The 144,179-nt window shown below is 43.7% G+C and overlaps 2 protein-coding genes across 9 annotated transcripts; one reads left to right on the top strand and one right to left on the bottom strand.

Moving 5' to 3' along the window:
* Positions 1–32,616: 32,616 nt before the first annotated feature.
* Positions 32,617–110,685, bottom strand: Cdk8 (cyclin dependent kinase 8). 6 transcript variants are annotated; one of them, XM_085837437.1, is made up of 14 exons: positions 109,843–109,972; positions 109,315–109,434; positions 81,586–81,661; positions 68,148–68,258; positions 65,137–65,277; positions 52,798–52,855; positions 50,321–50,452; positions 42,871–43,014; positions 40,408–40,477; positions 39,226–39,298; positions 36,666–36,763; positions 35,989–36,067; positions 35,716–35,874; positions 32,617–33,913 (listed from the first exon to the last, which is right to left on the bottom strand). In XM_085837437.1, exons 3-14 carry the CDS (start codon positions 81,607–81,609, stop codon positions 33,788–33,790), a joined length of 1,215 nt encoding a protein of 404 aa, XP_085693563.1. In that variant the 5' UTR covers positions 81,610–81,661; positions 109,315–109,434; positions 109,843–109,972; the 3' UTR covers positions 32,617–33,787. The 6 variants fall into 6 exon arrangements, with proteins under 6 accessions (XP_085693563.1, XP_021018228.1, XP_021018227.1 ...); XM_021162569.3 differs by lacking the exon at positions 109,315–109,434 and having other exon boundaries at positions 68,187–68,258; positions 109,843–110,685; XM_021162568.3 differs by lacking the exon at positions 109,315–109,434 and having other exon boundaries at positions 35,716–35,871; positions 109,843–110,684.
* Positions 110,686–122,753: 12,068 nt separating this feature from the next.
* Rnf6 (ring finger protein 6) lies at positions 122,754–135,222 on the top strand. Of its 3 annotated transcripts, none has more exons than XM_021163316.3 (5): positions 122,754–122,997; positions 123,727–123,809; positions 126,126–126,321; positions 127,902–127,997; positions 132,463–135,222. In XM_021163316.3, exons 3-5 carry the CDS (start codon positions 126,144–126,146, stop codon positions 134,208–134,210), a joined length of 2,022 nt encoding a protein of 673 aa, XP_021018975.1. In that variant the 5' UTR covers positions 122,754–122,997; positions 123,727–123,809; positions 126,126–126,143; the 3' UTR covers positions 134,211–135,222. The 3 variants fall into 3 exon arrangements, with proteins under 3 accessions (XP_021018975.1, XP_021018976.1, XP_021018974.2); XM_021163317.3 differs by lacking the exon at positions 122,754–122,997 and adding an exon at positions 123,227–123,362; XM_021163315.3 differs by lacking the exons at positions 122,754–122,997; positions 123,727–123,809 and having other exon boundaries at positions 125,202–126,321.
* The last annotated feature ends 8,957 nt before the right edge of the window (positions 135,223–144,179 follow it).

Raw genomic sequence — 144,179 nt, 5'->3', positions numbered from 1 at the left:
CAGGACACAGATGTTTCCTTCCGGCTCTGGAAGATGAACACTGATACTATGTTTCTGTCTCCTTTTCATTCAGCCCTGAACCCTGGTCGCTGGGATGGCAACGCCCTCATTCAGGAGATGGGTCTTCCCACCTCTTTTAAGCCTCCGGAAACATCCTCACAGTCAGGCTTAGAGTCTTGTCTCAAAATTCCTTCTAAATCCCCTCAAGCTGACAGTCTTAGTTAAGGATTTACTGCTGTGAGCAGACACCATGACCCAGGCAACTCTTACAAGGACAACATTTAATTGGGGCTGGCTTACAGGCTCAGAGGTTCAGTCTATTATCTTTAAGGCGGGAGCATGGCAGCATCGAGGCAGGCATGGTGCAGGATGAGCTGAGAGTTCTACCTCTTCATCTGAAGGCTGCTAGCAGAACATTGGCTTCCAGGCAGCTAGGATGAGGGTCTTAAAGCCCACGCCCTCAGTGACACACCTACTCCAACAGGGCCACACCTACTTTGACAGGGCCACACCCTCTAATAGTGCCACTCCCTGGGCCAATCACACTCAAGCCATCACTCTGAGAACCCGGATAAGTACACTGGGCACTATACTTGAGAAGGAATACCAGATGTTTCAGGCAGAATGGACGGAGATTGTGGCCAAGTTAACACTGAAAGGGTGGAGGCTGTTTCAGGTGGTGTGCCTTCAAGTGATCAGATGCAACCCAAGATGACATTCTCCACCCACACCTCCCTTCCAGCTTGTATTGTCTTCCACAGCTGGTACCCTGCACATAGTTAAAGGCCATCATGCCCATCACTTATAAGCCAGAGCTACAAAATAAAACAGGTCTGCCCCCAAGTAAGAAATAAAGAAAATGGTAATTAGAAGAGGGAGGAGGGAAGAGAAGGGGGAGGAGAGAGAGAGAGATTAAGAATGAAATTTTAAAAACAATTTGTTTGAATGAAAATGTACTAAGATAGGGATTTTTTTATTTGTTTGTTTGTTTGTTTGTTTTTCAAGACAAGGTTTCTCTGTGTAGCCCTGGCTGTCCTGGAACTCACTCTGTAGACCAGACTGGCCTCAAACTTAAAAATCTGCCTGGCTCTGCCTCCCAAGTGCTGGGATTAAAGGCGTGTGCCACCACTGCCGGAGATAGGGACGTTTTTAATGTGGATGATGAAAGGGCATAAACTTTGAGAAACTGAAATAATTTATAGGTCATACTATAAGGAATGAAAACAATTTAGGATGTATGCATAGATTTAAAAATATGAAAAGAAAGCCATGGGGTGGCTCTGAGGTAAATGTTTGCTGCGTAAGCCTGATGACCTGAGTTTGGTCCCTGGGACCCACTTTGAAAGCTGCATGCATTGGTCCACATCTGCAATCCCAGTGCTTCCACAGGAAGATGGCAGACGGAAGAATGGCCACAGAAGACAGAAGAATAGCTCACAGACCAGCCAGCCAGGAATACAAGGCTAAATAGCAGAAGAAACAGAAGGTGGAAGGGTGGAAGGAAGAACTAACTCCTGAAAGTTGTCCTCTAACTAGTACAAGTACACACACACACACACACACACACACACACACATCAACACAATCACACATATCACATACACCATACATTTCACACACACCATATATTCACACCAACACAATCACACATATATCACATAAACACACCATACATAGATACATACACTCCATATATACACATACCACACACACACCACATACATATACTACACACCAAAAACAATCACACACACACATCACATAAACACAACATACATAGACACACACCATACATACATACACACACCACACACATCACACATACATACACTTGCATACCACACACATACTACACATACCACATGCCACACACTCCAACATATATCACACACATAGATGCCACACACACAAACACACCACACATACATATACCACACACCACATACAAACTCATAAAACTGCATACCACTCATACACACATCACACATACACAAATACACAAACACACCACACACAACACACCACACACACATCCACACACACAAACACACCACACATACAAATACACAAACCACACACACACCACAGTTCTCAAGTGCCATCCCCCCACCATGTGGGTCAAGCCACGGAGCTACAGAGAGCTCATGCTGGGGGTGAGAGTCTCTCTTTGTAGTGCCTGTGGCCCCTAAGACAGTTGGAATTCAGTTCCCGATACAGTGCCTTCTCATCTCAAGGAAGGAGTAAAAAGGCAGCTAACAGTCTGTTTGTCTCACATGCTGTCCACACAGGCTGGCTCTCTTGGAGATACCACAGTCACCTGGCTAAGTGTGGAGTGGAAGTGTGTCCCTATACGCATGGAAACCTGCGGCCTGTGAACTGTTCCATCGCCTTTTAGGACCCACCACACGAATGCATCTTGCTGGTCTCAGTGTGCCCACCTCTGAAGCTCAGCTCTCCTGTTTCCATGGAAACCACACTGGGTCTCTTCTGAATTCCTGAACAGCACTCTGCCAATGAAACGGTGCATCTTATGTTCCCTGTATCTCAAAGAAGGGAAAGATGAAATCACAGGGGTAAGATTTTAGACCCAGGGATTTCAATGAGGCACCTGTTCTGCCTCCTGTGCAAGTGCCCTAGTGCTCCTACAAGGAGCAAACACAATGACTCCCCCATTCACTAATGACTTTGAGAAGATGTCTGATCCAGCCAAAAGGAGAGAGAATGTTGAATCAACCACAGAGACTGGTTCTTGGCCTCCTAGAAAGTGCCTCTGCCTGGTATAGTCAGCCAGGGAGACAGATAAATGTACTCAGCAGCCAACCAGAAGAGGTGTACTAAAGACACAGAGAACCGGGCAATGGTGGCACACGCCTTTAATCCCAGCACTTGGGAGGCAGAGGCAGGCAGATTTCTGAGTTCGAGACCAGCCTGGTCTACAGAGTGAGTTCCAGTACAACCAGGGCTACATAGAGAAACCCTGTCTAGAAAAAAAAACCCAAAACAAACAAACAAACAAAAAACCAACTCCCCCCAAAAAAAGAAAAAAAGGCACAGAGATGTAACATGTGGGCTAAAGGTGGCTCAGGACCACCTGTCACCTTGCCATGGGTTTCCGAAATCCATCTTCCTCACTCATATATCAGAGTCTACCATGACCAACCACCAATGTTTGCTGGGCTATCTTCTATCAAGCGACACAGACACACAGGGCCCCTCAGTGAAGTATACCTGTAAGGGTCTGAAGGAGAATGCCCCCCCCCACACACACATAAACTCATATTTGAATACTTGGTCTCCAGCTGATGGAACTGTTTGAAAAGGATTGGGAGATGTGGTCTTGTTGGAGGAGTGTTACTAGAGATGGGCTTGGAGGTTTCAAAAGCCCATGCCATTTCCGGTGATCTCTCTCTGTCTCGTGCTGTGGATATGAAGTAAGCTCCCAGCTCACTGCCCCAGCACCGTGTCTGCCTGCCTGGTGCCGTGCTCCTCCTCCATGCTGGCCGTGGGCTCCTCCTCCATGCTGGCCGTGGGCTCCTCCCCCATGCTGGCCGTGGGCTCCTCCCCCATGCTGGCCGTGGGCTCCTCCCCCATGCTGGCCGTGGGCTCCTCCCCCATGCTGGCCGTGGGCTCCTCCCCCCATGCTGGCCGTGGGCTCCTCCTCCATGCTGGCCGTGGGCTCCTCCCCCATGCTGGCCGTGGGCTCCTCCCCCATGCTGGCCGTGGGCTCCTCCTCCATGCTGGCCGTGGGCTCCTCCCCCATGCTGGCCGTGGGCTCCTCCCCCCATGCTGGCCGTGGGCTCCTCCCCCATGCTGGCCGTGGGCTCCTCCCCCATGCTGGCCGTGGGCTCACCCTCTGAAACTATCAGCACCCCCCATATAAACGCTCACTTCTATAGATTACCTTTTTCACGGTGTTTTGTCACAGCAATAGAAACACAACAAGGCAGTGGCTTTTGATCCAAGTGGGAAACTGAAAGGAAACTGAACAGTATAGACCAGCTAGGAGGTGTGGACGAAGGGTGTCAGACCCAGGACAAAGAGGGCGGAACTGGACAGTATAGACAAGCTAGGAGGTGTGGAAGAAGGGTGTCGGGCCCAGGACAAAGAGGGCAGGATTGGAATTGAGGCTCTCTTGGATGACACAATAAACAAATTTCATCAGCTCAAGAGTCAGTCGGGGAGGGGTGAGATTTTGTCTGCAGGGGGATTTCTGGTACTGTCTGAAGACATTTGTATTTTGTTTTTTGTTGCTATCACAAAGGAAAGAAGTACGCTGCTGGTATTTAATAGGTTCTGTCAGAAAAGGGAACTCTTGACATCCCATAATGCACAGGGCAGCCCATCTCCAAGGGAACTCATATGTCTGCAGTACTGATTGAAGAGCCCAAGCGACATGAAACACATGGGTTAGCTGGTAGATCTTTTACAGGTGCAGTCTTCAGGATGAAAAGAAACAGACAAACAGACAAACAGACAAACCATTTGAGTCCAATACTGAAAATGATTACCCTAGGATCTTGAACCCACAAAGAGAATGACCTATTCCGATTGGAATGGATAATCAACACCAATAAACAGCACAAGTTTTTTAAAATTAGACTGCTATAATAAAGATCAACATTTGCATAAACATTCCCCAGGGGCGCCAAGATCTCACAGAAGCACTTTAGACGACTGCCCTCTGGTGGACAGAGGAGGAAATGCAAATGTCTCAGATGTCAGGGAAACGTGCTGGAAAAAAAAAAATAGCCGGGCGGTGGTTGCCCACGCCTTTAATCCCAGCACTTGGGAGACAGAGGCAGGTGAATTTCTGAGTTCGAGGCCAGCCTGGTCTACAGAGTGAGTTTCAGGACAGCCAGGGCTACACAGAAAAACCCTGTCTCGAAAAACAAAACAAAAGGGAAAGCCACCTTCGTGAGTAGTTTGTGCCCCCCTCTAAGGCATGTGTGTTGAAGTCCTAGCTCCCTGAAATCGAAGAGATCAAGGAGCAATAAGATCACATGGGTAGATGGGGCCCCACCAATCCAGTCTGGTAGATGGGGCCCCACCAATCCAATCTGACTATGGTATCTTTCTAAAAAGAGATCGGGACACTAAGAGATACACCAAGGGTGTAGCTGCAGAGGGCACATCGAGAAGGCGGCCACCCGTGGCATCTGAGGCCCCACCACAGATGTTGAAAAGATGCCTTTGAATCCAGCCCAGTGAATCTGTGTTCCTTGTTCTCCAAATTACAAAGCATTCCATTACCAGATGAGTAGAGGCAGAATTTGATCACACACACACACAATGCAATATTATTCAGCCCTAACAATGAAGATAATTCTCATATATGCTGCTTTTGCATGGAATTCCAAGGACATTATCCTAAGTGAAACTCAAAAGATGCACAGTAACAACGTTGTATGGGGCTGGAGAGATGGCTCAGCAGTTAAGAGCACTGACTGCTCTTCCAGAGGTCCTGAGTTCAATTCCCAGCAACCACATGGTGGCTCACAACCATCTGTAATGGGATCTGATGCCCTCTTCTGGTGTGTCTGAAGACAGCTACTGTGCGCTCATATAAATAAAATAAATAAACAAACAAGCAATGTATGATTTCACTCACCGGCTGGTTCACAATGGCAGAATGTAGGCTTGTGCTGGCTGTGTCGTTGGGTACCAGGTTTCTGTTTAGAAAAGTAGGAGTAGCCAGAAGGTGGCGCACGCCTTTAGTCCCAGCACTTGGGAGGCAGAGGCAGGCGAATCTCTGAGTTCAAGGCCAGCCTGGTCTACAAAGTGAGTTCCAGGACAGCCAGGGCTACACAGAGAAACATTGTCTTGAAAAGTCAAAAAAAAAAAAAATCAAAGTGTCGTGGTATGGGTGGATCGATGACTGCAGACCTGGGTGGACAGAACTGATACCACTGAACCATCACTTATTTTCACAGTGAATTTTATGCTCTGTGCAGCTCACCATCGTAAATACAACACCGTGTGCTTGTGAGTCTCTCCAGCAGGACTCTGACAGTCTGCATCCCTGAGGGGGTCTTTGAGTGGGGCTGATGAAGGTGATCCCCTAAGTCCAATGCCATCGCTTCTTCACCCTGCACCATCTAAATCCTCTGTCCCGCCACAGCCATGCACGGAGCTGGCAGCCCCACAAGGACAACCCTCTCAGCTAGTTCTGTTTGGACAACAAATACCTCTGCAGGCCCGCTGTGTTTGAGGAATGACCTCTGTCCTTCAAAGGCTCCGTCAAGTGAGTTCTGCCTCCACCACCTCTGTCCCTAGCTATTTCTCTAAATTGGCATAAAGAACGAAGAATGCTCCCTGGGTGCAGTGCTTTTCACAGATAGGAAGATTAAACAACTCACTATATAATAAGAAACACCCAAGTGGGAATGCAGCCCAAATGGGTAACAAGAACAACAACAATAAAAACCAGTTTATAAAGTAAGAAATATAGGGTTGGAGAGATGGCACAACAGTTAAGAGCTCTGGCTGTTCTTGGAGACAATCTAGGTTTGACTTCCAGTAGTGACACAATGGCTCACAACTGCCTGTAACTCCAGTTCCAGGGGGTACGATGCCTTCTTCTGGTCTCCTTGGGCACCAGGCACAGGTGTGTTTGTTGCACAGACAAACGTACAAGCAACACACACACACAAATAAATAATTAATGTAATTCCCCCCAGCTGGTTGATCTCAGGAAACACTGACAAGTCCACAAGGCCCTCCCCCCCATCACATTGCTAACAGCGGCAAGGTTGCCCACATTTCCTAAGGAACGCGTATGCATCTTATTATGTACACTTGCCCTGGAGAGCTACTGTGCATAGCGCTGTGGATTACAACCCTACCTGTGAACATTCTGACAGATGTTTGGTGTGAATGAGCCAGAAAGGCAGAAATCAAGGGTTTCAAATGCACAGGTGTATATATACAAATGTATATACAGCTGCATATACACGGAGGGACCTCTAGATATCTTTGTAGCTATACCTGGGTAGAAAGATTTGGAGTGTTATCATTATTATTATTATTATTACCTCTGTACACTGCTTGTCTGTATTATTTTCTACGATGAATGTGTATTCTTCCTAGAGCGTTTTATTTGTTTTTGTTTTTGTTTTGTTGTGTTTTGTTTTAGACATCTGTGTTGGCTCCTGAGAATTATTATTATTATATGGCTCTGAACAAACTATAGTGATAATGATCGTTGTGTTTACCGAGCTGATAGCTGGTGCAGTGTGGGATTGCTGGGCACAGGCTGGAGTGGGTAAGCTGCAAAGGCAGAGAATGGGTTGAACGTGAAGGATTAAACCCTTCAGAGAAGCAGAGATCCACGGAGAAGAATGGGGGACCAATAAAGACACAGTAGATTCGCCAGAGGCATGATGCTATCAGCAGAAATGGCTTCCCTTATATTCCTCCTTGTCTGGCATTTAGTGGGCAGCAGAGGTGTGTTAGGCCCCACACTTGACTGTGTGCATCTTCTCATCAAAGGTGGGGTCATGCCAATGTCACAAGATGATGGCCAGCAGGTGCAGGAGCCAGAATTTCCTGGGTTTTTTTTTTTGTATTTTCATAATTACAAAATTATATATGTATAATATGTGTATATCTTAGTCAGGGTTTCTATTCCTGCACAAACATCATGACCAAGAAGCAAGCTGGGGAGGAAAGGGTTTATTCAGCGTACACTTCCAAGTTGCTGTTCAATTTCAAAGGAAGTCAGGACTGGAACTCAAGCAGGTTAGGGAGCAGGAGCTGATGCAGAGGCCATGGAGGGATGTTACTTACTGGCTTGCTTCCCTTGGTTTGCTCAGCTTGCTTTCTTATAGAACCCAAGACTACCAGCCCAGGGATGGCACCACCCACAATGAGCCCTCCTCCTTGATCACTAATTGAGAAAATGCCTTACAGCTGAATCTCATGGAGGCATTTCCTCAAGGGAGGCTCCTTTCTCTGTGATAACTCCAGCTTGTGTCAAGTTGACACAAAACCAGCCAGTGTGGTAGCCTAATGATCTTACTCATTTTGTATGTGTGTGTGATTGATAATCTTTACAAACCTGTTCCTATTAATTTCAAGAAAACAATGGAGTATTATTAATTCCTGTCACTGTGTCCCACGATAACTTCTTGAATTCACTGATCTTAGCTCAGAGGCCACATTATTGCTGATATCTGCATCCCTCTTCCTTCCTCCCCAAATCCTGGTAACCACTGTTCTCCTCTGCTTCTCAGCATAGCTGTTCTGGTTTCCACGTGTCAACGAGGTCATACAAAGTCTGCCTTCCAGGTGTGGCTCTTGTTTGCACTTGTGTCCTGGTCCCTAGGTTCATCTATGCTGTCTCAACTGACAGAATGGCCTTCATTTCAAAGAATAAGGCAGAGAGGGTAACACACACACACACACACACACACACACAATCTGGCAGCAACAAAGATTCTGAACATTCATACACACAAAAACCAATACATCTAAAAGAAAGAGAATTAAAATGAAACCTCGTAGTAGAGCTGAGATGTGTCTCTCAGCATTCACTTCTGGTGCATTGCGGGACTTCATGACAGCCCTGCTTCTGACTGTGCAGCGTGCGCTTTGCTCTGAGCTCCGTGCTTTAACCAACAAACACAGCCCTGAATGCTTGGCTGTGGCTTGAGACTGTTGGATGTCATGCCCACAGTGTTTTCTACTCTTGCAGACACACAGTGACTTAATGGTCGAAACAAAGACTTCTAATGCCTTCCTATCATCATTCTTCACCAGGTACCAGGGATAGCTTTAGGTTGTATCACATTAGAATGTTTGGTTTTTAAATTGCTGATATTAAGAGACTTGGGAGGTGGCCCAGCACTTAGATCCTTCGAATCCACTTAAGTGTTGAGTGGCTGTGGTCACTCGCCTGAAATCGTAGCACTCAAGAGTGGACAAGGGATCCTCTGAACAATCTGGCCAACTAGAATAGCCACTGAACAAAGTCTAGGTTCAACTGAGAGACCCCACCTCAGAGAATAAACAGAGGCTGGAGTGGAGTAAACATGGCTCAGTGATTACGAGCACATACTGGTCCTCCAGAGACTCCAAATTCAGCTCTCAGCACCCATATCAGGAGGTTCACAAGCATCTGTAACTCCAGCTGCAGAGTGTCTGAGGCCATCTTCTGACCTCTACAGGCAAATGCAGCCATGCATCCATGCTCCCTTGTACACATCCAGGTCCTTCGCATCCAGAGAGCTTTGATCTGCTGTGTTAGAAATAAATCAGGTCAAGGGGTGTAAACATTTCTCTGTGGCAGTTTTCAGCCTGGTCAGATAGATGGCTGTTACAAAGACTCTGGTTGAAGAATATTACAAACAGGCTTTCTAAGCTCATAGAGGCTAGACCAGTATCTCCAGCTTTGCCTGTCCATCGCCTTGTTTCAATTCGGATCTCAGGATGCAGTCCTGACAATTGGGAGCAGGAAGTAGGAGTCAGAGCTCTGAGGGAGTTGACAAGCTTGCTTGGTGCAGCCGTCGGGAACCTGGCGCCTGACAGGTGCTTATTTTGTCTCCGAAGGGAAAACTCCACATGCATTTATTTCATAACGGAGATTCTGAGAAGTCATGGGGCTCTTCAAAATGTTGTTGAATTTATAAGGACAAGCTTCGGAATTCCCCACGCTTCAGACCAAAGCCAAGACCACGCTGTTCCTTTGATTTGAGGGTGCTCTTGTCTCTGGGGGGTTACTTTCCATTCTCGAAGCAGCTGGAAGGTCAAATCTACCAGCCAGGTCTTACAAAGGTTGCATTCCTGAAGTGTTTGGGGATGAACTGCTTGGAACAGGAACATGGCTCTGCCTCACGAGTGTAACCTGGCTCCAGCCTGTCTCTGCAGATGCCTGGAAACAGCTGTGAACATCTGCTTGTGTCTATGACCTGGGGAAACCTAAGAGGAATCCACTGTGTCAGGCCAGAAGCCAGGGTATGACTCAGTGGCTATTGTGTCTGTACAAGAGGTCTCCTTTGGGAGGTGGGCTGTCCTTTTCTCTGTTTCCTTCTTCTTAGAGAAAACAATTTGAACTCTTGTGGCTGAGGAGTCAAAGGAAGCAGCTCTCTAATACACAAACATGTTACATGTATTAAGTTATACATCATATGCATTTCTATCCTCTCTCTCTGTCTCTCTCTGTCTCTCTGTCTCTCTCTGTCTCTCTCTCTCTCTGTCTCTCTCTGTCTCTCTCTCTCTCTGTCTCTCTCTCTCTCACACACACACACACACACACACACATGCAATGCCTAGCATTTATCTATATTTTCCAGTTCCCATCATGGCCTTCTCCATCATCCACCGCCCCGACACAAGCAAAATACTTTCCACATTTAAAATAGACAGAGGCCCGTGACAATCAGCATTAAAAGGCACAGTAAGACGATTTCACTTCGAGTGAGTTTCACGTCGTGACACATTCATGAAGTATGGAGAAATATATTTGATCACCCAGAACGCATCCCATTAACATGGAGTTCAAAGGGACGGCCTTTTACTGACCAAGTCCAGGACGATTGAAGCAATGTTTGCGACAGCCTAGATGCCAGAGCAGAAAGAAGACAGTGGAAGAGTTTAGATGTCCTTGGAGCCCTTCATGGGAACAGATGTGTATGCAGAATTCAGAAATCCCTCAACAGCTGCTCGAGACTGTCAGCGCCCCAGAGGTCCACTCCCCCTGCAAAGCAGAGCTCTTGGTAAGTTTCATGCATGAATTTGGAAGCTAAACAATGTCTTCCTAGCATGAGTGCAGCACGTTGATCAAGCCAGAGTCTCCCTGCTGCTTTCCAAAGAGCAAAAGCACATGCAGAGGCCCATGATAATGTGGACCCAGAGGACCACAGAGCTCTGTTGGGCATTGCAGGCCCTCACTGTTAGCAGACAATATCAACGCCATGCCCGCTTCCAGAAAAAAAAATGTGGCAGAGTCAAGAGGGACAAGGATTATGACATCCCATCAAAGGTATCACTGATCAGAAGAGGACCGTCATCACCCCAGCTTGTCTGCAGGCTTCTTGAGTTGGGGACAGCCTCTCTCTTAGTCTGGACAATGCTTGGCCTGGCAAGTAGATCACCCTCTGGGAAGATCCTCTGTGTAGCTGGTGGCAGTTTCCTCAGCCCTACCTATGAGTCACGTTGTGCATCAGACAGTGACTGGTAGTTGCAAATTAAGTGAGGAGTGTTGCTATTTGTGTGTGTGTGTGTGTGTGTGTGTGTGTGTGTGTGCACATGCGTGCCTGGCCAGATTGAGCCAATCTTACTGGTCAGTGGCTTGGGCTGCCTACATCAGATGTCCTCTTCTTAGGTAGCTTACTCAATGGGACACAAAGGCACCCAAGGTCCCTCTACTATGGCCAATTTTTTTTCCACTTAATTTACTCCACAAATCTACTGCTCACCTGCAAGTGACAAAGGATGAGCCCCGCAAAGCTATGGGTGACTTGGAAGCCCTGGTGACTATGAGGATTTACGAGGTGTCTCTAGGGCAAGACCTACATTGTGGTTTGCAGAGAAGCCTACGAAGGATGAAAGCCCTGTGTGGAGTGTGTGGGGTGGGGGGACAGGGTAGAGGTTGGGAAAGAGAACACATCATAGCAGATAATGCTGCTGGGGTCTAGTTACTAAAGCAAAGCAGGTACAAACGGGATTGGTCAAAAAACAAAAACAAAAAACAAACAAAGAAACAAAAAAACCCAGCTCAGACCTCTCCTGAAACACAATGTGGTGTTGCCACCACAGATTTGTTGATTTTTTTTTTTTTTTTATGTTCAAGAACTAGACAAAAGAGGGTTAGGCATTCGATGTCTGTCGATCCCAGAGCTTACTGAGAGATGCAGAAGTGGAACACGGAGAACAGGGGGACATGAAAGTACAAATCAGTAAGCTATTTATAGTGCAGTTGGGACCCAGCGATGGGTCAGCCCCTCACCCCAGCGCATTCTGACTGTCAGCTGTGTGGGAGTTTCAGGGGGTCTCAAGATGAGAAAATAAATTCCATACTCCCAAGGAGTCCACCACCCCAGCCAGAGGGAGCTACAGCATAAAAACAGACAGACAGGTTGCCATCAGACCATCAAGACCCCATCTCCTCTTCTGTATCAGAGAGTGATCTTATGTGCCATTCAGAGAAACACTAGACACTAATTAAGTCCCCAGATTACCGTGAGGCAAAGGAGAAAACCACGTGTCATGAGAAAATGTTTTGAGTTTACAGTTCAGAAAAGAATTTGCAGGAGAGTTGGGCTTTGGATATGGGCTGATGGAAACAGGTAGACAGGAGGAGACAAGAGAAGCCAGACCACCCAAGCCAAGTAACAAGGATGCATTAATGGCAGACATGATAGGCAACACTGGGTGTACCGAGCATCAAGCCATTGAGAGCCTTGAGTGAGACAGAAGGTGAACTTCAGATGTAACCAAAGGTGAGATGGGTAGAGCCGTCATCCATACACAGTGACCTCCTAGCTGGGTTTCTTATCAATTGGAGCAGGTTCTGAGCAATTCTGGAGGCCAGATGGCAAACACTCTGTAGATTATGGGCGGGGGGTGGAGGGTGGGGGTGGAGTGAGAGGAAACTGAGAGGTGCAGTTAAGTAGACCCCGAGGACCCTACACTCTGAGGAAGCCAGGCCCTTGTCACTGGTGGTGGCTCCTATAATAATAGAGGAAAGGAAAGGGCAGCTGAGATAAGGTGACATTGGTGGGGACATCTCCTGTGTCATTACATCTGCTGTGGTGACAGGAGAGAACATCAAAAACCAATAACCTGCAATAAACAGAGAAGTATTTAGCTCCGGGTTCTTCCCAGGAAGTCCAAGATTGCAAGACACAAGTGGCACGTGTCAGGCATGGTGGCACACACCTTTAATCCCAGCACCTAGGAGGCAGAGGCGGGTGGATCTCTATGTGTTTGAGGCCAGCCTAGTCTACATAATGACTTAATAGGGCATCTTGGGCTACATAGTGAAATCGTGTCTCAAAAGCAAACAAAACAACAACAACAAACAAAGAAAACCCCAAATAAAGTCTTTAAAATAAGATTTGGCTTTCCGTCCTAGGAGGGTTTTTGTTGTTGTTGTTGTTGTTGTTCATTCTTTGTCCAGCTCTATCTAGTCAGGTGATAACCGCCTTTCTGGATAAACACCCATATGTATAGTTGTCCCATTGACTTTTCCCTGCAGAACCCAGTTAACAAGGATGACGCGTTTTCCTGCTGACCTTCTAGTATGCCGGGACAACCGAAGAGCTTTCCAGCGAGCCTGGATTCAACACTCTGTGGCTGCCTCAGCTCTTTGGGAAGAAGGAAAGACATGACCTTCCTCTGGATGTGAGAAGGTGTCTGAAACACCTGTAATTGTTCTTTCTTCCCAGTGACCAGGGAGGGGAGCCCCTTATCCTGTCTCAGTTGGTACCTTCTTCGTAGAATGGTCTCTCCGGTCCTTTGCTAGATCTGGATACGTGTTCTGCAGATTTTGAGATTTCTGGTGCATCCTGTGCGGTTATCCCTCCTCAGCTAAGAGCACAAAGTATTCCCAGAATCCCAGAAGTTGCCTTTTAATTTGTAAGGTTCTTTTTCTTAATGTGCTTTAAGCATGCACATCACCTCACTTGTCTGTGGCCCCAAATACAACATGCTGTCTTTTCTTACACAGGAAAAAATTAATAATCCAGGTAGCTATGGTCATAACCATCAGATATGAAACTTGGTTCAAGGGAGACTCTGACCCTAAAACTACATTTGACTTTTCTCAAAGATGTTTGAGATATGTTCTTTCCTGACTCCTGATACAGTCCCTGCCTTCCAAGATGATGATTTAATATTAGAGGCACTCTGGACAAAACCGCAAGAGTAATAAACCATCACTGTCATGTCATTAGTGGGTCCTGTGTAGGTTCAGAGACAGACAAGAAAAGAGAGTACAAAGAAGACTGGGTAAAGAAGAGGGGCCCTGCAGGCTGACAGAAGACTTGGAGAGAGGGTGTTTAACCAATCCTAGGACGAAGAGTTTGATTGAAGAGCACACCATAAGAACCTCACATCTCTGAGGGACATTAGGCTCTTGAAAACAAAGGAAATTCTCAGTATTTGGGGCTGACAGGAGGAGAGAGTGACCAGCTAGCTGGTCCTAGGCCTAAGACTAAAATCTCACAGGCTCCTTTGCAAATATCGGGACTGTAAAAGCTACCGCCAGATAGATCTATCAGCAAAGACTTTCAAAGGGCAACTGAGGATGCTTGGTCCTGCTTCTGTTGAGATTTTCTTTGCAGCTCTTCCTGATACATTATCTGCCAAGCCCCATCCCCAGTGAGAACTTGTTTTCCTTTCTTTTGAGCATAGTGTTATTAGTGGGTAAGTGGAGGGATAGTGATAGAGACAAAAGAAGACAGATACCAGTATCTTGGACTCACAGATCAGGAAAGGGTTACCCTGTTTGACTAAAGATTTACACTAGGGCCACTTTCACTGTCATAGCTCTGTGTAAATTAGCACCAAACTATGACAGACTACACAAAGGCTAAGATGGATATTTCAAAGAGTGGGATTCGTCACATGAGAATCTAAAATCTTGTGATGTGTGAAGGGACTCTAGCCAGCCTGAGCATAGCAAACATGGCTCTGGCCAGACTTGCCCTTCCTCCCCACTCCCTCCTCCTTCCTAAAAGCTATTAGATCACATTCCTAAAACTAGCCCCAAAGGTCTATTCCATTATTTACCACTTCTTCCTCCTGAGGCTGACTACCAAGGTCCAGCTATTAAAGTATTGAAGTTTGGCAATCAAATCCCTCTCTTGGCTGCTCTAATTAACATGCCCAATCAAACCCTCTAAAATGTACCCGGGACCTGGGAAGTGAGAGATGCTCAGGACTCAAAGGGAGGGACCTTAGATGAAATGCCCAACAGTGGGGAGAGGGAACTTGTAGAGTCTACCTCCTGTAGAAAGGCAGGGCATCAAGTGGAGGGATGGGGTTGCCATCCCACAGTCAAAAACTCTGACCCAGGATTGTTCCAGTCTAAAAGAATTGCAGAGACAAAATGGAGAAGAGACTGAGGGAAAGGGGGTTCAGTGACAGGCCCAATTTGGGATCCATCTCAAGGGGAGGCTCCAAGGTCTGACACTATTACTGATCCTGTAGTGTGCTTACAGACAGAAGCCTAGCATGGCTGCCCTCCGAGAGGCCCAACAAGCAGCTGAACAAGTCAGATGCAGATACTTACACCCAACCAATGGACAGAAGCTTCGACCCCTATGGTTGAATTGGGGAAAGGCTGGAAGAAGCTGAAGTGACCCCATAGGAAGACCAGCAGCCTCAACTAACATGGACCCCTGAGATCTCTCAGACACCAATCAGCCAGCATACACTAGCTGATTACGAGGCCCCCAACATATATACAGCAGAGGACTGCCTGGTCTGGCCTCAGTGAGAGAAGACACACCTAATTCTTGAGAGGCATGAGGCCCCAGGAAGTGTGTGTGTGTGGGGGGGGGCATCCTCTTGGAGACAGGGGAGGAGGATTGGGATGAGGATCTGTCAGAGGGTGGACTGGGAGGGGTCTCAGTAAAAAAAAGACTAAAGATATATTTTTTAAAAAATTCCCAACAAAAAGTAAACAACTCATCCTAACCCGGAGTGTCCCCCGTTACCTTTATAAACCACTACTTGCCTATGGGCCACGTCTGTCTCCTCTCTACCCACAGGCAGTCATTTGTGTCTGCTCCCACTGTCTTGTTCCCTCCCCTTCTCCCTCTTTATCTCCTGTTTTTGTCCCTTATTCCTGTCATCTATTCCTCTGGGACAAATACATTTCCTTTGTGCTGAGAACTTGATCTTGGGGTATCTTGAGCTGACTCCAAGGTCCTTACAACTTGAATAATGGAAATTTCTCAGTATGCTCCTTACACTATCCCTGGGGAGGAGGCAGGGGAGATCGCACGATATCCGGTAACCCTGGCAGTCTTATGGCGAACTATTAATTTGGTGTTCCTGTTTCTAAAGCTATGTGATGCGGAAAAGATCTGGGTTGTAAGAGAGCTTCTGAATCTATTGAGAGGAAGGCAGCGACATGTGATGGTTAAGATAAGCTGAGGCCAAGCGTTGCGAAGAACTTTGGAGACCCACCCTCTTAAACAATCGTCTCTACCAGCTCCATTTTATAGTTAATGGACTTGAAGCTTTATAGAAGTTAAATAGTCCAGGCTGGGGAGATGGCTGAGTGGGTAAAGGTGCTTGTCACCGGGCCTCATGATCTGACTTTGATCCCTAGGACCCACACTGGAGGAGAGATCAGACCCCTGAAAGTTTTCTCTTCTCTGTTCAAGGTCCCTGTTCATGACCATCAAAGTGTTTTCAAATGTTCCCTTGTAAAATCTCCAGAGCCTCGTGAAAGCAGGCAGAGGTTGGGCGTGGTTCCTGGAGCAGCTCACGGTCCCTGGAACCAGATGCTCAGTCAGAAAGAATTGAATAAATAAGGTCAAATCCAACTGCAGCCTTTTCCAACACAAACGATCCTGTTTGCTCCTTAGTGACAATGTCAGCTTCTCTGGAAGCAGGCTTGGATAGAGAAGAACCCGTCCACGGCTAAGTAAAAGACCATCAGGCACTTTCTCCAAAGCCCCTTTGCCTCCGTCACTGGCTCGCTGTGGAGGGAGATTCGGAGTGGGAAGAAATGTCCAGTTTCTTCAAGCAGCCTCAGCAGGCTGCACCTGTGGTGTTCATCCAAACATCGCCGCAGCAAGAAGACAAGTGCCATAGAGCAAAGCTGTGCCGAAGATGGCACCCAGCAAGTTGGGAAGCGAATGAAGCAGCAGTGTGCTCCCTTGAGGTTTAGCCTTTCGTGAGCTTGTTCCCCATTTGGCATATCCTACAGTCCTACATCTTGACCTCGAAAGGTCAAAAGTTAAATTTGTGCACCAGGGGTTGTGTGCCTTGAACAAACAGTAGGAGATGGGGATGCGATCACTGACCCTGCTTTGAGAAGATCCCTCCGCCCAGCATGACACCCAGGCTGGGCAGGAGCTCTCTAAGGTTGAACACAGCAAGAGACACCATTCTTTGATTTTAATCATCCCATCTATTAAAGTGAAGAGTTACCATAACACCAACTAAGAAAACACTGGTATAGTTAAATGTTTGCTGTTTTGCAAGCTGACAGACCAGGCCTTTGCAGACACCGATGCACAATAATGACACCTGTCACAAAGCGGTCGCTGCACCTGGAAAAACAGCTGCATACCTAGAGGATGGTGGGCGTGTGGCCTGAGCCTGGGACACAATGGTTTTAGGTGAATTAGCTTCCCGGGGGCTTGAGTTACAGGTGATTGGGAGCTGCCTGATTCCGGTACTGGGAACTGAACTTGGGTCCTCTGCAGGAGCAGCAAGTACTCTAAATTACTAAGGCATCTATCTCTCCAGGCCTCTGGGTTAACTCTTACGAGAGGTAACAAGCATATGTCAGGAACAGATCCTGATTAGATTTCCATCAGGAGGAAATGACGTTCTCTTCATGGGATTTAACAGAGCCTAGATATCCTCCAAGGCTACTTTAACATTCCTCCCTCAAGAGTGGAGACTGGGTGGCAAGGCCAGTGTTCTTAGATGATCTCTCAGCAGGCCCTGGATTGCCTTTTGAGAGTCTCAACTGGCCTTTGTGTGTGTGTGGGGGGGCGGTGTCAATGTCCCCTTTGTCCAGATAGCTTGACATCCCTGATGATCAGGAAGGCAGCTCAGAACTCCATCATCGGCCAGGGTCATCACCCTTCTTAGTAGAGACCCAGGCCTTTTCTTTTTTCTTTTTTTCTCTTTTGCATTGTATATCATTTGTATTTTGTTTCAAAAAGTCTGTTTACGAAGCAATGGCAATAGAGGAGTAAATCTCCTCAATTTCTTTTTTTTTTCCATTAATTTATTTATTCACTTTACATCCCAACCAAAGCACCCTTCTCCTCCCAGCTCCTCCCTCAGACAGCTCTTTCCCCATCTTCCCTCGCCTTCTTCTCTGAGGAGGGAGAGACCCTCCTTAGGTATCAACCTACCCTGGCACCTCAAGTCACTGCAGGACTAGGCGCACCCTCTCCCACTGAAGCCTGACAATGCGGCCCAGTGGGGGGAACAGAATCCACAGACAGATAACAGAGTCAGGGACAGCCCCATTTCAATTTTGGGGGAACCCACATGAACACCAGGCTGCACATCTATGTGCAGGGTGGAGTGGGGGGGCTAGGTCCAGCCCATGCTCGCTCCTTGATTGGTAGTTCAGTCTCTGGGAGTCCCCAAGGGTCCTGGTTAGTTGACTCTGTTGGTCTTCCTGTGGAGTTCCTATTCCCTCCAGGGCCCTCAATCCTTTCCCCAACTCTTCCTACAAGACTTCCCAAGCTTCATTTAATGTTTGGCTGTGGGTCTCTGCATCTGTTTCGGTCAGCTGCTGGGTGAAGAAGGCAGTTATGCTAGGCTCCTGTCTGCAAGCATAGCAGAGAATCGTTAATAGTGCCATGGGTTGGACTTCTCCCATGGAATGGGTCTCAAGTTGGGCCAGGCATTGGTTGTCCATTCCCTCAGTCTCTGCTCCAACTTTATCCCTGCACTTCTTGTAGGAAGGACTAACTTGGGGTGGAAGGTTTTATGGGTGGGTTGGTGTCCTCCCCCCTCTACTGGGAGTCCTGCTGACCCAGGCTTTCTTTAGAACACCTGTTGTTTCGCCATATTTCTTGGCTGTTCTTGACCCGCAAATGAGCCAAAGCTATTCACAATGGAAAACAACCTCTCGGTGGACTCTAGTGTCTTGGTCTCTCTGCTTTTGCGAGCAAGGGAGATAAATGCCTGCATTTGCCACGCCTCCTCTTTAAATCCCACACACTGTGAGCACTGCATTCCCAATTTCCCAGGAAAGCTGAGCAAGAAATAGGTTGGCTCAACACCAAATCTTTTGAGCATTTAGAACCACTTTGCTCTCAAGCCACCGCTCAATGAAGGTCACCTGGCTGTGTAATTACCATTTAGACTCCTGCTTCCTCCTGTCCCTGGGGGCTGGTGACTCAATCAAGTGCTTCCAGGTGGAGGGAGACAGTGGGTTCTGTGTAAGAATAAGAGTGTCATTGAGACTTAGGAATGCAGAAGAGACTTTGGCCGGGACTGAGACAAAACATTTGTAACCGGGTCACTGCCGTGTGAGCACAGTAGAGTCTTTTCCCAACAGAGGGACAAGGCTGGGATTGTGCAGCTCCTAAATAAATAAATGAGCTGAGAAATGAGTGTTGAGAGGGCCCTGCAACCAGAGAGTACGTTTGGAACACATCGTCAGGAAGTAAATGTCGCCTTTGTCTCCACGATGACTGAGACTCTCATAAACTCTCAGAGGCACAGAATAAACACGGAAGCATTGAGAGGAAGTGGGACCCAGGAAAACTACCGCACCAGGATACATTTTTGAGCATCAGAAAGTCGATTTAAGCGCATGGCTTAATTTTCATCTGGTATATAATACTTACCCACTAAACCTCCACTGAAAGAGGAACACAGCACATGTATAAGTAGTGAGCAGACCGTGGCTCGCCTGCCTCTTTCTGCTGGAAATGGCAGAAGCCAGTTAAAATACCTCGAAAGTTAGAGTGTTTAATGGCTTATGCAACTTCAAAATTCAGAGGTGGGTCAGTTTCTAGGATGTAGGTCTGTGTTGACCCTCCTGGGAATTTAGGGTCTGTTTGCTGCCCCCTGCCTTTCACTCAATATTAGCTTTATTTACCCCAAGATAAGCAGGAGAGACATCAGAGGAAAACACCAGCCTCCAGCATCGTCAAAGTTTGTAGTATTTTCAATATAAAACACTGATTTAGTCTCAAGTTTAATTTGCATTTAAACCAAGTACCATAGACTAGAGGAAAATCATACGTATAGGCGTGGTAAACAGTGGTAACCGTGTACTACAGACTGGGAGAGTATTGTATCTACAGGTGTGGTGCACAGCTACGGGGAGGGACAGGAGTGGGGTGAGTCATGTTCCTGGCTATTTGTTTTGGGGTGTTATTAGGGCAGACAGCTTACTGAACTTACTAGAAAGGCCCACTGGTTAGAATTAACATCAAAACTCCAAATGATCACGGGATTTCATCTGGGATAAGAAAAAACTACGATCCAGCCGCTCTCTTCTGTCAGCCTCTATACCTAGTGCCACTGGAGATGTGTGTAAAGCTGAGTCAAGTCCCCAGAGTGGTGGGGGACGCTGTGGGTGCCACCTCAGGCCCTCTTGAAAGGCCTGGCCACCCATGCAGGTAAATCCAGGACTCTGGAGACACTAGCCCCATCTGCAGGCACAGCCACCCTCTCCACCTAACACTTTTCACCTTCTCTGCTTCGCCAAGGTGAAAATCGGGAGACCAGGGCTGATCTGCAGAAACAGCACCACGTTCAAAAAACACAAGCTACTGGCTTGGAGCTGTATCAGCCCTGGGGCCACCTGCTCCAAACTGCATTCAGCCTAAAGTCCTCTGAAAGGAATCGGATGACCAACACAAGGCTGTATCTTTTCTAAGTTAGGCAACCGGAGGAGAGAGGATGCTGTCTTCTCTCTCTCTCTGCTCCAGAAGCATCTGCCCCACCTCAAAACAGAGCAAGCAAGCAGAAAAAGCCCCCAAGGAAGTACCAGTTATTAGATTCATCTTTTAAAACATCTTGGCTTGACACGCACACAACGTCCTTGTGTATGAGAATGAGTTCCTAATAGGAGAGGGCAGATCAGAGACCATGAAGTTCTGGCTCATGTCAGTACTGGGCCATCCATCCTTGGCAGAGAGGCTCCACTGGAGAGGACAGTACAGTTGTTCCTCAGAGATGGGAATACAATGGAGGAAAGTCCTTCTAAGCCAGGATATGTAGGAAGTTGCGGGAGCTCACCCAGTAACTTCAAGAGCCAAGAGTTTCCTGTAACCAGTGGGGTCGGCAGCCCAGAAAGGCAGCTGTTTTTCTGTCAAATAAAATTTTAATGAGCTGGAGGAGTGACTCAATGGTGAAGAACATGTGTTGTTCTTACAGAGGACACAGGTTCCATTCCTAGCACCCATATGAGGGGGAGGGTCACTACCACCTGTAACTCCCCCTTCAAGGGATCAAATACCCTCTGCTGGCTAACACACACACACATACACACACACACTCACACACAAACACACACACACACCACTACAAAAAATATTTAAAATTTTACATGCAGAAAATAAACCCCACTGAATTAGAAAAGATCAGTGGGGAATTTTTACTACATGAAAAGGATCTTTTCAAACCACTGGGCAGAAAAAAATGCAGCTCTCATGCTTCCCCGGGGGTTTTCTCAAATCACTTCCAAGATTACCACTTGACTTCCAGTCTACAGCCTTAGGAGTAGAACAAAAGAGTTTGTGAACCATGGGAAATGGTTCAGGCTGAATGAAATCTGGAGTTAACCCAGGATCTCTCCTGCAGGCCACAGAGGATTTGAACAGGTTTTATTATATTTTATTAGATTCTAAAATGGGACCTGAAGTGGCAAATGGTTATTTTTTTCCTAATTTAATAAAGTGACAGAACAAGTTATGAACCATCAGCCCATCACCGGGGTGCACTGGATAAAAGCAATCCTCCCTCCGCAGTGATGTAGAAGGGGAGAACGGGCGTCCGTGAACACTGCTGACCAGGAGGAACCAAAGAGGAAATGCTGTAAAGAAATCCAGTCTCACTCAGCTGTGTCTTCTGCTTTCAAAGACAGAAGAGCTAAAGGAAGGTGCACAATTTCCCAGACGCTGAAAACTGTCACCCACGCCGTCTCCTTTGTGCTGGCATCCCAGGAGGTACCTGTAATCTGTCTAGCAGTGAAAAGGATCACACGCTTGCACACCCTCCTGTGCAGGAGGATGTTGAAGAGAAAGGTCACCATTTGCTTATTTAATGTATACTTTCGCTTGCTACCAACTTACTATCAGTTGATACTTAATCATTCCACTTCCACGCCTTAATGAACACACAGTTCTCATTTAATCATGTGTATAACCTTATATATTTAGCAATTAGATACATAACGCTAAATACATATGTATTTATTCTTTGAGCCTGCTTTTAATGGAGAATCATAACATCTGTCAGACAGCCTTAGGTTCACAGGTATGCCCAGAAATGTTTGTAGACTTTAATCATTACGAACACAGTAGAGATAAAAACACAGACGGTCTGACCAGGATCTAACTCAGGACACCCCCGCCCCCACAAACCTTTAAGACAACTTCAACCCTTCCGCTTGATACACCCTCAGAGGCACAATTCTCACTTCAGTACCGAAGGGATAACAGCACGGGCAGCAGAAGGCTGAATGCTAAAGATCTTTGACTCATTCTCGCCCAAAAACCCTTCAGGTTTTGTCTATGGAGAATGGTGTTCATGCCAGCTTTACATAAATATCTTTTTATGTTCAGACATTGCCCTTTAGTTCTATTTTCTAGGAGTTGTTGTGGTTTGTTGTTGTTAAACCATGAAAGGGCCTGGAGCCCGTCTGATGCCTTGTTTTCACTCACTGAGATGAGCAAGCGATTTCTTTCCTCCTTTGTTTCTATTAATCTGATGTAATAACATCGATTGATAGTCTTAAGCTGAGCTACTTTTGATGGAGAAGAAAGAGTGAGCAGGCAGAGCACGGGCTACTTCCAGGGTCTGTTACTCACTGTGTAAGTGGCAATAGCCTAGAGCCTCTTGCTGAATCAAATCTTTTGTTAATGTGCTGTTTATAATGCTTTGCATATACAGTCTGTTTTGCCTGGGTTAGTATGGCTGTTCTTTGGAATCCTCGGGGGTGAGGAGGAGAGCAGGGATTCGTTCCTAATCCCCAAATCCATGGATATTAAGTTCCTTATCTGAAAGGCTGTGGTCTGCACAGATCCTGTGTGGTCCCACCACACCATCTCTGCTGACTTTAAATACCAAATACAAGGTAAACACTGCGCAAAGAGTTATGTTGCTCAGGAAGTAATGGCAAGACAAAGTCTGGACTCGTTCAGTGCAGACACTAAACACAGGGCTGGCCCAGCACCTGAAGACGACCTGCCAACCTCAGTTCAATCCCCAGGACCCACAGAAAAGCTGAAGGACAGGGCTGACTCCTGCAAACTGCCCTCTGAAAGTTAAAATAAAATTGAAAAATTAAAAATTAAAAAGAAAATTAAAAGAAGTTTCATTTTTTTTTCTTTTAGAACTTAAAACTTTTCGAGCTACTGACATCTAGCTCCCCAAGTTTCTCCTGAGAATCAGCTCCTAACCTTACTAAGGACCCCTCGTAGAAGACAGGTAACGTCTCCATCCAGAGCGTATTTGGTGCAGATCTTTATCTCTGCTTGGAAGTGGGCTTCTTGGATGTTTATATTCATATCTCTTATGCAAGTTTTAAGCTAGCATCTTTTCTTTTTTTTTCTTTTTTTAAAGATTTATTTATTTATTATATGTAAGTACACTGTAGCTGTCTTCAGACACACCAGAAGAGGGAGTCAGATCTTGTTACGGACGGTTGTGAGCCACCATGTGGTTGCTGGGATTTGAACTAAGGACCTTTGGAAGAGCAGTCGGGTGCTCTTACCTGCTGAGCCATCTCACCAGCCCCTTCTAGCATCTTTTCAAAAGCATCTCTTCCCCCGAGATGCCCAGAATGGGTATCACGCACACCTGCACACTGCAGGTTCCTTCTGTTTTATTATTTCTGTTTCTCATCCTTTCAAACGCCAATGGTTTGATCTTAAAGCTCAATTCTTTCTTCTGTGAGTTCAAATGTACTTTTTTAAAAAAATTATGTGTATGGGTATTTTACTTGCACGTGTGTCTGTGTGCTGCTGCCAGCTGGAGGCCAGAAGAGGGCATTGGATCCCCTGGAACTGGAGTTACACATGGTTGTGAGCTTCTATGTGGTTGCTGGGAATTGAACTCAGCCCTCTGGGAGAGCAGCCAGTGCTCTTAAGCACTGAGCCATCTCTCCAGCCCCTCAAGTCTACTCTTGGATCTTTCTAGTGTATTTGCTATTAGACCTGCAAACTCAGTATTATTTTTGGCTCCTTATAATTTTTATACTTATTGAGACTATGTCCCACACACCATTTCCCGGATGTTTTAAAAGCTTTAATTATTACCATTACATGTGGACGGTGTATTTGAGTGTAGACATTCGTGCCAGCATATGTGTGGAGGTCAAATAACCTATCAGAGTTGGGTCTACTCCCACTGTGAGTTCCAGGAGTTCAACTCAGGTCGTCAGGCCTGTCCAGCATGCATGTGCTTTATCCACTGAGCCCTATGTCTTCTTTGACCCCTCTGGACACCCTTAGCCATTTGCTTATGAGCATCTAGTGAGGAACTTGTGCCCCATGTATATTTTGTTAATTTTTTTTTTTCTGTAAGCAAGCCATAATTTCCTGTTGCTTTGTAAGCCTTGTTATTTTTGGTAAAACAAACAAATGAATGGACACGACAGCCTCATAATGTAAAAATTCTGGCAATTAGGTTTCCCTGTCTGTCCAGGCTTTGCCAGTGACTGGAGTTAGGTGCCTTATGTCAGAAATCAGCCAGAAGCGAAACCTCCTGTCATCTTGTGGTTGTTTTTGAGCCCACGTCTTTCTCTGTACATGTTCATTTTCCATCGCCAATAATACAAACAAAAACTGAACCCCAACCAAAAGAAACCATGCGTGAGACAGGCACCAGGGCAACAGTTTTCTCACCTTTTGCCCAGTACTCAGTGATCTGAGTAACAAGCCAGTCAGACATGGACCCTCAATACTTGAGAGAAAAAGTCCTTGTTGTTACCATGGCTACAGCAAGCAGCCAGAAATATTGATTGCTGTCTCCCAGCTTTCTGCCACATCAATACTGGAAACCAACTGCGACACAGCTGTGGGTACCTGACACTCTACCCTAGGGCTTTTGAAAAATTTGCCACCTCTTATTAACACCGCCCCCCCCCCCAATTTATATGACCCTGGGAATATGGGGATATAAGATAGGTAAATAAATCTGATATCTGTTGTTAATAAAATTCAAATAAACTTACTTTAAGGTAATTCTCTGCTGCATATAATTTTACCATCTACTAAGAACAATATCAAATACATACAATTGTGACAGATGTACCTATTTTACATAAAGAAACAAATCTTGGCCGAACATCTGTGATACAGAGGAGTGTCAGCGTTTTTAGTGTTAATCAATATTTTGTTTTGTAATTGTCAACACAATCTGAAGATAAAGAAATTTGATATGACATATCAAGGAATGACAGGAGATAGTGATTCAAAGTCTCTGCTTTCTGTTATTAAACCACTGTGTTTCTGTAAGGGCAGAAAAATTAACTATGTACAGCAAGAGCACTTAAGCTCATGGCATCCTACAGTCTCAAATCTGGGCTGAAGTATTTTGGACACCGTTAGTTCTATGTGATGTGATGGATGTACATCCCAAAGCATATGTATTGTATATTCAGAACAGACAGCCGCAAAGTCATGTTACACCATGGGTGAGCGCTGCCAGGCTCACCTCAGATTCATCACACATTTGGTTTTGAATCAGTTTTTGCTTACCATGTATTCAAAAACCGTTTATGGTTGTCAAGACTCTTTGTGACCATCTTTCCTTCAGTTTCCCCGTCATGGAGTTGTGGTCCCTACTTTACGAGGTTCGCCTCTCTAGGATCATGATCATCTGCAGACGGAACACAGCTCCAAACTGGCCTGCTCTGGAAATCAGAACAAGGCTCTTCTCAGCCAGCCATCAAGAGTAACTCTGTGGTCATTAGCTTCGGTCATTAGCTTCACTACTGCCTATTTCACATTCCCGAGTTCAGCATGAATTCCTGGAGACATTCTACACTGAAGCCTCCAAGAGGCTCCCAGGTAAGAAGAGACACATATTTGGCACAGGCCATATGGAGCAGACACTGGGCAATGCTTAGGTGGAATTATTGACTACAGAAGTGGCTAGAAGGGACAAACACTTGAAAACTATGAATAAAAAGAGTATGGTGTGCCCTGAATTCATGTTGACTTGGCCCACAATGGTGCTGAGAAGTAGTTAGTCGCTGGCTTGTGTGACTCCATCCTCATGAAGGACTTTGTGTGTTGTTAGGCTGTGCACCTGGTACTTCCCCAGTCTTGCATGGGGCTCTTCCTCCTCTCATTCCTTCTGCCTCCTACTGTGAGCCGAAGCTCATCTATACTCCCACCAGAAGCCTCAACTTCTCAGTCTCTAGGACTGTGAACCAACAAGTTCCAGGACAGCCAAGGATACACAGAGTAACCCTGTCTCAGAAAAACAAAACAAACCCACCCCCACCTAGCCTGTTATAGAGAGAAAACAAATACAGAGTGAGAGACTACGGGTACTACAAACTAGAAAATAGCTGTTTGTCTATTTTAGCACATCTGTGTCAATGAAGAGACTGGATTGGGAGAACTTCTGAGCACTAAACGAACTGACTTCAGGACCTGATCAGCTGACACATTTTTAAATCTGAAGGACTGAAGTGTGTGCTGAATGGGCATAATTAATAGCCAGTAAAATACAAATTTATGTTGTACTCTGGCAGTAACAGGTCAGCATTTGTAACCAACAAACACTCTGTAAATAAGACAGTTCTCGCTGACCCCAGGCTCACCGATTCTATCCTTGGCTACCGGTGCCCATTTTGTCCTCTCCTGAGTGGTCGCAAGCTCAGATATGACCACCCAAGCCTATTAATTCCTCTGGTGATGAGCGGCTGAAGATCAGGCCTCAAAGCCAGGCCACATTCACACTTATGCATGACACAACTTCTCCGGAGATCACAGTCTTCATCGACAAAGTGGAAAAACGCTCTCATCATTATAGTGTCAGGGGGAATATGCGTGCACTGCTTATTAGCACAGTGCCTCGTGTGCTACTTTAGGACCTAGCTGAGAGAGTCAGGTTTTGAAACCATGAGTAGTGATTAGATAATGACTTTTTAACATTTTTGTGACTCCTAAAGCAAGAGTTATCTGGACTCTACAGAAACATAGGAAAGTTATACAGTTTAGTCAGGGCCTTACTTCCAGTCACTGGCAGGGCCCAGTCCTGGTACTGCTGAACTCTGGGCCCACACTAATTTTAACCTTCTGGGCATGCTGATGAGGGGACACCCCATCAAGGAGGTGACAACAGAGCAAAAGCAACTGAACGGAAAGCCAGATAGAATCAGGCACGGGAACTCTGGGAAGGAGGCTGAACAAATGAGAGCCAAGAGTGGGGGATGTGCTAGATCAACATTTTCAAAGAGGCTGGAGTAGTTGGACTGGAGAAAGTCAACAAACTGGGCTGTTTGGGGGAAGCATTAGGTAATGCTGACCTTACTCTCGGTGTGACAAAAGACCATGGAACAATTCAAAGCATGAGGTGGCCATTCTTACAGACTTTCTTAGTGTCTCTTCTGAGTCAGGGTCTTGGTTCAGTCCTGACCAGCCTGGAACTTTCTACACAGAACAGACTACCAACTTGCAGGATAGCCTCTGAGTCTCAGGCACTGGGATCAGAGGTGTGGTTGGCCATCCCAGCTCTTCTTACTTACTCCCTGAGGAACCATCACTAGGTGGCAGAGATGGCAAGGGTCAGAGGCAGGGAGCTGAGTCAGAAAGCTTTGTGACAGTTATCAGTGGCCAAGGAAGGCACCACCCCCATATACCCTCCCGGCCCAGAGGCAGGGCTTCTTTGTGTAGCTCTGTCTTGGAACTCACTTTGTAGACCAGACTGGCCTCACACTCAGAGATGCACCTGAATTAAAGGCACGTGCCACCATGCCCAGCTTGGGAAGGCAGACTTTTTTCAAAAGTCACTTGGGGCAGCGGATGAAGAAAGTTTTCTAGCTGACGATGTTTATTCTTTGTTTTCAACAGCCTTGCTACCTATACCTGAAGGAGTCACATGTCCTGTGTCATTGGTGTGGCCACATCCTCAACCTGCAGGCGTGTGTGTGCATGCATACATGCCTACATGGCCATCCTCACAGCAGTCAGGATGTATGATGTAGGCCAATGCTCTGCTTTTCCTATACCTCATCTCTCACCCACATCCACAGATCCGCTCTCCTCGGCACACAAGCTCCTGATCTTTTGCCAGGACATCTGAGCTGGACCATCACGGCTGTGCTGCTCCCGCTCACACACCAGCCTTCGGGTGTTTATCCATGTTTCTTCCGGTCAGTACTCAATCATCACTTTGTCATCTTCTGTAGATCCTTCTTTTTTTTTTTTTTAAAAGCCACACCTCTTTTTTTTTTTTTTTTTAAGATTTATTTATTTATTACATGTAAGTACACTGTAGCTGTCTTCACACACTCCAGAAGAGGGCGCCAGATCTCGTTACGGATGGTTGTGAGCCACCATGTGGTTGCTGGGATTTGAACTCTGGACCTTCGGAAGAGCAGTCGGGTGCTCTTACCCACTGAGCCATCTCACCAGCCCCCCTGTAGATCCTTCTTAAGACTGGCTTCTCATGACATTCTTCTTGAATTTTTTGACAGTGAGGTATCATGACTTGTGCCCTGTTGCCCCATGCCATCTGTCCGCTGCAGCTTCTACCAGAAACTAGTTCTCTGCTGCAGTGCAATGCACTGGGATGTGGCCATATATTGTAGATATGTAAGAATCAGAACATATAATAACTAGTCCTTTCTCCAAATAGAAAAATTCCTCTAAAAGTCCGCTGGTCATGATGTGTGTGCTCTGAAATATTAGTTTCTGACACAGAACTGTCATCTTCACCCGACTTCCAGGGGCACCATTTGGATTCTCACAGAGTATCTACACATTAGAGCAGCCCTCAGTGATTCAACAAAGTAAGCCAGGATGAGGACGCTCTGTGTTTTGGAAACTATGGCTTTAGGCACGGAATGACCTTTTCCATGTTGCGCCTGCCTCAGAAGATGCTCATTATCTGGATCTCAGAGCAATTAGGGGCGTTGAGATTGATCACAGCACTTTTCACATATCGTTTCGCACGGTCTTGTAGCACGCCTTGAGTTTTAGATTTCCTGTTCTTTTTGTTAAATGCTAAGTGTTGTTTTTATTTTTAATTTTTTTTTTAATTTTTTTTTTCAAGACAGGGTTTCTCTGTGTAGCCCTGACTGTCCTGTAACTCACTTTGTAGACCAGGCTGGCCTCGAACTCAGAAATCCGCCTGCCTCTGCCTCCCAAGTGCTGGGATTAAAGGCGTGCGCCACCACGGCCGGCTATTTTTATTTTTTTAGGTGGATTCTTCACCACATTGCACAGACGTAGTCCTTTCTGGAAAACTAGTAACAAGAGGGAGGTCTATGTGCAGCAGGTCTTAAAGGTGTATCTAAGTTTTGTAAACAACCACCTCTCTTCCCTGTTGCAAAGTCCAAACATTCACTACTTCAATCCCTAAATGCAGGATCACCTTTATGTTTCCCACAGCTAGGAAGAAGGAAATTCAATTTGAAGTAATACACTTGTTTCAACACCAAGATCTTCAAGAATTCAACTTACAAAGTGCCAGGAGGCAGGAGAACTGAATTTAGATTCTACAACTGAACAGTTAGTTATTTAGGCTGAAATAAAAAGCAGACGGCGTAAAACACAAAGACAGAAAACACAGGTGGTAACAGTAAGGAGTGTGAACGAAGCCAAAACAAGGCAGGGTCTTACTAGATCATAGGAAACATCGTCACAGTTTACTTTTGTGTTGGAGAAAATATTCTATTCTGCATACAGTTGTCCCATTCCATGAAAACACAAACTTCCATGGCCAATACGGTTCTTCTAAACTGCCTCAGTCTGAGATGCCATTTGACACCCAACACAAATTATTAAAATGACTTGTCTTGCCATAACAGGGTATATGGCATAAACGACCTGAGAGGGGCTTTGTTAGGTTCACTGTTTCGGGATGCCATCTCACAGTGGAAAAGGCATGAAGGCAGGAGCTCCTGGCCATGTCTCTGAAGTGTGAGGTGGTCAGTTATGTGGTGTTTGAAGATGAACGCTCAGGCCTGAAGCAGAGCCAACTACCCCTAATGCTTGCTCCCCAGTGACCCATGATCATCCTCTAGGTCCCACATGCTAAAGGTTCCATTAACAGCACCAATGCAGAACCCCCAGCTAAGAGTGTAAAACACTTGGGACTCCTGGAGACATTTCACTTAGATTCCGGAATCTTTTAGTAGCTGAGATTAAGACTGTCCTCCAAAGTCTCTCTTCTGTTGGTGAGGAGAAAGAATTTCAGGGTTATAGTGCCTGTTATTGCTATACATGGGAAAGCGGAGCAGGTACGAGGAAGAGAACTGCTGGTGTATGCAGGCAGGGCACAGAACTACCACTGACATGGGCAGCCAAGAGCAGGTGCGACAAGGCAATGCTCGGCAGCCCTAAGAATTACAGGGTGCAGTGGAGCTGGAAGACCAGAAGACAGATTCCCCCAAAGGGCCAGATCATGCGGGTACTCGTCTGGGACACAAAGGTCTTTGCTTTTACCGACACATGCTGGAGAGACATGAGTAGAAGGTGGACATGGGCTTAGCACTGAAAGGTTCATGTGGTCTGTTTTGTTGAGAGGACCGTGGGAGGTGAGGAGGTAGCCTGTAGGTTAGTGGAGCAACAATCTATTAACACCATGGTCACAAGGGACACGTAAACCTTCAGGGTAGTATTGATGCTGAGGGAGGTTGTTGGGTAACGACGATGTATTTAATGTAATTTCTGTGTGCATGTGTGCGTGCATGTAAGTGTGTGTATGTATTGCAAGTGTATCACTCGGATTAACTTTATCAGGAATCAAATTCAATCTTAGGACCAGAGGCATCTTTGTTTACACTCTGCCTTTACCACTTTTACAATACAGTTGCCGCTTTTCTAGTTTATTCTCACTATATTGCCCGTTGCTTAGGAGAACAGCTGGCCTTGGGGGAGATCCAAACTTCAAATTCCAAATACGAGTTTTATTGAATGCTATTTTAAAGCTAGACTATAGACCATTTTAAAGAGAGCCAACAAGACATATATCTGAAACAGACCTAAGACATTTGAGAAAAGATTATGCTGGACTTTGTCTGGCCCTTTAGCAGCATCTATGGGGCACGGCTGAATCTGAAGGGGGTAGAGAGTAGAGACCAGTCTGAGATCGCTGCACTCAGCACAGAATAACCTGTAGCAATGGTAGGACAAGCAGGTCTGGACTGGAACCCTTTGGGATCACCAGCCTAACAAAGTTACAACCTGGCCGACATTATCTGGGAGTAGCATGGATACAGATGTAAGAGGCCCTGCTCTCAAGAAGCTCTCACTCTATGGGAAACAAGCAGGCCTGGCCAGTCAGGTAATAAATGCCATGCAGTAAGCAAAAGCTGAGGTACAGAATAAAGAAAGCTGGCAGGTAGGTCATAGGGACCTTCTCTGTAGCAGACATAACTCCATAAAGGAACCCAAAACTCAGAAAGCAAGCAGGCTAGATAAGTCAGTCACATCTTATCACGAGATTAGACAGGCCTGATCAGGATCATAGCGACATTTAGGAGAAGTGAGCAAACAGGCCCCAGGCATTAACAGCAGCTTGTTATAATGGGGTTTTGGTTCTGAACTCCCAGGGCAGGAAAATGGGCTGGCCATACAGCAAGCCCCTCCCTCACGTCACTGAAGTCTGCTGGTGGCTCGATCTGTCACTCGCTGTGGAGGTGAGTGGCCCTGGAGCCGTCTTTCTTCTTTAAGACAGGTGTATTTTGACGAGTGTTTTGCCTGAGTGTGCATTATATGCCACATGTATGCAGTATCCATGAAGGCCTGAAGGGGGCATCTGGGACTGCAGTTAAGACGCCTGTGATCTGGCGTATGGTCCTCTGGAAGAGCAGACAGTGATCTTAAGTGCTGAGCCATCTCTCCAGCCCCACAGAATGATCTTTCCTAACATACTTCTCAGGCTCAGGACTGGGGGAGTTCGTTGGAAAGGAGCCACATTTTCATATCTACCCAAGTCCTACTGAGTCAATCTCTGGAACTAGGTGGCAAAGGGGTAATGTGTAGATGGCCCTCACAGCCACTGGGCTGCTAGGCCACTCAGTATAGGAGAAAAACACCAGAAGACAACGTGTAAGGGTCATAAGAAACACCGTGAAAGCTAAGGTTGACAGAAACCAAACACAACCACTCGATTCAGAGGGTTAAGGAGGGGACCTGTGTGATCAAAGGCATGCAGTATGGGTGTGAACTGGGGTAAGAAGACATGGAAATGCCACTCCCAGCAACCCCCGTTTCTCTTCTGGTCAAGCCTATCAGTACTGATTCCTCAGCTCTTGGACTGCGCTAGAATGTTTTTAAAGGGATGGCTTCAGATTTTGAGAAAATATCTGTTAGCTCTAAAGAGGAACCAAGGGTAATGGAGTGGAACTACCATTACCGGAACTAGTCGACTACAAAGCTACCTGTCCTCTGTGCTACAGGCCTGCCTAGACAGCTGACCAGAGTGCACACCTCAGCCTAAGCCATCAATTGTCACCAATAAGTCACTGGGAAGAGTTATACAGAGGCATGTTTCAAAATTACAACAAAAGACCCTTGGTGAGTTTGAAAAATATAGTTGACACCAACATTGATTTATGAAAAATAAATTTATTACATAACACCTTGTTTTTAACAATGTTCCATTTTTTTTATTCAGAATACTTGTGTCATTCATGTAAAATAGTTTGATACAGTACGTTGTATGTTATAGCTTTTTATTTTCCCCTCAAAAGTTCTAAGGCTCTCCTACTCCCTCTCCTTTGCTGAAGTAAGGGCACCCTAAAAATGTGCGAACAACCTTTTAAAAAGAAAGTTAACTGAACAAAACTGTAATAGCACTACACTAGGCAGCTTCAAATCAGGACAGAAGAGTGCGGACTGAGGCCGTGCCTCGCAGAGGTCACCGTGCCTCGCAGGGGTCACCGTGCCTCACGGAGGTCGCCACTCATGCTTTTGTAATCAGAAAGCATGCTCACAAATCAGCAACACCGACGAGGAAAGAAAACACTGTCTGCAACACTCATCTCAGTTTGCTGAACCAACAGGCTTCTATCAATGACAACATATTTAATTACTATCAAATAGCAGCTTTAAGACCAGTCAAGTCGTCATAGGTTGAAAATAAAAACAAACCTCTAAGTTGGAAATTAATCTTTGGGAGTTCTGAAACCTGTCAGTAGAAACTATGTGGTTCTTTTGTACTTTCAAAACAATCCAAGCAATATTCTTGGTCATAAAACACTGATTTATGTAGAAGATGAATCAACCCACTGATAAGACACTAAAAAGAAAGGTGTACCAAAATAATCTTTAAATCTTGGTTATTTTGTTAACATAATCTGTGTTTCAAGTACCAGTTAAACCTTGCGTCTGTGTGTACTATTGGTCAGATCACGCTGTTACACTGAAAGTCACCACACACGAGGACAAATGCTCGCCCTAGCACATTTCACAGCTTCAACTGCTACAGACTGTCACTGAAAACTATGCTTGGTCAGTCTGAACCATGTCAAGTAAACTATGGAAGTAGCAAACCCACAACACAACTGTGCTAGCACTTTCATTTCAAGTCTAACTCCAAACTTAGGTACAACCTGGAAGCTACCACCCCAATCTGTGACACCTGGTGGAACTCGGCTACTGGACATTGTGAAGATGTGGTTGTACAGTACATTCGCATGGCCCACACCAGGTTCCCGCGAGTGCCGCAGCCAGTCCTGCAGCATGAGCAACAGTGCACTGACAGACTCCAGCACAGCTCAGTACCGATGTGTCTGATGTGAGTACTGTGGAGGCTGCTGGGAGGTAGCTGAGTATCCCATGCTGCTCTGGGGCTGTGATGTGCTTGGTCCAGGGTTGGGATAAGCAGCATGTGGATTGGAACGCTGGAAAGAAGACGAGGGAAAAGCGTGATTCAGGGACTTCTCGAGGTAGCTTGGCCCCACGCCATCAAGGCTGATAAGGAAGGGAATCTTGTTTCAAAGAAGCAAAGATGTAAAAGTTTCTGTAAGGCACTAGCTTTAGATTTAAAATAATAAAAACACTGGCTAAGCAGCAACAAACCCCACAGCTGCCCCAAACAAAGCAAAACAGACCAAAAGCAAACAAAGCTCCCAACTCTCCCACATCAGCTTCTCTCCAGCTTCTCTCCCCACATCAGCTTCTCTCCAGGAAGGTAAGAATTGGGACATCGTGTGGGCAATTCTGATCATATCTTGTGACATGAGCATGAGGCTCTCAGTGTGTATATCCAGAATATATAAAAGCTCGTAGGTGGGCTGGAGAGATGGCTCAGCGGTTAAGAACACTGACTCTTCCAGAGGTCCTGAGTTCAATTCCCAGCAACCACATGGTGGCTCACAACCATCTGTAATGGGATCTGATGCCCTCTTCTGGTGTGTCTGAACACAGCAACTGTGTATTCACATATATTAAATAAATAAATAAATATTTAACATAACAAAACAAAACAAAAAAAGCTGGTAGGTATGGTGGCTCTCTGTAATCCCAGCACTTGGGAGGAAGAGACAAGATCTGTAGGGGAAGCTGGTCGGCTAGACTAGCTAACATCTGCAAACTCTGAATTCAGTGTAAGACACTGCCACAGTAAATAAGGGAAAGATACCTGATAGCAACTTAGGGCCTGCGCGCGCGTGCGATGCGCGCGCGCACACACACACACACACACACACACACACACTCTTACATCCACATGCCTGTGTGCCCACACATATAAACACATACACAAACTCATAAATTCTTCATGAGCTGCATTCTACCATGTAAGGGCACTTGCTGCTCTGTGAATGACTCAAGAGTGTCAACGAGGCTAAGAACAAAATGAAAATTCCCAGCACTTTCTGTGCAGGGCTTCCCCAGGCAGGCCACCATGTTCAGAACACACAGCCACTCAGTCTTCCCACAGCTTCACGTTCTAGTCACTGTTTCTACTCTGCTGCTGCTGCTGCCGTCTGCAAGCGATTTCTGTTCTACCTTCCTCCCCACACTTAAGACATGGAGAACATCCAGGTCTCTTACTCAAGGCTGAACAGAAGTAGGTGGGATCTAAGAGCCTGTGGCCTTGATTACTCTTCTACAGTGCTCAGAAACAAAAGCAGCCATTGGCTAAGTTCAAGGCCCACATGTTTAAGCTGACTTACCAACTTCACGTTATAGATGAGAAACACTGAAGCCGAGTGTCTTTGCTTCACTCTGCACCCGTGCATGTGTAAGCCAGAGGTGATGTTGGTCACTCTCCACTTTACACAGGAGCAAGGTCTCTCAGTTGAACCTAGAGCTGACTTGACTAGAATCCTGTCTTTGCCTTTGAAATGACTGGACCGATAGAGTACAGAAGGGCCACCAAGCCTCCAAGCACTTACACGGGTGCTGGAGTCTGAATCCTCCTGGTGAAGGGACTTTACCTGCTGCACTATCTCCCAACCCCAGCAGATATGCTATAAAATGCCACAGGTCTCAAGTTACCGGATGGCCAAACTTGGACTTTCTACTCCAAGTCTGTCCCGAAAGCTGATCCCTTTCTATTCTCCATGTCTGTAGACTTCCATATCTGTAGCATTCCATGCCTGTATCTTTCCAGGAACACAAATGCTACTGTAGTCCACACTTTACAACAGATCGTTTAGAAGCCCCAGAACAGCAGGTCAGTAGAAGCTACTTGCAGTACCTGATAGTCGGAGGTCATGATGAGTCCACCTGAGGTAGTGGTAGGAGGGACAACTCTCACTTTTTTCAAGGGGGGCCCCTGCGCGTGGCCGCTGTCCTGGTTCCCCGGATGGCCAGTTCCGTTAGTGTGGTTGTTGCCCTGCTGCTGCTGCTGGGTCTTCTCAATTGGTTAAACAGAAAACACAGTTCAACTCAGGAGGAGAACAGAAACTGGCTGCGTGCCAGAGGCCCAAGGCCATGCAGAAGGCACTACCAACTGTACTTTAATACTTACTTTGTCTCCTTTCTCATCAGGCTCTTCTTCTGTTAAAAATTCTCGTTTGGGATACGGGATCTGACAGCCGGCGAAAACACTAGTCACAAGAGAAAAAGAAGAGAGCTGTCTCACGGGCTGCCTGGTATTTCCAGTGCCTCATCTAGGTGACTCAATGTCACTCTCTAAGAATACGGGACTGTGTTTCCATAGTTACAGAGATATAAGCATCTTTCATGTGAGTCTGATGCAAAAAGTCCTTTAACCACTGACACTGCAGTCGGCAGTCTGAAGGTCCTTCTCTGCGTAACCTCATCAATAATTATCAAATAGGACAGCTCTCTCATCCACTACCTCAGTTCTCGGGGTTTTATCTGCCCTTCCGCGGTTAAAACAAAAGATGATAAAGAGAAGGCAAATTTAATTAGAACTGCTACTCCAGAATATCAGAACCCTTGACTGCAGGCAGCCCCACAAAATCCTAGCAAGTAGAAGGAGCCATAGCACAATGAACGCATCACTGAGTAAGAGGCATCCATTTCAGCAATGCCTCTTAACCACAAAACCAAAACTGGCATTAGAGTAGAGACACTCCGATTCTTCAGGTCCCTCAGAGGCGTGTGGCAACTTGGTGTGACAAGAGGAGGAAGCACACTTAAAGATGCCAGTCACAGGAAGCCAGCAGATCTGCCACTTACTCTGACGTGGGAAGTGGGTCTTCTAGGAAGTAGGGGTCCTGCATGGCCTGCTCTGAGGTAATTCGCTTTATTGGGTCCATAGTGAGCAACTTCTGAAGCTGAAATCACAAGTCAGATATATCAGAGCATGCTCCCACAGAACCGTCGGTGTCTACGCCAGACCCTGACTCACAGTTTATCGGCTGAGGGTACTGGGCAGGTCAGTTTGCCTTTTTATAACCGTATCTCTCCAGATGGAGAAGAAAACCATCACCAATTACTACAGCTGGTTTTCCATATTAAATGAATTGTGATGGTTTAGAAAGAATCCTAAGTGTGAGTATTGTAGCTACACTTAGCTCATCCCTGTCACATCCAGAGATGCTATACTTGTGCGAAAATGCAGCACCATCTGCAATGTTTGTTTCTCCGACCCCACCTCTCTCCCCTCCCTCTCCCCCTCCCCACTCCAAGACAGGGTTTCTCTGTATATCAGCCCTGACTCTCCTGGAACTCAAGAGATCTATCTGCCTCCCTCCCAAGCGCTGGGATTAAGGGTGTGCACCACCACTGCTCTCTAGGAATGTTTATTTCTAATGTGATATAAGAGACACCTGAACAATGGCCTCCTGCTCTGATCTGCAGACTTCAGAGTGCAGCACAATTGCTGCAAGGCTGAGAACTGAGCCCTGCTCCCACAGCCTGACAGATAGAGAACTGAGCCCTGCTCCCACAGCCTGACAGATAGAGAGCTGAGCCCTGTGCCCAGAGTCAGACAGAGTGGTGTGTGTGAGAGAGAGAGAGACAGAGACACAGAGACAGAGAGACAGAGAGAGAAACAGAGATGTGAATAGGAATCTAAGAACTTGCATTTCCAACAAGTTCCCAGTTGGGGTCTGTGTTGCTGGACTGGGATTGGTTTGAAAAGTAATAAACTAATAAACAAAGATTTAAGGGATGATGACTCATAGAGGATAAAAGGCCTTACAAATATCTTTAAAATGCAGAGATAGTAGGACTCATTTAAGATACCAACACTTTCAATAAAATCAGACAGAGCTGGGGTTTGGCCTGAAAGTAAAGTACACATGAGGTCCTGTGGTTAAAGCCCAGAATTAAAGAAACTATTTTTATTTTTTAAAAGATTTATTTATTTATTATATAAAGTACACTGTAGCCATCTTCAGACACACCAGAAGAGGGCATCAGATGTCATTACAGATGGTTGTGAGCCACCACGAGGTTGCTGGGATTTGAATTCATGACCTCTGGAAGAGCAGTCAATGCTTAACTGCTGAGCCATCTCTCCAGCCCTAAACTGTTTTTAAAAATCAACAAATAAGCTACAAGGATGATGTCATGGTATATGCTTGGCCCAGGGAGTGGCACTATTTGGAGGTATGGCCCTGTTAGAGTAGGTGTGTCACTGTGGGCATGGGCTTTAAGACCCTCATCCTAGCTGCCTGAAGTCAGTATTCTGTTAGCAGCCTTCAGGTGAAGAGGAAGAACTCTCAGCTCCTCCTGTACCATGCCTGCCTGGATACTGCCATGCTCCTACCTTGATGACAATGGACTGAACCTGTAAGCCAGCCCCAATTAAATGTTGTCCTTATTAGAGTTGCCTTGGTTATGGCATCTGTTCACAGCAGTGAAACCCTAAGATGGTCTCTCGGGTTCTGCTGCTCTCAGACTGCAAGGAAGGCATGAGCTGAGGGATACACCTGGCAATCCCAATAATGCCTTTTGACCAGTATTTTGTTAGGATCAATAAGTCTTAGATCATGAAGGATACAACTTTATTTCCCAATTTGAGCCCTGTTGCAAAAACATTTGAATAAATCACTATCATATATTATATATGATGTAGTAACATGGCATGGTAAGTTCTGCCTTGCAAAATTTAATAACTGCCAGAGGATGGCAGAGAAGTAGAAACAGTAGTGAGAAAGAGAAAGCATAAGTCAGGATCAGAAGAGCTCACTGCCCAGTGGTTTAGCTGCTATGAAGGAAAGTCAAGGAATTCTCAGCTAAGGCTCCAATGGGTTACATTTTAAAAGACTCTTAGGCCCAGTGAAACACATGCTTGCCTAGCCCTCCTTGGATATATTATAGCCCTTCTGTGAGACAATCTGAGAAGCGTTTTATGTTGTAGCCTCACAATGGACAGCTATAAACCTAGTGAGCAATGGCCAGCTGAGTGTGACCACCCTGTGGTGCACCAGTTGCAGAGTCTAGCCTGCTCTGTTTACATGACCACATACCAGCTCTCCAGAACAAGTAATAAGCAGAGCATTCAAAACTCAAGTTTATGAGGTAACTTGGAAGCTAAAATTTTATAAACCATCTTTAAGTAGATGACAGTCTAAAATTTGTGTATTATTGTTCAGGGTGACTATCTGACGTGAACAAGGCTTTATTTAGATTTTATTCCCATAAATGAACAAAAACATCTAGAATGAAAAGCAAGGTAGATGTGGTTTCTGAGTGGCAGGAAGGCTTTCTGTTGGTACTTTCTATAACTTTTAAGAATTCCTCTGAGATGCAAGGGTTCCAAGCAAGCTGCTGTCTCAGGCTTACTCACCAAATGGAATGCTTTACTATCGGGTTTAACTTTATGCTTTTCCATATACTTGATAAGGCTGCAATTGGTATACCTGAAAGAGAAACGCCAGGAAACATCCACATTAGATTAGAGCTGACATTTACATTGGCTGATAGCTTCCCACACACTGTTCTGATCATAGCCACACATCAACTATGCTCTGAGCAGCATAAAATAGCAGCATTAAGCCAATTTTATTCTTCATTCAATATCCATCTTAGTCTTTGGATGTTTGTTTTCTGAGGTTTCATGTAGCTTAAGCTGGCCTGTCCACTCTGTGTAGCATGACCCTGAACTTCTGACTCTCCTGCCTCCATGGAGAGGGCTGGAATTATGGGTACACACTACTACACCCAGATATAATGACTTGATTTTTTTTTTCTCTTGAGACAGGGTGTCATATATCCCAAGATGATCTTAGACTCACTACAGAGCTGAGCATGACCTTGAACATCTAATGCTACTAGTTAGGATTGCAGGCATGCACTACCAACCCCAGTATGGGTTTTCAAGGTGCTGGGGAATCAAACCCAGGGCCGCGCTAACAGGCACTTTACCAACGGAGCCACATTCCCAGCCCCACAGTCACTCCTGAGTGGGTACTCATGATGAAATTCAAGACAACTTTATGAACACATCCTGGAGGCATTTTCCCCACAGGAATTATTTTAAATAACATTTGTGCCAAAGGTTTAACTTAGCCTTACCAGTAAGGTTGCCATTACCTTGTCCTGTGTAAGTATTGGACTCTGCCTACCCTTGGCCTTGTACCTAATTAAGTAAAGTGAAACATTCACTCTTTTCTAATTAAAACTTGCTTTCAATTGTATGCACTTTAAATGGGTACACAAGTAGCCATAAGCAAGGTTTGTAATTTTTATTATTTCTTTGGCTTCCTACTTCCCACTAATATCTGGCTTCTAGAAAGTAGTAAATAGGGGAAGGAATGAGATGATTTTCCCTCCTCGGCTGCTAACAAGAGCCACCTCTCTGTCAGTTTATTATCTTACAAAATGAGCAATAGCATCAAACAGTATTTATAAGTAAGTAGAACTCTTCAGTAACCTTAAACAAGTGCTGTGGCATGCTGAACACTTAATTTTATTGTGACTATTCTGGAAAAGGTAAAATCACAAAGGGTCCATTTTCTTTCCAACTTACGTATTTCTTCTGAAATCTTTCATTAATGTTGAATGTTCGGGCATCTTTTTTATATCTTCCCAATCTTTATCTGTGAAATACATTGATAAATGTTTATGTTGCCTAGGCTCCTAGTCTCAAGAACGCTAACAAAGATTACTCTGAGAGCTTTCTAAGACTGGCTCTCATAGGAGTGCTCAAGCTGCGGCTACAGCCCGTGGCCTTCTGGCCCGACACCTAATCACAGTCAGCCTACCCTTGCCACTCTGTTCCATAAATCTTGCCAGAATTTGTTCTATCACTAGAAGGAAAAAAATCACAAATAAATACTTGTTATTAAATGGCCCTATATATATTAGTAAACCCACTTACTTTTTCTCATTCATCAAATTTCTTGGTTCTATCAGCAAGCAGTCTTTTTAACTGAGAGAGTAATCTAGGCGCTTTTCCCTGACTGGCTAGACACACTTCTCTTTCACACTCCTAAAGCTCCTCCTGACATCACCATGGCAAACGCTGGGACCCAGCATGGCTACTGCTATCTTGGCTACTCCTAGTAGTACTGCTCAACACCACGTGAGGGATGGAGACAAGAACAACTGCTCTCCAGTAGTGGGGCAGCACAAGTACTGAGGACATATGCTAGCTCAGCCGCCTCTCGGAAGCTGCCAGTGGTGAAACCAAGGGTCTGCTAGGTGCACAGCACTATATATACCAGCAGCTGAGAGCACTGGCCATCTGTCCTCCAAACATCAACCAGTGCAAACTAAGTATACACTTCAACTTTAAAATGGTATTTTCTCCTCAACTACTTGTTTGCTCCAGTTTCTCTGCTTTGCCAATGTTTCAGGCTAAAAAACCTTAAGGTGACCATTTAGTTTTCCCTCAATTATATACTTTGTTTTAAAGGTTATATATTTGTCCATTCTTTTCCACTCTCATTGTGTCTTTACGACTGTGGTGTTGTTATAGGTTGCTGGTTTCCTGACTTCAGTTAGCCCACTCTACCTGAGTTTTTAGTGTTCCACAGCCACACTAACCTTTCTTAAGCAGAACCCAGGCCCTGTCTACAACTCAAGTGTCTACTATGGATCCTAGCTCACTGGCTGCTGTTTGCTTCCCTGGCTTCTCATTAACTGAGGTATCTGAACTATTAAACCCACGCCGAGAATCATCTGGACTGTGGTCCTCATTGCTCCCAATCCCTGTCATGTCTTCTTCCCATGGGCCTCAGAAATAGTGAATGACTTGAATCTAAGAAGGAAGAAGTATGTCCTTTAGCCACTCAAACCACGTCTACTTTTAAAAACATCTAAACAGTGTAAATGCTTAAGAGGGCAAGAATCAATGTCTATCTGCCGGCCTCCCTGCGTCTGTCTGTCTATCTATCTATCTATCTATCTATCTATCTATCTATCTATCTATCTATCTATCTGAGACAGGGTCTCTCTGTTATTCTGACTGTCCTGGAACTTGCTATACATACCAGGCTGGCTTGAAGTCACAGAGATACACCTAGTGCTGCCTCTAAAACGGGCTGAAATTAATGGTGTGACTACCATATCCAGCTCCTTGACAATATATTTTATTCAAGACAGTAATGAGTAAATGATATTCTTAACCAAATAAGGTCTTCCCCCAAAATACTGGGTCATTCTGGAGAAGTCCGTGTAGTTGTTCTGAATTTGCTGATAATTCATAATCGTGGGACTCTATCCGTCTTAATCTGTGGTGACCTAAGCAGCCGTCCCAACAGGACACAGTGTCAGTCACGTGCTTGACTGACCAACATCTTGAGGTGCTTTCTCCATACTTTCACTATTCTCGACCCATGGGCAGTTTCTGAGGCTGGGGAATCACTGGGCTGTGCTACAACTAGGACCTGAGATCCAGCAGGAGAGATGTTAACTCCAGAGAGGTGAGTACCCATACATTTTCTCTCTGCTGTAAAATCCATGGCTGTGACTTTCACTCACACCCTGGCTGCTTTAGCAAGACATTTTTTTTTTAAAAAATGCTGACAAACGAGGGAGCAGAAGTGTGGTTCCTCCACAAGATGTGGCTCTGCACAGCTCTCTGCCTAGCCAGAGCCTTCAGCCTCAGCATTCAAGCGGCAGCTATGACATGTGCTGCCAGAAAAAAAAAATCCTTCCACTGCTTGTTTTAGTTTACACTGGCAGGAACAAAAGGCCTCAAGATAACCCAGCTATTGCAAGATCTCATCATTTCAAACAACAAAAGAAAACAGCAAACCAAAAGGAAAACAAACAAAAACCTCACTGAATTCAGAAAACTCCTAAGCACTTTAATGTTGATCTTTGAATTCTATAAATTTTGCTATTTCTGTGATTCTCTGAAAAAAAAATCAAAGTCATAAAAACAAAGAATCATGTATACAAGCTGTCATAAGCCAAAGCCACAACCTTTCCAAAGAAGAGAGCAAACAACAGTGATTGAGAGCAAACAACAAAAGCAAGCGTGTACCTGCAGGGAATCCCATTACATTGAATATTCTGTCCAGCTGGTCATGGTGATAGGGGTTACTAGTTTTGATGTCCTCTTGTCGACAGTGAAATATTGGTTCTGACGTTAGTAGTTCTGCAAATATACACCCTATAGCCCAAATATCTTTAAAAGAAAAAGAAAAGAAAAACAAAAACAAAAACAGAAAAGAGAAAATAAAAAGAAAAAAGGAAAGGAAAAAGAAAAAGGAGGAAAATAAAGTGCTTCTTTCCAAAAGAAAATGCATTTTTACTTCAATGGGGCGTGCTCTTTCTCTGCTTCTTGCACATTAATAGTAATTGCTGGGCAAGCAAACCACTAAATACCACAGGACACTGTAAATACCCCAGGACACTGTAAATACCCCAGGACACTGTAAATAAATACCCCCACCCACCCAACTTTCATTGCTATGACATCGCATCCACCCAGTGACTTCACAGAAGCCTCTGTGTGTTTTCTGAATCTGGGTGAGTTTTAAATGCTTAAACATTACCATAACTACAGTCTGCATATAGAACATGGGAGCCACAAACAAATGAAACCAAACCAAAACAAACATAAAATCCATAGAACCCTTGAAATTGAGCACTTGCCAGAATACAGGAACAGTTTTCATGATAAAATAATTTTATTTTGTTTATTTACCTGTTAATTTTCAAGCCTATTAACTATCTTCCGTCCTAAAGCTAACAAGAAAGACATGTATTCTATTTCATCTCTTCATGCTAAGGCAGCGTCATCACTTTTACAAAGCTAAATGGAACACAGGAAGTAACAAAAAAAATCTTCAAAATGGGTATAAAGGCTATAAATTAGTAACAATTATTTACAGTAGACAAACTGCAAAGTAAATTTCTTTCATTTACAAGACATCTGTTCACTTTCATTCATACCAAGTTTGTATTCAACAGAACTATTAACAGAGGCAAGCCCCGCCTACTCAGAGCGTGAAGCTGAGCACGCCCCACATTAGGTTAGGTTTGGCACCCAGCAGGTACTGTCTCCCTTACACAGTGCTGTGCAACAGCAGATGCTCAAGTGCTTTCTGCGTGACCTACACAAACCCACAAGGACAGATTACAAAAGTCATCCTTATGCTGAGGCCGACTACTCGGGTGTCCAAGAAACTATGGCTCAAACAGGAAGTGAGAAAAAAGTGTTAGGAGAATTTCTGAACTTCAGCACTGAAATATATTTATCACAATTATGATTTTTTTATATTTTCATACATAAAATTCTCATTGTAATATAAATTATCATATTTACATTCTGGAGTGACAAGTTCATCTATTTACATAAAGATTCATAATTTGAAGACTTGATTAATTTTTTTAACCACATAAATTTTTTCATCTAAGAAAACTAAGATGATCAATAATATCCTTTCATTTGGGGGAAGAGGTTCTTTCTTTTGGTTTTTTCAAAACAGGGTTTTTCTGTGTAGCCCTGGCTGTCCTGGAACTCACTCTGTAGACCAGGCTGGCCTCAATTCAGAAATCTACCTGCCTCTGCCTCCCAAGTGCTGGGATTATAGGTGTGCACTGTCCCGCTAAGACAATACTACCACATGGGTTTTATCAAGAAACAGGTTAGGCTATTTTGTTTTAGTGTTAGAGGGTACACAGGAAAGCTACTGCATATAAATGTAATCTCTGACCATCTTCACCACTTGGGCAAGCTAAGGATTAAAAATGGGTAACGGATCATCTGCATTTTAAAAACTGAACTTACAATATACTCAAAAGATACTACAATGATTCATCTAGTTAGTTACTGAAAGCCCTGAAGAAGAATGGAGTAGTTCCTCCATGACAGCACGGAGGTGTTCACTCCTGAAGGAAAAGCACAGTGGTCGACTGACCTAACCCTAGTCACTTCAAACTTACAGCTTCCACCTGTCTCTTGTGTGCAACAAATTTCTACCTTTCACCCTCACCATGTGGATTTAGTCGCCAATCACAAATTCTAGTCAGATAGTTAGGTATTTATTCCCTAAAACTTCCTAATTCTCTCGAAGGTGTCTCCTTTCTCTGCTCATATGTTTGAAAATAGGCCAAGTTCATGGGAGGCTCTACGCTGATTACCTTCCCGCTTCTCAAACATGCAGCAGCCATGTGTTGCTAGTCAGATGATGGATCTGTCAGCTGACACCCAGAGGGAGGGAGGAGGATTTGTTAAACGCTGTTTAATCAATCGTGCTGATTCTGTTTGTCCTTTCCCTGTTTACCTCAAACTCCCCACTGGAGAGAACCAGCCAATCGATGCACACAGGACACCTGGAGGCTGAGCACCACTCAATCCCACACTCAGGAAGACTTTCAAGACAGCTCTAGTCACAGTTCTCTGGGAACTCAAACCTCTCCTTCAGCATCCTCCCAACACCAAACACACACAACTGAAAACCCAGACACTCAGGACTCTGTCTCCTAGATAACATGCTCACTAGCCCATTATTCTCTTTCTCTGGTTTAATGATTCAGCTTCCAGTGCAGTCCATGGATAAAATGGCCACAGCACTGAAGTGGATTTGCAGTGGAGAATGGGCCGGTGCAGTTTTTCAAAGCCAGACGTTTCTTTCGTGCACCCTGCAGTGAACCCGATCTGCTGACCCAGCTCGGACCCCTCTGAATGGCACTGCGAGGGACACACATGCCTGTGCTACAGGTGCTTTGATCTCTAACTCCAAGGGCAGCTTGGCTGCTCACACATCAGCTGCCAGACAGCAAAGTCCAAATACTAGACAGAGTTCTCAGCAGGAACCTTTAAATGGTGTGGGGGATCTGAGTGCTTTACCAGTCGCAAAGACTACTCACATACGAGGCAAGAATGAGAACCAGGTACAAACTAGAGCTGAAGGTTTCCTCTTACACTATCTTGTTCCTATTTAAAAATACTGAAATGTCAACTTCATGACCTCTCAGATACAAACAACAGCTAAGAAAGGTACCTATGTTAACAGTTCCTGTAAACTAGGGAACCTGTCAGCAGTGAGTACACAGTTCCTGGGACCAAGGGACCTGTCAGCAATGAGCACACAGTTCCTGAGAACCAGGGGACCAGTCAGCAGTGAGCATACAGTTCCTGAGGACCAGGAAACCTGTCAGCAGTGAGCACACAGTTCCTGGGGACTAGGGGACCTGTCAGCAGTGAGCACACAGTTCCTGTGAACCAGGGGACCTGTCAGCAGTGAGCACACAGTTCCTGGGGACTAGGGGACCTGTCAGCAGTGAGCACACAGTTCCTGTGAACCAGGGGACCTGTCAGCAGTGAGCACACAGTTCCTGTGGACCAGGGGACCTGTCAGCAGTGAGCACACAGTTCCTGTGGACCAGGGGACCTGTCAGCAGTGAGCACACAGTTCCTGTGGACCAGGGGACCTGTCAACAGTGAACACACAGTTCCTGGGGACTAGGGGACCTGTCAGCAGTGAGCACACAGTTCCTGTGGACCAGGGGACCTGCCAGCAGTGAGCACACAGTTCCTGTGAACCAGGGGACCTGCCAGCAGTGAGCACACAGTTCCTGGGGACTAGGGGACCTGTCAGCAGTGAGCACACAGTTCCTGTGAATCAGGGGACCTGCCAGCAGTGAGCACACAGTTCCTGTGAACCAGGGGACCTGCCAGCAGTGAGCACACAGTTCCTGTGAATCAGGGGACCTGCCAGCAGTGAGCACATAGTTCCTGGGGACCAGGGGACCTGTCAGCAGTGAGCACACAGTTCCTGTGAATCAGGGGACCTGCCAGCAGTGAGCACATAGTTCCTGGGGACTAGGGGACCTGTCAGCAGTGAGCACACAGTTCCTGTGAACCAGGGGACCTGCCAGCAGTGAGCACACAGTTCCTGTGAACCAGGGGACCTGTCAGCAGTGTGCACACGGTTTCTGTGGACCAGGGGACCTGTCAGCAGTGAGCACACAGTTCCTGAGGACCAGGGGACCTGTCAGCAGTGAACACACAGTTCCTGAGGACTAGGGGACCTGTCAGCAGTGGGCACACAGTTCCTGTGAATCAGGGGACCTGTCAGCAGTGAGCACGAACTGACCATGTCATTCTGTGCTCGTGTCCCTGCTGTCCTCTCATGCAGATTTTAAACTCTTAGAACAAGTACCAGATTTTGACTTTATATTTAAGTTACTACAGTAGCCCCCTGTTTATGCATACATGAGGTAGAAGGAGAAAGATAATTACAAAGTTAACCCTGCACTCTCCCATGTCAGATGGACGATTAAAGCTGCTGGACTGTAGACAGTTAGGAACAGAGTCTCAGGTGCTCAGAGCATGGGGCTAATTTCATAATCACTCCACTAACTATACAGTCTGCTAAGATCTTACCAAAAGTAACAATGCTCTGAAATATTAAATTCTTTGATAGCAAAAAATAACAATCGTATTAACTGAGAAAGCCATCTTCAATTTGTTTAAGAATATTTTTGAAAAAATATTCAAATGTGTTTAGGTAGCAGCACATATTCAGAAACAGTATATATGTATGTATGCATGTATGTATGCATGCATGCATGCATGTATATATGTATGTATGTATGCATGCAAGTATGTATGTAAGTATGAAAGGTTTATTGGAAAGCTGCTCTCAGGTAAGTTTATTGGCCCCAAGGACTGAGGTCAGGGGGGTCATCATGGGTGGCAAGAAAAGGGAACAGAAAGAAAGAGTGTACACACAGAGAAAGAGGAGAAGAGCCTGATTTTTAAAAAGTTAATATTTTGTAATAATTTTAGATTTATACAAAGCTGCCAAGAAATTTTTCATATCTGACTTATGTTTATAATTTTTCTATGAAATAAAATGTAATTTCAAAGCAGATAAGAACATTAGTGAACATAAAGTTTTTGCCAAGTGAAAACCCAGGATGGATTCAAGATTAACTCAGAGGATGACAGCAAGCATCCTATCTTTCCTATCTGGAGAATGGAAAAGGCTTCGCAGAAATATGAACAAAATCTTTAACAAATACAAATGCCTAGTTTTAGACAATCTAGTTTCACCTGCCAACTGGGAGGGACTAGGCATTAGCGGACTGTGGTGAGCGTCAGGAAGGCGAGTTCAGTCTGCTGGACTCTAGATCCTGCTTGGAGCACTGCAGACAAGGCAAGGATGTGATGTAGGTGAGGGAGCAAGATTACCCCAGATGGCATTAGCACAGACGCCTTCCTCCAGGATGCTCGCTGTGAGGAGGCAGGATTCTGACTAAAGTCTGAATGAAAAGGAGACAGAGCTGGTGTAAAGATGAGTTCCACACAGATGCTGCAAACGTTTCCGGTCCATGGACGGCAGATGGAACAATGCATAAAAGGCCGCAGTCTATGGCACAGTGCCTGAGCAGCACTGTGGACGAACAAACATGCCAAACCAGGAAGGACTGTTGTTTCAACATCTAGCTGGCCCTTCCCATTTTCTACCAATGCTCTCGGCTGTTTGATATAGAAAAACTGGGCCAAAAGCCAGGAGACTCTCACATCTGACTGGCCTCAGAACACAGACTGCCCCATTAAGGCATCTGGCTCTCCCTGGGGGTGGCAGCTGACTGTTAGAGAACTTCAAAGTGTAATCAGCAATCTACGTATCCCATGATCCAACACAGAGTTCCCAGGTGGCTTTGGTAACTTAATTCTTAAATACAAATAGAGAAACTAGGGGTCACCTAAGTAATTAAGGGACCTTACAACACAGATGAGAAGTGGCACAAATGGAAACAGAGCTGAGAAAGAAAAGAAAGCACAGGTTCTTTCCTCAGGTTGCCAGGGAGATGGCTGGCATTGGGGCTGCCGGAACCCTGGTAAGAAGCTTCCTGACTGTGGTAAGGACATGGCTCTGAGCTTCAAGACACCCAGCGAGGCCATGGAAGGCCTCACAGACAAGATAGGTCCTTCACTGGCAACCTCTCCATCCGAGGGTAGATCCTTTCAGGGATGGTGACCAAGATGAAACAAGAGCATGTCTGTACACCTGTAGTGTGCCCCTCAGTCCGTCCATGATTGAGCCCCCAAGATGGACATGCAGACAAGCATGACAAGTGCATGTGCCTGAGCAAGACAACGAACTTCAGTGTGCTCGAGGCTTCAGGCCTACTGCCTGAATTTCCGGAAGCTCTGAAAGGACCATGGCTGACTCCCCAGAACACAGTATCTTCCAATCTAAACTCTGGGTGCACGACAAACCACAAACAAGCATTGGAATCCTTGTTTTCCAAGATATTAGCAAAGCTTTTCTCTGCATAAACCAAAAGTCATGGTCAAAGGAGCTCCTAAGAAAGTCAGAAAGTCATCAAAGAAAAAGCACAGTGGAAAACCCCACGAGGCCCTGCATCTCAGCAGCACGTCCCACAAGGAAGGAACGGGAGACTCCGAGGGGAGATCAAAGAACCAGATACCCTAAGAATTGTCCAGAGACGACAGATAGGGGCTGAATGACTATGTGTAAAAATCACTATAAGATGTGGAAATGAGAAATAAGTAGCATTTGTTTTCAGAAGGGGACAAGCGTAAGTGACCCATGGTGACCTGAGAAGACTGATCTGAGAGCGAATTAGCCACACTGCTACCTAAAGGCAAAGAAGAAGTATCAGAGCACAGCTCTAAACCACGTAGTAAATAAAGGTCTTTCCCAGAAATACTACAGACAATAAGATGCTCTTCCAAAGAAAGCCACAGGAGGAAAAAATAAGACACAATCATGGGATGCAGAAAGCACAACAGCCTAGAAGACTGAAAAGGAAAATGTTGGAAGGGTGGGGTGGGGTTGGGGTGGGGTAGGCCTGGGTTACCTGTCACAGGAGAAGTGGCTACAAGCCTCTAGGTCATCAACATAAAAGGAGAGGATTACAGTAGCGTTCACTTCAGTAATGTGAAGCAGAAGAGATGTCAATCATGGGGAAGTTGCAGAAAAGGCTGCGGGTGAGAGCTTCATTCGCTGCACCTTGTGAGTGAGTGAGCTACCAACAACCTGAATGGCAGCCACCAGAGGACCTGAGAAAGAGCGGCCCGCACCGTGACATCACTAACACAGCTGACAATGGGACGTGAGGAAGCAGGAGTGCCTTGCTCCTAACTTTGAATAAGTCTTAACTCCTCAAGTTTACACGTTTTCTCTCTTTAGTTTCTGAGATATTGCCTAGACGTTAGCATTTCTTTGGTGACAGAAAGAACGTTTGTATAAAGTTGTAGAACTGAAAATTTTTAGTTTTCTCTTTTCATATAAAACTAATTTTTTTTTAACTTAAAAAACATTCTGAACCTCTTTTGTAAAGAGATGGGCAAGGTCATGTTATCAGGTAGTAATGTGTATATATGGATAGTGAATTCTGGGGGTTTGTTTTTATAATTTTCTAATACTTGATTTAAACATGTACAAAAATGTCTCTTTCACAGAAAAAAATTTTAAAGCCCTGTAATTTTAACTAGTCCTACTCACCAATTGCTTTGGTATAATGTCGTGCTCCGAGGAGTAATTCTGGAGCTCGGTACCAGAATGTTACAACCACTGGATCCAAATCTGCTAAAGGCTTCAAAGGTGAATTAAATAATCGGGCAAAGCCCATGTCAGCTGTAAAAACAACAACAAAACCACATCAGTCAACAGTTGTCTACTTTGCATATGCAGTCTCATTTACCAGTGCTGTCATCAAGAATGTGTGCAGATCCTCCGGGGTAGGAGGATAAAGCTTCTGCCATTCTTCCTGAATGAAATGCAGAACCACCGGAGATCAGCTCCTCACCTCTTAAACAGACAGGCCCTGCGGTCAGCTCTCCGGGTAAGGCAGACCTCGTTCAGAGGCCACAGCTCTGGGTTGGGACAGGCTTGTCGCTAAGCTATGCTTCACCTCTCAGTACTTAGGTGCGACAGAGTGGGGTTTCTTTCCACTGTCTGCATCAACAGGCCTGTTCACAGTGGTCATCAGAGTGACTACAGAGAATTTTAATACTATTTCCTCACTTACTTGGGCAGAGTTTCACTAACTTAAAAGAATCGTTGTACTTTTTAAGTTGAAAGGCTATTTATTTCACTTCTGTGCTTCTTCACATGAGACAGAAGTTCAAAAACAACAACAACAACAAAAATCACAAAACTAGGTCTCCAAGATGGCACTGAAGAGTTCTTGGCACCAGTACCACGCCATCAAACTACTTGGTTATGGACTGTGTACTGCTAATCCATAATCTTAGAGGCTTCATCTCTGTATGGCTTCCCATGCAGTCACTACACACAAATGCAGGATGACCCACATTTACCGCCCACTGGGAGATGTCAAGAGTCAAGACCATCTGGAAAATTTAATTCTAACATTATGTTAATTTATTATATATACAATGTTATGCCTGCACAGAAAAGGGCACAAGGTTCCATTACAGATGGTTGTGAGCCATCACATGGTTGCTGGGAACTGAAATCAGGACCTCTAGGAGAGCAGCCAGTGCTCTTAACCTCTAAGCCATATTGTAACCTTCAGTATATATTCTTCATATTTTTAATGAAATAGATTTACCTTTAATTGACTTAATTATGGAGGAAAAAACCCACAAATTTTGGCAAAAAATAAACACCTCAAATCAGATTATCAAATATTCCCTTTGAAATGTGAGTAGCTGATGGAGTGGTACCACCCAGAACTCCACCATCACGCACTACTACACAGAAGTGCAATTCTAAGGGAGAACTTAAATGTGCTATGCAGAATTTTTCTAAACCAGATGGTAAAGGACATACAAAAAACTGTTCTCTGACTCGGCCTAGGCCATTCTGTATTCCCAGGACTAAGATTTGAATCTGACAGTGTGACATCAGATGGAAGAGATCCCTTCAGAGGCTCACGTAAGGCCACAAGCCTTTGGTGGCCCAGGATGATCAGGGTCAGACGTCAACGAGAGTCTGTGGTTCAGAGGACAACATGGATCACATGTTCTTACAACTAAGTGGACCATGAGCTTTGGGGGGACTCATAAAGGAGGGTGGGGGAGAGGTGGAGAAGAGCCGAGTTTTACTGGGCGGGTGAGGAGGCATATAGCTACAGGAGCCTCTACTTCAGCAGTCCCCACTCATCCTGTGGGTTGCAACCCCCTTTGAGGTTGAAAAACCCTTCCACAGAACCTAAGACAATTGGAAAACACAAATATTTACACTACAATTTACAATAGTATCAAAAGTCATTTCATGGTTGGAGGGCCCCACAACATGAGGAACTGTATTAAAGAGTCGCAGCAACAGGAAGGCTGGGAACCAGTGCTCTACTTTATACTACTGCTAACTGTGTTCTGTGTTCTTATGACTCTGTATCTTAATTACACTAATTTATAACTTAATTACATGTCTTCTACCCCCATACCAAACAAACTAAATACAAGTAACAAACACTGCTTAGGACAACGACAATGGAAGCAGCAGCAGTTAGGGTAAATTTTGCTGTCCTGTCACACTGTGACCTTAGAGAAGTCTGACACAGAGGACAGCACAGAGCATCAAGGTGCACTGCCATGAATGCCTTTGCCCTTAGGCAAGGCCAGGGACAGCCCTGCATACGGAGAGCTGACAGCAGTGCTTCTTCTCATTAACCTGGCTACAGAGACTGATGGGAGAATCAAATCAGCCATGTGCTTCTAAGAGGAGACAAGGCTGGCCTCCGAGGAGGAAAGAAGCCACCAGCTTCAAGAGCTGTTTAACTAAGGCAGATGGTTGGAGGAAGCCTGCCTGTGTGCTTATTTTATAACTACAGCAGTTTGTGCTCTAAGGACTGTCTGAGACGGGGGAAGGTGTTCCCTTTTATGTACTTTTAGAATGCTTTGACATTTGGAACTACAGATATACACACATACTGATACAGAAAACAGTAATATAGCTGCCTACAGCAATTTCAAAACTATACTGAACTGTGACTTATCATAGATAGAACATACCAATTTTTACTCTTCCTCGCTCAGGACCTTCACCCATAACTAAAATATTAGCAGGTTTCTGTGGAAACAAAAAAAATTTTTTTCAATAGACAGTAGTAGTTTTCCTTTAAATAGACAAATATGTTAATATAACATATATCTACTTAAAAAATACTTTTCCTCAAAAATTAAACACAGGAAGCCACAGAAGAAACTGCATGTCTATACAAGCAAAGCCACACACAGGCCTCATCACAGATAGCTGAGGCCCTTAATCGATAGGTCTTTATTGTGGAGCATTAGAAACTTACAGTGCCAATGTCCCCCCTTCCCTCTCTCTTGATACAGCCTGACTGTCCTGGAACTCACTACGCAGACCGCAGCAGCCTTGAATTCCCAGATCTGCTGCTGGTCTCCGTCTTCTACTACTCATTCTGTAGTTCTGGTTGGCCTAGAACCTGACATGTACACAGGCTGGATTTGCACTTGTGGTGACTCTTGCCATGTCCTCCTCAGTGCTGGGATTCTGGCAAGAGCCACCAGGTCTGACATGTTTTCAATTATATAAAACAGTCTCAGAGTTTAAGGAAAAATTAATCTCCACAGCTCATTTAATATAAAGTAGCAAATTAATTACAGGCAAATATTCACCTGGTACTCTTTTTTGGAAACCATAAGATACAGACCCATAAAGAAATCTGGTATGGTCTTTTTAACAAGTTAGCACAGTGATGGTAATTTTATACTAACAATAATTCAGAGGTTTCTTTATTTTTAAATAAAAGGGAAGATAACATTTAAGAGATTTTTGTCAAAGTGGAATGTTAGTTTTAAGTTCTAAAACCCAGACCAGATTGCTACCTATGACTGGACCTGTTAAAAGTAGCACTTAATCCTCTAGCACCTGAGGGCTGTCCTCGGTGGGAGGAGGAAAGAAGTCCCATCTGCTTCTCCCTCAAACCTCGCCCTCTACCCCTCCAACTGACACAGCTTCAGTTGTACCAACCTGGATGCTACAGACAAAGTGAGACTGGATCAGGGTGCATCGCAAACATGAAACAACTTTAAAAACCAAAGTAGAGGTTTTTATGAAAGCTGTTTAAAGTGGCAACCACTTCATAGGCTTCTACAGCCATCACCGGAGATGGCTCCAAGGCAGTTCCTACAGCAGTTAACTCCCAAAGGTTGAAATTAATTAAGAAGCTCCCCTCCCCCCTAAAAACCCACAAACCAGATGCTACTGCTGAAACGGCGGCAGGCCGTGACACCGGAGGTGACAGTTTCCTAGTTTCTAAGAGGAGGCAGCTCAGCACGGGAAAGCAGGGCAGGGCAGAGTCTCCTGCCTACACGGGCCCTCCTGACCTCTCCTAAACCACAGCTAGGCAGAGCTCTTGAGTCAGGGCTTCCTATCGTCGAGGTCGTCATCACCATCACCATATGTTGTTCAACGACAAAATTCTGCGATCTTTATCAGGATCACATTCTTGACCAGGGGCAGCTAGCTGGTGATGTGCCACAAGTGAGAGTAACCGGACAATGGACCCATGAGTGTGGTGCTCTGATGCTGCCCAGAGGGTAGAACTGTTGTTCTCCTGTACTGCAGTGATCAATCAACATTAGATTGGTCTCTGTGGAGTCAGGCAGTGAGTGCAGACAGTGAGGGAAATGGTTCTAAGCCTCAGGATGCATGTCTTTTCCTTAACCCCATTTTGCATCTCTTCAAAGCCATCTTCTGTACCACTGCTAGGGTTGTCTTTCTAAAAGACAAATGTGACTGTGTTACCCCTGTTTCTGGGATCTGCTATGGTAGCACAGATACTACGTGAAAATTAGGAGAAACAGAACACAAAATGATGCAAACTGTGATTAGAACCAGGTGGTACCTACTGGTTTTAAATAGAATCTCAGGTGTCCTGGACTGTCCTCAGATTCCTTATATAGCTGAGGATATTATATCCTAACCCCTCCTTTCACAACACCAGGTTTATGTGATAGCGGGCATGAAAGCAGGACATCGTGCAGCCTGGGCAAGCACACTGCAAACTGAGTTACATCCCAACTGCACAACTAGGTTTTTAAAGAGTTTCTGTCAATAAGGTTTAGAAGAACAAGTGTTAAAGTAGCATGGGTTATTTTCTCAAAAACTCTTAGATAATTCTGTGTTATTTCCATTAAAACATTCCTGCAATGGCTGGAGGGATAGCTCTCCAGTTAAGAGAACTGGCCTGTGAGCAGGACGGCTGGGGCTTAGCAACTGGCCTGGCAACCACAAAGCAAGCTGGGTGTCTCACATACCTTAACTCTACTCAAGAGGGCAGAGACAGGAGGGTGGCTAGGGCTGGCTGGCTTCTATCCTAACTATCCAAGAACAAGCCTCAGGTTCAGTGAGACCCTGCCTCAAAGGACAGATGGAGAATGACAGGTGAGGGCACCTGCCATTGGCCTCCCTAGAGAGCTTGTGCTCTTGCTCTCCCTATTCATACTTGCACATGCACACACACACACATATGCACACACACAGTGGTATATGTGACACCTGTGAGACAGTTTCTACCACACACATGTCCCACTCCTCAGTGCCTCCTCCGTTCTTTGGGTAGACCATGAGCTCTCTAATTGCTGTGTCATGCCCCAAGGGACTATTCCTGGGTGTTATCTGATAAAATTAAATTTTCCTTCTTTTTCCCATTGACAGAAATAACAAAAACATTCTGAATGCAAACAATTCAAGCTGTACCTTTCACTACCACAGCTACTCTCAACAACCACAGCTACTCTCTAACCACAACAAATCCTACTAGTTTTTCTAAAGATACAAGCAGATTAACTTCTTTGGTTTGATGAAGTAGAGCACGCTCCTGGCCAACTCTAAACAATTATGTCCCTATGGTGCAAAAGCACAATCCCCACTACAGTTCCTGTACAACCCTCAACACGCATGCCTCTATCTGTACAACCCTCAACACGCGTGCCTCTATCTGTACAACCCTCAACATGCATGCCTCTATCTGTACAACCCTCAACACGCATGCCTCTATCTGAACAACCCTCAACACGCATGCCTCTATCTGTACAACCCTCAACATGCATGCCTCTATCTGATCAACCCTCAACACGCATGCCTCTATCTGATCAACCCTCAACACGCATGCCTCTATCTGTACAACCCTCAACACGCATGCCTCTATCTGATCAACCCTCAACACGCATGCCTCTATCTGATCAACCCTCAACACGCATGCCTCTATCTGAACAACCCTCAACACGCATGCCTCTATCTGAACAACCCTCAACACGCATGCCTCTATCTGAACAACCCTCAACACGCATGCCTCTATCTGAACAACCCTCAACACGCATGCCTCTATCTGATCAACCCTCAACACGCATGCCTCTATCTGATCAACCCTCAACACGCATGCCTCTATCTGAACAACCCTCAACACGCGTGCCTCTATCTGAACAACCCTCAACACGCGTGCCTCTATCTGATCAACCCTCAACACGCGTGCCTCTATCTGAACAACCCTCAACACGCGTGCCTCTATCTGGCACAAGCACAAGCACAACTAGTCTCCTGTGATTTTAAATGAAACGGGAAGACTTCTCTCCTTAAAAACATTTTCTTACCCACACAGCAGACCCTCAAAGCCACCAGATGGGAGCACTGGCCTAGCCTGGCACCAAGCAAAGGGAAAAACCAATCTGGCTTCACCTTAAGTTTCATTTTATTCTTCAAAACAAAACACACACACACACACACACACACACACACACACACACAAAGAAAAACAAGGTCTCACCATGTAGCCCCAGCTGTCATGGAACTCACTGTGTAGACCAAGCTAGCCTTGAACTCAAGAGATCCACCTGCCTTTTTCTTTCAACTGCCTGACTAGTTTGCTAGTTTTTTTTTTTTTTTATTCTAAACTTACTGGACTGATCAAATTTTGAGCCTGAGTTTGAGGACAGCTAGGAATTAAATAGTTGACAAAGATATCAAGAGCTGGCCTGGTATGTGTTCATAGTCAAATTTCTAGAATTAACTTTTAAAATTAAGATTTAGTTTATATATATATATATATATATATATTTTTTTTTTTTTTACCCACAGAAGTCAGAAGAGGCTCTTGGGCCTCCTGGAATTGGAGTTATAGATGGTTGAGTCACTCTGTGGGTGTTAAGAATCAAACCCTAGCTATCTCCAAGATTAGTGCTCTAAACCACTGAACGACACCTCTTCAGTCCCTATTAGTACAAGTTTCTTTGCTAGTTTACTCTCTACCTGGTGTAAAATCTGAAACTAGTCTTAGGGCTAAAAGCCCACTTAACCAGTGTTTTAGTTTTTCTCACAATACTTGCTTTCTTTTTAAAGACAAGGGTCCTCACTCTGCTGCCCAGGCTGTCCTTGAACTCCTGGGCTCAGGGGAGTCCTCAGGCTAATGGGACTATTGGTGTGCACCTTGCAGAGTCATTTACTTTAAAGGGTTTCAGATTCAATTCGGAAGTGATGTATCTGCTGTGCATGTATATATAGAGAGGGAACAGTTATGTTTTTGACTAGTCTTGTCAAATCTTTGATGTTATTGCTTAGTCAGTACTAAGAAAGCTTCCAAAAGATTTGATAGGCAATTTTACTTCATTACTCAATAGCATCTTAAGATAATAACCTAGTCTCCAATAAAACAAGTTTCTTCCTTTCTTGTGTGTCAGTAGTAGCATCTATGAATTTAGTTCTAAAGCCAAGACCTCCCTCCAAGCAATACTAGATGGAACCATATCTGTGATAAATATGGTCACCTTGAAAGACACAGAACTTTGCTGGTGACATTCTGAGGGGCATACTCTTCATGGAAACCAGATGTCCAATCTGCCTTAAGACACTCTCACACCATGGCAGCATCTTCCAGCACTGCTATGTTATGAACAGATATGGAGACAGAGCAAGCGTCACTGTGCAGTGGGCAATGACGAGAACTGACAATGCACAACTGCCTGAAGCTACAGTACCTTTCTCTTGAAAACATTAACAACTCATTTTGATAAAAAGAACATGACCTCAGTTTAAGACTGGATGGCTTTCTGTTGCTGTTTGCTTGCTTGTTTTGCTGTGTGCCTCACCTCCTAAGCCAGTACATCTAACAGGAGATGCCTCGCTGTTAACACTGCCTCTCGTTACTGCACATACAGCACATCTCCAGGTCCTAGTGCTCCCTGTGAATCTTCACCATCATGTCTGAGTGTCTGTGAGCGTCTATATGTGTGTGTGCATGCGTGTGTGTGTGCCCACTCCAGCATGCCTGACTCATTTTACAGATAAAAAATAATACAGCTGGCTGGAGATGGCTCAGTGGTTAACAGCACTGACTGCTCTTCCAGAGGTCCTGAGTTCAATTCCCAACAACCTCATGGTGCCTCACAACCATCCGCAGTGGGATCTGATGCCCTCTTCTGAGGTGTGTGTCTGAGGACAGCTACAGTGTACTCATACATTAAGTGAATAAATAACTCTTTAATAAAAGAGAGAGAGAGAGAGAGAGAGAGAGAGAACAGCTTGTTGGGTGGGGAGTAAAGCTGGATGGTAGGACTTGTGTCTACCAAGTGCAAGCCCATGGGTTTGACCCTTAGCACCACAGCAAATACAATGAAACACAAACTCCGAGAGTGGCTAGTGCTTCCCAAGGCTACAAGGTTAAGTAAGAGGTGAATCAAGATCCAAACAAACCTCAAGCTTCAATCAACTGGCGCTTGATATTTTTTCTCTGGGGACAGAAAAGCCATCCTAATTGTCCTTCCCCTGTTTTCCTTAACTCCCCTTTAACGCCCTGGCTCTCTCCCCAGCTTATACCCATCTCTTCAGTCTTATGTTTCTCTTCTTTCTGGCATTCAATTTATAAAGGTCAAAGGCAAGTCTTAAGTGCTGTAAACTGTATTTTATAATTAAAAGATGACTGTCATATAACAGTGTCTATGCTTAGGAGAAAACACCAGACAAGCAGGGATGTGTAAGCAGATCCCTCAAAAGGCCTCACCAAGAGTTAACAAGCAGGCAAGAGACTAGGACGCTCGTAGGGAAGATACCTTTCAACCTGAAGGTGGACACATCTATGAAGCTGGAGAAAAAAATAAATGGTTTTATTTTAAATTATGTTTCTATGAAGAGATATTTAGGCAGAATCAAGACAAATTAATCTTCCACATCCCCCTATACCTTTGCTAAATGGTATTACCTTACATTATAAGCTTATCTATAATTTAGAAAGAATGAAAATTCAAAACTGTGAGCTTAGAACTTAAAATACCAATTACTTTAGGACAAGGTTAGAAATCCTCAGAGTACACACACATTGCATAAAAACCAACTGGCCAATTACACATGAGTTCACCCAGGGCAAAGGGACGCTGCAATAACTGTGCCCAGAGTACACACTGGGCCACAGAGCAGTCCCATCCCTTTGGCAGTCCACTCTGAGACACCAATTCTGCAGCTAATTGTACTTGAGGTCATTTTAGTTTATTAAATTTTAAAAAAACAATTAAATCTTATTTGTTGATTCAAACAACATTTACATTACAAAAAGTTACAAAAGTAAATTAAGTAAATGACACAGAAGATTAAAGGGATGGTGCCATATGGCCAGCTTCCTGAATTTGCTTCTGTAGGAACACTCACCTTTGCCCTCTATTTCTCACAGACAAATTGAAAAAGACCTAATCAAAGATTTCTGTGGCACTGAGATCTAAAACAGAACAGTAATGATGTTAGGTCAGGTGTGAGAAAACTCGATTTATCATTGCTTCTGGCTGCTCCTTTGTGTGCACATGCCATGTCGGTTTAGGTGCACACTGTGTGGGGTGCATGTGCAGGCCAGAGGACAACCTCAGCTGTACTTTCTTGAGTGCTATCCTCCTTAATTTTTAAGACAGGATCTCTCATTGACCCAGAACTCACTAAACAGGCTAGAGACCTACCGACCCACGGCCTCCACTACCTTAGGGCTGAGATTACAGGTACGCACCACACTCCTGGCTTTCTTATTTGGGTGCTAGGGGAAGGAGCTAAGCCCCTCGTGCCTTAAGACAGGCATTTTACCCTAGCCCGAGAAGACTTTAAAAATTATAGTGTATCTTTCAAGATTAGGGTTCCTTTCCTTTTGGAAATCTGGACCATAATAACAATCTAATGTCTGACAATTGCTAAAGTTAGACTGGGTGATTTATTTTTTATCCTTTTTGTTTGTTTGTTTGTTTTGCTGTTTTTCTAGACAGTTTCTCTGTATAATAGCCCGGGCTATCCTGGACTCCCTTTGTAGACCAGGCTCACCTCAAACTCACCACTTGTCTCTACCTCCTGAGTGCTGGGATTAAAGGCATACTCCACCATGCCTGGGGTGGTTTTGTTTTTTTGTTTGTTTGTTTGTTTTTTGAAATCCTTTTTAATAGCACAACTGAGAATATTTTTATAGGCTTTCCGACAGAATAATTCAGAAAAATTTTAAATCGTCTTCAGAAAAAACCTATTTTATGGTGTTTTGCCTATAAATATTATATTTCTCTTTTGTAATAAGAAAGGCCTAAAACTCAGAAGAAAAAAGTCTGGGCGCTCATTGCTACATCATAGTAGGTAAGACAGTTTACGCTGGAGGGAATCTGAGTCCCAGCAAATTCTTGTGTCTAATAACAAGAAGAAGCATTATGAAACCCACACTAACGGGCCTTGTTTTCAGAAACATCGATGATAATCTACTTTGTTACAAAAATGGGAGCACTCATTTAAATTACTTAATAATGTGCTTCCACAGGTCATATGGGAAATTCCACGTAAAGACTATACCTAACAATGACAAAGCAAGAGCTGTTTAAAGAGAATGTTTGCTATACATTTGCCTGTTAATCCCATCTGTCAAAGGTCCTCAAGGCTCACCAGTATTACACGCACATCAGAATTCTCGTCCACTTTAAGGCTGAGTAATAGTCACTGTATGTGCTGCTACACTGTTCTTATGTGCGCATTTATTGATGCACATTCTACCTTTTTGCTACTGTGGATAATGGTTCTAAAGATAAGAGTTTACAGTGTTGAGGAAATAGCTTAGTCCTAAGGACATGAGTTCAAATCCAGAACCCACATGAAAAGTTAAGTATGGTGGTGGTATGTGCTAGTATAGTAACTCCAGCTCTGAGGTGGACGCAGACAGATCCCTGAGCTAGTCCACAAAGTGGAGGCTGGCCTGACAAAGAGCTGAGGCTGAGCTTTGGCCTCCGCAAGGACCTGCAAACTCAGAACACACAGACGCTGAGCTCTAGCCTTTATGAGTACCTTCACAGAGAGACAAAAGAGAGACAGAGACACCACACACACACACACACACAGACACACATGTACACAAACATACTCATACACACACACATACACACAAACTCACACAGAGATACAGACATACACACATATATACACAGACACACACAGTTTTTAAGGCATTCAGACCCTCCTGACCTCTCCTTGAGCTCCTCTGGGTACATATGCAGAAGTGGAATTGCTGCATCGTGGTAACTCCATATTTAACTGTGTGAGAAGCTGTCCGTCGTTCCCACAACACTTAGTTACATCACTTGACATTCCCACCAGAAATACCAAAGTTAAACATCCTTGCTGATATCTGCAAAAGTTCCCACGAGCTCCTCTTCACAGTCGGTGATATGGAAAATCTCGACCCCACAGTCCTGATTATAGATTACCAGGACAAGACAGAAACATGGAAGTAACTTATGCCTCTGGGAATTTGTTTATCTAGGAAGATTAACAGTTCAGCTTGGCTGGGCCACAGTGCCCAGGTGTGTGAGTCAAGCATTATTCTAATTGTTTCTATGAATATACTTTTAGATGAGATTAACATTTAAATCAGCAAACATGAGGAAAACAGACTCCTCTCCTGCTACCGTTGTGAAATTAAAGGTCTATGTACTAAAGACTCGGAACCACTTCTGGGAGGTGGTAGAACCTTCAGTGGGTGAAACCTGGTGGAAACCTTTGTCATGGCACACTAGAAGCTCACTCTTCAAGGGTTAGGGAGCCTCAGCTCATCCCCTTCTGCTTCCTTTCCTCTCTCTCTTATTCCCCATCACTTCTACCTAACACCCAATCAGGGGCCCAAAGCAGGAAGGCCCGTCTATCATGAACTGGAGTTCCAAAACTATAAGCCAACACACATCTCTCTGTGTCAGTTAATCATGCAAGGTACTACACCACAGTGCTGCAAAGCCAATCCCTCCTTGCTGCGAGAATTAATTTAATCAAATGAAGCTCTACTGGGAAAGAGACTGACTGTGAGCAAGAATGGATGGACTAGCAGATGGGCTTCCGGGTCCAATTTGTATTCTAAATCTTCCTGGCTTGCAGCATAGCCTGCAGATTTGGAACAGCGAGGCTTCTAAAATGCATGAACCAAGTCCTTAAAATAAACTGCTTTCTCCATATCCCTATATTGACACCCCATGTGTTCTCTGCTCTGAAAAAGCCTAACAAAGACAGAAGCAGCAGAGCCAGGATTGTAATTACTACAAACATTCTCACTGCCAAGAACTGGGGTGCAGAAGAAAGGGGAGACCAGCATAGGAAAAGGCAGGGCACAAGCTCAGGCACCTTTGTTTGAATTTCTCTCTACTTCATTGTGGCTGGGGACTTTACTGTTCTAATATGAAAAGGTTGGTTTAGATTCATTAATTACTTCACAAAATAAATCCTAGCCATGCTTCCTTCCTACCAGACCATTTCCTGGGAACACTCACACAGAGTGCACATGTAGCTTAGTATTAGAGCACTCTGCCATGCACAGGTAGGTCCTGCCTTCAACTCCCAACACTACGACAAGAAACTAACAAAAACACACCCCTGCAAATGCCCAAACATCGCCCACAAGAATGACTCTGTAATTCCTACCAAAAACAAGTCTGAGCTACCATCCTTGGCTATGTGATGATTAATGCTAATATAAATCTTCACTTACCAAACAGGAGTATTAGCTCAGTATATACATCTATCATCCCAGCAAAAGAGTTTCTACTCTTGTTTTTGAGAGCAAATATGGCCAGGATAGCTTCAAAATTATGATCCTTCTGCCTCTGCCTTTTGGGTGCTGGGATCACAGGCATGTTCAAACCAGTATTTCTAGTATTAATAATCCTGATTTAATTCACAGAAAGTTCAGTAAGTCCTTGGCTACTATTTAAAGGGTATTTTCAGGGTGTGTGTATCAGTTATCCACCTTACCATGTGGTTTGCTGTGGCAAGGCAGACATCCCACCAACTGGTCAAAATCCTGGCATTAGGAATCTACACAGTGTTTCGGGCATCACAGCACCATTTATCAGCCTCTCTCCAAAGCCTCAGAGACTGTAAGTGCTTCATCTGCATGTGAGGCTTGAGAATGTGAAGCTAAAAGCTGGGTGGCTTCTGAACAGTCTGAGAGTAAATATCTTAAATATCTTATTACCACACAAATCAGCATCATACGCAGGTACTTTGAAAAATTATAGAACCCAAATTAAATCCAAAATGTAACTTTCAGCTGACAACGAATGCTTACACTTTTAAAAATGGAGTCTTTCACTCAGAAAGCAAGGCTTGAGAGGTTGGCACCTGAGGAGTGACCAATCTGAAGGCAGTCTGCCATGCTAAGACACAGGATGGATGGCTGCTTAAAAACAGCACTGACTCATCCAACAGAGAACATCAGAGACATCTCACTCCAAGTAAGGAAGCTATGAGAAGAGGTGCTGCCAAATGAAGAACATTCCAGATACATGACTAGCCCAGTCGTGTGATGTATCACAGTGCCTCATTCTAGAGGGCTACACTAATGCGGCTCAGCGTTGCTAGCATGCAATGACAACACCATTAACTTTTGGTATTTGTCATTATTGTTTAGATGGTGTCTACAGACAATGGGCTTTTTGTTGCTTGTGTTAAGGTGCTCTGGCCTCCTAAACCCTTCCTTCCTTCCTTAAGATGGTCCTACCATCTTACACCTGAAAGAGCCCATTCTTTATCAGCCCAAGTCACAGAGTGTTTCCACATCTCCTAAGAGCTTCACCAAAAGAGAGGGAAACTGAACCTCTAGTTACTGTTTTTAGTCCATACTATTGCAAATAGTCACGGGAAAAACCTAAAACACTTACTAAGAAAGCCAGTCCGAATTTGCTAAATAAACAAGGATTTTTTTTTAAGTGAAGAGAATTATTTTAAAAAGCAAAACTAAACAAAATGTAGAGCTCTTCTAGTGTAACTGGTTCTATGAGAACAACGGCCTTCCCTCCACTGGGGCTGTCACTCTCTTACAAGTATGAGGAAAGATGGTAGTACAAATCAGAGAGGAAAAACAGAAATATTTTTATTAAATAGACTACTTCTGGGGTCTGGAATTATCTTCAACTTCATAAAAACAAAAAAACAAAACAAAACCAAACCAAACCTGAATTTTATTTTTGTTCTGTAAACCCACTGTTTATAAGCACGATATTTCAATTCTATTAAGTTTGCATAAGGAAAAGGACTCAAGGAATCTCTTTGTTCCTGGTCTTAAAGGCTCTGTAGGTATGACAAAGCCAGGACAAAATGACCCCTGTTCAATGTTCTTGACAGGACTACTTCAGGATGTAGAAAGGCCGAAGCTGGCTGGAACCACTCATCTAAGACCAGAGATTGAATGGAGCACAGCACAGCAGCCCTGTGGCTGCTATGAGTTTGTTCCTACGTACACACGCGGTCAGAGATGGAACTCTTGCCCTGTGCTGCTCTGAGGCTGACTTCAGTTACCACACCTTTACAAAGAAAAGAACTAAAAAAGCACAGTTTACTTATGCAAAAAGAAAGCAATCAAGTAATTTAAACCTATGAAGATTAATGAATAATAACGTATTCGCTTTTTTCTTTTTTAAGCAACAAGGGCTGGAGACCAGTTCAGTGAGCAGAGCCCTGCTGCACGAGAGGATCTGACTTTCAGCTCCCGTTCAAAAGCCAGACTGTAACTCCACTGCAAGAAATAATGGAGACAGTGGGTACCCAGGGCTTCCCAGGGAGCCCCGGCCATCTCGTCCAGTGGAAACTGCCAGCAGTAGGCCCAGTAAACATCACTGTCTAAGCCAACAGGGAAGGAAGCAATAGAGGAGCTAGCTGACTGCCACTCTCACATCAGGGCGTATCCTATCAATGGACACCCAGGAGACTGGGGCATACCCACACACCACACCACCCCAAGACCTGCAGGCCTACTTGCCTGTGGCTCAATTTTCTACAGACAACAGGAAAAGTGCCCACTATCAACACATTTCCTGGTTGAACCCAGCTGTGGATCCACTCACCAAATCCCTGTGCAACACCCAGTTGGCATGAAGATAGTGAATCCCATCTAGGATCTGGTACAACAGTGACTTCACCATTCCCCGAGGTAACTGAACTGGCTTCTTGTTGGCTTTCGAAGCTCTGTGAAACTTAATTATATGCTGAAAGAAAATACCGTAAGAAGCTTTACAAAGAGAGAAAGGCAATTTGAATATTATTTTAACAGAAAAGGCAGTGTGGAGACACTGACAATACCACAGCATAGTATGAGCAACATGCACAGTAAGCGCATTCTAAGAACCAGGAGTAAGGCTCCATTTTTAAGGGATGTGATGGCATCTCAGAAAATGAAAGGCAGAGGGAGCAGGAACTAAGGTGCTCCTCATTTCAAAATATAATTAAAGCTAATTACATCTGGGGTGCTACAGATCTGTTTAATCTGGCAGAAATTTTCAAGAACAGAACCATTCTCATAAGATTCAATAAAAGGGGGGAAAACCAAATTCTGATCGGCCAACACAGCACAGGCGTGGTAGCAATTTTATACCCACAGGTTATAAAGAACAGTCAGGGATAGGTTCCAGTAAAACCCACCCAACAGACAGAAACTGAAGAAGGGAGACCAAGTAGACAGTTCAAACTGGATAAGGATACAGTGAGAAGCATCAAGGACTCAGATAAGGGAAGAGCCTGCCTGGTACCCTGAAAAGCTTTCTCTGTACACATGGCTAGACAACCAGAAAGAAGTAAAGTACAACTCTATAAATTAAATACTTCGCAAATAAATGTACACAAAGTGGTTTCTTCCTTCTAATGTCTCAAGCTCTCGATGAGCTTCTTTGTTTTCTGTGTGGAACACCCTTCCACTCAGGAAAACCTCAGGGCAGCTATGCCTCTGACATCAGCACCCTCATCTCCAGCACGGACTACACAGAGGCCTTCATTATGAAGCAATTCTTGTGGTTAAAAAAACAAAAACCAAAAGACACACGGAGAGTAGAAATGTGATGCTCCGCATTCAGATGAACGTTTGACTTTCTACCTGATGTTCTACAGACTAGCACTCAGAAAGGGAAAACTAGTGAGCTGTGAACAAGGAGCCGAGTTCCCCAAGGGAGAAAACGCAGCAAATGTCTGGAGTGAGAAGACAAACACACTCACGGATGCACGCTTGTCTGTATTTAGATACCTTACGTTTCTTGTCAGTCTTTTGCCTCAGTATTACTTAATAATTTAGAATATGTATCACCTATCGTAAAATGTGATAACAATCCAGTCTGTCAGGAAGAAGAGAATCCACCAGCTCTCTGAATGTAACAAGCATAGGTTCAAAGAGAGTGCATTAAACAACTAAAAGCTTCAAGCTTCCCAGAGTAAAAACCAAGGAGAGGAGGTAAGATAATTGAAGGTGTAGTTCTTCAGGTCAAACTTTAAATATTATACTGATTTTTCTAGAAAACAAGTATTTTAAAACTAAAAATAAATAGCTAACTCCTTGTAGGATGGGAATTTTTCACCTGCATATTCTTCATATTGCATGGTTACAAATCAAATACACAGTACACAGGCTATAAATTTCAGCAGTGGAAGTGATTTTCAAGACAACTCTTAAGTATAACTTTTGCTGCCTTATGAGAGCCAACCCACATATAATATTCCAATTAAAAGGAAAAAAAGTTCTAAGTTTTAGGGAACTGAACTGTCCTGTTTTTGAAGTAATGTTATAAATATTCATTTGCCTTCAGTTAAATTAGTAAAATGATAGAATTATAAGTTACTTATATGTAACATAGCTTATATGTAAAGTTAAATATTATTCCCTCGCCTGTTGGAAGTCACACGGAATATAACAGATAGGTCCATGTCCTGCTGTCACGCCCTGGTGCTGTGTGTGAGGCCCCCTGAGTTTAATCAAGGTTAGTTGCATGGACACGGGTGATAGGGAGACAGATGCTTTTATTTTGTCCACTTAAGACAAGATGCATTTACGTTCTTATCAATACAATATGAGCCTTTTACAATACTGGCTAAACCAGTAAACTGTAACCCCTCATTTGAGAAATCTTCAAATATACAATTTGGCTCTGTATGTATAAATGTCATGAGCCAGACAAACGTAAAAACAAACGCACAGGGGATGCTACAGTCTACATTTACTCTGATCTCATTCTGTGGTGTGGCTCTCACCAGCAGTGATTGGTTTTTTTTTTTTTCTGTGCAAAAGCATTCTCACCAAGGAAAATGAAATATATTACATGAAATACCAGATGTGAATACTAAGTCTCCCACACTTGGCTACCCAGCTTGTAGATGCTTTAGAATGATCAGGAGAGCTTCCTACCATCACAGAACCAGGCAGGGACAGTGACAGAACCTGGCAATCCTTTTCTAGCGTGCTCACCCCAGAAGTACTACTTCATTTTGAATTCCTTCACACTACAGAGCAAAGGAGAGGATGTCCTTTTAAAGCCTTACAGCAGAACCGTCTCCTTTCCAAATGAAAACTCTATTAGGAAACAATGTCCCACTGCTGTTCATAGTCCTCTTACTTCTTTACCATCTGTTACAAAGGTCAAAACACAGGATCAAAAAGCAATACTGGCAGTCTCTCCAGCCTGAAAACCCAAAATGCTTCAAATTTCAGAACTTTGTGAGAGCTAACATGATTCTACACAGTGAAACTTTGTTTCACATAAACACTGTATGAAATTTCCTTCAGGCTGTAAGTGTAAGGTAAATATGAAATTAAAACACAAGTGAGTTTCAAGTTCAGACTTGAGGTCAGTCTCCAAGATGTCTCATTAAATAGATGCAAGTAAGTGCCCCCATATCTGAAAAATCAAAACTCTCAAACACTTCTACTGCCTAGCATTTTAGTAAGTTAACCCACTGGACAAAGCAAAAGCCTCCAGGTTGGCAGTAGACCTACTGTTACTCTGTAAGGTGACTCCTAGTGCAGTGGAAGCTAACTGTTTAGTCCCTCTCAAGCCTGACTGAGAACAGCGGCCTGTCTACCAGCAGTCCACCTTACCCAGAGGTCATGCTCAGCATAGTCAAAGAGAAGCCATACTTTCCGATCAGCATGAGACAGAAACACCTTCAGAAGGGAGATGACGTTTGGGTGCTTAAGCTCTCGGAGTAACTACAAAACAAAGGAGATCCATTCAAAATTTAACACAAAAGTAATACTTAAAAAAACACACATACATCAAATTAGGTGTGGTAGCACATACACGTATACAAGGATATGCCACAGCCTGCTGCCAGCATGGCAGGCATTTCTACCTGGCTGCTTGGAAGTGAACAAAGGCCTGAGACTGTGAATGCTCAAGCAGGCATTACTTGATGCCAGGAATCCACAGCTAGCCCGAGCGACACTGCAGGGCTCCATCTCAGACGTTACCCACCCACCCAGACCAGCTACAATGTAAAGGCAATGCAAGGCACTGCTTGCTGATATTAAGCATTCAATAAACACCCATGCAGTGTGATTGCTACACAGGTGCTTCATGAAGAAAAACCTGCAGGGAAAAAGACACTGAAAAGGGGGTAACAGTAAATCTGTCATTTGCTGCTTGACTTGGTTTTAACTTTTTATCAAAATTACAATTTTAGCCACTTTTAAATCTAAATTGGTGGCATTAAATATAAATGTTGTAGAACCATCACTATTATTTAAATGTTTTTTCAACATTCCAAATAGAAAATGCTATCATTTCCTGACCTAGCTCTAGGTAAATCTACTACCTACCCCTAAGATGTTCTGTGGTAGACACCTAGCATTGGCGAGTTCTCATTACACCTCATCTTCCTCATGTGTGTTGACAGGCATGTACCTGCAATCCCAGTACTGAGGAGCTGGTAGGAGGAAGGACAACTCCTGTGGTGCCACCCATGTGACTGACTGATCTTTATGTGTACGCATGTGTATCTGCTCCATGTATGAGAAGTGGGAGCCAGATCCACTAGAGCTGGAATTATAAATTACTGATTCTGGGTGCTGGTGATCAAACTCACGTCCTCTAGAAGAGCAGCCAAGTACTTAACCACTGAGCCATCTCCCTCCCCTCCCCCTCTCCGTTCCTGAGACAGGATCTCTCATTGGCCTAGAATTTACCACATAGGCCAGGCTGGCTGTTGAGCCCCAGGAATCCACCACTCCTACCTCCTCTGTACTGGGATTATAAGCATCAGCATGTCCAACCATGCCTAGCTTTTTTGTAGGTTCCAGGGATCAAACGGGACCTTGAAAGCTCTTTATCTACCCAGCCTCACAGTTATCCTTTTATGTCTGGCTCGTTCACTCAGTACTATCTTCAAGGTCCACTCACGTTGTAGCATGTAGTGGGGTTTTGGTTTTTGTTTTTCCTTTTTTATAGGTAAGAGCATTCCACTGTATACTGAGACATTCCTCAGTCCACGACAGATTTACATTCTGATAAAGCCATCCTAAGTTAAAAACCTCATCACCAAAACCACATTTATTAAGACAGACGTGGCAGTGCACACTTGTATTGCCAGAGCTGGTCACTGCAATACAATCTGCTGATCACAGATGCATCCCAGGAATTAAACTGGGCTTTAATAGAACTTTTTTTTTTCATTTTAAAAGAACTGGTTAATCGTCACAAAACAACAGATATAAACGTAACCATACCAACTTTATTCACAGAAACCACTTGTTTTTCCAATTTTACCAGTGGGGGAAATTTTTAAATTTTTATGAATATACATCTACTTCAAATATATTATTCACCATAAACTTGATTTACCACAATTGTCATACTTAATTTAAACCTGTACAAAAAGTATATTAATATTTAAAAACATATGCCAATGTCAATATGCCACTCAGAAATGAAGAAGAAAGCAGGTATAAAACTACTTATATTTCAAAATGACAGTTTTCTTAAAGAATTATAAATTTATGGAGTGTGTGTGTGTGTGTGTGTAGGGTCATCCTCAGGTATGCCTCCCTACCTCCTTTTTTTTTTTTTTTTTTTTTTGATTTTTCGAGATAGGGTTTTTCTGTGTAGCCCTGGCTGTCCTGGAACTCACTTTGTAGACCAGGCTGGCCTTGAACTCAGAAATCCGCCTGCCTCTGCCTCCCCAGTGCTGGGATTAAAGGCGTGTGCCACCACGGCTGGCCCTCACCTCCTTTTGAGACTGGCTTGCTGCTCACTAATTACACTAGGCTGGACAGCTGACAAGCCCCAGGGAGCCTCTTTCCAAGCTTGCCCAGCTACTACACCAGCAGCCATTTCTACTTGGATCCTAAGAGCTAAACAAAAGTCTTCATGACTGGGAGGCAAGTATTTTACCAGCTAAACCATCTTCCCAACTCTGACACTGTATTCTAATATTAACAATTCCTAAAAGCAAAAACAAGTTCTTAATGTATACCTTAAGTATGGTGACAGTTAAACTGAACCTTAATTATGGTGATAGTTAAACTGAACCTTAATTATGGCAAAATTATTTCCAAAAAATAATTAAACTGAAGAATCTTTCTTCAACTTCAATCTTTTCCAATCGCTTAGAAAGAGATGAAAACAGATGCTGAAGTTGGAGACATGTGTTGTGAAAGCAGACCAGCCATGGACCTACACCATCTCTCAGATGCTCTCTGGAACACTGTGGGCAGCTGATATCCACTGCACAGTTGGCCAGAATTCTAAACTAAAGGGATTCCAGCCCACAGGAAATTTTGGAGAGGAATGTGACAAACAGCAAAATGAGAGCGTTGTGATGTCCTGGATTTGAAGACACCCCACCACCACCACCACCACCACCACCACCAAGGTTCTCTCCTCCCCTTTTATAAATGCTTCCTGAAGAATGACCGCACAAAATCTAGGCCATCTGTTGTGTGTCACAGTCTAGCCTGCACAGGGGTGGCAACAGATCACAATAATCAACAGGAATCCTAAGATTTTTATTAAAGGACCAAACTGAGTGTGTGCAAGGTGATAACAAGGGGTGTCAGAGAGGTGCCGAAGGGTTAAGGGAAAGCGGGAGTCGGGGCGAGCAAGGATGGAATCCTTTCCTTCCATACCTTTTGCTCCATAGTCTCCCTGTTCAGCCTGCCACTCGGTCATTGTATTGTATGTGCATTCAAGTTCATTCCTCTCTCTACCTCTTGACTTATTCTGAATCAAATTCCAGATATCATACCACTTCAGCAGTAAGTACTTCAGTTTGCACCTCCTCTATCACAGTCCTAAGCAAAGCCTTAAGCAAAGTCTGAGAGAAGAGGCAAGAGGAGGAAGCAAACTCCCGAGTCCACAGCAGCAGGGGAGTAGCACTGGGGAGAAGCGGCAGGGGGCAGGCGAACAGCATACACTAATAAACTCAACAACTTAGCCAAAATGCACAAGTTATTAGAAATATAGCAAACAAAAGCTTACTATCTAAAGAACTCTATTAGGGAAGTACACTGGTGGGTGAATTCTATTAAATGCTTAAGGAAAAATATCAATTACTTGCTAATATCAGAAAATACAGGATGAAAAATAGCCCCGGAGTAGCTAGAGCGCAGGGTCGGCTGACACCCGCCAGCTACCCACGACCCCCGCCACAGGATTTTGAGACTGCTGGTGAGTGGAACACAGCTTCTGCTCCAGTCCAATCACGCGGGACCTGAGACTGCTCTGGTTGGGGAGAGAGAAATCCGGCCTACATAGGGTCACAAACCTCTTCCGGTCAGAAAAGCACCGGGGTAGCGAGGGCGCAGGGTCGGCTGACACTCGCCAGCTAACCACAACACCCGCCACAGGATCTTAAGACTTCTGGTGAGTGGAACACAGCTTCTGCTCCAATCTTTAAACAGTGACAACGACAACAACTAACCCCAGAGATTACCAGATGGCGAAAGGTAAACGTAACAATCTTACTAACAGAAACCAAGACCACTCACCATCATCAGAACCCAGCACTCCCACTTCGCCCAGTCCAGGGCACCCCAACACACCGGAAAAGCTAGACACAGATCTAAAAGCATATCTCCTGATGATGGTAGAGGACTTCAAGAAGGACTTTAATAACACACTTAAAGAAATACAAAGGAACACTGGTAAACAGGTAGAAGACAATAAAGAGGAAGCACAAAAATCCCTTAAAGAATTGCAGGAGAACACTGCTAAAGAGTTACAAATCCTTAAAGAAAAACAGGATAACCTAATCAAACAGGTAGAAGTCCTTAATGAAAAACAGGAAAACACATCCAAACAGATGGAAATGAACAAAACCATACTAGACCTAAAAAGGGAAGTAGACACAATAAAGAAAACCCAAAATGAGGCAACACTGGAGATAGAAACCCTAGGAAAGAAATCTGGAACCATAGATACCAGCATCAGCAACAGAATACAAGAGATGGAAGAGAGAATCTCAGGTGCAGAAGATTCCATAGAGAACATCGGCACAACAATCAAGGAAAATGTAAAATGCAAAAAGATCCTAACTCAAAACATCCAAGAAATACAGGACACAATGAGAAGACCAAACCTACGGATAATAGGAGTGGATGAGAATGAAGATTTTCAACTCAAAGGACCAGCAAACATCTTCAACAAAATTATAGAAGAAAACTTCCCAAATCTAAAGAAAGAGATGCCCATGAACATACAAGAAGCCTACAGAACTCCAAATAGACTGGACCAGAAAAGAAATACCTCCCGACACATAATAATCAGAACAACAAATGCTCTAAATAAAGATAGAATACTAAAAGCAGTAAGAGAAAAAGGCCAAGTAACATATAAAGGCAAGCCTATCAGAATTACATCAGATTTTTCACCAGAGACTATGAAAGCCAGAAGATCCTGGACGGATGTTATACAGACACTAAAAGAACACAAATTCCAGCCCAGGCTACTATACCCAGCCAAACTCTCAATTACCATAGATGGAGAAACCAAAGTATTCCACGACAAAACCAAATTCACACATTATCTCTCCACGAATCCAGCCCTTCAAAGGATAATAACAGGAAAAAACCAATACAAGGACAGGAACCACGCCCTAGAAACAACAAGAAGGTAATCCCTCAACAAACCTAAAAGAAGACAGCCACAAGAACAGAATGCCAACTTTAACAACAAAAATAACAGGAAACAACAATTACTTTTCCTTAATATCTCTTAATATCAATGGACTCAACTCCCCGATAAAAAGACATAGACGAACAAACTGGCTACACAAACAAGACCCAACATTTTGCTGCTTACAGGAAACTCATCTCAGAGAAAAAGATAGACACTACCTCAGAATGAAAGGCTGGAAAACAATTTTCCAAGCAAATGGTATGAAGAAACAAGCTGGAGTAGCCATTCTAATATCTGATAAGATTGACTTCCAACCCAAAGTCATTAAAAAAGACAGGGAGGGACACTTCATACTCATCAAAGGTAAAATCCTCCAAGAGGAACTATCAATCCTGAATATCTATGCTCCAAATACAAAGGCAGCCACATTCATTCAAGAAACTTTAGTAAATCTCAAAGCACACATTGCACCTCATACAATAATAGTGGGAGACTTCAACACACCACTTTCACCAATGGACAGATCATGGAAACAGAAACTAAACAGGGACACAGAGAAACTAAGAGAAATTATGAATCAAATGGATCTGGCAGATATCTACAGAACATTCTATCCTAAAACAAAAGGATATACCTTCTTCTCAGCACCTCATGGTACCTTCTCCAAAATTGACCACATAATTGGTCACAAAACAGGCCTCAACAGATACAAAAATATTGAAATTGTCCCATGCATCCTATCAGATCACCATGGACTAAGGCTGATCTTCAATAACAAAATAAATAATAGAAAGCCAACCTTCACGTGGAAACTGAACAACACTCTTCTCAATGATACCTTGGTCAAGGAAGGAATAAAGAAAGAAATTAAGGACTTTTTAGAGTTCAATGAAAATGAAGCCACAACATACCCAAACTTATGGGACGCAATGAAAGCATTTCTAAGAGGAAAACTCATAGCTCTGAGTGCCTCCAAAAGGAAACTAGAGAGAGCACACATTAGCAGCTTGACAACATACCTAAAAGCACTAGAACAAAAGGAAGCAAATTCACCCAAGAGGAGTAGACGGCAGGAAATAATTAAACTCAGGGGCGAAATCAACCAAGTGGAAACAAGAAAAACTATTCAAAGAATCAACCAATCAAGGAGGTGGTTCTTTGAGAAAATCAACAACATAGATAAACCCTTAGCCAGACTCACTAGAGGGCACAGGGAAAGCATCCTAATTAACAAAATCAGAAATGAAAAAGGAGACATAACAACAGATCCTGAAGGCATCCAAAACACCATCAGATCCTTCTACCAAAGGCTATACTCAACAAAACTGGAGAACCTGGATGAAATGGAGAAGTTCCTAGACAGATACCAGGTACCAAAGTTGAATCAAGATCAGGTTAATGATCTAAACAGCCCTATATCCCCCAAAGCAATAGAAGCAGTCATTAATAGTCTCCCAACTAAAAAAAGCCCAGGACCAGATGGGTTTAGTGCAGAGTTCTATCAGACCTTCAAAGAAGATCTAATCCCAGTTCTTCACAAACTATTCCACAAAATAGAAACAGAAGGTACTCTACCCAACTCATTCTATGAAGCCACAATTATTCTGATACCTAAACCACAAAAAGACCCAACAAAGATAGAAAACTTCAGACCAATATCCCTTATGAATATTGATGCAAAAATCCTCAATAAAGTTCTTGCTAACCGAATCCAAGAACACATCAAAACAATCATCCATCCTGACCAAGTAGGTTTCATCCCAGGGATGCAGGGATGGTTCAATATACGGAAATCCATCAACGTAACCCAGTATATAAACAAACTCAAAGACAAAAACCACATGGTCATCTCATTAGATGCGGAAAAAGCATTTGACAAGATCCAACACCCATTCATGATAAAAGTCTTGGAAAGATCAGGAATTCAAGGCCCATACCTAAACATGATAAAAGCAATCTACAGCAAACCAGTAGCCAACATCAAAGTAAATGGTGAGAAGCTTGAAGCAATCCCTCTAAAATCAGGGACTAGACAAGGCTGTCCACTTTCTCCATACCTATTCAACATTGTACTTGAAGTCCTAGCCAGAGCAATTCGACAACAAAAGGAGATCAAAGGGATACAAATTGGAAAAGATGAAGTCAAAATATCACTCTTTGCAGATGATATGATAGTATATATAAGTGACCCTAAAAATTCCACCAGAGAACTCCTAAGCCTGATAAACAGCTTCGGTGAAGTAGCTGGATATAAAATTAACTCAAACAAATCAATGGCCTTTCTCTACACAAAGAATAAACAGGCTGAGAAAGAAATTTGGGAAACAACACCCTTCTCAATAGTCACAAATAATATAAAATATCTTGGCGTGACTCTAACTAAGGAAGTGAAAGATCTGTATAATAAAAACTTCAAGTCTCTGAAGAAAGAAATTATAGAAGATCTCAGAAGATGGAAAGATCTCCCATGCTCATGGATTGGCAGGATCAACATTGTAAAAATGGCTATCTTGCCAAAAGCAATCTACAGATTCAATGCAATCCCCATCAAAATTCCAAATCAATTCTTCAACGAATTAGAAAGTGCAATCTGCAAATTCATCTGGAATAACAAAAAAACCTAGGATAGCAAAAACTCTTCTCAAGGATAAAAGAACCTCTGGTGGAATCACCATGCCGGACCTAAAGCTCTACTACAGAGCAATTGTGATAAAAACTGCATGGTACTGGTATAGTGACAGACAAATAGACCAATGGAATAGAATTGAAGACCCAGAAATGAACCCACACACCTACGGTCACTTGATCTTCGACAAGGGAGCTAAAAACATCCAGTGGAAGAAAGACAGCATTTTCAACAAATGGTGCTGGCACAACTGGTTGTTAACATGTAGAAGAATGCGAATCGATCCATTCCTATCTCCTTGTACTAAGGTCAAGTCTAAGTGGATCAAGGAACTTCACATAAAACCAGAGACACTGAAACTTATAGAGGAGAAAGTGGGGAAAAGCCTTGAAGATATGGGCACAGGGGAAAAATTCCTGAATAGAACAGTAATGGCTTGTGCTGTAAGATCGAGAATTGACAAGTGGGACCTCATGAAACTAAAAAGCTTCTGCAAGGCTAAAGACACCATCAATAAGACAAAAAAACCACCAACAGATTGGGAAAGGATCTTCACCCATCCTAAATCAGATAAGGGACTAATATCCAATATATATAAAGAACTCAAGAAGGTGGACTCCAGAAAGTCAAATAACCCCATTAAAAAATGGGGCTCAGAACTGAACAAAGAATTCTCACCTGAGGAATACCGAATGGCAGAGAAGCACCTGAAAAAATGTTCAACATCCTTAATCATCAGGGAAATGCAAATCAAAACAACCCTGAGATTCCACCTCACACCAGTCAGAATGGCTAAGATCAAAAATTCAGGAGACAGCAGATGCTGGCGAGGATGTGGAGAAAGAGGAACACTCCTCCATTGTTGGTGGGATTGCAAGCTTGTACAACCACTCTGGAAATCAGTCTGGCGGTTCCTCAGAAAATTGGACATAGTACTACCGGAGGATCCAGCAATACCTCTCCTGGGCATATATCCAGAAGATGTCCCAACCGGTAAAAAGGACACATGCTCCACTATGTTCATAGCAGCCCTATTTATAATAGCCAGAAGCTGGAAAGAACCCAGATGTCCCTCAACAGAGGAATGGATACAGAAATTATGGTACATTTACACAATGGAGTACTACTCAGCTATTAAAAAGAATGAATTTATGAAATTCCTAGCCAAATGGATGGACCTGGAGGGCATCATCTTGAGTGAAGTAACACAATCACAAAAGAACTCACACAATATGTATTCACTGATAAGTGGTTATTAGCCCAAAACTTAGGATACCCAAGATATAAGATACAATTTGATAAACGCATGAAACTCAAGAAGAATGAAGACCAAAGTGTGGACACTGTGCACCTTCTTAGAATTGGGAACAAAACACCCAGGGAAGGAGTTACAGAGACAAAGTTCGTAGCTGTGATGAAAGGATGGACCATTTAGAGACTGCCGTATCCAGGGATCCATCCCATAATCAGCTTCTAAACGCTGACACCATTGCATACACTAGCAAGATTTTGCTGAAAGGACCCAAATATAGCTGTCTCTTGTGAGACGATGCCGGGGCCTAGCAAACACAGGAGTGGATGTTCACAGTCAGCTATTGGATGTATCACAGGGCTCCCAATGGAGAAGCTAGAGAAAGTACCCAAGGAGCTAAAGGGATCTGCAACCCTATTGTTGGAACAACATGATGTACTAACCAGAACCCCGGAGCTCCTGTCTCTAGCTGCATATGTATCGAAAGATGACCTAGTCGGCCATCACTGGAAAGAGAGGCCCATTGGACTTGCAAACTTTATATGCCCCAATATAGGGGAATGCCAGAGCCAAAAGAATGGGAATGGGTGGGTAGGGAAGTGGGGGGCGCTATGGGGGACTTTTGGGATAGCATTGGAAATGTAATTGAGGAAAATATGTAATAAAAATATTAAAAAATTTTAAAAAAAAGAAAAAAAAAAGAAAAACTAACAGAGATAATGCAGTCTTTACACTAATGTCTGTAAAAATAAGATATTGAAAAAAATCTTATAAAATAAAAAGTATGCCTTTCCATTAACTTCAAAGTCACAATATTGTGATATCAATTTTCTCAATCAATTTATGATTTACTGATCTAAGTCATAATTCTAGATGGCGCTCTTTAGAAATTAAACTTGACTAGCTAACCAACCAACCACAACCCCACATAACACCACAAAGGACCTTAAATAGCCCAAATAATCTCAACAAGAGGTAACGCTAATAGCTTCACCCTGCATGACACTGAGTCTGTAAATCTGGTATTAGTGGCAGACTAGATAATGTCGGTGGTGCAGATACAGCCTAGAAACAGACCTACACTTACACAGTTCCTGAGCCTGTGCACTGATGAAGACTTCTTTACCCAACAGAGAAAATAACCATAAAAGGAAAAGGTCGTAAATGTACTACATTGAACTAAAAATCCCTGTCCAAGTTAAAATGTAGAATACCATGACAGGTAGGTCTTTGCTATTTCTTTGTGTGTAAATGCATTTCTAGTTACTGAGCTAGCTATAAAGGCAAGCACCTTTGATTAAAAATCCAATCAATCTACAAAAGCATTTTGCAGCCATTTTAAGTTCATTAAGTTGTATAGACTTTAGATCTGGTTAACTTTATGTAATGCTTTTATTTAATTGCAAGTGTATTTTTAAAAAGTAATAAAAAATAATAAATGCATGGCCATGAGAGATAGTTCAGTAGGTTAAAGGCACTTATTGCCAACCTGAATTCGATCCCTGGGTCTCACACAGAAGGAGAGAGACCATTCCTACAAGCTGTCCTCTGACTGACTGTGCTCATGCCATGGGACAAATAAATACAAGAACCACCAAGGTTGAAGCCAATGAAATTTCACATTCGGTTCCCTTGGAACCAAAACCAAGGCAAAAAAAGACCCAAAACATTCTCGGCACTCTAAAGCTCCCCTGGTCCCTTCCAGTCCCTTTGATCCCACCATAGTCTTAAGCAGCCTGACTTCTAACATCACAAAGCAAGGTCTAATGGATTTCATTTTAAGACGGACCTGTGTTTATAGAATAGAATTTGATGAACCATCCCTGATGTAGAAAAATCTTATCTCAGGAGTCAAGAGTGTGAAGGCTAGTTAACTGAAGCCATCTCACATGGAAATGGCTGAGTGGCTGAACACAACTAGGGAAGCAAAGGATCCAGATGCTTCACTGCTCTGTCCGCTGATTCTCCAAACCCCACAGGATCCACTTGCTGACCGCCCATGATGAACTGGCCGGAGATCTGCTTTGGTCTCCCCCGCACCCCTCCATTGTTCCAAGTCCATTTCGCCTGCCTTGTTCTCTCAGAGCCACATCAGTATGAAGGTCACTTATGGGGACACTTGTCTCTGCCCTGTGGGTCAAGGTTAGTTTAGAGTGCCTCTGTCCTTGTGAGGTTTACGGCAAAGGATCTTTTTTTATTTTAACTTTTTGAATTTGGTTACCTAATAGTTTCAGTGTCCTTCATGAAAGTAGTATCCTTGTTCATCAAATTACTTGTATATTTGCCAACAATCGTATTTATAGGTGGTTGCGTTTCTGTGGCTCTATCCTGGACATCTAGCTATGTGTTCAACTCTTCTCCATGCTCAGATATGACTACTCCAGCTTCCTAGCCACTTCACAACCAGCCAGTGTTGCTCTCCTATTTACATGCTTTTTCAATTTTATTTTAGCTTTTCTGGCTCCCTTGTCTTTCCACACAAATGTTAGAATCATCTTTCTCTATGAAACCCCTGCTAGAATTCTGATGGAAACTACAGTATTTGTAGATCCATTTAGGGAGACCTGACATATTAACTATTATGTGTCTTCCAATCCATGAACGTAGTATGGAATTCTAATCATTTAGGTCTGCTTTCATCAATCAGAAATTTGTAGTTTTGACCACACAGATCCTGAAAATGTTTTGTTAATTTTAAACCCAAGTTTTCTTTATTATTGGGGAGACATTATAAATTAAATTACTTTTGGGGAAAAAAAATAGTCCTCTGTCCTTCTGTAGGTAGGCACTGGCTAGGCAAAGGCTTGTTTAGTGCCTGGAGCTTGTAGAGGGTTTCTGCCATGTCTAGGTCTCTTGCTGGCTTGCTGAGGTGTCCCAAGGGTCGGTGGTCACTTGGGGGCCCCTTTGTGCTCCATAGTGATGTGGCATCTGTATATTTTTGGAAAAAGCCCTTTTGGCTGGTCTGCACTAACATCTACTGCCATGCACAGCGGCAGGACATAGGGGGAAGATTAACCAAAACTGAGAGTGCTATTTAAAAAGCCATGTAGAAACCTCTAGTTTTTAGTTTTATTAAAAGAATAGAATTAAAAGTTATTAGCATTTGCCCACAACCTCTGGACTCTGGATAAGCGATAAGATAAAATTAAATAGTCCCAAGTCAATTTCTGTGTTTACTAACATAAATTTCAATGTCTCATTTAAAACTTTATGTTCATGACACTCAGATGTATTTCTTAAAATATACAATTGTGTGCAAATTAGATTGCCATCTGTAATAAAATACTATTCATGAATATATGTATGTGAGTGTATGTGTGTGTGTGTGTATAATTCTTAAAACTCAATCTAATGGATCAAGACCTATTGAGTAGATTCTTCCCAGTGCCAGGTGTGGCATCAAAATAATCTGGGCTACTGTCATTACACTGGGTTGCTGAAGAGAACTAAATGACTGGGTCCTACAGCTGAAGATACCATGGAGATAGTTCTTACTCATGTCTTCCATCTCTTGCCAACTCTTCTACCCAACAAGCAAGCATTCTTTCCTTTTCCAATCGATCTCTATCATGACACGGCGCTCACTAATTTGCACTGTTAAGATTCATGGGTCTCTTTTACCAGTACTGTAAAAATACTCAAACAGAGACCCAAATTTGTGAGTCTTCATTTTTCCTACTTTAATGTCCTGTCAACAAACAGTTGTCCTTGGAAGGCACATTAACAAGAATCTGGTAAATGAATATGATTAAATTAATACTTGTAGATTATTGAAGCCACATTACACACAGACTCGAAGACTAGAGCAGCAGAACAGCAGAGGCTGGGATCCACCCCATGAAGGTCTGATTATAGCGTCAGGAAACAAACATTTCAACCACTTTTTCTTTAACTGTGTGTGTACAGGTCAGAGGACACTAGGGGGGCGTTGGTTGGTCTTCTCATTCCAGCGCACGGCTCTGGGACTGAGCTCAGGCTGCGCCACTCACTGGGCTGCAGCGCCTTTTCCCATAGAGCCATTTCAACAGCCCAGAGCCACAGCTTATAAAAGTAAAAACTCAAGTCAATCTCAAGGACACAATGTTTAGTTTATGCATATTTACTAACAATGTATTAACACGAGAATACTTCCTCTGGAGTAAGGAGATTCTAGTTACAATATGGAAAGCTGTATTTCCAAAAGAAAAATAAACAAACATGGTAATAATCAAACAGAATCTCATTTTTAAACTGGCATACATAAAGATACTAATTCCAGTCATATAGAACTGTTGACTTTATATAATAACTGATACTCATTAACAAGAATGAAATGACAACAGGAGCTCTAGGATATAGTAATATTTATCCCAAATAAATAAATGTATACTCTGCAAGAACTTCAAGCCACCTCAATTCTCCTTTTTTTTTAAAAAATGCATTTTTTGGAAATATTTATAATGAAAAATATTTATCAGCTTTCAATTCATATGATTCATACAGCAGAGACATGCACAGTTGACACTCCTACATCAGCTGGTGTGGTAACAACAAGAGCTTCACTTACTGCTATCTCTCTGCATGCCGACATAGAAATTCCAGTTCCTTCTATTTGTTTTAAAGCGTAGTCTTTATCGTCCTTCCTGTAAAAACAAAGTTATTTTAATATACAGCTTACTCTATGTTTGCACGTATTTTAATAAAGTACTACATAAAAATGAAACCTTCTGTTTAATGCCATTGTCAGACAGGAAAATTTCTAAAGGTAGTTTCGCAGGGAGGGTGGTATCACCACCAGAACGTGCAGCCTTGTCCAGGACTCCAATTAGTTGTGAAGGGCACAGAGTCAGACATCCTGCTCTGGACTCCTAGGGACAAGTTTCCTTCTGAAATAAAGCTTGGTTTCTGTGCTGGCTAGTTTTATGTCAACTTGACACATAAACTAGAGTTATCTGAAAGGAGGGAACCTTAACTGAGAAAATGCCTCCATAAGACTAGGCTGTAAGGCATGTTCTTAATTAATGATGGATGGAGGAGAGTTCTATAAGACCCTCTCATGGGTGGTCCTGGGTTCTGTAAGGAAGCAGACTGAGCAAACCATGGGAAGCAAGCCAGTAAGCAGCACCCCTGTGCATCAGCTCCTGCCTCCAGCTTCCTGCCCTCTTTGAGTTCTTGTCGTGACTTCCTCATATGATGAACAGTAATATGAAGTGCAAGCCAAATAAACTGTTTCCTTCCCAACTTGCTGTTTGGTCATGGTGTTTTGTCACAGCAATGGAAACCTTAACTAAGACAGCTTCTTGTGGTGGTGCACACTTTTAATCCCAGCACTCGGGAGGCAGAGACAGGCGGATTTCTGAGTTCAAGGCCAGCCTGGTCTATGGAGTGAGTTCCAGGACAGCCAGGGCTACACAGAGAGACCCTGTCTCGAAAACAAAAAAAAAAAAAAAAAAAAAAAAAGACAGTTTCTAAACCAGTTTAGATGTCAATGCATCAGAGAAGTTCAGATACATCACTAAAGTATAAAACTGTTCTCACTTTAGATCAAAACATACTATAATCAGACTCTGGTAATAGCCTCGGTCACACTCAAGGGCCTTCCAGAGTCCTCTCTTTGCACCTATCTCTAAGTAGTGTGTATCAAGAACTGTGCTCAAAACTGGAGCTATACCATTGCTCTATCTCTTACAGAGCTTCATGTCTTAAGTAACCAATCTGCCATAACACAATTCGAGTGCTATGACAGGTCAAGTATAAACCAGAGACATAATTCAGGGGTTACTCTGACAGAAGACCCAAGCAAGGACTCCTCAGACTTATCATCTAGCTGGGGGTGGCTCAGCGCTTGGGGACTCTGATACCCTTTATTTCCTGGACTACTGAGGATCCTGAAGAAGATCAAGAAACAGAAAAGTTGAGGAAAATCCTACTTTGATGACTTCCATGATTTCTATTAAACCAAAGACAAGCTCACAACCTAGCAGGAAATCCAGAGGGGAGTACAGTGAGGAGCTGACTGACTCAACCCTTGTAAAACCAGTTACGGTCACTTAATGCTTCATTCTTTTCAGTTATTATTAAAACTCACATTGCTTTATTCTTTTCTTATACAATGTATTTATACCAAATCCTCAGGTAAACAAATCTTAATTATTCAATGAAGACGCTATTTCCCACAGGGAAACAGCTTTATAATAAAGGATTTTAACAACATTCTTCATAGTAAAAGTCCCACAGGTCTCGTCATATGAGAAAGATATTAAGGATAACTGCACTTTAATACTAAACCTGAATGGTTTTTCAAAGTCTGGAATAAGTAAAGACATAAAAATAAACACACTTGGAAGTCTACTAACATTTATATTGGGGGGGGCGCAGATATGGTAGTAACTGATAATGTTATATAATACATCCTGTTCTGTCTGAGGTAGAAAGAAGATTAACATCTCTGACTTCGGCCCTCCAAAGACAAATAGTGTGAAAGGCACGGAAATACTAAACTCAAAGGACTTGCTCATTCACCTCCTGAATATCTTATTCTAGCTTCATCGTGGGTGCTGTGACGAATTCTATGACCTGAATCAACTTAAGGAGAGGAAAAGGTTTGTTCCAGCTTACAGGATACAGCCCATCACTGAAAAGGACTCTGGAAGGTCCTTGAGTGTGACCGAGGCTATTACCAGAGTATGATTATAGTATGTTTTGATCTAAAGTGAGAAACTCAAGCAGGAATTTGAACAGAAACCATGGAGAATTGCTGCTTGCTTGCTTGCTGGCTGGCTCACTCACAGGCTCATGCTCAGCCAGCTAGCTGTTGCTACTGCTGCTGTTGCTTGTTAAAAGATTTTTATGAATGTGTCTGTGTACGTAAGAATGTGCACACACACAAGTGCCCATGGAGGCCAGAAGAAGTCATCATATCCCTGGAATTGGAATTATACGAGCTCCACTAAGTGCTGGGAACTGAACTCAGGTCCTCTGTAAGAGCAGCAGTGCTTTTATCTGCTGAGCCACGTCTCCAGACCTTAGCTAGCTTTCTCACACGACCCAGGCACCTGATCAGGCCTCCGACATTATAATTAAGACAGCCTACTGCAGACATGGCCACACATCAATCTGATCTGAGCAATCCCTCAGCTGAGACTCTTGTCTTGGACCTCACTTTGAGACAGGATCTCACTTGGCAACCTTGGCGGGCCTGAGCTTGACTTATAGACTAGGCTGGCTTTAAACTCACAGAAACCTATCTGCCTCTGTCACCTGAGATTAAAGGGATGTGCCACCATGTCCCACTATGTAAACATTTTTAAAATAAAAGGTTCATGAGAGATTAAAAAAATTTAATCACTGGTTTCAATAATGATCCAATATAAGCAGTCAAATTATAAATAAATGCTACCATAGCAGTCAAAATACAGCTAACCCTCAAACAGAGTTTGAGCTCTGCAGATCTATTACTATACAATTTTCTTAATATTTACAAGCATGTGAAGAAGTTGCAAATGGCCGGGCAGTGGTGGTGCACGCCTTTAATCCCAGCACTTGGGAGGCAGAGGCAGGTGGATTTCTGAGTTCGAGACCAGCTTGGTCTACAGAGTGAGTCCTGGACAGCCAGAGATACACAGAGAAACCCTGTCTCAGGGGAAAAAAAAAAGGAAAAAAAAGTTGCAAATGAATTATATAGCCTAGAAACATTACAAAAATTAAGAAAATGTTAGGTATGCCATGAATGCATCAAATATATGTAGATAATAGCTTATTGCTTACTATAAAGTATATACATATATTACAAAAAGTTAAAATGTATACAAGTTCTGGACTAATTCTAAACTATGTGAGATCATGAAAAACTGAGGGCTGTGCTCAGATGTAATCTAGAACCAAGGCTCTGAGTTGGAATCTAGAGCACCATCAGCTCTAATGACACCAGGGTTATCCCTTACCCATGCAAGCACAACTCAACACACAGCTTTGTTCTCTTGATCCCAACTTTCTTATCTGTTCCTTTCCAAAAGAATTAAAAAATGTTTTAGAAATATATAATCCATAGCTGCCACATCTATATTAGTTAGTTCATGTATAGAAAACTCAAATACAAGAAATCAATTTTTAAAAAAACAGGAAAAACCCACAGGTAACCTGAAAAATCTTGGACTTTCTAGGAAATCAAAGAGATTGAGAAAAGCTACAGATTTTATGTACAGCTTTTGGGAGGCCAAAATCCACACTCCTCTCTCTGAATTGCAAAAACTCTAATTCAGTGCTGCACAAGGAAAAACAAGGTTATAGAAGGTGTCTCGGGACAATGTTGACAACATCCTCAGATAGCGTTCAGGAGCTCCTGAAGCAGATATAAGCTTCCTTATTACTTTCTGTTAAGTAATTAAAGAATAAAGCAGTCTACGTGCAAGCAAAATGCAGACTGGAAACTACTGTCTGTCCCCCAAAACCACCAACAGAGCCTCCTCTTTGGGAAAAATCAGAGTCAGCCACTGATGGTCCTATTAGTCTAACAGCCACACACCTACACCATGTTCATCATAAACAGCAGGCAGCTGCCTGACAGAAACACTTGGGAAGATTAACAGGACCAACAGTATTCTGGATCAACTAAAAAGATGTAGAGGGAAAACTACCCACAATTCCTCATTTCACCACCCTCAAGAACTTCTCAGAGTAATGGTCTTTCATATTTTGTGACATTATAAATTAAATAATTTCACTATGGAAGGAGCATCTACAGTACAAAGCAAACCACTACTTTAAAATCCCCAAGGTCACCCTTATTCAATAAGTAGACCATACCTAATTTGGACATTGTTTATGGATATGTCTTTATTTAAAATCAGTCTGATTTTCTGAAATCAAAGGGAGTATAGAAGTAAACGCATAACTCTCATCTCAAAGAGGGTAAGAGGCCGTTTACTCTGGAGCCAAACACAAGTGACTGTGTCCTGGGAACACAGACTCATGTTATACCAACTCCAAATCAGTTCCATGAAGTTTTACATAGCAAAATAAATTAAACCATAAATCAAGACACTTTTAAAATACATTGGTGGAAATATCAGGGAGGCAGCTCACTGCAAAGCTGGGACATCTATGCTATAGAGCCCTGATGCTGTCTGAAGACACTCTTAGGTTGGTAGGAGCTAGGGATCTGTGAGGTTATAGACAGAGGTGGGCAATAAATGTCTGGGGCAAAGGCTAAAGGTAACCTAAGATAACTTACTGCAACCTCTCCACACCACTGAAGTTCTCATCAAGTCAGTAGTTGTAGTTGCAGCTTCTTCTCTGCAACTTTGTCCTGAGGGGAAAAGATCCACAGATGACTGCAGATTTGTTAAGACTAAATCCAAACATCTGTTCAGAGTTCTGGAAGCAAAAGTTCACAGGAAGACAATGGAAGGGGGAGGAGGGACAGACGCAGGATCTCAGGGCTCTGCATCCCTGCCTCTACATCCCCGTTATCCTGGAGACCCCAAACCCAATACTTTTGCTTCTGTTTGTGGGACAGGCCTTACTGTTTTTCATGCTGTACTATAACTTACTCAGTCCTCCTGTTGTGGACTCTAAGTACTGAGAGGATAGGCTTTATGCCACACACACACACACACCCATTTGCACACATTACCCTAGCTTTACCCTCTCCTGAAGGCTGCATGTATGTTCTGATTATGTTCTTTGATGAGCTCTCTCTTGGGGAAATGAGCAGTTCCTTAGGACACCTCTATCCTGAGGTTTCCCTCAAGCATTCTCCATGTTTTCAGCAAGTCCTGGAGCAGATCCATTCTCCTGGTTTCTACTCTGGTGAGCCATCAGGTGACAAAGTCAGAAAATCGAATAAGGGACCCTCACTCTACACCTTCCTACCTTGGCTCAGAGAAGACACAGGGCAACCTGAGGAGGTATACACCCCGTACTTGTAACCAAGAGATAATGGCAAAGATTCACTGACCATCTGAAGCAAATGTAACTTTAAATTCTTCAAAACCTATTTCTAGTGATGGTTCTTAAATGATTTAACTTCCCTTTTAGCCTACCACCCACCAGAGATAGTGGGAAAGAAAAGACACGGGAGAAGTTGACCTGTTTACAAAGGTTCGTTGGAGCAAAATATGTTGTCTGGAAATTGGCAGTTCAGTTCACAGGTTAGCAGTGGCAGCTCAACCCATTCACAAACACTTCACAGATATACCAGCAGTGCAGAGCAGTAGAGTTGGATAGCAGCACGAGTCAGCAGCCTAGGCAAACGTCAGCAGGAGGGACCAGGAGGAATGCCAGAAGTTCTCAGCTGTGCCTCTCTTAGGGAAGCAAAGATCAGCAAAGATGCAAGATCCACAAACGCTGCACAGCAAACTCTATAAGCAAGCCTAGCTCAGCCTCCGCCACTGTCTGTCAAGTCCTATTTATACCCTCCAAACATCACATGTCCTCCACAGGTCTTGCCTCAGCTAACATCACTCTGCCAATCACCCTGAGTCCATATAAGCTACAAGAAACTGCAGCACACCACCAGAAGTTTTAGTGCGCGTTTCTCTTGACAAATGCAGTGTAAGGTGGACCAATACATCCATGTTGTTAGCAAAGAATCTACCATGTGTCCCTTTCACGTGCTTGCTTTAGCAGAACATCCTCTCTCCTGTGTCTGCTTCAGTGAAACACTCCTTCATGTGTTTGCCCCAGCAAAACACCATCCAACTGACTTTCCAAAGAACCCTTCAGTTTCCGCTTCAGGCAGAAGGTTGCCATTGTCACACAATGGGTGGGTATTAAAGGGCTTAACCAAGTCTCCAATACCCAAGCTTCTTTCCTGAGAACAGATCTTTTCCAATTTAAAATGATCTTTTCCAATTAAAATTTAGCAGCTTCCTTCTTTAAATTTATCTAATTATAAAACTCGACCTTTGTAAAAGTTCTGGCATTACTTCATGGGAATCAGATCAAAAGTCTCACAACACAGAGACCAGTAACTAATGCCCATTTCTTCTGAGACAGAATACACCCAACTAATGAGGATTCTCTCGACTTGATCTCAAGGTCTTTTTAAAATTATATTTTTACTTTATGTGTATGTATGGGTACATGCCACATGAGTGCAGATGCCAGCAGACCAGAAAAAAAAAGGTACCAGATCCCCTGGAGCTGAGGTGGGTTTACAGGCAGTTGACTGTGTGGATTCTGGAAACTGAATTTGGGCCCTCTGCATGAACAGTGAACACTTTTAACCACTAAGGTATCTCTGAAGCCTGGTTTAAAGGTCTCTAAACTCCAAGATCTTTCATACTGTACAATCTTTGTTGCTCACTGAAGAAAACACGCTCAGCAAGGAAGCCTCCCTTACATAATATCCTATGACTTTATCTCTCCTGTATTTCCATTCATGCTATCACAAATCATGGGGCAGAAATATGATGGTTGGTTTTCACATCAACTTGCCACAAATCAGTATGCTGAGTAGAAGCTGTCCTGACCGCTTGACTGATGCAGAAAGACCTCCCCCAGCACACATAAAGAAGAACCATGACAGAAGAAAGATGATTTGCCTTTTTCAAGCCTGGCCCTCCCTGTCTTAGAGTTGATTTACCCTGTTGCTGCTGCCACTGCCTTCACTGACTTCAGAACTAGCATTTCCAGGCTTCTGTTATTGACTGAAGACCCACAGCTCACCAGCACACTTGTGGGGCTAGACTGGGACTGTTAAAGCATGCCAGCGTTGTGGCTTGAGCCAACTGTTGAGTTGTCGGCATTCCCAGTGAGATACTCTTCCTAACCCTGAAGTCCTTTAATATAGTTCCTCATGTCGTGGTGAACCCCAACTATAAAATTATTTTCATTATTATTTCATAACTGTAACTTTGCTACTTATCTGAATCATAATGTAAATACTTGTGTTTGCCAATGGTCTTAGGCCACCTGTGAACAGGTCATCTGATGCCCTACCCACCCCACTCAAAGGTTGAGAACTGCTGCTCTAGAGAATGTTAATACAGTATACCTGTGTTCAGGCTAAATTCAGTCCATGACCCATTAATATACTGTCCACAAGCTATGTAGGTTTTTATATTTATAAACAGTGGCTTAAAATATACCCACCTATTCATCCCCCATCCCAAAGAAGAGAGACTGCATGTGACCCATCAAATCTAAATGTTTACTCTCTGGCTTCCCTCAGGGAAAGTTTGTTGATCCCTGCTACTCTTCCACTTCCTAAAAAGGGAGAAACGAGTGCTGATAAACTGTGCCCTAGATAGACATCAGAAACACTAGGAAATTTGCAGAGCTGGTTGGTGATGGGTCATCATTTAAAAATTAAGCAAGAGAGCCAAGTCTATAGCTCCCTGGCAAAGCACTTGCCTAGGACAGCCCAGAGTCCCTCCCCCAGCATTACAGAACAGCTTCTGGTGATCTCCGGATGGGTTCCTTGTGGTCCCAGTGGTTAAGGAGTTGAATCGGGAAATGTAGTAAAAGTATATATTCTGCTATGAAGAGAGTGATAGATGACGTCATCTATCAGTATTACTAGGAAAGCTTTTTATTAAAACTGCTGAGCATGTGAAGGTCCTGGCCTCATTTCTCACAGTATAATCCATGATTAAGATAATAAAGGTCACTCAGACAAGACTCCAAATGTCAAGGTTTTCCCGAAGACTATCTAATAGCCCTCCCCCCGCCCTTTTTTGAGACAGAGTTCCTCAGTGTAGCCCTGACGGCCTCAAGTTTACCTAATACTTTCTTACAACCACCCACACATACTGCCCCACTACCGTGTGTGTTTTTTGTGTGTCCTAGCTACTGTTTTCTTTATTCTTCTGTTAGATTTAAGTCTTTCATTGCTGGAAATCTACAGCTCAAACAGGAAGTTGAAAAAATAAAATAAGGGCTGGTGAGATGGCTCAGTGGGTAAGAGCACCCGACTGCTCTTCCGAAGGTCCGGAGTTCAAATCCCAGCGACCACATGGTGGCTCACAACCATCCGTAACGAGACCTGGCGCCCTCTTCTGGAGTGTCTGAAGACAGCTACAGTGTACTTACATATAATAAATAAATAAATCTTTAAAAAAAAAAAAAAAAGAAAAAATAAAATAAAAAGCCTACTAACCTACAAGCTGGGGACGTGGGGATGCAAGAACAGAACTAGAGAGTCTGGGCAGAACTAAGACTGGTATATGTGACACAGTGAGAGCTTGTCTAATCAAGAGAGAGGGCAAGGAGGAGAAGCCCTTACCTAGTTTTGTGTTCCTAGCCTGAAAGGTAGTCCTACTCACTCACTTTGCCAAGCACCAACAATATTCAAGAAAAATGGAAAGAACAGGGGCAACTCTGAGAGTACTATTAGTAAAGACTGAAGAGGACTTGAAGCTCTGCAGTCTAGAGCAAGACTTGCTGAGGCTCAGTCACACCCAACAGTCAGTCAGTACAGACCAGCCACATTAGGAATGTTATCTTCAATTATAGATCTGATGCTAAAGCAAGAAGGCCTGGCATCAGGGAGCATGCTGTCAGGCTAATGTCTGGTGTCAGCAGTATTACCCTGTTCTGTTCTCTGCAGTAAGATACTGGAGCCTGGAGAACTTGATGAGCAAAGTTTCGCTTTAGCACACAGTTCCGAAGGATCACGGTTTACTGAGTTCACACTTCTGAGCTTCCACAGTTTACATTATAGGATGCTGATCAGTGCCAAGGTCCCAGTTCTTAAACAGACTCAGGTGAGTTTCCACCTTTTTACAACCTCACAAAACTCACAAGGACCTTGGGGATGATTTCTAAGCACACACAGGCCACAGAGCACGCATCCGTTTGGGAGCTACCTAGCTACTTTTGTAATGAACCCATTTTCCAGGGAGCCGAACCCAACTGTAAAGTGTTTTTATAAATGACAATCTCTGGTCGTGGAAAAGGTGATTCCTATCTTCATCAAGGCAGCATTTTATGGCTCCTTTGTGGGAGCTAGACTTAACTCACAGAAACAGACTAGAGTGAGTTCTCACTCTTCCTGTAGCTCCTACTGCTCCACACTTCCCTGCCATGACGGTCTGGAGCCTCAAACTGAGCAAACCCTTCTCTTAAGATCTTTTTGCCAGTGGCTTAAAGTCTATAAAGCAACAGGAAAGTAACTAACACAATGTATTTAAGCTACCTACACATACTATGTTTTTATATTATGTAAGATACAATGTGGATTATAAGTACACATATAAATTTAAATTGTTAAAGTAGCCCAAATACTTAGAGAACACAGTAGAACTGGGTTTTGAGGAGAAAGCCCTGAAGTCCACCTGAGAATAAAGAGACAAGAGACTTTGGATTTAACTTAAAAATCCAAAGGAGAAAGAGAGACACTATTAAGCAGGCTTAGCCAAGGTGTGGTGTCTCTACCATTTTATCAGTTTGGTTCCACAAGATGGTTCAAATTTAAGTCCCCATTGCTTCAGGGGCAAGGAGCAACCACTGTCCTCATGGATAAATGCAAGTGGACATATACACAAATAAAGGAATAAGTGTAAAATAGAATATATTATAGGCCTGGGGTCATCAGTGTTCAAAGGCAAAACATCTACCTACAGATTTGGCAGAACTTCTTGTATTTATTCTGTAAGGCCAAATTGGTTCTAGATAGAATGATGGTTCCTGACATTTTATAATAAAACTTTTGAGTTGGTAGGACCACACAAGTCACTCCCACAAACATAACATAAATAGAAAATGTAATTTTTTTTTAAAAATTTAATCCATACTTCAAAGATTTGAAGAACTGTTGGGAAGTGTTGTCTGCTGGCTATAAAGTATTTATCTTAAAAATATTTGTTGAGCTAGGCGTGGTAGTGCACGCCTTTAATCCCAGCACTTGGGAGGCAGAGGCAGGCGGATTTCTGAGTTCGATGCCAGCCTGGTCTACAGAGTGAGTTCCAGGACAGCCAGGACTACACAGAGAAACCCTGTCTCGAAAAACCAAAAAAAAAAAAAAAAAAAAGAATGTATTCTAGAAGCCAGGCAGTGGTGGCACACGCCTTTAATCCCAGCATTTGGGAGGCAGAGGCAGGCAGATTTCTGAGTTCGAGGCCAGCCTGGTCTACAGAGTGAGTTCCAGGACAGCCAGGGCTACACAGAGAAACCCTGTCTCAAAAACAAACAAACAAACAAAAAGAATGTATTCTAGAATCACACAACAAATTTAACAATACAAAACCTGCAATTAGTTTTGCACAAACCACCAAGGTAAGCATACTGGCTATCTGGACTGAGGCCTGGAACTCAGGCATCTGTACACCCAAGTCCACAGAGGCAGCACTCACAAAAGCAGAAAGGAAAAACTACTTTCCATCAGTGAATGAAAGAGTGAACAAAATGTAGCACACGGTGTCCTAAGTCAGCCGACCAAGACACCACACAATGTATTGTTTAGGGGAAGCTGTCCAGAAGGAGCAATTCCAAGAACAGGCAGTAGACTGAGGGTCACCTGGCTCTAGGATTAGAGGAAATAGGATTAACCGAGTCCAGCGGTTCCTTTTCGGAGCGGAGGGGAGGGGAAGGAGCAAAACACTCTGAAATTAGATCACAGTATAGCTATAGTTCTGTAACTATGTGAAGAGGCATCAAACTGTATACTTTTAGGGGTACTATTGAACAAGGCCCTAGAGAAAGAAGCCCCACGAGCAATCTATCTATGCAGAGCTTCTTTGCAGCACTTCTGCAGGTGATGCTTTCTCCATGACAGTAACTAGGATTTGGCTACTTAGTACAACATGACAAAACCAAAACTGTGTTGTAAATGCTCACAAGTAAACTAGTAACCAGTGTTATCCATAACTGAAGTACAACTTTCATTAAAGAAAACTATGAGTAACTGTGGTTCATTCTCCTGTGAGACAGACAAGCACAGGGAACTCAGTGAGTAGTCACCAGTGTAACCCAAGCGGACGACACTTGTGCTTGCTTAGGATGTGGCAGCACTGAAACAGCAAACACTGAAGAGCATCAAGCTGACCATTTATAATTGAAAGCCCCAAAGGGCAAACAGCAAGCTCTTAAGAACATTAAGCTGACCATTTATAACTGAAAGTCCCACCCAAGTGGCAGAATTAAGAGATTAGAGGTAAGGCTTAGGTGTCCATCAATAGGTAAATGGGTAAAGAAAATCCACAACAGAATTAATTTAATTGTAGAAAAATTAATTTATGATGTCTGTACTAAAGTGGATGAAACGGAGATTGTCATGCTAAGTGAATAAACCAGGTTCAGAAAGACAAGTGTCCAATCAATATCCGTCTTCTCCTGTGTGGGAAGTAAACAAGTAGGGACAGATAAAGTAAACGAGGGTGTGTGAGCGGGAAGAGATCTAAAGGAAGAAGGCAGGGGGACAAGAGAGTAATGGAATATATGTCAGGCAAGTAGAAGGGGAACCCCTTTGCAGAGAAGCATAAGGGACCAGCAAGGAGAAGAGGCATGAGAGAGGGAACTAGTAGACCTAAATAAGAGCAAAGCATAATTATGTATGTATCAAATGTTACCGCAAAACCTACTTTTTTTTTGTTACCTAAAAGTTTAATTATAAAAGCATCAGAATGAGTGGCCTTTCTGCTAATCAATCAGCCAGGGTCACTTCTGCATCAGAAGGGGCCTGGGTTCCCACTCTATGAAGGCAAGAAAGGCCAGCACTAAGCACAACTAGGAAAAAAAGACAAGATCTAGAACAAAACCACAAGCAATATGAATCAGAAAAGTCAAGGCAAGAGCAGAGAAGGAGAAAATCAGTAGGAGTCATCACTGGACACACGTAATGGGAGCAGGGCCAAAGCCATGCAGCAGGATAGAGAGATGACCCAAGAGTCAGGAAGCTAAATCACCATTAAATAGAAGTGGGTACAGGTGGGCCATCTTAAGAGTATCCATCATCTGTGATAGAAATCAACTATAGGTAGCAACAGGATGAAGTCAGAATAAGATGTCACGAAAGCAAACACAAACTAAGATGTGAAAATGATGAAACGATTGTGAGACTGGACATCAACATGGCTCTTTAGTCCAAATACAATCTAAAATATACAGATCCATTCTGGGGTGGGGAAGTGAAGCTCAGTACAAAATCTCCACCAAAACCATCAACACTTCTGACTTCACAGCTTACGTGGTCACAACACACAGTATTCTGTACACATCTACCTTCTAGGGCACTTATCCTTAAGGGTTTGATGTGACTGCAACTGTGCCAGAGGACGCAGGCTGCACCTTCACGGCTAGAGTGCTAAGCCTCACATGCACTAAATCCTGGTTCATCCCCAATAATGTAGACCTTGTCACAGCGATATGATCCTGTAATTCCGACAGGGATCAGAATGTATAGGGTACCAGAAGTTCAAGGTTGCCAGACTCTCCGGAAGCATTGACAGAAGGTTTAAAAAAAGTCTAACTTTGTGAATACAACCAAGGAAGTTCCCCTGTCCCCACTGATAGACATAATCTCTGCAGCTTGCCAAAAATATTACCCAACCAACAACCTTATAAGGCACTTTGGACATCTGTTGAGTTCCCCATCTACATCAAAGTGAACTATGTGCAGAGAGAGGTGAGGAGATACAGTCAGTACTATTTTAGTAGCTAGAGAATGAAACCCCAAATGTACTTTTTTAAAAATATATTTATTTATTTTATTTATATGGGTACACTGTAGCTGTCTTCAGATACACACCAGAAGAGGGCATTAGATTTCATTACAAATGGCTGTGAGCCACCATCCCCGAAATGTACTTTGATCAGCCCAGTACATTAACATTATTTTACTTTGATCAGCCCAGTACATTAACATTATTTTATCTGTGAAATAGAATCATATGGTAAAAGGTGTGTTCCACATGCTCACACAGTCACTCAAGCCTAATCAACGGGCCAAGACATGCAATACCACTTTTCACAAATGCATGTATTATCTGTTTAAGAAGAAATACTAAACTTTCAAGTCTATCACTGTATACATATGCTTCTATCTGCAAGCACACAGAGAGCCACAGGCAATGGTCAGAGTGAGATTAGAGTGAAAATCCAAGACAGAAGGAGGGTGGCTAGATTTCCCTGGGTAACTTTCTGTGTACAGTTTGAATATTTTATTAAAAGAATACATTAATTTTTAAAATTCAATTGCATTCAATAATAAAAATACACTGTTCAAAGTATACGGCCTTTGATCTGCAATCCTACCTCAGCAATTTGACACTACACTGGAGAACTCCATGGGTTATTTGTTGACTTCAACTGACAACTGAAAAAGGTAAATTCTGAAGACCACTTAACTGTCTATCATCAGAGAAATAGTTAACTAGATACATATTTATATGCATTCATAGCAATATCCTACAATAATAAAACTGAGAACTACAGACTTATGGAAATGAATGGTTTTTTAATTTTACTTATTTATATTTTATATTATGTGTGAATTTGTTCTGTGTGTTCTGAGTATGCACACATGCCCTAGCATGTATATGGAGGTCAAAGGACAATTAGCAGTCAGTTCTCTCTACCAGCTGAGCCATTTCATCAGCCCAATGTAGTAGGTAATTTTTATGAAAATATATAGGCTATATATGCTCTCATCTGCTGTACTTGCCTCTAGAGCCAGGTTCCCAGCATAGCACCCAACACCCCAATGCCTCTCCATGATGACCGACACCTGGCTGCTGATCTGGAGGAACAATCTCCACTCCGAGTATACGTCCCAAAGGCAGGAAATGTACACAGCACACTTATCCACCTATCCTTAGGAGATACAAACATTTTCACTACTCTTGCACCATATACATCTACTGGTACACATAATGCTCCAGGGGCCACCTCAAACCAAGGGGACAAATAACACCCCTGACTGAACAGTACACAAACCTTGGCCATCCCACTGGGGGAGTGGGTGGGACAGTTCCCGACCTAGCAGATCTTTCTCCTAAGTAGCAAAGTGGAGACTTCTGTTGTTGTTGTTGTTTTCAAGACAGGGTTTCTCTGTGTAATCCTGGTTGTCCTGGAACTCACTCTGTAGACCAGGCTGGCATCGAACTCAGAAATCCGCCTGCCTCTGCCTCCCAAGTGTGCCACCACGCCCGGCTCAAAGTGGAGAACTTTTAAAGTCTTCCAGAAACCCACAAGCACAGTGTTGGGCTTTCTGTCAATTTTTCCCTAGGAACTCCAACTACTGAGAATCTTTCCACATCTGCTTTTTTATTTAAGGTTTATATATTATTTATATGAGTACACCGCAGCTGTCTTCAGACACACACTAGAAGAGTGCAGCAGATCTTGTTACAGATGGTTGTGAGCCACCATGTGGTTGCTGGGAATTGAACTCAGGACCTCTGGAAGAACAACCAGTGCTCTTAACCAATGAGCCATCTCTCCAGCCCCCACATCTGCTTTTAAGTAACCCAAGGAAGATTCCTTTTTTTTTTCGTTCCCAGTTTACTTTTATTTTTTTAAATATATTTATGTAGTTACATCCCATATGCTGCCCACCCCGGCTCCCCTTCCAGGATTCCTCCCCATGTTTTACCTTTGAGAGGCCCCGTATCCTCCCACCCTGACGTACCAAGTCTCTGCAGGATTAGGCACATCCTCTCCCACTGACCTGATAAGACAACCCTCTGCTATGTGCTGAACCAGTCTGAGTTGGCTCTTAGGTTGGTAGCTCAGACTCTGGGGGGCTCCTAGGGGTTCAAGTTAGTTGACACTTTTGGTCTTCCTGTGGGGTTGCTGTCACCTTCAATCCTTCCCCTAACTGTTCCATGGGGGTCCCCGACCTCTGTCCAATGTTTGGCTATGGGCATCTCCATCTGTCTCAGTCAGCTGCAGGGTAGAACCTCTCAGAGCACAGCCAAGTCAAGCAGGGCCTTTTATCTCTTTTCTTCTTCTCCCGTCTGACAGCTTTAACATTTTACTAACCCAATTCACATGCCAGGATAAGTCACTCAGACCCTCCAGAGGCTCTCCTGCCTTGTAAAGATCATGACCTACCATGGGTCTCACAAAAGCCACAAGCCCTCATGTGTAGCAAGGCCCCTGTTCCATGAGCTTCCTTCTCAACTCTGCGGTGCACAGAGTCTTCTTACAGCCAGGCTCTAGGACTGGGCACTACATCAGCCAGGCTCTAGGACTACATCAGGCACTACATCAGCCAGGCTCTAGGACTACATCAGGCAGGCTCTAGGACTACATCAGGCACTACATCAGCCAGGCTCTAGGACTACATCAGGCACTACATCAGCCAGGCTCTAGGACTACATCAGGCACTACATCAGCCAGGCTCTAGGACTACATCAGGCACTACGCACTACATCAGCCAGGTTCTAGGACTGGGCACTACATCAGCCAGGCTCTAGGACTACATCAGGCACTACATCAGCCAGGTTCTAGGACTACATCAGGCACTACATCAGCCAGGCTCTAGGACTGGGCACTACATCAGCCAGGCTCTAGGACTACATCAGGCACTACATCAGCCAGGCTCTAGGACTACATCAGGCACTACATCAGCCAGGCTCTAGGACTACATCAGGCACTACATCAGCCAGGCTCTAGGACTACATCAGGCACTACATCAGCCAGGTTCTAGGACTGGGCACTACATCAGCCAGGTTCTAGGACTGGGCACTACATCAGCCAGACTCTAGGACTGGGCACTACATCAGCCAGACTCTAGGACTGGGCACTACATCAGCCAGGCTCTAGGACTGGGCACTACATCAGTGTCTTTCATGCTTAGTTCCTCACTAGCACTTTGACCTCGTTTTCTTTCTCGTGACTCTAAATATTCCTATTGAGGCAGGAAAGAAACAGAGGGACACAAGAGCATGAGAGGAAAGAACCCTGTCATCCCAGAGGCTGATTAAAGGTTCTCACTAGCCGGGAGATAAGTATTCTAGCACAATTTGAGATTCCTTTCATATATAGATATTTTATATTAAACCACAGTGAGCCACGTTAAGTGTATGTGACCTTGGGTAGGGTCTTAGCTCCTTCCCCCAGACTTTGCTGTTAACAGTAAAGATATGCCTCTTCCCGGTATCCCTGGGGGCTAGCTTTTTACTTGTTGACTGCAATGATCTCAGGTGCCCCTCAGGAACTGCTCAGTGATAAGACAGTGCCTGTAAGTACCACCACAATCTTATATATGATCACTGTAAAAACAATGAGCTGCAACTCTTCCTGGAAGGGCCCTGGCCACATTTGGTATGTCTGACTTTCCTCTCAACACCTTTCGCTAACCCTCTTTCTCAAACCTATACTACACTAGCTTTAAAACAATCTCCAACTTTGCTTCATGCTGGCTAATACTGAAATTATTTTCAGCATCCAAGCCATGAATCCAGTTTGGTCTAAGTTGAGGGTCCTAAAGTAAAGGACTTGGTCTGCTGAGTGACAGTGGGGAGCTGTGCCTCCTTTACCTCCACCCCAAAATGCTGACACTTTGTACTCCAGATTTTCCATCCCAAGAGGAGCTCTTCAGCATATCTACTCTGTAAATTCCCTTACCCACTCCCAGTCATAAGACATGGCAAGTCCACTTCATCCAGTGTACCAACAGATCATCTGTGTTCTATGGTTCCTCCCTGGCATGAGCATGTTCTTCCTGGCAGTCGAGCCTTAGTCGCATGTCTTGTCACCATAACCCATAGCTGAAGCAATGCAACTGCTGCCACGGCTTCCTCAGAATCCCATCCCACATATGCTAAGACACTTCCATCTGAGACACCCCTGTGCTCATCAACAGGCTTGACAGAGAGGCGTCCAGATTTCCCCAGTTCTCCATCTTCATCTGCATTTCTTACTCACTATTGCAGCAAGAAAGGACATCAGGGGCTGGAGAGATGGCTCAGTGGCTAAGAGCACTGACTGCTCTTCTGAAGGTCCTGAGTTCAAATCCCAGCAACCACATGGTGGCTCACAACCATCCCTAATGAGATCTGATGCCCTCTTCTGGGGTGTTGACGACAGCTACAGTGTACTTACATATAATAAATAAATCTTTGGAAGGAAGGAAGGAAGGAAGGAAGGAAGGAAGGAAGGAAGGAAGGAAGGAAGGAAGGACAGACATCAGTCTCCATCACATGGAGAAGGGACATTCTATACCACATGGAAACGGGACACACAATTCTAGATGCACTCAGATTCTTAATCCTGAAACAACTTAGCACTGGTTGCATGTTTCTGCCCTCCAATTTCATCTTGGTTTCTCTCCAGCCCTTGGAAGCCCAAGTGTTGCATGAGTTCTACTTAAAAAGTCTAATTCTGTTTATTCCAGATAGAGAGGGCAACAACATATCAAACAAATTATTCTACCCAGGTCTAGTTTGGTAAACTAATGGGTTTAACTGCGGTTACTTACAGGCACATAAAGCAATTTACCTGTAGCTGTACCGCTCAAGAGCCTACCCCCAGGGAGGGGAGAGGCTCCAGAGTCCTTCTCCTTTTCCAGGAGGGAATGTTAATAAGTCCCATCCAGTGAGGATCTCAGAGACTTGTTTCATCAGAACTGCCCTGACTTTAAGCAAGTCATGTCCAGAGAACACAACCATGAAGTATCAAAATATCCAGAACAAAACCCAAGATGTGGGGCTGGTGAGATGGCTCAGCGGTTAAGAGTGCCGACTGCTCTTCCAATGGTCCTGAGTTCAAATCCCAGCAACCACATGATGGCTCACAACCATCCGTAACAAAATCTGATGCCCTCTTCTGGAGTGTCTGAAGACGGCTACAGTGTACTAACATATAATAAATAAATAAATAAATAAATAAATATTTTTTAAAACCTCCAAGATGATTAGTTAAACTTCAGTGTCACTTTAGATGAGCTTTTAAGTCAACCCACACAACTCGTTCTCTCCTTTGCCCTCTAGTTAGAAAAGGGTTCTGATCTGAGTACCTGTCACTCCTATAAACACTCTCTGAGTATTATGATTCTACAGTGTCTTCTACTTCTTTGGGCTTCTAGCTATAGTCAATAATACACTTCAACATTTCTGCTGCACAATTAGGGGTCTCTGGATAGTTTCCTCTTTAGACTCAGTTTCTTAGCTTTAAGGGTAAACATTTTCTTCTCAACAATTTATCCTGGGTGCTGTTCAGGCTCTACTCTCTAAGCCATCACGTCAATAGAGGCTACTACCTCAAGTAGTTGGTTAATCCCAAGTCTATGTCCTGATTCTTCTTTGGGGCACTAAATTAAATGCATCTGTTTAACAGACATTTTTTCTTAGATGCTTGACAGGTACCTAAAATTCAACATATTAAAACTGCATTCCTCAGCTGGGCGGTGGTGGCGCACGCCTTTAATCCCAGCATTTAGGAGGCAGAGGCAGGTGGATTTCTGAGTTCGAGGCCAGCCTGGTCTACAAAGTGAGTTCCAGGACAGCCAGGGCTACACAGAGAAACCCTGTCTCGAAAAACAAACAAACAAAAAACAAACAAAAAAACCTGCATTCCTCACCTTCACCAACAAGCTTGCTCTCTTTTACTGTTTTGGCTATCCATGCCGTGAGGTAACTACAGCCTTGACTCCCTCAAGGGCTTGATCCAAGCCGCCTTTTCTAACTAGAGAGCAAAGGAGAGAACAAGTTGTGTGGGTTGACTTAAAAGCTCATCTAAAGTGACACTGAAGTTTAAATAATACCTTGCATCTTGAGGTTTTTTGTTTTAATATTTATTTATTTAGCCTTGACTCCCTCAATCTTTCCACCACATCTAATAAGTCAACTAGTGCTACTGGTCCTTCCCCTCCTCCCAGATCCAAGCCGCCATCACCCCACATCTGGATTATTACAGTTTCCTAAGCACAGTTCCCGATAGTCATTTACCAAACCACCTCTGTAAACAGGACACCACTCTCTGCTTAAAAGCCCACAAGTGATCCCTCTACACCAGAAGAAAGTACAAAGTCCAGAACACAAATCTCAAAAACATACTTATGTCTCCAACAACAACAAAAAAATTCATTTATTTTTACTTTATGTGCAATGGTCTTTGTTCTGCAAGTATGTTTGTGTGGGGGAGTCAGGTCCAAGGGAACTTGAGTTACAGATAGTTATGAGCCCCTTTCTCCAGCCCCTCCCAATTTTTTTAAATGCCTATCTTACCCCCCCCACCCCCACTCTTCTGTAGGATCAGCATTGGGACTGAACCCATTGCTTCACCTTACCAAGTCTCTCCTTCACACTTCTGCACATGCTATTCAGCATCTCCAAAGGTGGGAGCACTAGCCTTCTTCCATATAACTAACTCACAAGATCCCAAAACTACCTCAAAAAAAAAAAAAAAAAAAAAAATCATGAAACAACTTGACTAGTACTTTGACTGTGGTCCTTTTCAACCAGACTGCAACTCCTCCCAAATTAAGAAATTCTCAGTGAAGCACCGTGGCACACACCTATATAATTCCAGCACTTGAGCCACTGTGGCCGGATGACTGGGAAACTCTGGAGGACTGAGAGGCCAGCCTGGGCTATGTGGAAAGACCTTGTCAAAAAGCAAAGAGGAGACCAAGTAGTGGTGGCTCACAGCTTTAATCTCAGCACTCAGGAAACAGAGGCAGATCAGCCTGGTCTACAGAGTAAGCTCCAGGACAGCCAGGGCTACACAGAGAAACCCTGTCTCAAAAAAAAAAAAAAAAAAAAAAAAAAAAAGATGGAGGAGGAGGAAGAGGAGGAAGGGAAGGAAGAAGGAAAAATCCTGGGCCCACAACTGATGCCAGCTATCCAGCTATACTGGAACTTTTCAATTCCTATTCCCAAACAGTCACCGCCCATTCAAACTTGATGCAGCCTGTCTCCTCCTCCCCAGCAGCCTCTGACCATCCACTAGGACAGCTTCTGATTACCTGAAGAGTCCCTTGAAAGCCTTAGATTGGCACCTCCATGACAATCTGTAAGGTTACCCTTTTGCAGCTTACCCCTACTGGAACTGCCTGTACTCCTTAGAAGTCTGTCCATGTCCTCAAGAATTAAATCACCTGTATCTGACCCAAGAATAGAACCTAGAGAATAATCACTACCAAATACTTTATAGGAACCAAATGTACAGAGAGAACTTCAGCTAAAGAGAAACCAAAATGAATTGCCAAATAATTAACTTGTGTAATTTTACATTTAAAATTGCTGTCAGTGAAAAAAGCGTATCTGGCCCTGTGCTTGACATCTTCCTTGAAATCAGGTAGAAATTCAATTTGTGGAAACTGAGTCACCTGCTAAAGCACTGTGCGAAGCCACCACAATGAAAACAAGCATTCACAAGTGTATCCATCCTGTGACTTGAAACCTCCACGATTCACTGGCTTTCCTTAGAACAGAAGCCTTCAAATCATAACAAAGCTTCTGTAACTACTCCCTACCTTCCTCAAATACTGAGAAGTAGAAACTACAAACTGACAAGTTTCCTTCCTGTTAATCTCTCTAGTGCTCTAGACACGGATATAATCCGGGTGTAGATGCAACACCTGGTGGATGCCCAGAGCTCTTCTTTATACTAGGTGTTCATTCAAGGGCTAAAATGATGTTACAGATTTTAGGGAGATGCGTAAATGAGTAGTAGTTCATCTGAATAATCAATCACATGAAGGAAAATAAACCACAAATTCAGTGGCAACGTGGGCTCAGAGATCAACTATATCTCCTAACTTCAGAAGACTGGGCTCAATCAATCCTCATTGAAGCAGACTCATTTGTAAAGTATTATTTCAAAAGACACTAAAGTTCTCGGTGGCTGTGTTTCCAAAGAACCTGACCAACCCACTTGGATTCTAAAGTTTGCCTTTGCTTTTGCCTTTTCCAGCTCTGTTCAGGGTACTGATATTACAGCCAGCCCAGCACCGTAGCCTCTCATGCATTTCTACTCCCCTATAATATGCCGTAAGATCTTAATTGCTGCAACAGTCAATGATTGGCAAATATGAATTTCAGGTATATACATACACAGATACACACACCTGTCACCATTTGGTAACATGCCAGCAGTGTAGGTCAACTGATGCCCTAGAAAAGATTTATATTCTCTCACCCATAAATACTCACTGAAAACCCAAAAAGATATACAAACATTAACTATGGGTGCACCCAAGTAGTTACAGAACAAGCCAATGCAGGACAAACTGTTTTGTGGGTTCTAAGTGAGGAGATTTTGAGATGACGTTTCGTATGACAACATAGGACTTGTCAGGCTACATGTTAAGAGCCCTCTCAGCCGAGGGGGAGTGCTCGCCCAGGAGCTCAAAGAGCTCACACTGACAAAAGCACCTGCAAGGGCTTACCATGTAAGAGTCACTGTGACAACCACTGTGACCACTGCCCTTGCTGAAGCCAACCTGAGACATACAGCCCTACACACAAGAGCAGACACTGGTCCTAAACAAGTTTATAGACACTCCAACCGGGTGTTCAGCTGCCTTGGATGACTCAGACGTTCCAATCCCCGGTTTATGCCTAAGAGAACTGAAAACATATCCAGAGTAACTCATACGTGAAAGTTTATAATAGCATTATTCATAAGAATCCCAAAGTGTGAACAACTCACTGTCCAACTGGTGTAGTATATGCCCACAATGTAATATAGCTTTACTCTTAGAAAGGCAAACAGGAGCTGTAAGAGAGGGGAGATATGGAGTAACTGGTAATGAGCACTTAGCTTCTTTACAGTCGAAATGTTCAGAAACATTAACAGTGTTAAATGGCTACAGCCTGTGAGTACAGTGAGAAGGTTGGAGTTTATAGATTAGGGCACACCTCAATTCTTACAGACAGTGTTTCCAGCAATTTTCCTGCTTCAGTGGATCTCAAGATTATATCAAGGCAGCTTAGGACAGCAGGGGCTTGTTTAGAGACCTTGATTTTTTTTTTTTTTACCTGTGTGTGTGTGTGTGTGTGTGTGTGTGTGCATGTGCCTGCATGCTTCATGTGGAGGTGAAGGACAACTTCAAGAAGTCAGTTATTTCTTTCCACTATGGGTTCTGAAGCTGGAACTCAGGTCAAGCTTGCACAGCAAGTACTCTCAATCATCTCACTGGCCCAGTCTGGGACTTCTGATAACTGTTTTAATGACTCCTGAAAATCACTGACTCCAAGAAGTCAAGTATAAGGTCAAGACAGCAGGTTGGTGGAGCTGGACAGATGAGATGGTTCAGCAGCTAAGAGGCAGTCCTTCCTGCTCCTGCAGAGGACTCAGGTTCATCCCAGCACCATATGGTTCATGACAACCACCTGTAAGTCCAGATGCCCTCTTCTGATCCCTACGAACACCAGCACTCACCTAATTTAAAAAACAATGAAAATAAGTTACAGACCTAGTTCCACAGCCAGAGCAGGACAACCTGTTATCCAGAGCCACAGGCAAAGCTAGGCTCTGCGTGGCACCTCCACACCAAGGAGAAATCCTTGAATCAGATGCCTGTGTTGGAGAGGCTGCCTGGACTCATGGTCAACAGTCCACAGATGGGAAGCTGCTACAAACACAAAAATAAGCTACTTGGTGCATGTGGATAACTGTATTCCCCCTGCAAAAATAACAGAGGCCTTATCCCAGCCAGTGGGAGAAGAGAACGTCGGTGCGGCTGGAAACTCTACACACACAGCAAGAGCACAAAAGAAACTGGAAAAGAAAGTAAGTCAGAAAAGCATGGCAAAGAAACACCCCCTCCCACACACAGGGCTTTGAGGAAACAATAAAAAGCATACTTTTCCTATTCCTCTCTAGATGGCCGTCTGATGAGCTCTTCACATCTTCCAAGAGGCAACCAAAATACTGCAAGTTTTCCCATAAAATCCCAAAGTAATTCAGAGCTTCCTTCCCTGTAGTACAATTAACATTATAGTACTTATTAAATTGCTATAATTTTTTGACAAGTTTCTTTTCTCAGTAGAAATTTCCTCAAATAACACAATGCTTCACTCACATTTGCCTTCTCAATGCTTCCAACAGCAGCACACAGAGAAACCCAATACATATCTGCTGAATAGATCAGTAAATGAGTTTTCCAAAGCTTGGAAGACTCAGTCAAAGTAAAGCTCACAGGAGCAAGTTCCAAATGAAACCTGCTTGCCCCTACAACTAAGAAGCAAGCAAACTAAAAGAAAATAAAAGAAAAACATGGATTCCAAGCATCAAATCTGAAAATGACCAAAAATGGGAGCTAAAAACATGCCACTAAAAACATGCCACCCAATGCCACACAGGAAAAGACACACACCAGAAACATTATGCTTGTCCCCTCCCACCACACTTTTATAAGGAATACTCATTAATGCACATCCAAACTATCCAAAGAATCAAAACTGTAATAAAACTGAACCGGTAGTCCCCTGTGCTGGCTCCCAACACCTGACAACTATGGGGCAGGTACTAGCCCCAAGCCAAGGTGGCTATGGTGGGTGGCTGGTGTGTCTTTAAACACTGCCAGGTGAGAACTAATGTGAAAGCATGAGCAGGCTGAAGAGATGGCTCAGTGTTTAAGGGTACTTGTTGCTCTTGCAGAGAACCTGGGTTGGATCCCCATATTATGGCTCACAACCATCCATAACTTCAAGCAATCACATAATCACATATGTGGAGCACATCTACACACATAAAATACTAAACAGCACAAGAGGCTGAAGTAGGTGGATTGCTTAAGTTTGAGACCAGCCTGAGCTACAGAGTGAGTTCCAGGTCAGCTTGGGTCACATGGATCAGCAGATCCAATAGTAAATGAGAGGTCAGAGGCAAATGGGATGCTGTCTTGGAGCCTTCACATTAATTTTACGGAGCATAGTGGTTAAGGGCATGTGCTCCATCATAGCCAGGCACAGTAGCACATGCTTTTAATCTCAGCACTCAGGAGACTGAGGTAGGAGGACCGCTGTGAGTTCCAGGCTAGCCACATCTACAGAGCAAGCCAGGGCTGTCCTGGAAAAAAAACAAAACAAGGCGCGGATGGGCTCCAGAGTACACATATGGCAGGGACATCCTCAGGTCCTGACTGCTATGCTTAGCCATGTACTCACAGGACAATCTGCTTAACTTTCAATAGCTTAGTTGTCATATGTGATCGGAGCATAATACGGTTGTTCTTATGAAATTAGATAGACATAGAGTGTTTCAGCCAGAACCTGGGGCTTAATTACCCAACAATGTAGCTGCTATCATTCATTACCTTTATCAGTTAATTCTGAATCTTCCACAAAGTTTTCTTTTTTGTTTCCCTCTCTCCCTCCTTCACCCTCTCTTCTATGTACTTCAGCTTACTGAACATGATTATAACAGATTAGGAATACTTTTGTGGAATCAGGCATGGTGTCCAAGCCCCAGCACAAGAAGCAGAGGCAAGCAGATGAGTTCAAGGCTATGGTCTACAAAGCTACACAGTGAGACTCTGTCTCAAAAACACAAAACAAAACAAAAAGCAAACAAACAAACAAAAAACCCCAAAATACTAAAATTAAGAAAAAAAGTTTTGTGGGTTTTTTTCCAGAAAACTCTTATTCTAAGTTGATTTTTCTAATTTAAATACAGACACACACACACACCTCAAGGTGCTATGTAGTCCAGGATAGCCTAAACTTTCAATTTTCCTGACTTAACTAGCATAACAAGCATAAAGCACCACTTCTAGACAAATTAATTTTCTAATTGTACAAATGTCCAGTGGCTATGTTGAAAATATAAAATCTTAAAAACAACTTTTGTCTTAAAATTTTTCCATTCTTGCAAACATATTTGGTTGCCTCTATTCTTCAAAAGGAAATACAACTGACTTAAGAAACAAACGACCCAAACACTCACCCCTTCCTTGCCAAGCCCTCTCCACACCCTCTGCCTCCTACAGTGTACTCTTTTGGTGTTCAAAAATGAAGGACACTCTCTATTTATGCCACATTTAAGAATGAATTAGAGACCAGAGGCGGTGCACACCTTTAATCCTATCGGTTGGGAGGCAGAGGCAGGTGGACTTTCGAGTTCCAGGGCTACACAGTGAGATCCTGTCTTGAAAAACCACACACACACACACACACACACGAAAATAATTAATTTCAAGATATACAGTGTGCATTTACACTCTATATCAAAACTTGCAATATCATGATTATACATGGCCCTTTATCTTTGAACATAGTCATGCTTAAAACAAACTATTGCCCCACCCCCTTCACTCCTTACCAGGCTGATTTTCTATCTGGCATATTGTATACAAGAAGGGTGGGTTACTAACTCATTATGCCAAAATTATCAAGCTATTCCCTAAACTTGAATAATTCAACAAGCTAATTCCTCTAGTCTAAATTCTTTTACTTCATATTCTATATACTGGACAGCTGAAAGAAACATTTTCATGTATTCATTTTAACAACCAAATATGTCCAAGCAAATGTATCCCAATTTTTTTTAGTTTTATTGCAAGGCTCGAGATTCTCTTTAAAGTGTTATTGCCTGTCCAAGTTCCTTAAGGACTATGACATCTCAGTGGCAGAATATACCATTTAATTTGAAAGTAAATCAATACCAAAAGCAAATGGACTTGATCATCTTATTATAAAAGATTAAAACAAACCAGGCATGGTGGCGCACGCCTTTAATCCCAGCACTCGGGAGGCAGAGGCAGGTGGATTTCTGAGTTCGAGGCCAGCCTGGTCTACAGAGTGAGTTCCAGGACAGTCAGGGCTACACAGAGAAACCCTGTCTCAACCCCCCCCCCAAAAAAAAAATTAAAACAGCCACAAATTGTATTATACCAAGTCTAAAAATGCATAACATTATGCTTCACTGACACAGGTCATAAAGACAATGCAGCAGGTTCCCAGCCAGGCCTTAGATACAAGCCAAATTGAAGAGTACTCCCTGTGGAAAGCAAAACCTCCAATTCTAAAACTCTCTTGACATTTGATTCACTACAAAAATAATTTAGTTCATCATAATAAACAGAATCATTAAAGGTTGCTGGAAAGCAAACCCAAAGGATTATAGCTTAAAAAGCAATTCCCCCAAATGCAAATGTTCATTTGCCATTGCCATAAATGACTAAGAAATACACACTAACACCAGCTATTTTAAGCAATATAATTTCTTCTGAAATTATTCTTAGCCTAAATGAAAACCTGATCATCAAGATGTAAAAGGTGATTAAAGTATCTCCCTCTATACACATTATATACTTTAAAAAAAAATAGACCACACTCCAACACACTTTGGATAGTTTATTAGCTTAAACTGGCAAACTATGAAACTAGAATTGGCTCCTTTTACAAGTATAAAATATAAAAACCACTCGAATTTTTAAAAACAAATGACAGACTGGTCAAATGTACTATAATATCAAATGTCTTGGGAGTGAAGATTTTATGACCATGTCCCAAACTATGTAATACTGAAGGATGAAGATGCTTTAACCCTTTTGAAATTATGCAGCAAATTAGATGATTTCTTTAAATATAATCCATTAATAAAGTGTTGATAACACGAATCTAGTTGGACAAGAATTAACAAGGGCTCTGGATGTCACAGCTTTATACATTCTGCTAAAAGGTGCTTCTAAAGCCACTGGGCACCCAGAACATCAAGTTTCCACTTTCTGCGCTTAGCTGCATGGTTTCACAGTTGCACAAAAGCACTGAAATTATCATAAAGTAGGAAGGCATTCCAGTAAAGCGAAGAGAAGTGCGTAATAGACAGACACTTCCTTTTCCATTATCCAGACTCGGAAAGTATTTATAAGCAAGCTCCCTCGAAAAGAACTCACTCCAGCTTTAGCCGTCTCGTTTACAGTGCTAAGGCAATTCCGAATATGTACTCCTGTGAAAATGAAAAAAGTCACTTTCCAAGCAGTCAAGTAGCAACTCGCCAAATAACAGATGCTCAAAGAAAGCTGTTTCTAATAAATACAAAAAATTATATAATAAGCTATGATAATCTTCCCAATAACTTCCTAGTGTCAAAGGCAGAGAGAATATCTATTTGTACAAGAGGGAAATGGGAAATTATTAAATATTTTCTCCCAAACTAAGAAGGCCTTTCCCTTCTGGCGATATTACAACGCAGTCATCTACTGATGAAAGAAAATAGAGCCATTCACTTCACTCAATCTATGAAGCAAAACTGAGGGTCACCAGCCATAGGTTTGATTTTTCTTTCTAGAAGAGGCTATTTAAAGCGAAAGGATTAAAGTTCACTGGCAGCTGATAGATTCTGCTTTAAGAGCTTGCACAACATAGCCCCTATCTGTCACTTGCTTTTTTTCCCCCACACACATCCACTCTGCACCAAATCCCCATTGTTCTATATAAAAACTCACAGCTAATGATACCTGAAGAGCAACTGCTACATTTACATTACAGATGATCCTTTATGGAACTCTCCAGACCCACATTTACTCGATGTCTTCTTTCTCCCATCAAATCCAAATTTGGTCACCAACTGATCACAACTGATAAGGGGAAAAGATCAGAGCTTCTCTTCCAGACTGATGGATATCACTCCAGAGCCAGATGAGTTAGTCCCCAAAAGGTTACCGGATAAATCGACCAAAGAAGAACAGATTTATTTCAACAGGCATCTTATAACCATCTTCTTTTAAAAAAAGAAAATTATACTGTACAGAAATTCACACAAAAAAAGAAAAAGCAAAAAAGGTACACACTGCCCACGAGACAGAAGGTCCTTCACCCTCTTGCACGAAGGGTTTCTTGTGAGTCTGGATTCCTGGGACACCACTTCCTCCCCAAAGCAGGCTGGCCAGGACAGAGGCAGTCTTGGAGGAAGTGGGGACCCCGACACCCGAGCCGGGCACCTGCCTCCCAGCCTCGAGGACACCCGCAGCGACACCCACACTCACCCATCTTTCCTCTTCGCCTTGTAGACGTGCCCGTAAGTGCCTCGACCAACTTTGCAGCCCTCGTATTCAAACAGGTCCTCGACCCGCTCCCGCTCGCTGCTCAGCTTCACTTTAAAGTCATAGTCCATTGTCACAGCCTCCAAGGCCGGGGTGCTGGGGCGGGGGGCCGAGGGCCGCGGTGGGGACCGGGCCGCGCAGCAGCCGCAGCCCCCGAGCTACACCCGCCGGCCGCAGCACCAGCCCGCCTCACGCGGCGACGGCAGGAGGCCCCGCGCGGGCGCCGGGGACATCCAGGGGAGCGCCGGGCGGTCCCCGCGGGCGCGCGACAGCCGAGGGACGCGCTGGGGGCGGGGAGCAGCGTCCGCCCTTGTCCCCGCGCTCCCGGGGCGCCGGCTCGCGCGCGGTTGGCCGCGCGTGCTGCTGCGGGTGCGACGCGGGGCGGCCACGGCTGACTCTGCTCCTCGCCCACGCGCGTCCGCGCCTCACCTTCTCCCACACACGCTCGCGAACACTCAGGCTGCCATCCGCCCGGACAGACCAGCGACGCCACACAACAGCCGGTAGCTCCTCCGAGAGAGGAGGAGGAGGAGAAGGAGGAGGAGGAGGACGAGGAGGAGGAGGAGGGAGAGAGAGGACGAGCGCGGAACACGGCAGCCGCTGTCGTAAAAATGTCGCGAAGCCTCGCGCTGCCTCCGCCCCACCTGTGAGCGGCTCTGGAGCTGGCAGTCGCCTCTTCTGACGCTGGCGGGCGAAAGGGCCTTGCTCAGCCGCGGAGCGGAGTTGCTGACAGACTTACCACGTGGACTAACCCAGTCGCCAGTGCGGCCAGAAACACCAAGGCTCATGTGCACGGGTGGCTGCAGAAGCCGTCTTTACCACGACGCCGCGAATTCAGAACGTTGCATGATGGGATTGGTAGTCCGTCACGCAACGAGTTTCTGCTGCATGGAGAATATTTTTCCCAAAGCCGCATCTCTACAATCCAACTTAGCCCATATAAACTTAGCAAAAGACACCTGTTAGGTCGTGGTGGGGCGGGGGGGAGGTTATTTTGTACTGAAGTCACTTCTGAACTCCAGGATTTAAAGGGCAATTACTGCCCCCCACCCCCACCCTAAAGACTCCAGGTTTTTCCTTTCGCAGCCTCCACCTGTCTCTAAATACTACAATAAACTACGTGGTTGTATTTAAGATTTCTCTTCTTTCTTTGACAACTTTATACCACGGGGGAAAAAACTTAGTGAAGGGGACTGGGGAGATGGGTTAGAGTGCTAGAATGCTTGCCACGTGTTGTAACTTGATTTCTGTTGCTGTGATAAAACACCATGTCCACATATAACTTGGCGAGGGAAAGATTTATATCAACTTACAGGTAACAGTCTGCCACCAAAAAGCCAAGGCACCTGTTTAAAGAAGAAAAAAAAAAAAAGCTTTGTTTATTTGTGCCTGTAATACTAAAGCAAGGGAGACAAAATAAGGCAGGGTCATCTCTGCAGCAGGGTGACCGGCTAGCCTTACTGAAATGGTATGCTCTCAAGGTTCCATGATAGACATCAACCTCTAGACTCCAGACACAGGCATATGCACTCATGCTTATACTTGCACACATCTGTGCATACACAAGAATGCTTATAGCCGGGCATGGTGGCGCGCACCTTTAATCCCAGTACTTGGGAGGCAGAGGCAGGCAGGATTCTGAGTTCGAGGCCAGCCTGATCTACAGAGTGAGTTCCAGGACAGCCAGGGCTACACAGAGAAACCCTGTCTCGAAAAACACAAACAAACAAACAAAATACGCGTATACACACAGACAGATAAATTGGCAGAAATACCAAGTAGGTCGTTGATAGTAAAGCAAGAATGTGTCTGCTATAGGCCTTACATGCCCTCTAATGGCAAGTCTTAGTTTTGGGGTTAGTGGGAGTTAATGATCTGCTATGTGTCCCAGGAAGATTTAACTATTATGAAGCTGTTAAGTCACTGTCTTAGTTTGAGTTTCTATTGCTAGAACAAAACGCCGTGACTGAAAGAACAAGTTGGGGAGGAAAGGATTTATTCAGCTTACACTTCCACATCACTGCTCATCACCAAAGGAAGTTGGGACAGAAACTCAAGCAGGGCAGGAACCTGGAGGCAAGAGCTGATGCAGAGACCATGGAGGCTGCTGCTTATTGGCGTGCTTCCCCTGGCTTGCTCAACCTGCCTTCTTCTTTTTTTTTTTTTTGGTTTTTCGAGACAGGGTTTCTCTGTGTAGCCCTGGCTGTCCTGGAACTCACTTTGTAGACCAGGCTGGCCTCGAACTCAGAAATCCACCTGCCTCTGCCTCCCGAGTGCTGGGATTAAAGGCGTGCGCCACCACGTCCGACTCAACCTGCCTTCTTATAGAAAAACCCAGGACCACCAGACCAGGATGGCACCACCTACAATGTGCTGGCCCCCACCCCCACCCCCCTTGATCACTAATTGAGAAAATGCCTTACAGCTGGATCTCATGAATGTTGACACAAAACCAGCCAATACAGCCACAGAGATGAGCAATAAACAGACTTTCAGGAGGCTAAAATAGCCCAAGATAAAGATGTCTTCTAACCCATGACATCCTAGCTCTCCCTAGCTGTGGAAGTTTTAATCACTGTCTCCTGTAAAATGTTTTGAAGTGCAGATTTTTTGTTGATATAACGTGAAATAAAATAAGAATATTATACTTATAATTGAAATAATCCAGTGGTTAGGGACATTTACTGCTCTTATGTAGGACCCTGGTTTCATTCCCAGCACCCACATGATGTTTCACAACAGTTTGTACTCCTGATCCAGGGGATCCAGCACCCCCTGCTGGCCTCTATGGGCACTGAGAAACTTAGATATGTGCAGGCAAAGCACTCATAGAAAATGAAAAGAGGGGGGCTGGTGAGATGGCTCAGTGGGTAAGAGCACCCGACTGCTCTTCCGAAGGTCCAGAGTTCAAATCCCAGCAACCACATGGTGGCTCACAACCATCCGTAAAGAGATCTGGCGCCCTCTTCTGGAGTGTCTGAAGACAGCTACAGTGTACTTACATATAATAAATAAATAAATCTTTAAAAAAAAAAAAAAAAGAAAAGAGCCAGGCGTGGTGCACGCCTTTAATCCCAGCACTCGGGAGGCAGAGGCAGGTGGATTTCTGAATTCGAGGCCAGAATTCGAGGCCAGCCTAGTAACAAAGTGAGTTCCAGGATAGCCAGGGCTATACAGAGAAACCCTGTCTCAAAAAAACAAAACAAACAAACAAACAAAATGAAAAGAGAAATGTAAACAATAATCAAGAACGCAGTATAGCCCAAAGAAGCAAATGTGACAGAGAGGAAGTCAGGTCTATTCACCAGACAAAACATGTAATTTAAAACTAAACGGATCACATATTTCCCTTGTGTTTACAGCAATTTTCACTCCATGAACTGTTTCATTGGATGCTTAGAAATGTTTAGATCTTTAAATTTTAGTAGATTTTTTAAGCCAATTTTGTTTTATAACTATAACCTCATAAAGAGAGGTTAGTTCTCATTTAGGCAAGATTGGTCTTAATAGCTAAACCATTCTAACTTTTATTTGTGGGTAACAATTTGAGCTGTCCAGTTATCTTAGTACTGGAGCAAACTTTAGTTTGGGGGAGTAGGTGAAAAAAAATCACATTATAGATGAAATTGGACAATAATATAAACTGAAATGCCAATTTAACAAAATTGCATGGGAATTGGGGGAGGCTGTTATATGTACAAAAATATTTAGTCTGACTTCTGAGAAAGCTGGATTCCCCAGGCTTTGTAAGCATGATTAAATACTTTTACTTTTTAAAAAAGATTTATTTTTTTAAAGATTTATTTATTTTATTTACATGAGTACACTGTAGCTGTCTTCGGACATAACAGAAGAGGGCAACGGATTCCATCACAGATGGTTGTGAGCCACCATGTGGTTGCTGGGATTTGAACTCAGGAGCTCTGGAAGAGCAGTCAGTGCTCTTAACCGCTAAGCCATCTCTCCAGCCCTGTACTTTTAAATTTTTCTAAAGTTATTTACATAATTGAATCTTGCTTATTTTATAGTGGAAGAGAGGGAAGTCCAATAGGAATCACTTTTTTTTTTTTTTTTTTCTGACAGGCTTCTCTGCTAGTCCTTGCAGTCCTGGAACTCATTCTGTAGACCAGGCTGGCTTCAAACTCACAGAGATCTGCCTTCCACCTCTGCCTCCCTGGTGCTGGGATTAAAGGTGTGTGCCACAAGTGCCTGGCATTCATTTACTTTTTGTCAGCAAAATATGACTGTTGTTTAATTTTTTTAATGCCAGCTAATTTTATTATAGCCTACCATATTCACCAAGAAACACAGGTGCTCAGGGCTAGAGATGGCTCTATGGTTAAGAGCACTGGCTGCTCTTCTAGAGGACCCAGATTTGATTCCCAGCACCTGCATGATGATGGCTCATAATCCTCTGTAGCTCTAGTTCCAGGGGAGCTCACTGACACACTTCTGGGAGTTGTGAGCCCTATACATGTGGAGTGGCATGTACATACACTCAGAGGCGCGCGCGCGCACACACACACACACACACGTGCACACACACACACAAAGTAAATAAATAAATATTTTTTTAAAAGACAGGCTCATGGGTTATAAAAATATAACAAGAACATTTCTATTTTAAAAAATAAATTTAGCCAGGCGGTGGTGGCGCACGCCTTTAATCCCAGCACTTGGGAGACAGAGGCAGGCAGATTTCTGAGTTTGAGGCCAGCCTGGTCTACAAAGTGAGTTCCAGGACAGCCAGGGTTATACAGAGAAACCCTGTCTCGAAAAACCAAAATAATAATAATAATAATAATAATAATAATAAATAAATTTACAAAATGACTGCATAAAATAAGGACGTGCGTTTAAAAAAAGACGTAAGAAATACAAAGCATAGTTAGTCTTGGTGTTGTCAAGGGGTTCTGAGCTCAGACATGTGGGGGTACTGTCTTCGTTAAGGCCGACATGGTGCTGGAGGGGTAGCTGAGAATTCTATGTCTGGATCTGCAGGTAGCAGGAAGTGACTGTGACACATTGGCCAGATTGAGCTTCTGCTGCCTCAAAGTCCACTCCCTAGTGACACACTTCCTGCAACAAAGCTGCACTAATCAATAAACAAGAGGAAGAATAATGTTTCCATACTGGAGGATTTTGTTATAAAATATAATACGGCGGAGGGATGGGGTGTGCCTGGCCGGCCCATGCCAAGATGCCCCCTGAGAAATCATGCCATGAAACAAATCTGATATAAAGAAGGTTTATTTGGGGCAAGGGAAGGGGGTGAGCACCTAGAAAGGGGTAGAGGCAGACAGATGGGAGCAGAGCCGTGAGGGTAGAGAAGGGGGAACAGAGAAGGACAGGAATGGGGAGAGAGACCAGCCAAGAACACTTGGGAACAGGGAGAGAAAGAGAGAGCCAACAGGGGTGTCGAGTATTCCTTTTATATGCAGCCCAGACCTGGCAGTAGGTGATGGCATAAGCTACTGTTAGGTCTCTGGGAGGAACCTAGTGTAATCGCCTGTGAGCCAACAGACTTACATGAAGGTCCAGTAGGTGTGGCCAAGTGCTGAGCAAACGAACAAAACTGGTATGCACTTTTGTGAACAGCCTGGCAGAGTAGGTAGGTCTGCTTTTCTTTTTGGAGATTATAATTACATTACTTCCCCTCTTCCTGTTCCTCCCACCAAGACTTCCCATGTTACCCTTGTAAGTGTTTCTGCTCGAATGGGAGGGTATCCTAGGACCCAGAGGCCCAGGAACCACACAGCTCCGAGGGGGAAAGGCATGCCAGCAGAAGGGCACCTGAGACACAGGAGCGCAGGAACCACACAGCTCTGAGAGGAAGGCTCCTCAGCAGAGGCGCTGCAGCTCTCAGGGAAGGGTATCCTTGGGTGAGCTGAGGAGCCTCAACCCTGCTCTTTCTCTTCACTTCTCTTCATTGCTTCTTTTCTTCCTGGCTTCTTCCAATGAGAGTCACTCCAGGCAGAAAACTCCCATGAAAGAGATTTTTTGGCGGGTCCAGGGTGTGGAGGGATGAGCCCAGGGATGGTTGCGGATGCCTTCTGTTCTGGGAGAGGACAGCAGGGGAGCTGACCAAGGGGCAGTGCTTACATAGGATTCCTGAGGAGGCGGAGCTTCTCAGGACAGAGAGTTCCAGAGTGAGGATTGGTGGGTTTTCCTGTTCTGGGACTGGTGTGTACTCCTGCTCAGGGATTGGAGGGATTTTGTGGAAAGCTGGCGGAGGGGGGGGGGGAGGGGGAGGAGCCCGGGGGGGTTCTGCTCAGAGATTGGTGGCTTTTTTTCACACACCCTCCCCTTTCCCTGCATCAGGTCTCTGGGTTAGGGTGGGAAGTCCTTCCTGGCCACATCTGGCTTTCTCTGAGACGCCATCTCTGTGGAGCTGCTGGGAGGGACTGGAGAGGAGGTGCTGCCACTGAGGACAGTTCTTGTGGCACAGCTTCCGCAGTGGTATTTCACCAAAATCGGATAGGCTGAGGCAGGAAAGAAGATGTCGGAACCCTGGACAGCTCCTCATACTGGCAGTAGGCTGAGGCAGGAAAGGTGTTGCCACTGTGGACTGCTTCTAAGGGGCAGTTCCCGTTGAGGTGGGAAGGGAGATGGGCCACCATGGACAGCTCCAGTGACAGCTGCAGGCTGAGAAGGTGTCATGGTGCTGCCATTTTGATAGGAGCTCCTGCAGGGGCATCTTACCACGGCCCATAGGCTGGGGCAGGAAGGAGGTGATGGCCGCCACGTGGATGGATTTTGTGGCGCATCGCTTAGGGACTACAGATGCTCTCCAGACAAAGTGAGGCAGAGAAGGGGAATGTACCACGGAGAAAGGGAGTCTTCTAGTTTCCGCCAAGCTCCAAGAGTTATGAGGAACTTCAACCTTATTAGCAGGATCTTTCAACATGCCACCATAACTTTCCCACCATTCTGGACTCTACCCAGGAACTGTGAACCAAAAGAAAACAGTCAAGGTATTTGATTACAACGACACGCTAAGAAACTACTCCAGAAGATTGGTACGTAAAGTAGAGTTGGTGATACTATACACCTGCATGCAAGGTCCTAGGCCTTTACAGCTGGTTTACAAGAGGAATGTGAGAGAGTTTGGGACTTTGGGCTAGAAAAGACTGTGAATATGGTAACCGGAGTGAAATGGGTCATCCTGGTGGAAATTTGGTAGACAGAAATGATGAAAGAAGGACATGAGACCTAGCTTGTGAGGCTTGGGGGGGGGGGCAGGGCTATCAGGAACTGGGATAGGGATGACCCATCTAAAGTTCCAGCTAAGGATGTAGCTGCATTCTGCCCGTGTCCCAAGAACAGGAGAGATGCTGAAGCCACAGGCAAGAGACTAATTCGTTTGTGGAGGAAACATCCAGACAGGACAACCTTCTCTCTGTGTCATATGTACTATTCTCATACCTGTGTTGACAAGGGAAGACGTGACAAGTGGAGACAAAGACAAGAAAACTGGAGAGCTCAGTTAGGAAAAGTGTGAGCTTAAGACGGCGAGCAAAGCATCTGTGATTGTTAAAGAGAAACCCATTGTCTTAGTTAGAGTTTCCATTGCCCAGAGAGACACTATGACCTTTTATAAAGGCAATTGGGGCTGTCTTACATGTTCAGAGGTTCAGTTCATTATTGTGATGGCAGGAAGCATGGCAGTGTCCAAGCAGGTATGGCGCTGGAGATGCTGAGCATTCTACATCTTTTTCCAAAGGCAAACAGAAGATTGTCTCATGGGTAGCTAGGAGGGGGTTCTCAGAGTCCACCCCCACGGTGACACATGTCCTCCAACAAGGCCACACCTCCTAATAGTGCCACTCCCTAGGCCAAGCATATTCAAAACATCACACTAACCCTTTTCATTGGGAAAATAGGAAAGAAGGCCTGAAGCGAAGATGTCACCCGTCAAAGGCTACAAATAAGACACACCTCATGCCAGGCTGTCTGGCCTACACCTTTAACTCTGCACTTGGGAGGCAGAGGCAGGCCAGCAGAGCTTCTGAATTACAGGACAGCCAGGACTACACAGAGAAAGAAACCTGTCTTCAAAACCCACCCCAATACCATGGGCCAGATTAAATAAAATCAGAAATCCGCTGAGCACTTGTTGCCTCAAATTCCTGCTACTGTGGTTTCCCTACCATGATGTACTATACTTTGAACTCATAGTCAAAGTAATTCCTTTCTTACATAGCTTGTTGGGGTATTTGGTCACTTCAATGATATATGTAATTAATGCATTATCTTTTTCTATTTAAGAGTTAATCAAGGCCATGGTGGTGCACACCTTTAATCCTGGCACTTGAAAGGCAGAGGCAGGCAGATAGCTGTGAGTTCTAAGCCAGCATGTATATATAGTGAGTTCCAGGACAGCTAGGACTATATAAAAGACTCTGGTGTGTGTGTGTGTGTGTGTGTATGTGTGTGTGTGTGTGTGTGTGTATGTGTGTGTGTGGAGAGAGAGAGAGACAGAGAGACAGAGAAAGACACAGAGAGAAAGAGAGAGAGAGACAGCAGAGTCTTGCCTTTAGAAACACAAACTTTTTAGAGCTGAAGAGGTAACGCAAGGGTTAAGAATACAGGTTGTTGTAGAAAAGGATGTGGATTCATTTGTCAATACCACATGGTGGCTCACAACCACCTATAGATCCAGTTCCAGAGAGTCCAATGCCCTCTTCTAATTCCAGCAGGGACCATGCACATGTGCAGCACGTGTATACACACAGGTAACACGCTCTATAAAATAATTCTAAAATACCTATTTTAAATATGGTATGGAATCTCTTTGCTTTCTTGCTTTCTAGCTTCCTTCCTTCCTTCCTTCCTTCCTTCCTTTCTTTCTTTCTTTTTCTTCCCTTTTTTTTTTTGGGGGGGGGGGTGTTTGTTTTGGTTTTTGAGACAGGGTTTCTCTGTGTAGCCCTGGCTGTCCTGAAACTCACTCCACAGACCGGGCAGGCTTTGAACACTCAGATCCCACCCCCACCCCCCTTTGCCTCCCTAGTGGTAAGATTAAAGCTATGTGCCACCACATGAAGTTTTTAAGTTTTATTTTTAAACCAATTACAAAAATCTTTTGTTCTGCTTGGAAACAAAGAAGAAAAAAAAATCAAGGTTAGAAAAAAATATGGGCTGGAGAGATGGCTTAGACGTTAAGAGCACTGACTGCTCTTCCAAAGGTTCTGAGTTCAATTCCCAGCAACCACATGGTGGCTCACAACCAACTGTAATGAGATCTGACTCCCTCTTCTGGTGCTCACAACCATCAGTACAGCTACAGTGTGTTTATATGCATAAAATAAATAAATAAATCTTTAAAACAGAAAGAAAGAAAGAAAGAAAGAAAGAAAGAAAGAAAGAAAGAAAGAAAGGAAGGAAGAAAAATATGAATGAAAATAGAGAGTTGAACCTGGTGGTGGAGGCTGCGGTGGCTGCAGTGCCAATGGCACACACCTTTGATCACAGAAGTCAGGAGGAGGCAGAGGCAGGTGGATCTCTGAGTTCCAGGCCAGCTTCATCTACAAAGGGAGTTCCAGGACAGTCAGGGCTACACAGAGAGACCCTGACTCGGGCCAGGGGAGGGGTTGCAGGTGAAGGGATAGAGAGTTGAGAAGAGTTCAATTTTTCAAAATTTCTTTAATCTCTAACATTTCCTCACCAATTTCCTATTGATCTTTAATAGCTCCTTTTAACTTCAATATAGTGAGCCTGTCAAATTGTGTTGACTACCAATTTTATAAATTCTTTTTTATGTAAGTTTTTGTTTTGTTTTGTTTTAAGTCAAAACAGGCTGCCTATTCACTTTAAATTCTCTGGGGTTTTTAGTTTTGTGTGTGTGTATTCTCCCTCCCCCAGCCCCCATCCAATTTTGGATTAAATGTTTCAATGAAGAGATACATAAAGCCAAGTTATCTTTAGATCTCCCCATTTTCCAAATACATATAAGTTAAACGAACACAGTTATCAAACATAAAACCAGCTGGAGTACCACATGGCAGCTTTTCTCTGAACATTTCCTCCTTCCGTGAATTAGACAAGGGAGGAGAAGCCGAAAGCAAATGAACAAACCAAATGTCCTGAAAGCAAACAAACCGAACCGGGCACAGGCAGAAACCAAACGAAACAGATGACTTTAAACAAAGAGCTCCCTAAACAAACAGGGAGAATAATGAAGTAACCAAACTAAGGGGATCCTTACAACCAGCGCAAAATAAAGCCAACCAAGGTAGGTCTAAGCCCCAGAAACAACTCACCAGCATTCCGCTGAGGAATCAACACCAAACAGCTGGCACGAGCGGCCCAGCCTGGCAACAATCCAGTGACTCCTATTACGAAATTGGATCATATTTGGGGCTCCACATTCAACCACCAAAACCCCCTAATGCAAAAGCAGATCTAGCCTCAGAAAGAATAAGAAAGAGTTTGTCCTGGATCCAAATGTGAGTGGCCACGGCTTGGGAAGACAGATTTCGGTTACTCCAAATACCATGTTCCTTAGCAGTAACAGATTCATGACTTTTTTTGTTTTGTTTTGTTTTTGTTTTTGTTTTCCTGAGACAGGGTTTCTCTGTGTAGCCCTGGCTGTCCTGGAAACTCACTTTGTAGACCAGGTTGGCCTCCAACTCAGAAATCTGCCTGCCTCTGCCTCCCAAGTGCTGGGATTAAAGGCGTGTGCCACCACTGCCCGGCTCATGATGTTTTTATAGTAACAGAACAAAGAAAATAAAATATAGATACTTTCAAGATACCTTGATGGATAAAGCCAAATCTGGTGGTTAGTCTCAGCAGCACTCAGGAGGCAGAGGCAGACAAGGCCAGTCTGGTCTATAAAGCCAGTTCCAGGACAGCCAGGCTACACAGGGCTACCCTATCTTGAAGGACAAAAGGAAGGAAGGGAGGGAGGGAGGGACGGACGGACAGATGGAGGGAGGGTGGAGGTTGGTGTTAACAGGCAGTCAGATCTCATAAAAGCAGGAAAGTATGGCTACTGGCCACAGGTGCTATCTGCTTACATTATTTTGAGTTGGTGGAAGCTAAGGGACTGTCCATAAGGCCTAACCTGCTAGTCACAAGGACGTTAGGTTACACACAGACATGGGTGATAAGTGGCTATTGTGGGGGGACATGGGGAGAGATATCCCAGGGTTATTTGGCTTTGACTTGTAACACAATCATGGAACTTTTAACCAATATGCCTTGTAGAGTGTTTAACATGTCCCTGGAGGGGAGAGGGAACTTCCGTTCACAAGTCCCACTTCCAGTATTAAAAAGAAATGGAAGGGACTTCAAAGTAAGGTGAGAGATGAGAGGGCTGGCTTGATGTGTGCCTCTGAAAGACAGAGTCAGAATAAGAAAAAAAAAATAGACATCTCCCCATCTTAGTCAAGGTTTCCATTGTAAAGAGACACCATGACCAAGGCAACTCTTGTAAAGGAAAGCATTTCATTGGGGCTGGCTTACAGTTGTAGAGGTTTAGTCCATTAGCATCATGGTGGGAAGCATAGCAGTGTGCAGGAGATAATGGTACTAGAGAAGAAGCTGAGAGCTCTACATCTTAATCCATACACAGACAGCAAGGAGGAGACTGAATATGTTTCACACTGGCTGTAGCTTGAGCATCTAAAACCTCAAAGCCTTGCCTCCACAGTGACACACTTCCTCTAACAAAGCCACACCTCCTAATAGTGCCACTCATTTAAACACATGGATCTACGGGGGCCACTCCTATTCAAACCACCACAATCCCAAATAGAGCTATACAAAGAAAGCTTTAGAGATTCATGAAGCAATTGGATACTAGAAAAAACAAAGACAGGCTACACAGAGACATGCGCCCACCACTGTCTCCATCACATAGTTCCCTGATGAAGTTGGGGGAAGGAACTCCAACAATAACCTTACTTCCAGAAGTAAACTCAGAGGAATTTCTTATCCTCAGAACAACAACATAAAAGGGACATATAGACAGTTTTTGGATCAATATTCAAAGGGAGGGAAAATAATCACCAAGCAGGACACCCTAAATAAAACCCAACTCACTTTAAAGCCATTGGTCTCCCCAACTGGGGTCACTTTTCTACAGGAGAAATCTGTGACACTCTCCTATGTTTTAAATATTAAACAGATGGGGAGGGAGGAGGGGAATCCTCCTGCTAGACAGTATCACCTTTTACTCTAGTAGTTTCATTGATGCTAAGGCTTGCTACATCCTGGTAACAAAGCACCCAGCAAACATGGTGGCACATCCCTAAGAAGGGCAAGAAGCTCACCAGCTAAAGGCCTGCCTGGGCTATATGAGACCCAGTCTCAAAACAAAACAAAGTCACTCAATAATGAAAGAAGGGAGGAAAGAGTTATGAATCACAGCAGTATGCGCGTATTAAACTGTGGTTAAGCCATTTGGCTGATGGGGGTGTCAGGAAAAAGCCCTACCAGGACCACAAGAAATGGTTAGGTAAGTCTAGTGTCATATAATGAAAAAAGAAATTAGACAAGGGATAGCGGGAGAGAAAGAACGTGAATGGTTAATATTGGGAGTTTCGAAGTGCTTTCTCATCACAAGCACTTGACATTTAGTTTCCTCATCCCAGTGAACTACCACAAGGGAAATTTTCAAACTGGGTAGTTAACCTGGGTAGTAATGAGCAATGAACAGCTTGACAGATGCGTTTTTCGCCAGGCTTCGTCAAAGGACACTGAAATACGAGAAGAGGAGCTGGCATTTCCAAAGGGTGGAAAGGCGCCTCCGCCTTCGGTCCTGGAAGCCGCCACGGGCTCTGAGTGCCTAGACCCGAGCCCGAGACAGCCGGACCTGCGCACTGCAGATGCGGAACTCAGGCGCCGCGGCTCGGCTTCCGGGGAGCGCCGTTTCCAGACGCACCGGCAGGGTCGCTGCAGACGGTGGCCAGTCTTAGTTCTCCGAGGCGGTGCGAGAAGGCCGGAGACCGGACGCTCCTCTCTCTTAGCTTTCTCTCCGCCAGGTCGACTCCGAGCAGCAGCAGAGACTCAGAGCTTCGCGCCTCAGGGGAAGATTAGAGGGCGTAGCGGCCTTCGAAGCCTCGGCCAAGAACCTTCCACCCCCTCGCCGCCTCGGTGAGAACAACCGCGGGTCATCGCGCTGGAGGTGGGGTCAGGGGGGAGGGGGCGTTGGGTACACGGGGGGAAGGGTCATTTGGTGAGTCTCACTACTACTTCCGGGAGACGCCTTGGAGAGGAGGACGTGCTAGGGGGTGGGGGGGCCGAGGGGGAGAGACACTTACCTCTTATCCGATTGGTTTATTGCTTGCTGGTTGAGCTTTGCTAGTTGCTGATTGGCCGGCCCCAAAGCCAAATCCAGGTCGCAGGGGAAGCGTTACTTGAGGCTAGATTGAGGTGAGATTGGTCGGGTTCCTGAGTCCAGTTCGTGTATTGGAATAGGGACTTCATCTTAACCCTAGTCCGGGGCCTCGATTTACAGGGTAAGGAAAAGAACCGGTAGCGGGATGGTGGGGGCGGTTGACAACGAAATGAAGGCTTAGAATTAAGCTAACTTCTTCACCTAACCCTAGCTACACCCAGATGGGAACGTGATACGGTACGAAGGCCTTTGAGAAAGGAGGAGGCGCAATCCTCGGAGCGGTGACAGTGTAGGAGGAGAGGCCTTCTGGGAGGTTTTTTTGTTATCTAATTGTATGAGGCTCTAATTTCCTAGATGATGGTATAACAGAACCTTCTGGAGAATTTAGCTCTGGCTTTGCAGAGGAGTCGGGAGACTACTAGGTGTTCCAGGACTTCAAAGAGGCAGTTTGCTGAATAATTCAACTTTTGTTTTTATTACTTCAGATGAGCAGCTCTCAAAAGAGGCACAAACATCAGAAGCATGGATACAGTCTCATCTGTTAGAAGAATGTTCAAAGGAAAATAAGGTATTCATTTTGCCTTACTTACAGTTAGCTAATCCAAGAATATTGCCTTGGAGGAGAAGATCTCTGGTTTTTGAATATCTTAAAGAACTTGACTTTTTTTTTTTTTGTCATTAGATTTCCACTTATTAAACATCTGTTTTAAAAATCAAGTTTCTAAGCCGGGTGTGGTGGCGCACACCTTTAATCCCAGCACTTGGGAGGCAGAAGCAGGCGGATTTCTGAGTTCGAGGCCAGCCTGGTCTACAGAGTGAGTTCCAGGACAGCCGGGGATACACAGAGAAACCCTGTCTCGAAACACACACCCCTCCACCACCAACCAAAAAAAAAAAAAAAAAAAATTAAGTTTCTGCTGTGACCACCAAAAATGTGCTTTGCTAATAGTTACTGATTGCAGTGCAAACGGAAATCCTTTACTTTTTTGATATTATTAAATAAATTAACATCTTGAGTGACTCTTGCTCCCCCCAAGGGGTCTCGTGTGTGTGTGTGTGTGTGTGTGTGTGTGTGTATTCCTGACTGTTCTAGAATTCACTCTGTAGACCAGGCTGCTCTGGAACACACAGAGATTAGTCTGCCCCTCTCCTGAGTGCTAGGAATGAAGACATGTGTTACTATACCTAGTTTAGTGGTTGGTTTTGTGTGTCAACTTGACACAAGCTAGAGTCATCACAGAAAAGAGCCTCGGTTGAGGAAATGCCTCCATGAGATCCAGCTGTAAGGCATTTTCTCAATTAGTGGCCCAGCCACTATCTGTAAGTGGTGCTTCCCTGGGCTGGTAGCCTTGAGTTCTATAAGAAAATAGGCAGAGCAAGCCAGTAAACAGCACCCTCCATGGCCTCTGCATCAGCTCCTCCCTCCAAGTTCTTGCCCTGTTTGAGTTCCTGTCCTGACTTCTTCCAGTGATGGGAGTGTAAATAAACCCTTTCCTCCCCAACTTGGTTTTTGGTTGTGGTGTTTCATCGGAGGAATAGAAACCTTAAGACAGCTAACTAGCATTGCATTTAAAAATTAGGAGCGTTGTTTGTTTTTGTTTGTTTGCATTTTTTATTTGTTTTTTCCAGACAAGGTTTCACTGTAGACCAGACTGGTCTTGAACTCAGGATTCTCCTGCTTCTGCTTCCTGAATGCTGGGATTAAAGGTGTGGGCTACCACCTGCCTGCCTAGTTTATTTATTTATTTTATTCATTTATTTACTTATTTTTGTTTTTTCAAGATAGGGTTTCTCTGTGTATCCCTGGCTGTCCTGGAACTGACTCTGTAGACCAGGCTGGCCTCGAACTCAGAAATCCACCCCTCGAACTCAGAAATCCACCTCTCAAGTACTGGGATTAAAGACGTGTGCCACCTCTGCCCGGCTTTATTTATTTATTTATTTATTTATTTAAATGCATCCACTAGTCACATACATGTGTCAAGTCTTACAATAAAGAACTCAACATATAAACAGCAACAAAACAACCTTTAGGAGCTTAGTAGGTCCAGGCCTTTGCTTTAAAAGTTATCACCTAGTCAGACACAATTCAACACATATATCTCATATCTGAGCATTAAATTGATCATCTTTTTAAAATTTATCTTTGTCTCTCAAAATTGTGTCTAAAAGCATTCATCATGTTAAAATTTTAGGCTTGAATAATACATGTTCTTGATGTATAGAGGGCTCCCTCGTGCATCCCAGGACGGTTAGGAGTGCAGTCCACTGTCTTTGTAGATGATGATGTCCAGGACGGTTAGGAGCACAGTCCACTGTCTTTGTGAATGATGATGTCCTGTACTCCTTCCAGAAAAGATGGTGAATAGAAAATGACCACCACTGTCTCATTGCACTTTATTGAGCTGAAAATAATTTTTGTCTACTGTGTCTACTGAATACTCAAAGTTGATGTCTCTGAGACTGAAAACCAACAGGAAACAACACACTGCATGGCTCTGAGGATTGAGAAAACACACAAGAGCTCTGGCCGTCTGTATCAGGCCATCCTTCAGTGTGGAATGGTTAGCCTCAGGAGTTTCTGACTGTGGGGGCTACAGTTGAGTGCTATCCTCGAGAAGCAGACTTTCTGCCTTGGTGAGGAGACGAGGAGAGGTAACACTGCCTCTTAGAATCTTAGAGTATCAGTTCAGTAAGTCTCTAAAGGCAGTGGTGAATCACAGATGAAGAGATTGTTAGTGGCCTACATCGTGAGTTCTGGGCCAGCCAGGATTACATAGTAAGAGCTTACCTCAATAAACTAACAGCCAAATCAAAACAAAAAAAGCACGAAGCATGTTAGCCCATGACTGATGCATTGAATTTGTACATGTTCTTTAAACAGGAAACTAGAAGTCTCAGGATGAATCCATCTAGATCTAGATCAGGTAGTAGTGGAGAAGAGATCTCATTTCAAGAAAATGAGAGAAGATGGCAGCAAGAACGTCTCCACAGAGAAGAAGCCTATTATCAGTTTATTAATGAGCTCAGTGATGAAGATTATCGGCTAATGAGAGACCATAATCTTTTAGGCACCCCTGGTAAGAAATGGGCAAAGGGGGGAAATTTTTCTATCATTGAAAGGAGGGATTTAAAGTAAAGAGAGTGCCTCCCTTTGAGTACTGTTTTGTGAGTCTGAGAATTATGCAGTATAACAAAATCACTGCCCTCTGTGTTTGATAAATACATGAGAATACTGAATATATAGACACACACACAGGCCAAACTTAAAAAGCCAGTGTACATAAGCATTAAGTGTTTACACGCATAATTCTCACCCTCCACTGCCAGCCCTCACTTGGATTGAAACCTAGGGTCTTGTGCATGTTAGGGAAGTGTTCTGCCACTAAACTATACTCTAGCTCTCTATTTTCTTACATGATATTTGTACAAATCAACTGTTACTTGAAACTTAATTCTTAACTTATTTGAAGTGTTAACATTCAGCTAGATCGTGACCAACCAAAAGTCCAATGTAGTCTATACATTTCCTTTCAGATTTACTTTATAGGAAACGAGCTGAAATATGCTTGTCTGTGTGCTTGTATATTTGTATGTTGGTGGCTCATATAATAAAATATTGTAGAATTTAAGCACCAAGATTTGAACATTTCCTTAAAAGTACTCCCTAATTTTCTTTTTAATTTAAGAAGCAAACTCTTATGTGAATACATCTCATCCTTTGTTGTTGTTGTTTTCAAATTTGTTTTATTTTTCGCTGTTTGTCTCTGGTGGGAGGTTGTGTATGTGAGGTTAAGGTCCAAGGAGGCCAGTAGAGGCTGTAGGGTCCCAGGCCCTCAGGTCTCCTGGAGCTGACATTGAGAGGTGGTTGTGAGCCACTCAGTCTGGGTGCTGGAAACTGCTGAGGTCTGGTAACCAAAATTATTCAAGTTTAGATCTCAATTTTAATGAACTATTAATAAATGAGATATGACTAGATTGATGTGTATTTGTATCAAATATTTTATTGAATTTTTTTAGTTTTTTAAATTTATTTATTTTATGTATGTGAGTACACCATTGCTATCTTCAGACACATCAGAAGAGGGCATCAGATCTCATTACAGATGGTTGTGAGCCACCATGGGGTTGCTAGGAATTGAACTCAGGACCCCTGGAAGAGCAGTTGGTGCTCCTAACCGCTGAGCCATCTCTCCAGCCCTGTATCAAATATTATTAACTTCAATTTTTTTCAAAGATTTACTTATTTATTATATGTAAGTACACTGTAGCTGTCTTCAGACACTCCAGAAGAGGGCGTCAGATCTCGTTACAGATGGCTGTGAGCCACCATGGGGCTGCTGTTAACTTAGATTTATAAACCATGAAACTAATGAGGATCATCCTCTGTAAGTTAAGACTTCTCACGTTACATTTTATTTAGTGTGTGTGTGTGTGTCACTGACAGTGAGTACTTAGATGCTACAGGACAACCATAGGTACCTTTTCTCCCCTACTATGTGGTTCTTGGAATTCAGGTTGGCGGGCTTAGTAGTAAGTGCCTTTACCTGCTGAGCCATCTCACTGACCCCAGTTACTAAAGTTTTTATTTCACAAGTTCTCATAAAACTTGGTAATTTATTTATTTATTTTTTAAATGAGTGCTCTTTTGTTGTTTCAGGAGAAATAACATCAGAGGAGCTGCAGCAGCGCTTAGAGAGAGCAAAGGAACAGCTGGCATCTCAGCCTGGCTCCGACAGCGCGGCGAGTAATGGAGGTAGCGTGGCCTGCACTGCTGCAGGAGGCCTGTTCACCGTTTCCATGTGATCTTCATTCAGATAACAAGTGTGCTAAGAGCAGTCTGCTTAGGGATTAGAGAGCAGAGAAAAGGTTGAGAAGTGTTTCTTATACATAGTTTCTCTTCATCAAGTTTATGTGTACAGAATAGTAGAAGCCCAACTTTGGGACCCCTCTTTCTGTTCTACCTCCTCTCCCAGAGACATTCATCTTTAATTAGGTTGTTACCAGTCTGCTGGCTGAAGGGTCTTTTGCTCTACCTGCATAGAAACTGTGAGTGGTCCCCAGCTTCTCGGGGAGACAACTAATGTGATTTTAACATTAAATTCAGAAAGTGAGATTTCTTAAGAAATCACCTTCCTGAAGCCTTTCTGCCCCTAGTATCCACCGTCTCTGCATACATTTTCCCTGTGTCCTATCATACACCCTCTCGTTGGCTCTCTCCCCTCACCCACCCATCTGCTCTTTCCAGTCTCTTGCTCTTGGGTACTTGAAGATAAACACACACAACTAGAGAGGAGGGCCTGTCTCTCTGGTTAAGTAATTGCTTTTCTTTAAGTTCATGACAAGGGTTTACAGTCCATGTTTACAACCGAGTCGTGTTTGAGTAAAGCCTGAGCCTGAGATCCCTGGGTTATAAATAAAAGCATGACAAAGTAAGAGAAATAATGGGAAACGTGGGTTATCCCCTCAGTTATGAACACTTGCTGCCTGTTACTTTAGAAGTGAAGACAAGTCTAATGATGCAGATATAGGAAAGTTTTCAAAAATCCATGTGTGTGTCCAGTTATAAATAAAACCCTTAAATCTTTTTTAAAACCTATCTTAACGTATACCAAGCATTACATAAATCTTTAAAATTCCTATCACTTATTTCAAATTAATCTGTCTTCATAATGCAGTTGTAAAAGCTAATCCCTTCTCAAGGAAAAGCTGCCACCCCAGAAAGCAGGTAGGGAACCTTTCTCAGCAGCCTTTCTGGAGTCTCCCTGGCAGCAACGACCCAGCTCAGCTGTACCTTGATCTGATACAGTCAGTGCCTGTTTTCAAGTCCTCAAACAGGATATTTTATTTTTTAAAGATTTATTCATTTATTATATGTAAGTACACTGTAGCTGTCTTCAGACACACCAGAAGAGGGAGTCAGATCTCATTACAGATGGTTGTGAGCCACCATGTGGTTGCTGGGATTTGAACTCTGGACCTTTGGAAGAGCAGTCGGGTGCTCTTACCCACTGAGCCATCTCACTAGCCCCCAAACAGGACATTTAATGCCTCTTTTTCATAGTGAAACTATTTCAGGCTTGGTCTCCTTTTTGTCTTTACAGCTTTTGAAGTAGTATTACTATTTTGTAAATTATGGTGTTTGTTGAGTAGCAATAAAGATAGTGGAATTCAGATTCCTAGTTTAGAAGTGGAGGCTGTGAGCACCAACAATATACGTGCTATAAGATTAACAATTACCAGGTAAGAGTAGCAAAAATGTGCCTTTTCTGGCTCCTGCCCAGTAGTTAAGTCTGAGGAAAGAGACAACCTTTGACATGTGTCTTTTGGGGCAAAATCAATACCAGTGATGGTTGTGTGTTCAAGTGAAGCAATTTTAGACTAAAAATGAGTTGCTGCTTTTTCACCTTGATCAGGTTTGGGTGGTGCGCTTAGTGTAGCTCCTCCATAGTGCTTCCGTCCACTGATAACACCCAGCAGCTGGGAAGTTGAGAATGGCGGGAGGCACCATCTGTTCATCCCAGTGCACAGAAATCATCTCTGTTTAAGGACACTGCCCATTCCATCCCTTTGGCAAGGGGATAGATTACCCTTGGGTAGAACATAACCATTTTCAGTTTGTGTTTTAGTTCTTCCTGTCTGTCTTCATAAGAGAGTTTGGGTGTCTCAATTCCCTTTCTCTCCATGGTGCACTTTGAATTTAGCATTGGTGTTCTCCTTCCACGGTCTGCTAGAATTCTGTACTGAGTCCCTCTAGTCCTGGGGCCGGGGCCTGGGGTGGGGGCGGGGGAGGTTGGTTGGTTGGGTTTGTTTATAATTTTTTGTTTTTTATTTTTAGTTGAGAGACTTTTTTTGTTTGTTGTTTGTTTTTTGAGACAGGGTTTCTCTGTGTAGCCCTGGCTGCCCTGGAACTCACTCTGTAGACCAGGCTGGCCTCGACCTCAGAAATCCACCTGCCTCTGCTTCCCAAGTGCTGGGATTAAAAGTGTGCACCACTACTGCCCAGCAATTTTGTCAAATGCTAAACTAGTTACATATCTGCTTGTTTCCATCTTGTGTGTGCCCAGAGTACTTTTCCATCTTTTTACCCTGTGGAGATGTCTGTTCTCATGGTTAGGCAGGTTTCTCAGAGGCAGCAAAAAGGTGGATCCTGTTTTCTAATCTTCATAGAGAGAACTGAGATCCATTTATTGAAAGATAAATATTAATTTTTGTCCTTATGGTAAATTTTTAGTGGTAAATATCTTTTGATATCCTGGTATTTATTTATCGCCTGTAGAATGTGTTTATCCTTCTCTTCAGTCTGAAATATTCCTTCTACTATCCTCTCTAGAGCTGGCTTGGTGGTCACAAATTATTTTAATCTGTTTTTATCATGGGACATTTTTATTCTTCGTTTATTGAACAGTTTTGCTGGGTATAATATTGTGGCATGTATGACTTTTCAGAACTTGGTTAATGTCTTTCCGAGACTTAATCCAGGGACTTGACTACTGTGATGGGCCTGCCTGTGACTTGGGCCTTCTCTCTTCACAGCTTCAACACCCTTTCCTCAGCCTTCTCTTTTCCTGCTTTAACTGGAATGTGCTGTGTCACTCCTTTTTTTGCCCTTGTTGTTTAAGGGTGTCTCTCAAGATTTGGGGAATACTGCCTGGGCTTGGTGGTGCATGCCTTTAATCCCAGCACTTGGGAGGCAGAGGCAGGTGGATCTCTGAGTTCGAGGCCAGCCTGGTCTACAGAGTGAATTCCAGGACAGCCAAGGCTACAACACAGAAACCCTGTCTCGAAAAACCAAAAAAAAAAAAAAAAGATTGGGAATTTTCTCCTGTGATTTTATTGAAAAGGTTTTCTATGCTTTTGACTTGGAATTCATTTCCTCTCCCCCACCCCCACCCTCACTGTCTGTAATTTATAGTTTCAATTTCTATGATGGTTTCCAAAGATCCTACAAGTCTGTTCATGCCTTTTTTTTTTTTTTTTTTTTCATTTCTAGTTTTCTTTGAGTGGATGATCCAATTCCTCTACCCTGCCTTCAAGTCCTGATATTACTGTCTTGTCCAAATGATCTACTCTGATTGTGAGGCTTTCCACTGAGCTTTTTATTTAATTACGTTTTCATTTCAGATTAGATTTTGTTTACTCTTCTGTCTCTTTTTTAGATTCTATTCTCCTTTGTTTCATTTAGCTGTGTGCTTGTGTCTTCTGGGGCTTCTGTTTATTCCTGCTGCTACCAGTTCATTCAAGTATTTATCATTATCCTCTTGAAGTTCTTTTTGTTTTGTTTTGTTTTCCGAGACATTATCTCTTTAAATTTTTTGAACTCTTTGATTGTGTTTAATTCTTTAGACATTTGTGCCTGAAAATGGTTCTCCTTGGAACCATTGCACTGATGGGCTTCCCAGGAGTTTTGTGTGGTTTTTGTTTTTTGTTGTAGTTGTTTTGTTTTGTTTTTGTTTTTTTAGTAAACATTGTCTTGTTTTTTTTTTTCATATATATATATATATATATATATATATATATATATGAATCTTATTTTTGCAATGACCCCTGAGCATCTGGAATTAGGTTGTTAGATGTGTCTTGCTGTGTGTTTTCAGTACCCAAGGCCAGAATCACAAGTTGGTCTGAGTGCCCAAGGGAGTTCTGAGGGGGTAGAGCAGAAGGGAAGCGGTTCCTCACTACATCCCCTGTGGGCCAGCCACAGGGATGGAGGTAGCTGGTGGGGGTTCTGAAAGCAGGGGAGGGAGGGGTGGAGCCAGGTTGAGGACAAAGGTTGCCTTACCAAGTTGGGGCTGCAGAGTGAGACAGATGGCCACAGGGAGAGGTTGCTTTATGGGTCCCCACAAGTCTGGGCTGGACCTTGTGGAGGGAGTTGGCTGATAAAGTTCCTGTCTAGAAAGTAGATTTTTTTCTTTAAACATCGTGTGTGTGTGAAGACAGTTTGTGCATAAGGTAGTTCTTCCACCACAGAAGAACTGCGTTCTGGTTATCCAACTCATGACGGTTAGGCTTGGCAGTGTGTATCCTGTCATAGGCCCAGCAATTTAATTTCTGTTGTGTGCTTTTAATAAACTTTTAGAAAGTTTGATTTTTTTTTTATTCATTAAAATATTGCAGAGCCTGAGTTTAACTCAGCACAACTGTCTTTCTTGAATGTTTTAATAAAGATCTGAAGTCTTGCTATAGAACTTGACCTTAAATTGTTTTGATTCACGTTCCAGACTCAGAAAGCCTTAGAGCACATTCAGATGAGGACTCTCTGCTGCGATGGCTGAATACCTTTCGGCGCACTGGGAATGTGACTCGAAGCGGACAGAATGGGAACCAAAGCTGGAGGGCCGTGAGTCGAACAAACCCGAACAGTGGCGAGTTCGGGTTTAGCCTGGAAATCCACATAAACCCTGACAACAGAGGTTCTGAAATGCATGGAGAGGACTCGACGGACATCCCTCTGTCAGGTGTTAACAGAGAGCATAGGCAGCAAAGACCATCCAGTCCTGTGGCTAGGCGAACCAGAAGCCAGACCTCCATGAGCTCCAGTGGTGGTGGCTCCAGTGTTCCTAGGGGCAGGCGTGGTGCGAGGAGGCAGGGTTCTGTGCAAGGGTCATTCGCAACCCTGGGAAGGTTAAGGAATGGAATTGGAGTAGCCTTTGGTGTTCCCAGAGTTAGTGCCCCTCGCACTAACATTATTAACTCTCACACCAACCAGTCAGATGGTAGTTCTCTCAGGCAAGGTGGACGGCAGCGGTTTGGAGCAGCACATATTTGGGAAAACGGGGCTAGAAGTAACGTTACAGTGAGGAACACAAACCAAAGATTAGAGCCAATAAGATTACGTCCTGCTTTCAGTAGTCGAAGCCGGTCCCCCATTCAGAGACAGAATGGTACTGCTCATCATAATTCCCAAAGGCAGGGTAGACCACTACAGCAAACGGGTAGAAACAGGTCTGTTAGGCACAGAGGTGTAACGCGGGTCTTTTTAGAACAAGGTAGAGAACGCAGAGGTACCGATTATACCCCCCTGTCCAACTCAAGACTTGTGTCAAGAATAACAGTAGAAGAGGGAGAGTCTAGCAGGTCCTCAGCTGCCACCCAGCGTCATCCAGCAATCACACTGGACCTGCAAGTCAGGAGGATTCGGCCTGGAGAAACGAGAGATAGGGATAGCATTGCAAATAGAACCCGATCTAGGGCGGGGCTGGCAGAAAGTACGGTTGAGAGCACCAGTGGGGGCTTCCACAGAACTATCTCTCACTTAGAGCGCTCAGGTGTCCGAACCTACGTGAGTACCATTACAGTTCCTCTTCGCAGGATTTCTGAGAATGAGGTGGTTGAGCCATCCTCCGTGGCTCTTCGGTCAATTTTAAGGCAGATCATGACTGGGTTTGGAGAGCTGAGTTCTCTAATGGAGGTGGAGCCTGCGTCAGAGAATCAAAGCAATGGCCAACGTTTACCAGAGGTGTACCTAGAACTGAGTAATGGAGATGCAGCCGATGACAGTGGTCAGCATGGAAGAGCATCCTCACAGGCCAGTCAGGCCCAGGAGGACAATGCTGAAATGCTAGCTGTGAGGGAGCCCACCTCACCCCAGGCTCTCCCCAGTGGCAGTAGAAGTAGAAGGCAGTTAGGAAGGGCAGACAATGTAGTCGAGGCTGGAACATTACCCATTCTGCGCCTTGCTCACTTCTTCTTACTGAATGAAGGCGATGATGATCCAATTCGTGGTTTAACCAAAGAGCAGATTGACAATCTTTCTACCAGGAGTTATGAGCAAAATGGGGTTGACAGTGAGTTAGGTAAGGTGTGTAGCGTGTGCATCAGTGACTACGTGGCTGGGAACAAGCTCCGGCAGCTGCCTTGTCTGCACGAGTTTCACATTCACTGTATTGATCGCTGGCTGTCGGAGAACTGCACCTGCCCTGTCTGTCGGCGGCCTGTCTTAGAATTCGGAGCCACAAACAGTGGGTGAGAGGTGGGGTCTGCTCAGTGCTGTGTGTGGCTGGAGCCTCATAGTCAAACACTTTCCTTGAGTTACTTGTGATCAGGTAACCAAGACAAAAAAAAAACAAAAAACAAAAAAAACTATCAGATTATAGTTTGCACTATTTTTTGTGTGCTTTTTTTAAAAACTTGTTACAAAGAGTTTGTTTATATAAAAAAATTTAAAATGCAGATGTTAAATTATCCAAAAGTAAAGAATAGTTAATATTGCTAGAACCAAATAACCTTTAAAATGTTTTTATTTTGGTAATTTTGTCATGCTAAGCACTTTTGTATGTTAGGGATCTTGAGTCTTTCTCCTAATACTGCAGTAGGGATGGCTGGGATTTTCCAGTTTCAGCTCAGTGCTTCGTTTAGACACTACTGTCTGGTCTTTGTAGACTGTTAGGCTGAATGTCTGCTAGATAGACTTAAGTTACTTGAAATGATAATTTAACTTGTGGCACACTATATGTGTGTATGCAGGTATGTAACTGTGGGAACATATCCAGGCTAAAAACTATAAGCTTGAGACTTAAGCTTCGGGGCTTAGACTGCACATGGCACAGTGTAAACAGTGACGAGATCATCTCTACGAGGAAGTGAATTAAGATACAGTTTTAAGATAGAGATTGTTTACTGAAGCGTGTCTGACAATCTGACTTAATAGAGAGCGAGCGACATACAATAATGAACCTAGTATTTCTTTATTCATGGAACGTGGAAATTTTATGACAGGTAGTTTTAAGTTCATCTTTTTTGTGATTTTTTTTTTTTTTTTTAGAAGTACAGATACTTCTTGGGGTTAGGTAGGGTTTACAGCATGCTTGATTTCTCAAAGTTAGTTTTAAAATCTAAAATACTTTAAAGTCTATAAAGTAGTGAAATGCATAGAAAATATGTAAATTTGGATGCCAAAAAGCTCCAAATAAAAGCCTTTAAAAGAACATAGAGTTTATATAAACACAAAGTATGCATTAAAGTCTATTTCTACCAGTAAACACTAAAGACTGTGTGCAAACTCATTTCTCTCTGTCCACTGTGGCTTACTCATCTCCAAATACTTACTCCACACTAGGTGGCTCGTGTGGTGGCAGGGTTCACTATGTGGATCTAATGTACAAAGAAGCAAGTGATTGGCTGGGGCTCTAAACTAGACTGTAACCACCTGCGGCCACACGTTCCTGAATGGGAGGCCGGAGCTGTAAGGGAGGGAGCAGCGAGAGAAGAAATGAAACGAAGACAGATTTCTGACCAAGGCCCAGTGTTTACTGAAGTTCTGTCCTTATAAAGGAGGAAAGCCCATCTCCCTGGATCCACTCTTGATGCCTGACACCAGCCTGTAAGCAATTAGGCTGACAGCACTAGGTTGGCAGAAGGTGTCAATAGCTGGGTTGCCTGCTGTCTCAGGAATTTCTCAGGAAGGCAGGTTCAGCCTCTTAGCAGGTAATAGCATCTTGGAGAAAGGCAGGGGCAGGTGACAGAATAGAGCCATCTAGTTTGGAAGGCGCCACCCCAGGTGGCCTCATTCTCAGTGGCAGCGAGGTCTGAACCAGCCTGCTTAAGGCTGGGGGAGGTTACAGCAGACTCAAATATTTTGAAATGTGAAGCTTCCCGACTGCTGTTCCATAGATTTCTATCCTTTTAGGATTTCCTTGTGTCTTTGGATTTTTCTTGTGTTCTCTGACATTGTTGTGACCCTTCCTTGATTACCGTTTCATTATTCTCCTGTTAACAGTGTGGTGGTTTGAGTGAGAACAACCCCCATGGACTCACAGTGGGATACTTGGTTGCCAGTTGGGTGGACTTTGGGGAAGGATGAGGTGGGGTCTTGTTGGAGTAGATGTGATATGGCCTTGTTGGAGATCTGTCACTGGAGGTGGGCTTTAAGGTTTTGAAAGCTTACACTGCCCCACCCCTCCTCTTCCTGCTGCCTGTGGATCTGGTTGTAACTCTCAGCTACTTCTGCACAGCCCCCATGCCTACGTGCTGCCATGTTCCCCACCTTGCTGATAATAGACTAAGCCTTTGAAATCATAAGCCAGTCCCCAGCTAAATGCCTTCTTTTATTATTATAAGCGTCGCCTTGGTCATGGCATTAGAACACTGTATGCACCAGGACTTTCTCACTAGCCAGGGTTACCTGATTATGGTCAGAGGGAATGTTAACCAGGCCTGGTCAGAGGGGGTCTCAGCAAGACTGAGGCTGAGAGAAGTTTATTACAAGTAATTAGACTTATTATACCCTTACCAGAAACAGAATACCATGGTAGTTGCCAGAACACACTGATGTTTATATGCTACACAGAGTACACAAGGCTAATGTCTAAGCCTAGTTGTTTAGCCAAGCTTCTGCATGCTCCACTGACTTCTAGGGAGTGTAGACACTCAAGTGTCCTGATCGCTTGCTTCACTGCCTGAGAGTGCCTTGCTTTCTCGGGAACTGAAAGGCACACAGTGCCCCAGGAACCATGGACTCTAACCTGAAAAACCTATGAGGCGTGCCTGTCAAGGCACTAGATCAAGCCAACTGCATACTTTCTGCAGAATACTAAGACAAATAGTTAACATGAATCTATAATCCAAACATGCAGAGCTCTCGTTTATTTTTAAAGATACACTTATTTTTATTTTTGCATAGCATGAGTGTTTTGCCTACATATTTGTATATGCCTGGAGTCCTTAGAGGCCAGAGAAGGGCACTGGATTCCCTAAAACTAGAGTTACAGTCATCAGGAGCACATGACCAAAAAGGCCCCTGTCCTCAGGTAGGAAGTGTATCCCTAGAAGCTCATTCATGTCTAAGTCTCCGATCTCTAGACTCCATTGGGGGAAACTATAATTAAAAATACTTTTCTCTATTTTGATTAGACAATAAGAACATAAGACAACAATAAGAACATACTCAAAGTATTAGTGCTTTTATTTATTTATTTTATTTTTTTGTTTGTTTGTTTCTTAGAGGGTAGGGTCTCCCATAGCCTGGTTTGTCCTGAAACTCACAATGTAGACCAGGCTGGCCTGGAACTCAAAGATCCACCTCTGCCTCTGAAATGCTGGGATTAAAGGTGTGTACCCTTGCATCCCCCCACCGCATCCCCAACTGGTATGTACCCCCTCCTCTCCCTATTGCACCCCCAACTGGTTTGGGCTTCATATTAAATAAGAACCTGCTTACAGATAAATGCCTTAAATGTCCAGAGAGCAGGTGGCACCCTTGGATGAGTTACCAACTGCAGGGACACAACATCCAGAGCCAGGAGAGAGAGGGCCAGCATCCTCTGTCCTCAGTGAGGTTGCCTGAACCTTCAGAGAGACTATACCCCCTGCATCATGTCTCAATTGTGTTAGGGTTCTCTAGGGTAACAGGACTTATTCTATGCATCTCTCTTAGAGTGTGTGTGTGTGTGTGTGTGTGTGTGTGTGTGTGTGTGTGATTTTATTAGATTTATTAGAATGACTTACAGGCTTTGGTCTAGCTAATCCAACAATGGCTGGCTCTGAACAGAAAGTCCAAGAGTCTAGTCTACAAGGCTGGGTGTCTCAGCTGGTCCCAGAGTGGACTCTAATGACAGTAAAGGAATAGACTTGCTAGCAAGGAAAGGGCAAAGATCAAAAACTTCCTTCTTCATCCTTCTCTTGGCTTCTAGCAGGAGGAGTGGCCCAGATTACATAGCCATCTTCCTGCTTCAACATCCAGATTAAAGATGCGTCTTTTCCCTGCTCCAAAGACCTGGATTAAAGCCGTGTTTTCCTACCTCAAAGATCTGAATCAGAAGTGGTCTTCCTACTTCAAGTTAAGCAAAATATCCAAAAATAAAATAAAATGTGTTCTTGTCTTGAAGTAGAAAGAATGTAAAAGCTGGAAGCTGGGGAGTAACACCATCCTCTGGACATGGCCAGCTGTCATGCTCTCAAACTCACAGGAGCTACGCAAGATCAAGTCAACCAAAGTTCACCCAAAGATACGGGAGTTGCCTTCCAGGTCCCACCCCTTCCTGAGGAACTGTTGGTAGTTGGTAGCTGCAAGGCAAGGAAGAACCGTTCTGCTTCTGTGCTGTGGCCACTGAGGAGTTTCCCGTGTTTCAGTGGATGGCTCTACACTGATACACATGAGGGCAGCACTGAGGGCTTAGAGTCCTATTAAACACCACCAAGTCATGAAGGGATGTCTTGAGCTCTTGGCCTGGCATGATGGATTGTTCCACTAAAATATGAGTCAGAATAAACCACTCCTTGAGGTATTTTTGTCAGGTATTTTTGCCACAGAAACCAGGACAAATACCCTAGCTGTTAGTAAACTATGACAAAATTTTTCCTTCAAGGAAAAAAAAAATATGATTCTGGTGAAACCAAACAGGTGGGAAATGGTTGAATGTTTGTCCTGCAAATGCTTCACTGTAGTGGAGGAGCATGCAGACATATACAGGGTCTCTGGACTTCCCCTAAACTCTGCTGCAACCAGAAAACACAAAGTCGTCTTTAGCAATCAAAATTGAACAGATGGTGCAAGACCTCATGAAGCCACATACCAGGGCCCCAAGTGGACATGGATGACAACTTGGACTGCAAAGTAGCTAATCATCAGAAGAAAATAATAGAATACAAAGGTCACGCTGCTGGGAACAAATGAGTAAGATTCAAAACTTATGCTAGGTAATGACTAGAAATACGGAATAAATACAAGAATTTAAACGTCATTCTATGGGCTGGAGAGATAGCAGTTAAGAGCACTTGATTGCTCTTCCAGAGGTCCTGAGTTCAACTCCCAGCAACTACATGGTGGCTCATAACCATCTGTAATGGGATCCAATGACCTCTTCTGGTGTGTCTGAAGAGTGCAACAGTGTACTCACATATATAGATAAATAAATAGATCTTTTAAAAAATAAAAGTCATTCTGTAGCTAAAGTGGTAGTAAGTAGTTTTTGTCACAAAGCTAGCATGGATGATGTTATACAATCAGGGACATGAGGAATGAAGAGCAAGGTCTACGCTTTTCCAGATGCTGTTTATACAGAGCAGAATCAACTGCAGAAGAAGCTGTAGAACACAGTTCCACCATGCATTCCCAGTGACCATCCCCACCGCTGGACAGTGCTTCCTGAGAGGGTCCGGATACAGATTCCTAGGCAGAGATCAAGAATCAGTGGGATGGGATAACTTGATAATCAGAATTTGCTTTGTCATAGATGACCCAGCACTGAGGACTTCTAGGCATGAAATGCTTCTCTGTGGCTGCCTTAAAGGCTCTGGTCACACACCGCTGTGCTTCCACACACATGTCTTTCTGAAATTTGGCAGAAATGCTTCCATGCATGAACCCCACCCACATGTCCTGACACTCTCTTCCCTCTGGGCTTCTAGATCCACACACCATGAATCATCACGGGTTACCTTTCTGGGACTCTGGCTTTAGAGTTCTGTGTGTTCCATCATCTGCTGAAGAAAATCCACTCAAGTTCTGGAAGCAGAAAGAAATGTCAACGATGGACATTTCATTGGGAGTCAGACTTGAAACAAGTGCAGAACTTCACCTTCTTTCTCTGAGAATAGTACTGGCCTCCGGAAGTCCACAAGTGTGGCTAGAGTCACCAATGAATAAGAGCATCTACCAAGCAAGCCTTGGGGAGCAGAACATTGCCCTGAGAGGAATGCAGCTTCTGGTCTTTGTTCCTCTCATCTAAGTATCTCTGGCTCATGAGCAGACTCTTGGCCAGAGAGCTTTTGGTTCCTCCCATGGCACTTAGTCAGGAAAGATCCCAAGCTTCAGTTCTCTCTGTTGTCTTCCCACAGTGATTGGCCGACAGCCTCCTTGATTAATTCTGTCTGTAGTGCTCACTGCCAAGTTTTGTGTGAGCGTCTGGTGTTCTACACACTGCAAAGTTCTAAGTGATGCCACAGGTGCCCATCTTCAAAATCTTCAAATAAGCCTCTTGTGGTCTCCAGCTATATATAGCCAAGCTAAGCTTGCAGCTTTCAAACTCACTGCACAGAGAACCCACAGACCCACCAGGGCAGCAGCTACAACATCATTGTAAGGAAGACACCCCAAGCCAGGACACAATGGAGAATGTATCTATAAGATGCCCATAATTAAAGCGATTCTTTAACAATACCAGCTTGAGCCGGGCGTGGTGGCACAAGCCTTTAATCCCACCACTTGGGAGGCAGAGGCAGCTGGATTTCTGAGTTCGAGGCCAGCCTGGTCTACAAAGTGAGTTCCAGGACAGCCAGAGCTATACAGAGAAACCCTGTCTCAAAAAAAAAAAAAAAAAAAAAAAAAAAAAAAAAAAAAAAAGCAAAACAAACAAAACCAATACCAGCTTGGAAAGTAGTATCCTAGCATCAAATTTAATAATCAGTAATTTTTTTCGTTGACAAATTTTCAAGGAAGGATGCTGGCAATGTGTTTACCAATTCTCATGCCAGGGCATAGTAACTTTCTTATACTGACCCATGCAGCGTCTACCTTATGTCCTCCCTGAAAATGTAAAAACCCATCTACTTCAATCCCAGCCTTCTGTGTTCACCAGTAACAAAACCCATAGGAAAGAGCACAATTGATACTTTCACAGCCTGATACATGATCAGTGACTGATCAATACATGATACTTAACCATGAGCTTTCTGACAGTAACACCACATCTTACCCTTTTGATTTGTATCAAGGTGACTTTGCTTCATGTATTTTTACAGATTTGTGGGAAAATCCCATTACCAGCTCTGGTGATTTGAATAGAGAAGTGGCACTGTTAGGAGGTGTGGCCTTGTTGGAGGAAGTGTGTCATTGTGGGGGGGTGGGCTTTAGAGGTCTCCTCCTATGCTCAGGCTCTACCTATTGAGGAAGAGCCCCTCCTCCTAGCTGCCTGGAAGACAGTCATCTCTTGGCTGCTTTTGGGTCAAGATGTAGAACTTGAGGCTCCTCCAACCCCACATCTGCCTGGATGCTGCCATCCTTCCTGACATGATGATAATGGACTAAACCTCAGAACCTGTAAGCCAGACCCAATTAAATGTTGTCCTTCATAAGAGTTGCCTTGGTCATTGTGACTCTTAAAAGCAATGGAAACCTTAATTAAGACACCAGGTTTGGAAACATAGAGATACTTAGTATCTTGCTTATTGGAGTAAGGAATGGAAGCATAGCTACACGGAGAAGAAGACAAAGTGTAATAACAATCCTCACTAAATGCTATCACTTTTTAGAAATCAACTGAACTTGAGCTAACTTCTAGGATCCACTTCTATTTCTATTCCACTCAAAGGAAGATGCCAAAGTGATCTGAATAAATAGTTACCTTTATAATACATCGAAATATCAAACAATCAAAATACGGGCTGGAGAGATGACTTTAGTGGTTAAGAGCATTTGCTGCTTACAGGAGATACAAGTTCAGTGCCCAGTACTCAGCAGTGATTGGCTTATAACTACAACTCCAGCTCTAAGGGATCCATCTCCCTCTACTGGACTCTAGAGGCACTGCACTCACATGTGCATATATGCATGCACACATAATTAAAAATTTTAAAAATAATACAGGCTTTCTGCTGTGGCAGCCATCCTCCAGTAAATCACCAAAAATGACCAACACAAGCCGGGCATAGTGGCACACGCCTTTAATCCCAGCACTCGGGAGTAGGGTCAGGTGCATTCTGCACTCAAGGCCAGCCTGCTATCTACAGCAAGGTCTAGGAGAACCAGAGCTTTATAGATCCTGTCTCAAAAAAAAAAAAAAAAAATCTAAGGCATATAGTACTCAGTTAACATGAAACTGAGGAGAGAGAAAATGTTCATAACCTCAGCCCTAACAGTGGGTTCTTAGAGATTATATCACAGCATGCAAAATTGTACACTTCAAAAATGTAAAAATACATGCCTCAAAGGATGCCATCAAGGACATGAAAAGACATCTAAAAATGGAGAATGTGTCTGGAAAGTGACGATTCATGAAATACATGTCAATCTTACAACTCAGTGTCAAGCACATTAAAGAGATCAGCTACACATGAACAGATGTTTATCTAAGAAGGACAATAATGTCTCCCAAGTGGGAGAATATTATCACAACGTAGGAAGCACAATCCAACACTCATGGCGCTATCCTACTGAATGTCTACTAGGGAAGCAGCAATGAGCATCGGGAATCAAAACACAAAGTTTTGAATGGGAGCCTTCATGAACTCCTGTCAAAATAAAGCACTGAAGCTCTCAAAGAAAACAAACAAACAAAAAACCCTTCTCAGTTGCTCAATAAATTGAAGGCAGAATCCCTACACAGTTCAGTAATCCCACCCCAAGTGCCTTCCCAAAAACATGAAAAAAAAGTTCAATCATGATCTTAGATGTGCCGATGTCCGTGACAGCCTTACTCACAACACCTTCAATCTTGAAACAACTGGATCATCAGATGGTATGGAATATGAGTTGTCTACAGAACATGGAAGCTTCAGCAGGTGGTGTTGAATATATGATGTTAAGTGAAAGCAGCTACTCACTAAATTCTATGACGTATTTCTATTGAATTTTTATGGTGTTCCTAGAATGGGCATATCCACAGGCACAGATGGTGAACTGATGTTTCTTATGGCAAGGAGGAGCGGAAGGCAAGAATGAAAAGGTGCAGATTTTCTTGATTAAATTATTCCCTGGCTTGACAACAGTGATGGGTGCACATTGCCTTGTATGAGCGAAAATTGAATTATACATTTCAAGCAGGTATACTATGTTTTTATATATGAATTGTCTCACAGTAATGATGTTATTTTGATGGGAGCATCTGAGGGATGAAGAACAAGATAGAAAGTGACTACTTACATACTGAGAGAAATGGGTCAAGAAAATTCAAATTTGTTAAGATCTTCTTGGCTTTCTGCACAGGGATCCGATGAGTTGGTGAGGGAATCGACGTTCACTCCAAATAATGTGCCAGTTACCACATCCATGCTTATAAGCTCCGGAGATGCGGAGTGGAGAGAGACATGGGAATCAACATTTGCATCTGAGGCAGCTCATACTTCCGAGCTACAGAGGAAAGGAGCCAGAGTCAGAACCTCAAGGTCATCAGTGGACTCCAGGCTCCTACCACACTCACACCTCAGCCTTCACCTGGTGTCAGTATGCAGATGTCTTATTCCTAGGTTTGTGGGGACACTGAGGTACTTACAGTCCCATCACTGCACCACCACTTACTTACTCTTTCATGTTGATGGGCTCCCCCCTTCTCTTTTTTTCACCAATGTCTCTCCATACTGCCCGATGATGGGGAACATCTGAGCACAAAATGCAACAGCTGTGGCTAAGTGTGGAAATCCAGGTCCCAGAAAGACATACACGTCATCCAGTCATACATGTCATCCAGTCACGAGATGATGAGTTGCAGTTGGTTCTATGATGGGTCCTCTGGGGATGAAGACAAAAGACCATCTTATAGGAATTGTAACTCAGAGGATCGACCCTTGGAAAGGGACTCTGGGTTTGTTTTCTACCTGTCTCCAGATTTGTTCCTTAAGTGAACACCCTCTCCATAATCACCTCCTTGAGTTTTCCACTGATGAAGGTTGGAGACAGGAGTGTTCGAAGTCTCTTCCATTCATCCTCCTCAGATATGTTAATGGCTTTTTTCATAAATCCTGCTGGCCCAAGAAACTAGGGTTCAAACAGAAAGACAGTTTACCCCGCAGAAGTTATGTATCTGTTCATAGCCCCAGGAAGTATACCAAGCAACTATCACTTGTTTCACAAGTAGTTACTGGTCTTAAGTGGTAGGCCTTGCTTGTGTTCAACATACTTTCCTTGAGATTACCTTACAACCCATATAAACATAGGTGTCACCTAAACATAGGCTTCATATCTTTATTTTAAAGTCTCCTCTTAAATGAAAACCCCTCATGCACAGGGAAAAACTGTTATTTCATGGGGGATAGAAAAGAGCCCTACAGCATCCTTCAAGGCTGT

The sequence above is a fragment of the Mus caroli genome, unplaced genomic scaffold (genome assembly GCF_978045245.1).
Source record: "Mus caroli unplaced genomic scaffold, Mus_caroli_1 scaffold_4, whole genome shotgun sequence".
NCBI lineage: Eukaryota > Metazoa > Chordata > Mammalia > Rodentia > Muridae > Mus > Mus caroli.
The sequence above is the reverse complement of the archived record's forward strand: the minus strand, read 5'-3'. Positions and strand labels throughout refer to the sequence as shown.

Excerpts from the sequence above, each read along its gene's own strand:
- Cdk8 (XM_021162566.3), bottom strand. The coding sequence starts at position 109,970 with ATGGACTATGACTTTAAAGTGAAGCTGAGCAGCGAGCGGGAGCGGGTC. Across the intron at positions 68,259-81,585 it reads CGGCATGCAGAGAGATAGCA|TTACTCCGAGAGCTTAAGCA; the intron begins GTAAGTGAAGCT and ends TTTGTTTTGTAG. Across the intron at positions 65,278-68,147 it reads ATGCTGAGCATGACCTCTGG|CATATAATTAAGTTTCACAG; the intron begins GTAAGGTGGACT and ends ATTTTCTTTCAG.
- Rnf6 (XM_021163315.3), top strand. The coding sequence starts at position 126,087 with ATGACTGATGCATTGAATTTGTACATGTTCTTTAAACAGGAAACTAGA. Across the intron at positions 126,322-127,901 it reads TAATCTTTTAGGCACCCCTG|GAGAAATAACATCAGAGGAG; the intron begins GTAAGAAATGGG and ends TTGTTGTTTCAG. Across the intron at positions 127,998-132,462 it reads CAGCGCGGCGAGTAATGGAG|ACTCAGAAAGCCTTAGAGCA; the intron begins GTAGCGTGGCCT and ends TTCACGTTCCAG.